We start from the raw sequence: 104,850 nt of genomic DNA, 5'->3' as shown, positions 1-104,850 counted from the left end.
ATGAGTAACGTAAGCCTTTGGGGTTTATATTATATTTACCTTCTTGGTGTGTAGTAAGCGCTCTCCCTCCTCCCTCTGTTCCCCAGGTACCGTCTGACTAGCTCCCCATTTAAGAGAGCTGGGGACAGGCAAAGCAGCCCTGGAAGTCTCCTGTGATTTCTAAGCTTAAATGTCTATTTTTCTTTTCTCCCATGCCTTGTAATTGGGAAGAGGGAAAAGTTTACTTAAGAGCTGTTTTTTAAATTATTACTCACTTGTTTCAAACAACACTCTCATACTCCAGATAATTCAATTTTCATCTCTTTGGAGCTGAGCAAACCAGATGAAATTATATGAATCCCAGTTTATTTCATTTTGTTGTAGAGTTCAACAATTTTTATGAATTTCTAATCCAACCTCATCATCCTATGGGAAACAGAAGACCACCAAGAACAGACAGCTGGTAAGTGGCGGGGCTGGAACTAGAACCTAGATGTTTTTAAGCAACTTTGAAACCATGCTGGTTTTCAACCCTAGCTGCACACTAAAATTACCTGGCTCACTTTTTTTTTTTTTTTTCCAGTCATCTGAGTTAAAGATTCACTGGGTCACTTTTTTAAAATATCACCTGGGCCCATAGGTCAAATGAATCAGACTCTGGTGTTAGGACCCTGGCTGTGAATATAGTTTGAAAGTTCCCCAAGTGATTAAGGTATAGCAAATGTTGAGAACTGCACTATATGCATTGCAAAATAAATAACGGAGAAGGAAAAAAAAAGTGACAAACTAAAAAAAAAAGCGACAACTAAAACCAACAGTTTTAAAGAGAACATAATTTTTTACCTGAAATTGAAATTGACGTTTACTATCCATACTTTCCTCTCATACACAATGACAGGTACCAGTAAATACATTTATCTTTGACTTTCGCTTGGGAAAACCTAAGTGCTGCTAAAATCCACAAACTGCTCCTTCAGAAGAAAGGAGAGCAGAACTAAAAATAATCAAAAGGAATGGGTGGAACAGTCTACCTTATTCAACTATTTCTGTGCCAGATTTAAAAAAACAAACACCACTTCCCACCCCCAGTTAACTATCAACCCAAGCAGAACCAGAAGCCAGAATATACACACTGCTCTGAGGTTTAAACTTTTTGAGGTTAAAATAGCTTAGTTATTTTGAGTCTATAAAATGTGAACTTCAAAGTCGTGGTCCAAATTAGACGATTTTGGCTTCCTTTACAGTAGAGGGTCACCCCCTGGGCCCTGCACTGCTTTCTAGCGGTCATATGGTTAGCATGCTGGGTGCCTGAGGCTGTGTCTCCCTGCACCCCCACCCATGCTTCGCCTACCTGGAGACAGTGCCAGCTCATGAAATACAGTGGGCATGAGCCAGTATCACTGGAACATATGACTTTTTACAGGAATGAAGCAGAAGTGAGTGGGGTTACTGTTACGGTGTTTCCTTTTTACAGTTTTTACTACAACTAGATGTGTTTTTCCTATTAAAGGGACTACTTAGGAGTGGAAGGGAGTCTTTTAAACCATCTTCCACTGTTATTCACACACCTGGACGAAGTAAAAGTTTGTCACAGTATTTATATATCGCATACATAGAATATATACCATATAGAATTTTTAAATTGGCTTTAGCGTAAATGAACTACTTTTCAAAATACTTGCCCCAGTTTGACATAAAATTGCTAGGCTCAGAACTAAAGAAAGTAAAATGTATTCACAAGATCTCTGTCTTTTGGTCTTTCTACAATATGGATCTTAGAGGTGTTTTGTTTTGGTACAGTGTTTTACTTAAAATCTTCATCACATCTGACTTTGTCCTGTACAGCATTATCTTTTACTTTGGCCTGTCCCTCAGTGTATGAACACATTTAAAGTTGAGTCAAAACCAGTATTCTTCTTTAACTTTAGAAGTAACAGCTGTCTTCATCACTGAATTTTCAAGTCTTCACAGGCCATAAACTAATCCCAAAATGCAAGTCCTGGCCAGGCACTGTGGTTTACACCAGTAATCCCAGTACTTTGGAAGGCCAAGGCAAGAGGATCCCTTGAGCCCAGAAGTTCAAGGCTACAGTGAGCTATGATTGCTCTGCCGCACTTCAGCCTGAGTGACAGACTGAGACCCTGTCTTAAAAAACAGGCTGGCTGGGCATGGTGGCTCACGCCTGTAATCCCAGCACTTTGGGAGGACGAGGCTGGTGAATCACCTGAGGTCAGGAGTTCAAGACCAGCCTGACCAACATGGTGAAATGCCGTCTCTACTAAAATACAAAAATTAGCCGGGCATGGTGGCGGGTGCCTGTAATCTCAGCCACTCGGGAGGCTGAGGCAGGAAAACCACTTGAACCCTGAAGGCAGAGGTTGCAGTGAGCCAAGATCATGCCACTGCACTCCAGCCTGGGCAACAGAGCGAGACTCTCTCTCAAAAAAATAAATAAATACAGATAAAAAACAAACAGGATGGGCATGGTGGCTCATGCCTGGAATCCCGGCACTTTGAGAAGCCGAGGCGGGTGGATCACCTGAGGTCAGGAGTTCAAGACCAGCCTGGCCAACACGGTGAAAACACGTCTATACTAAAAATACAAGAAATTAGCCAGGCCTGGTGGCAGACACCTGTAATCCCAGCTAGTTTGGAAGCTGAGGCAGGAAAATCACTTGAGCCTGGGAGGCAGAGGTTGCAGTGTGCTGAGATCAGGCCACTGCACTCCAGCCTGGGTGACAGAGTCCAAAAAATAAAAAACAAGCAAACAAACAAAAAACCGCAAGTCCTTTCTGCAGTTCCTATAGACTTGAAGTCTATGATTCTGTGAACTTTCACTTTTACATATGAGTAAGGGCTACTTGTAATCTAGTAAATCAGTATTAGGAGGTATATCTAAAGTCACAAACTAAAATAGGTACCTCACGAGAATTTACTGAGGACCTACTACTCTGCTACAAAAGCTGGGTGTTTCATGATGCTCAGAATCATTGCAGCACCCCTTAGTGCATGTAAATATACTTCGATAGTTGGCATTTCTATCGATTCTCATAACAGGTTTCCCTGCTTCTGTGCTTGCAGCTCTATAGTCTCTTCTCAACACTGCACAAACCAGAAGCCTCCTAAAACATTAGATCAAAACACTCTGCTGGTCAAAATCCCAAGGTGGCTCCCCACTTTATTCATAAGCGTTCTTTAAATGGCTTACAAGTCCCACATGATCACTGACTTCATCTCCTAGTACTTTCTTTTAGGCTTTCCTCGAGCTGTTCCCTGTGCCTAGAATACCCTTCACTAAGATACTCACTTGGCTAAATCCCTCTTCCTAAAATTTTTGCTCAATTGTCCATCTTATTTAATAGTCCTACCTGCCCCACACCCTCCCTGGTCATTATGATGATCTTCTTTACCTTACCCTACTTTTTCTTCTTCCCACAGCACTTACCAGTCTCTCTGACAACAGTATTTTTACTCCAAGTTAAATATATACCAGTTTATTATATTTATCATCTACTTCCTTGTACTTCAATATAAGCACAAGGACAGAGTATGCATTTTATTAATGTATCCCAAACACTTAGAACAATACATGGCACATAGTAGGTGTTCCAACAAATATTTGTTCAATAAATTTCTGGAAAGAGGATTTGACATTATTATATTTGTCTAAGTTGGGCAGCGAAAGGGAAAGAGCATTCGGAAAAAAGGGAAAAGCAGTGCAAATAAGTAAGACCTAAAGTATTTGCCAAACTGTACAGATTCCTTTAGGATTAAATTGCTGTCTACCTCTCTAGGGTTGCCTCCAACCCAGCCTACAAACACATCCTCCTCTTCAGCCATGACGGTCTACTTGCACTTTACTGAATATGTGAATTGTCTCATCTCTCTGACTTTCTATTCCTTCAGCTTAGATCACCTTTTCTACTCCCTCTCTCATAACTTTCTTAGTTAATTTCTTTGTCTTCACCATATACTCATCCTCCCTCTCCCTTTCTTCCACGTGTTTTCCCTAGACTGTCATACCAATATACCTACTGTGCTTATAGATAGCACTTGTCACAGTGTGTTGTGGCCATTTATTTCCTTGTCTCCTCGACTGGACCATGAATTCTTTAAGATCAAGTAATGTGCCTTCAACTTCAGTTTCCCCAGGGCTTATCAGAGTGTCTCATACATTATAGAGACTCAATAAATGTATACTGAAAAAATATATGAGCAGTCACAAAATAATGAGAAAATTACAGTTGTTAGAGTATGAAGAAAAGGAGGCAAATAGTTGTAGCAAAAGATAAAGCTGGAGAAATTGGTTGTTATAAGATTATGCTACAATCCTATATGCTGTGCTGAAGAATTTGAACTTATATCATTAGACAGTGGAGGTTTTTTAGTGAGAGAACTGACATGATCAGCTTTGATTTTCAGGAGGATATCCTGCCTTCAGTTCTTCACCCATGTCTAAAATGCCTACTAGTAGAATACTCAATGGACACAGATGCATAATGGTTTGGGCCTGGAGACACAAATAACAGAATTTTTTGCTTCCTGCTTTCAGAATTTATTTTTGTAGCTATTTTGCTCAGTAGATTATAACAGCATGATAATGAGGCCAAGGTCATGGTTTAAATCCCTGAGTGAGTCAGTCAGTGCAGTGGCCACAGCTGACTGTTAATCTTTGCCAGTTGTCAGATGACAACATGTTATTTCTTGACCAGGAATTGGGTGAGAGACTATGACTGGGTCATCCAAAGTTAATCACCATTATTGTAGAAGCAACTCAAAGTACATGGCTATTGGTTATAGGACTATAATTTCATTTTAATGAAAATAATAGTATTATATTAGTGATGACCAAAGAGCACAACCTCAGAGAGAAACATACATTGTTTGTTCCTGGAGAAGAAGCTAGAGATTAGTAAAATTTAATTATTGGAATTCAAGGCCAAAAAATAATGAAAAACTTAATGGATGTTAGTGTAGGTAAGCATTATTAATTACTTTTTGTGTATTTAGCAATATAGGAAGTTATTTATTATTATGTCATAAAACTCATAGAGCTATTCATATTAACAGTGGGAACATAATAATAGTTTTTTTTTTTTTTGAGACAGAGTCTCTCTCTGTTGCCCGCCTCAGCTTCCTTAGTAGCTGGGATTACAGGCGCGCACCACTACATCTGGCTAATTTTTGTATTTTTAGTAGAGACAGGGTTTCACCATTTTGGCCAGGCTGGTCTCAAACTCCTGACCTCAAGCAATCCACCCACCTCGGCATTCCAAAGTGCTGGGATTACAGGCATGACCCACCTTGCCCAGCCTTCATCTTTCATTTATAGCATTATAAAGTTTGCATCCCTCCTAGCAATCAAGCACATCTGTAAAGTGAAATAGGACTATATTAGAGGTAGAGACATAGCATAACTGATGTTATTATTTTCTTAATTACATCTTTATCCTTTTTTATTTAACTTTTAAGTTCAGGGGTATGGTGGGCGTGGTGGCTCATGCCTGTAATCCTAGCATTTTGGGAGGCCGAGGCGGGTGGACTGCCTGAGCTCAGGAGTTCGAGACCAGCCTGGGCAACACGGTGAAACCCCATCTCTACTAAAATACAAAAAATTAGCCAGGTGTGGCGGCATGCACCTGTAATCCCAGCTACTCAGGAGGCTGAGGCAGGAGAATTGCTAGAATCCGGGAGGCGGAGGTTGCAGTGAGCCAAGATCGCACCACTGCGCTTCAGCCTGGGCAACAGAGCAAGACTCCGTCTCCAAAAAAAAAAAAAAAGAAAGAGAAAAAGTTCAGGGGTACAAGTGCAGGTTTGTTACCTAAGTAAACTTGTGTCTTGAGAGTTTGTTTTACAGATAATTTTGTCACCCGGGTATTCAGTCTAGTACCCATTAGTTGTTTTTTCTGATCCTCTCCCTCCTCCCACCCTCCACTGTTCGATAGACCCCAGTGTGTGTTGTTCCCCTGTATGTGTCCATGTGTTCTTATCATTTAGCTCCCTTACAAGTGAGAACATGTGGTATTTGGTTTTCTGTTCCTGTGGTAGTTCACTAAGGATAATGGCCCCCAGCTCCATCCATGTTCCTATAAAGGACTTGATCTCATTCTTTTTTATGGCTACATAGTATTCCATGGTGTATATGTACCACATTTTTTTTTTTTATCCAGTCTACAATTGGTGGGCATTTAGGTTGATTCCATGTCTTTATAACAGAACAATTTCTATTCCTTTGAGTATATACCCAGTAATGGGATTGCTGGGTCAAATAGTATTTCTTTTTTTATATCTTTGAGGAATCGCCATGGTGTCTTCCACAATGGTTCAACTAATTTACACTCCCACCAACAGTGTATAAACGCTTCTTTTTCTCTGCAACTTCAGCAGCATCTGTTATTTTTTGACTTTTTAATGATCGGCATTCTGACTGGTGTGTGATGGCATCTCATGGTTTTGATTTGCATTTTTCTAATGATCAGTGATATTGAACTTTTTTTCATGTGATTATTAGCCACGTGTATGTCTTCTTTTGAGAAATGTCTGTTCATGTCCTTTGCCCACTTTTTAATGGGGTGCTTTGGTTTTTTCTTTATAAATTTGTTGAAGTTCGCTATAGATGCTGGATATTAGACTTTTATAAGATGCATAGTTTGCAAAAATTTTCTCCCATTCTGTAGGTTGTCTGTTCACTCTGTTGATAGTTTATTTTGCATGCAGAAGCTCTTTAGTTTAATTAGATCCCATTTGTCAATTTTTGCTTTTGTTGCAATTGCTTTTGGCATCTTCATCATGAAATCTTTGCCCATTCCTATGTGCAAGATGGTATTGCCTAGGTTGTGTTCCAGGGTTTTTATAGTTTTGAGTTTTACATTTAAGTCTTTAATCTATCTTGAATTAATTTTTGTATATGGCATAAGGAAGGGATCCACTTTCAATCTTCTGCATATGGCTAGCCAGTTATCCCAGCACCATTTATTGAATAGAGAGTCCTTTCCCCATTGCATGTTTTTGTCAGATTTTGTCAGGTACGTGTGTGGCCTTATTTCTGGGTTCTCTATTCTGTTCCATAGGCCTGTGTGTCTGTCCTTGTACCAGTACTATGCAGTTTTGGTTACTGTAGCGGCATAGTATAGTTTAAAGTTGGGTATAGTGTGCTGCCTCCAGCTTTGTTCTTTTTGCTTAGGATTGCCTTGGCTAGTTGGGCTCTTTTTTGGTTCCATATTAATTTTAAAATAGTTTTTTTTAGTTCTGTGAAGAATGTCTTTGGTATTTTAATAGGAATAGCATTGAATCTAAACTGCCTTGGGCAGTATGGGCCATTTTAACAAACTGATTCTTCCTATCCATGAGCATGGAATGTTTTTCCATTTGTTAGTATCATCTCTGATTTCTTGAGCAGTGTTTTGTAGTTCACCTTATAGAGATCTTTCACCTATGGTTAGCTGTATTCGTAGATATTTCATTCTTTTTTGGCAATTATGAATGGGATTGTGTTCCTGATTTGGCTCTCGGCTTGACTGCTGTTGGTGAATAGGAATGCTAGTGATTTTTGTACATTGATTCTTGTATCCTGAGACTTTGCTTTGCTGAAGTTGTTTATCAGCTTAAGGAGCTTTTGGGCCAAGACTATGGGGTTTTCTAGGTATAGGATCCTGTTGTCTGCCAAAAGGGATAGTTTGACTTTCTCTTTTCCACCCTTTCTTTCTCTTGCATGACTGCCCTGGCCAGGACTTTTAATACTATGTTGAATAGGAGTGGTAAAAGAGGGCATCCTTGTCTTGTGCCAGTTTTCAAGGGGAATGCTTCCAGTTTTTGCCTGTTTAGTATGATGTTGGCTGTGGGTTTGTCATAGATGACTCTTACTATTTTAAGGTATGTTCCTTCAAACCTAGTTTATTGAGAGTTTTTAACATAAAGGGTGTTGAATTTTACTGAAAGCCTTTTCTGCATCTATTGAGATAATCATGTGGTTTTTGTCTTTAGTTCTGTTTATGTGATTAATCACATTTATTGATTTGCACTATGTTGAACCAACCTTGCATCCCAGGGATGAAGCCTACTTGATCATGGTGGATAAGTGTTTTGTATGTACGTCTTTATCTTAATTACAATTCTGACTGCTTACAGAAGTAAAACAAGTGAATTTTATGAGATCAGAAATAAATTTAAAACTCCTAATGAACAAGTGGACCTAGATATTCAATATCGATTAAACAACAACAGCTGCTAACATCAAAGAAAATAGACAACCAGGCATTGTATGCTTCCTGATAGAGGAACACAACACCCCCCCATGAAGTTGTCTTGCTAAAAACAAAACAAAATCAGATCTGAAATTGAACATCTTCTAGTTTCACCTATCAATTTACAGGAAATAATGGAGACAGAGGAATGTATTAAACTGTACCAGGAGATTGCCGTCTGTGGAACACTTGAGAACATTCTACATGACAAAACCCAGTTTTTTCAGCATATTGCAAGGGGGATATATATTTAAGATTAAAAGACATCAACCAAGTGCAAATAATTCATGAAATTTCATTTAGAACCTGAATTTTTTTCTTTTGCTTTCTTTCCTTTTTTTAGAAACAGGGTCTTGCTCTGTCATCCAAGCTGGAGTGCAGTGGCACAATCATAGCTCACTGCATCACTGCAGCCTTCACCTCGTGGGCTCAAGTGGTCCTCTTGGCCTTAGGCTCCTGAGTAGCTACAACCACAGGCAGGTACCACCACACCTGGCTAATTTTTAAAAAATTTTTTTGCAGAGACAGAATTTCACTGTGTTACCCAAGCCAATCTTAAACTCCTGGTCTCAAGCGATCCTCCTGCTTCGGCCTCCCACTGTGCCTGGCCTATGGACTCTGAATTTTTTTAAAAGACTGGAAAAAACTTTTATAAGAGAATTGGAAATTTGGACAGTAAGTATTTGAGGATAATAGGGAATTATTGTTAATTTTAGGATAATAATGGTATTGTAATGATATTAAAAATAAGAAATCCTTAGTGATAAATACTAAAATAATTCTGGATGAAATGATGTGATATCTGAGATTTGCTTCAAAATAATACGACTAGCAGGATTGGCAATGGAAGATCAGAAAAAAAATCTGCATAAGTTTTCACAAAGAGATTGAGTCTTCTAGCTTCCTTTCTGGTTGCCTTTCATTAAACTAGAACATCAGCAAACTCAGATAACCTTTTATCAAGCATTCATTATTTGACACATACTGTGTCAAGTGCTGTCACTTTTTTTACCTTCTCATTCTGTGAAAAATTAGTATCATTCCATTTTACAGGTAAGACAGCTGAGCCTCAGAGGGGTTAAATGATGTGACCAAAGGAAGTGCTTGAAATTCAAGGCTAATTTTCAAATCTAGGTCTCCTGGCTCCCTGTCCAGTATTCATTCCGCTATACGCATTTGCTCAATATGATTGTATGCATATATTTGGTTTCCCTGACTCAAATCTGAGCACACTTTTATTGTAGTGCCTGTCATATAATAGGCATCATAAAGTAGTTATATTTAACCCAACATGGTCCCTAATAACTATCATACGTACAATGTGAAAATACAAGTATAACAGAAACTGATATTTAATTAAGGTGACCATATGTTCCACTTTGTCTGACACTATCTCAGTTTTCCCAAGACACTCTTTATTTAATCTGTTGATCAGGTATGATTATTAATTACAACTCCTTTCACTCCCCACAGTATCCCAGTTTGCACTTCACATTACATAGTCTTGCTAAATTTAGTGTAACATGAATTAGACTCAGATGCACAATATGTAATGGGTGTATAAAATCTTTAAAATCTAGACAATATGTTCCTAAAGCAAAGGTGTATGTCATGACCATCCTGTAATTGCAATACTACATGTAGACATTTAATAAATGTTGGTTGAAATTAAGTTAATTAATTCCCCACTAGAAAAGAATAAATCACTCTGATTAGGTTATATTCTCCCCAGGAAAAGATTTTTGACACCAACTGGAATTCAGAAATAACTATTAATAATAGAAATACCAAGAATACTGAGCCCATCTTCTAATAAAGTTTCATGGCAAAAAAAAAAAATGAGTCAAACTACCCAGGGGTTTGTAAGAAAAGCATTATAATTGATATAGAAGTAATCAACATAGGCCTGATATTCAGTGCAAGAAGAAAAAGTCATAGCAAGCTTCCCAACTGGAAAAAAAAGTAATCACTGTTTATGTAAAATCATATAGGAAGTGACTATAGAAATTTGGGGCAAAATTTGGGAAATTAGAAATAGCCTGCAATCCAAGATTTCCCACAACTGTGGCTTTCTGAAACAAAAGGTGGGTTTATCTTCCACAGTGTGACTGACTGCTGTATGCTTCAAATGTCTCCCTGTGCCTACGAGGATTGATTTAATCTTATCTAGATGGTGCCTGATCCAACTGCTTTCCTCCATGTCCTTTACTCTGCCAGACACTATGAAATTCAAGAAACCTCATCCTAGATCTGATGAAAGGAGATGCAAAGCTTACTATCAGCTGTGTACTGATGGTATTGCATCCCTAATTACTTCACTATCTTTCTGATTAGCATCATATAACACTAAAGTGAAAGGGAGACAGAAAAAAGCCATGTCGTTTCCCAGAAGGGAAGAGTAAAGAAAGGATTAGCAGAAGAAATCAAGAAATAACCCAACTTTATTAGACTCTTTATCTTACTAGTGGAGAGAAATTTAGTTCATCCCAATAACAGAGAAAGAAAAATAAGTTTATCATGTTTATTAGCTGCATATTTTATGGGGTGCCTAGTATAAAGAAAATGTTACCATGCCAATAATTTTGGAAAAGTCATTCAACTTTGAAGGCTTCAGTTTTCCCCTTGTAAAATAAAAATTCTCTATAAAGTGATCAGTAAGAATTTTTTTTTCTTTTTTTTTTTTTTTGAGATGGAATCTCATTCTGTCACCAGGCTGAAGTGCAGTGACGTGATCTTGGCTCACTGCAACCTCCACCTCCTGGGTTCAAGCGATTCTCCTGCCTCAGCCTCCTGAGTAGCTGGGATTACAGGTGCGTGCCACTATGCCAGTTAGTTTGAAGTGGAGGCTGAGATTCTGCATTTCTCTCGAGCTCCAATTGATGCCTATACTACTGGTCTTGGGCACATTTTGAGTGGGGGAAGCGTATTCTACAGCAAGGAACTGTTATGGTGAGATTGTTTTTAGGGAGGTTATTCTATGAGGAGATAGGAAGTGAAATGGAAGGAACCAAGAGTGGTATAAAGAGAAATATTAGAAGCAATAATAAAGGTCAAATCGAAAGTAAACAGTGGTGATGAAGATGGAAAGAAGGGGTATCTTTAAGATGTATTTAAGATGTAGGATGAATAAGACTTGGTGACCAGGCACCTGTGATAGATGAAGGAGAGAGAGGAGCCCACACAGTAATCCAGTCTCAATTTGATTTAAGTTAATAAAATCGTATTAAATAAGCCAGGTGTGCCTCTCGCCTGTAGTCCCAGCTACTCAGGAGGCTGAGATGGGAGGATCACTTCAGCCCAGGAGTTCAACTCCAGCCTAAGCAAGATAGTGAGACACTGTCTCTTAAAAAAAAAAAAAAAAAAGAAAGAAAACAAAACAAAACCTCATTAAATGCACATTGAACAACATCTCAAGGATTAAAAAAAAAAACCGTAGAAGTACACTTGTTAGGCTAAAGCATTCAATTGCCACTTATTTAACCCTGCAATATTCTAGGGTTGATCTTCTGCTGTGTTGTCTAATATGGTAGCACTAGCCATAGCCATACTAACCACATGTGGCTATTGAAATTTAAACATATATTAATTTATTATGTTAATTAAGATTAAGTAACATTAAACATTCAGTTCCTCAGTTACACTAATCACATTTTAAGTGCTCATAGCTATATATGGCTACTGGCTGCCATTTTGCATAGTGCAGATATAAAATATTTTCACCTTGGAAGAAATTTCTATTGAACAGCACTGATAGAGGATTAGTTAGGCATCTGTATTGCAAGAAGTCAACATGGAAAATATCCCATTGTCTTTATTTTTTGTTTACTTCTTTTAAAATGTATATTTTTCTTCTTGTAAGATGCTTTAATTTTTTTAATGTGATGGTCAATGAATTAAGAAATGGAAATATTCGTAAACCATATTGAAGGTGGGGAAATCTTGGCAGGCTCAACAACATGATTTTCTCTTAAGAAACAACACCATGCTTTGGAAATCCCAGAAGATCATAACACCCCTGAGGGAATGAGCTCATTTGTAAGTAAGTCTATGAGAATGATAACAGACATACTGCTCGCATGTAAGTAAGGGATAAATAAAGCTCAATTTCAAAGCCTTGTGCAACTGCCATGAGTAGCTTAGTCAAGAAGGAAGAACTAAGTATAGAGGTGTAAAGTTGGAATCTACAGGGCTTTCCTGTATAATAACGGTTAGCTTATCAATAGAAAAAGAAAGCTCTACCTCTTAGGACACTTCCAGTAACATATAAAGGAAATTCGACATAAAATGACAAACAATAAGGAAATTTATTGGCTCAAGTAACTAGAAAATTCAGAAATAGATAATCAGAATTGATTAATCCAGCAGCCTAGTTATTTTGTCAGGGACTCAAATTTCATTCTGGTTCTGTACTTTGCTGTCCATGGTATTGATTTTAACAGTGATTCCTTTCACGGACATAATGTGGCTGACAAAAACAGTCAGGCCTTTCCACATCTGAGCTAGTCTACTCCTATATCCATTCAATAGAAGTTCTGAACTGTGCACTGATTTGAGCACCTTTTATTCATCCCTGTGGCCAGGGCAGGCCATGCTCTGATGACTTAAGTCTGACTAACCTGAACCTATCTCTGTAGCAAGGGAGTGGCATTACTTGATAGGCTTGACCCAACAAAACCACATGGTTGCCACATAATAGGGAAGGGTGAAATAGATGCTGGGAAATAATCATAATACTTAACTATGTCGGTGGACAGAAAGTATTGATTATTTTTTAGTTTTCGTTAATGTGAACTAATTTTTGAAATCTTTACATTTTAAGTACTTTTTTTCACACACACAAAAAATATGCTGTGGGCCAGGCGCAGTGGCTCACGCCTGTAATCCCAGCACTTTGGGAGGCCAAGGCAGGCAGATCACTTCAGGCCAGGAGGTCAAGAACAGCCTGGCCAACATGGCGAAACCCCGTCTCTACTAAAAATACAAAAATTAGCCAGGTGTGGTGGCACGTGCCTGTAATCCCAGCTACTCAGGAGGCTGAGGAATGAGAATCGTTTGAATCTGGGAGGCGGAGTTTGCAGTGAGCTGAGATCGTGCCACTGTACTCCAGCCTGGGCGACAGAGTGAAACTCTATCTCAATATATATGTATATAATGTGAAGCGTAAAAGTGAGCAAATGATGTTGATTTCAGAATCACAATGAAAGTAACATAGAGATAGCATAAGGAAAAAAATAGTAGCATGAAAGTAGTAAATTTTATATTTTCAATGTAATCACAAAAAAGAGGGAAAATAGAATTTTTAAAATGTTATGAAGAGATGATTGAGATATATCCAGATTTTACCCTAAAACTATAGATAAGAATCTTTGAAAAAACAAATAGCACCAAAAGTGAAATAGAAGGACTCTGACCACCCCACTGTTAAAACAATACATACATAGGAATTATTTACTTTATAAATAGAGTTCCTGTTATAATATATAAGCATGTATTGACTTGATGACCATGATAAGGTACAACCATAAACATGTTATTTCTTATCATTTCTTCACTCATGAGAGAATATTGGAGAATTTTTACCCAAGTTCACTATAAATATTACAAAAGGTTTTTTTTTTGTTTTGAGATTTTTGAGCCTCAGCCTCCCAAGTAGATGACAAAAGTTTTTGCAAACAACCAAAAGGACCCTAGATGGATGCAGGAAATTTTTTTAAAATAATGATGATGCCCTCACTTTGTTTTACCTTCACTTTAAGATTAATGATAAAATTATGGTTTCAACTATTATTTTAATGAAGCTAATATCTAAAACTGTATCTCCATTTTCAATTATTCATTCCCAGTTGTCTATATAGCATGTATACTTGAGGGTTTCACTATCACCTCAAACTGAATATATCTAAAACAGTTTATACACTATCTCCTCCAAGAACAAAAAACCAATTCTTTCTCTGACTTCCATTTTTCTGTCATTGATGTCATCATTTTCCACAAATCTCCCAAGGAAGGAATGTCAAAAACATCCATGATTATTCCTTATGGTTTTCTTATTTTTAATCAATTTCTACATACTATCAATTATCAGGTATTAATACATCAGTTATTTCTTTGTAATATTTCAGTTGTACTAAAATTTTATGCCAGAACTATTTTCCCTTGCTTCAGTCTCTTCTGTCCTTCTCCTCCAAATTATTCTGTATGCTGTTATCAAATTAATCTTTTAAAAACACCACTTTTATTATGAGGCAGACTAAAGCATTAGTTAAGAGTGCCTGCTCTGAGGTCAAATGCAAGGGTTTTATGTCAGCTCTACTACTTAGTAGCCACTGTACTAAGCATGTTCCTCATTTGCAAAACAGGAAAAATTATAGGACTTTGTTAAATATTGCAATAATTAAATGAGTTAATATAAGTATCATGCCCAGCACATAATAAGTAGTCAGTAAATGTTTATTGTTTTTACATTCCCCAGTCAAAACCCATTAACTGACCTTACCTACAAAAGGTCCAAAATCCATAGCTCAAGTTTTACATTTTTCTGCATCTGCCTCTGAACCATTTTTTTTTGTACACTTTTTACAGTTTACCATTACATTGTATACACCCTCCATCTTCAAAATATTGTTCTGCTTTTTATCTTCCAGGGCTTTCTAACTTACTTGCATTTCTTGAGTACTACTTGTTTCTGGAACAGTCTAACTTCTTTACTTATTTGAAATGTACCCATCTAAATCAGAAGGCTTTCAACTACATAAAACAAAACAAACCAACAAAACTTAAACTGAGTTAAACAGTAAGAAAATATATTGGTCCAGCAGTAAGACAGGCTTCACGTTGGCTTGATCCAGTGGCTCTACTTCTGTTTCTTTGCAGGTATCTTGGCAGTAACCTCCTCCATATATTTCCTTGGCCCTCAGCTTACATCTAGCAAAATGACTCTACTGGTTCCAGGCTTCACATCCATACAACATGGTGTTGGAGGAACAGAGATGTTTTCTCTTCCTGGTGTTTTCCCAGACATTTCTTAGCTGGCATTTCAAACAAGGGTCCTGAAATTCACCCTGGTTGGGTCGTGTTCTCCCCTTCCCATTCCCCATCCCCACCCTCAACCGAAAAATGATGTAAGCAGGGGAAATTGAATGTACCAATGTTTGTTTTTAAACAAGCCACAGCCCCCTCCCCAACTCCCCGACTGAAGCTTGAAGTGGGATCAGCTTTCCCTAAAGTACTTGAGCTTACGGTAAAGCATATATGTTATCCAAGTTAAAGTCTGGACGCTGTTAGTAATGGGAAGGCAAGTAATGAATGTTAGCCATGGAGCCAACAGACAGTGTCCACTCCATTGTCTTTAAGGCCCAACTAAAGACAACCTCTTTACCAATGTCGGTTTATTTATTCATTTATTTATTTATTGAGATGGAGTCTCACTCTGTCACCCAAGCTGGAGTGCAGTGGAATGATCTCAGCTGACTGCAATTTCTGCCTCCCAGGTTCAAGCAATCTCCTGCTTCAGCCTCCCAAGTAGCTGGGATTACAGGCACACACCACCATGCCTGGCTAATTTTTGTATTTTTAGTAGAGATAGGGTTTCACCATGTTGGTGGAACACCAAGCTGGTCTCGGACACCTGACCTCAAGTGATCTGCCTGCCTCGGCCCCCAAAGGTGTGAGCCACTGCACCTGGCTACAATGTCAGTTTCTATAAAAACTGCCTTGACTTGTTTTGTTTGCTTGTTTTGTTTGTTTGTGTTTTAATTTTTATTATTTTTTTTTAGAGACAGGGTCTCAATCTGTTGTCTAGGCTTGAGTGCAGTGGTGCAATCATAGCTCACTGAAGTGTTGGACTCCCAGGCTCAAGCAGTCCTCCCACCTCAGCCTCCCAAGTAGCTGAGACTACAGGCATGCACCACCCTGTCTGGCTAATTTTTTATTTTTAGTAGAGATGAGGTCTCACTATGTTGCCCAAGGTGGCCTCAGACTCCTGGCCTCAAGTACTCCTGTGGCCTTAGCCTCCCAAAGCTCTGGGATTGCAGGTATGAGCCGCCATGCCCGGCCTACTGTATATTTTATGCATTTGATACAAGTCTTGCCTCCCTAAGTATATTACAAGTCCCTTGAAGTTAAAGACATTAGATTCCTACTCAGTGCTGAGCTGCAACAGAGAGCACTCAATGAAGGATAAAATAGTTTTAGCATGCATTCAGCGATATATATTTAGAAAGTGGAACTAGGTGGTTGAAAAAAGTGTATAGATGGGTGGAAGGGAATATTACAGCTCTTAGAATTGCCCTAAGGTGAGAGTAACAAATTAAGCAATGAGTCCCTGGGTTCACTCAAGCAACTTCACTCTCTAAAACAAGAGCCCACAGAATCCCATTTCTGCTTTCAGAATGAGTTTGAGGCCAATATTATTTCCTTTTTTTTTCTTTTTCTTTCTTTTTTTTTTTTTTTTTTTTTTGAGATGGAGTTTCACTCTTGTTGCCCAGGCTGTTTTGATCTCGGCTCACTGCAACCTCTGCCCCTGGGTTCAAGCGATTCTCCTGTCTCAACCTCCCAAGCTGGGATTACAAGCATGCGCTACCACACCTGGCTAATTTTGTATTTTTAATAGAGACGGGGTTTCTCTGTGTTGGTCAGGCTGGTCTCAAACTCCCAACCTCAGGTGATCTGCCCACCTTGGCCCAGCCCCCAATATGATTTTCTAATAGCTGTGTTTGATGATTATATTTATTCCTCCATCAGTAGCTTTTTTAGCCTTGAAAATATCTATTTAAGTTTCTTATTTCCTTTGGATCTATCAAAGTGTTTTTCCCCAAGTGGCACCTGGGAAAACATATTCTATTCATTTATTTTATAACTGTTCCCTTGACTATTGCTTCCTATTACAACCCAAGATGCTCTTGTAAACCTGACTTAATATTGGCAGTCTTCATCCCTTGCAAATGGAAGTGATGACAGACCCAATACTTTGTGTAAAAATATTTTGCTATTTCTATACAAAATATTTTATTAATGGAAACCACATGTTATGTATTTTACATATGTTATGACTTGAAATTTATGTTATGACTTGAAATTGGGGAATCTGATATGTCTCTAATAATAAAGGCTTCACAGTACAACTGTTGTTTGTAGATTTACAGATGGCTGGCATTTTAATTTTTTAATTTAAATTTTTAATTCAAATATGATTGACCTGAAATATTAACAAAAATTATCCTTGAATTGTTGCACTGCAAAATAAGAAAGCAAAATCAGCTATCTATGATGCAACATTTTATTTATAAATTAAGATTGTTAGCACTCATCTATTGATTTTTCTCTCTATTAAACATACTCCTAATAATGAAGGGAAGGAAGGATCTTTGTAAAGTTAAATTTACCGTAGCAAAGAATAGAGGTGATAATTAATAACATGTTAAAACTCCTTTCTAAAAGCAGATTCAATAAACAGTAAGTGTTCAAATAACTACTACAGTTTATCTTTCTCAAACCTTGAAAAAGAACATTCCAAGGTATTAGTTCTAATAGTTATTCTGTCTTTTCCACTGGATTATTATGAACTCCTTAAAAACATGTGAAATGTCAGCCGGGCACAGTGGCTAACGCCTGTAATCCCAGCACTTTGAGAGGCTGAGGCTGGCAGACCCCTTGAGTCCAGGAGTTCAAGACCAGCCTGGGCAACATGGCAAAACCCTGTCTCTACAAAAAAATACAAAAATTAGCTGAGCATGGAGGTGCATGCCTGTAATCCTAACTGCTTGGGATGCTGCAGTTGGAGCATAGTTTGAGCCCAGGAGGCAGAGGTTGCCGTGAGCCGAGATCACACCACTGCACTCCAGCCTGGGCAACAAAGAGAGACCCTGTCTCAAAAAAAAAAAATTAAAAAGAAAAAGAAAATATGTAGTGTCTTATTTTTCTTTATATTTGCCTATTCTCTCAGCATAGTGTCTTTTATACCACTGAATATTTGTTGAATTTAATTTAAAATCAGTAAGTCCTGATAATAAGCCTACAATTGACAGGCAATGTTTTGACCCTAAAATATTGACATGTGAAAGAAAAATATCTAGGTATAGGAATATTATTTTCATTTAAAATGTTGAGGAATTTTTTCTATTGCTTTTAGCTTTTATTATTAACAAATGTTGAAAAAATTTAAATCTATCTGGTTAAGTGAATCGGTGAAACATTACTTCACATTCTAGCTCACATGCAAATGAACTTTTTTTTTTTTTAAGGGGGTTTCGCCATGTTGCCCAGGCTGGTCTCGAACTCCTGGACTCAAGCAATCCACCCACCTCAGCCTCCCAAAGTGCTAGGATCACAGGCGTCAGCCACCATGCCTGGCCCAAATGAACATTTTAATTTAACTTTCTTTTTTTTTAGAAAAAATGAAAAATGATTAAATACTTTTCTAACTCAGAGGGTAGGAGGTCATAACTGTCTACCCCAGGATATTTTTTCCTTCTTCATTCCCTGTGTGTTTCTATGAAAGGACTACTCTGTTTTCACTGTGTAGGTATTATGGTGATAATGATTCATACCATTTTGTGATGATGATTATGATGATGATAGTCCTTTAAGTCACTGTCTCACAGAATACTCAAGAAGTTAACCTCAGTGAGAAATGCTCAGATCTGTTAACCTCAGTAAGAAAGTTTTGGATAAATAACTGTGTCAACTGTAATTCCAGTAAAACACTATGGATAAGTTGTGTACCTCAGGCTAAAATCTGAACTGGGTGGGAAGATCTTAATTAGTCTCAGAAGTTCAAACCAGGCTCCTAAGCCTTGGCCCAAGAATGAGTCATTATGTCAAGAAAACAGTTCTTTTGTGATGGTAAATGAGATGCCCTGTGATATGGAGGCAGGAACATGAAAGGGAAGGAAACCACGCTTTCAAAATTGAATTAATTCTTTAGGGTTGCTGTATAGTTATAATTATCTTATCATCAAAACTTGTATCTTTTATGCTTTTCTTTGCTGTTTTTTCTTTTATTCTAATATCTAATGAAGTTTTCAAAATAACCACCTAAATATTGTTCACATTTGGACCAGAGTTTAGTGCCCAGCATAATTCAAATGGTAACAGCACAAATCTTCCCAAGGGAAGTTGAGTAAAGGTGGAAAAATGAAGGTAGTTTAGTCAGCTTCTCCTCCTAGAGATTTTTCTTCTAGAACTTTCACTGAATGAACCTTAGAAGATTTTGTGTTTTACCTTTTATAAGAAAAGGACATTGCACTGTGGCTCAGCATGTAATATTTTTATGAAGTTTATAAGATCATTCTTAAGCATGTCAACTCATATGGTTTCCCTAAGAGAAGGAGATGGCATAAATAAATCTCAGAAAAACAAGACAAAAGATGTGGGGACATCTTTGACTATTATCTTCATCTTCAATTTAGTTATAGATCCCCATGGTGCCTGATGATTAACTTCTACTCCACATGGTGCTGTGCTGGGTTGGTACAAAGATAACTCCCTAATGGCTTCAAGTAATAATTGGGAATATGAGATTTAACAGATTTGAAATAATAATGGGAGATAGAAGAAGAAGATATGAAAATTTAGTTAGAGGAAAGTTTCAAGAAGTTAAAAATAAAAGAGACATAGCATTGAGAACAGGGAGAATTTAGGATTGGTTATTTACCAATATAAATAAGAAAAAATAAAATAAATGGCTAAGGAAAAAATCCTAATATATAAAAAATGTTATATGTATTATATATACTAGGGAAGCAAAGATGATACCTAGGAGGTAGATAAAGGGTAGAGAAATATGGTTCTCATTAGCTTCAACCAATTAGCAAAGTGTCTTGCATAACATTATCAACTTTATCAATTCTTCTAGGCATGTAGGCTAGAAAAACTAAGACGCACCTTTGACTCTGTCCTCCACTTCATCCCCTATACTCATACTATTCCTAAGTCTTTCTGTTTTAACCATTCTCTCTACTTTCACTCTTTTTCTTTCCTTCTCACTGTTACTACCCCAGTATAGGTCATCCTACTCCAATCTATTTTATATGTGCCTACCAGATTAATCTTTCTAATAATAAAGAAAGACATGATTTTCATCATGTCACTGCTCATCCTGCTTAAGAATCTACATTGCCTAGAGTGTCAAGTCCGAGCTTCTTTTTCTGAGAAGCTAGGGCTCTCCGTAAGCCAACTCTACCCAAAGATGTATAAATTTTATTTCCCATTAATGCCTAAAACATACACTTGCTTCAGGCAGAGATAACTACCTAGGCACTTTCCCCACAATACCAAGCACATTCTTGCTTTAATGCCTGCACAAGTGTTGGCATATTGCTGAAATGACTTTACTGCTTCCCTCCCCTCTAAATTCTCTCATCTTCAAAGTTCAGTTCAAGTCCCACAGCCAGAATGAGACTTTTTTCCAGTTATTCCAGCTCTTCATATAGATGCCTCATATTTCTGAAATCACTCTGGCCTTACAGTTAGTGCAGACAACTACTTGTTTTTTTATGCTTTGCTAGAAAGATTGGAAACTACTTGATGACATGGGCCATGTTTTTAACTCCTTTTTTCTCCAATAGTATGTAAAATGTGCTGACCCTTTATTTATTCTTAGTGCTTTGACTCACAATAAAACTGAAATTTAAATTTGAAGACTGTGATTTGGGAAAAATCTTTAGAGATTTGTGTAAATTTAGACATTTATAGAGTACTTATACAGTGTAAGTTTTTACAACTTATGTTAAATAGATTTTTTAAAAATACACTATTCTTGCTGGGTGCTGTGGCTCACGCCTATAATCTCAACACTTTGGGAGGCTGAGGCGGGAGGATCATCCTAGCCTAGGAGTTCAAGACCAGCCTGGGCACCATAGTAAGACTCCATCTCTATGAAAAATACAAAAAAAAACACAAAACCTACCTGGGCGTGGTGGTGTGTGTCTGTGGTCCTAGCTTCTCCAGAGGCTGAGGAGGATTACTTGGGCCCAGGAGTCTGAGGTTGCAGTTAGTTAGGATAATGCCACTGCACTCCAGCCTGTGCGACAGAGAAAGACTCTGTCTCTAAATAAATTAAATTAAATTAAATAATGAAATAAAATAATGCTATACTCATGGCAAAAAAGAAATTCAAAAGTTTCTTTATTTATCTCCAACCACTCTATTCCCACTCCCACTCTCCAGAGGTAACCCATGTTAATAATTTATTTTAAAATCATTCAGAAATTTGCTATGCATATACATGTAATTTTTAAGGCAAATGAGTTTATTATATACACATTGTTTTACCAATTTGCACTTTTCTTTAAAATATATCTTGGAATCCTTTCTATATTAGTACTGTAGAATTATATCATTCTTAATGTTTTGCATACTTTGCCATTTATATCAGTGTACCATATTTTATTTAACCAGTGCCCTAGTGATAGTCATTAAAGTTGTTTCCAGTTTTCTTGCTATTACAAACGATGCTACAATGCACTTTTTTTGGGGGGGAGGGGATACAGTGCAATGGCGCAATATTGGCTCACTACAGACAATCTTCCTGCCTCAGTCTCCCGAGTAGCTGGGACTACAGGCGCCTGCCACCAGCCCTGGCTAATGTTTTTATTTTTTGTAGAGATGAGGTCTCACTATGTTGACCAGGTTGATTGCAAACTCCTAGCCTCAAGGGATTCTCCTGCCTCAGCCTCCCAAAGTGCTAGGATTATAGACATGAGCCACCACACCTGGTTAATGTATTTTATTTAAGAATTAATTCAAACATTTATGTGGAAACTGATGATTTAATTCAGTCATTAATTGATTACTTTAAGGTTAAGTGGTTTGAGAAACTTCAACTCTATCATTCATCTTAGCATTGGTGTAGGATATCCTGGTAGTACATATCCTCATGCAGCTAAATTTTAGTGACTATTTTATGACATCTTTTGATAAGAAAGGTCAGATTCCTCTCTTTCTTTCACATCCCTCAGCCAATCTATCAGCAAGACCTGCCAACATTACCTTTAAAATATATTATGGGCCGGGCGCAGTGGCTCACGCCTGTAATCCCAGCACTTTGAGAGGCCGAGGTGGGGGGATCACGAGGTCAAGAGATCAAGACCATTCTGGCCAACATGGTGAAACCCTGCTGCTACTAAAAATACAAAAATTAGCTGGGCGTGGTGGCACGCACCTGTAGTCCCAGCTACTTGGGAAGCTGAGGAGGAGAGTGGCTTGAACCCAGGAGACAGAAGTTGCAATGAGCCGAGATCACGCCACTGCACTCCAGCCTGGTGACAGAGTGAGACTCCACCTCAAAAACAACAACAACAATAAACAACAAACAAAAAACAACATATATATAAATTATATATATGTGTATATATACATTACATATATATAAATTATATATATGTGTATATATACATTACATATATATATGGTTTCTCTCTCTATATATATAGAATCTGATCACTTTTCACCATTACTACAACTTGCACAATAGGCCCAGACTGTTGTCAGCACTTACCAGGACAGCAGTAGTCTCCTGACTAGTCTACCTCCTTTCAGTCTCGTTTCCCATGGGATCTCTTCCCCATGGTGATATTTTCAAAATGTAGCCTGAATAGTGTTGCTTTTCTGCTCCAAAGCCTCTAAAGCTTTCCAAAATATGCATAATACAATCTGAACTACAAAACCCTATGTGATTTGGGTCCTGACTACCACTCTCTCAGTCTCTTTCCCCACTTCAGGAACACTGGCCTTTTCTCACTCTTCTTCATGTATACTGTATGAAGCTAACTTGTGTCTCAGGAACACTCATCCACTGCCTGGAAGCTTCTTGCCTTGTAGAGTCATATGTCTCAGGTCTCTGTTCAATGCTGCCTCCTCAGAGAAACTGTCCCTTACCGTGTTTTCTAATTAGGTCACCTGCCTTTTATCATTCTCAATATCCTTGATTCGCTTTATTTTTCTTCATGTAACTTCTCACCACCTGAATTTATATTACAGGTTGAGTATCCCTTATCTGAAATGCTTGGGACCAGAAATGTTTTGGATTTCACATTTTTTGTGGATTTTGGAATATTTGTATATACATGATGAAATATCCTGGGGGTGAAATCAGTCTAAACACAAAATTTGTTTATGTTTCATATATACCTTATACACATACCCTAAAGGTAATTTTTTGTACTATTTTAAATAATTTTGTAAATGAAACAAAGTTTTTAATGAAACCTGTCACATGAGGTCAGGCATCAAATTTTCTACTTGTGGTACCATGTTGGCACTCAAAACGTTTAAGATTTTGGAGCATTTTGGATTTTGGATTTTTGGATTAAGGATGCTCAACCTGTACATATATTTCTGTTTATAGTTTTTTTAATCTCTCTCACCTACCAGAATGTAATCTTCATGACAGAAAGAGTTTTGTCTTGTGCACTGATGTATTCCCAGCATCCAAATTGGTCAGGTATATAGTATGTGCTCAATAAATATTGTTTCACTTGAAAAATGATGCAGTGTTGACTAATACAGGACTTTGGCTCCCTAGATTTATATTATTCCATCATATTGCAAATTATGCATTATTATCATAGAAACATATGTACATTCTTGGAGGCACAATTATCAGCAAATACTGTCTCCTGGACAACCTACCTAAAGAAGTCTAGGTAATATTAGAAGATAATTGAATTAGATCATCACCAGTTGATCAATTACCTGATTTGTTTGTTCACTTGTGATCATCATTTCTGCCAAGTAACCCAGACATAGGTCCTATTGACTTGCAGAATCACTGGGGTTAGATTTCACATCCATGGAACATCACTTGCACACCTGCTCTGTGTTATTATGGTTAGTTTTCTATCTTGGTTTCTCACAAAATGTTGAATATTCTGTGTTGTGGTAATTTCCTATGTTCTTTTTTATTAATATTATTTTTAATTGGCAAATTATAATTGTATACATTTATGGGATACAATGCAATGTTTTGTTTTGTTTTGTTTTTTGAGATGGAGTCTTGCTCTGTTGTCCAGGCTGGAGTGCAGTGGCACAATCTCAGCTCACTGCAACCTCTGCCTCCCAGGTTCCAGCGATTCTCCTGCCTCAGCCTCCTGAGTAGCTGGGATTACAGAGCCTGCCATCATGCCCATCTTATTTTTGTATTTTTAGTAGAGATGAGGTTTCACCATGTTGGCCAGGCTGGTCTCAAAATCCTGACCTCAGGTGATCCATGTGTCTTGGCCTTCCAAAGTGCTGGGATTACAGGCTTGAGCCACTGCACCTGGCCCAGTGTTTTGATATATGCAGACAAAGTAGATTTTATTGTAGCTAAAGCTCATTAGATTAATCTAATTGACATATTCATCACTTTGCTTACCTATCATTAAGCTAATTAACATATTCATCAACTTTGCATACTTTGCTTAAAAAATACCGTTTTGTTTTGTTTTGTTTTTACTTTTATTATTAACAGTTTTATTGAGGTATAACTGACACAGAATAAAGCCTTCATTTTTAAAGTATAAAATTTGGTTAATTTTGAATTATATATATATACGCATGAAACCGTTACCAAATCAAAATAATAAACACATATATCACACTGCAAAGCTTCCTCATGCCCCTTTGTTATTTCTCCCTCTCATAAACCCAAGTGACCATAAGCAACAGGTAACCACGGTCTTCCTTCTATCACTATACACTGGTTTGCATTTCCTAGACTTTTATATAAGCAGAATCATATAGTCCACACTCTTTCCCTTTTTTTTTGGTGGGGAGGGAGGATATGTCTTCTATAACTGACAATAATTATTTTAAGATCCATCCATGATGTTGCGTTAATTGATAACTTGTTCCTTTTAGTTTTTGAATAGTATTTCATGGTATGAACATATCAAAATATGTGTATGTATTTACTTGTTGAGGGACATTGGAGGTGATATTTTTTTCTATTAGAATAAAACTGCTGTGGACATTGGTTTACAGATCTTTGTATCTTAGAGTAGAATGTCTGGATCATATAGTAAGTGGATATTTAACTTTTAAGAAAAGCCCAAATTGATTTCCAAAGCACTCACACCATTTTGTGTGTATGTGAGAGTTACATTCTTCTTAACACTGGGTATAGTCAGGCTTTAATTTTAGCCATTTTAGTAGAAATGTAGTGTGGTATCTCTTAGTCTTAATATGCACTTCTCTAATGACTAATGGTGTTAGCATCTTTTTCTATCAGTGTGCCTACTAGTCAACAGTGCAACTTGTTTGATGAAGTGTTTGTTTAAATCTTTTGCCCAATTTTAAAATATTTGTGTTTGTATTATTGATTCTTGAGAGCATTTAAAATATGTTCTAGATACATAGTCTTTATGAGATACATGATTTGCAAATATTTTCTCTAAAACTGTTAGACTTATGGAGGTAACCTTTGTGACCTCATGTTGGGAAAAAATTTATTAGATAAAATACCAAAAGTGCAGTTCACAAAAGAGAAAATTCATAGACTGGACTTCATCGAAATTGAAAACTTCTGATCTTAAAAAAAAAATACCGTTTTTGTGGTGAGACATTCAAAATTTACTCTTAGTTATTTTGGAATGTAGAATACATTAATAGATCTCAAGTCCCTACTTTATTTCTCCCATCTGTCTCAAACTTTGTACCCTTGAGTGAAAAAACCAAAGCTGGAGGTAACTCCTTGATTTTGAAACATATTATAAAGCAATAATAATCAAAACAGCACAATGATGTCATAAGAGCATTGACATCAACCAATTGAACAGGACAGAAAGCCCAGAAATAAACCCAAACATTTGCAGTCAATTGATTTTCAACAAAAGTGCCAAGAACACACATGTTAAAAAGAAAGTTTCCTCAATAAATGATGTTGGGAAATCCACAAGCAGAAGAATGAAATTGGATCCTTACCTCATACCATATACAAAAGTCAACTCAAAATGGATTAAATACTTAAATATAAAACCTGAAACTGTAAAACTACTGAAAGAAAACATACAGGAAAAGCCCTATGACGTCGATCTGGGCAAGGACATTTTGGCTCTAACCCAAAAATCATACACAACAAAAGCAAAAATAGACAAACGGGATGGCATCAAACTAAAAAGCTTCTGCACAGCAAAAGAAACAGTTAACAAAGTGAAGAGACAGTGCACAGAATGGGAGAAAATATTTGCAAACCATACATATAATAAGAGATTAATTTTCGAATTATACAAGGAACTCAATAGCAAGATAAAAACACCTGATTAAAATATGGACAAACACCAGATATTTCTGAAAAGAAGACATACAAATGGCCAACAAATACATGATAAAATACTCAGCATCACGAATCATTAGGGAAATGCAAATTAAAAACCATGATATCACCTCACACCTTTTAGAACAGCTTTTATCAAAAAGATGAAAGACAAATGTTGGCAAAGATGTAGAAAAGAGGGAACTCTGTGCATTGGTGGCGGGAAGGTAAATTAGTACAGCCATTATGGAAAACAGTATGCAAGTTTCTCAAACATCTAAAAAAGGAAATACCATTGATCCAATAATCCCATTTCTCAATGTCCATCCAAATAAATTGAAAGCAATACATCAAAGGGATATCTGCACTCTTATGTTCATTGCAGCATTACTCACAATAGCCAAGATATGGAACCAACCTAAATGTTCATGAATAGATGAATGGATAAAGAAAATGTGGTACATATACACAATTAATACTATTCAGCTTTTAAAAAGAAGGAAATCCTGTCATTTGCGACAACATGGATAAACCTAGAGGAAATTATGCCAAGTTAAATGAGTCAGGCACCGAAAGACAAATGCCTCATGAGCTCACTTATATGTTGAATCTAAAAAAGTTGAACTCATAGAAGTAGAGAGTAGAATGTTGGTTACCAGAGGTTGGGGGCTAGGGGAGGAAGTGAATAGGGAGTTGTTGGTCAAATGAACATTTTTTTACATATCTTCATGTATTCAAGAAAGTATATCCTAGAAGAGAAATTACTAGGTCAAATGGTAGGTTGTATTATACAATTTTAAATGAGTGCCAAATACTGTCTTCCAACAAAGTCTGCACAAACTTATACTCCCACCAACCAGGCAAGAGTGCTGTTTTCCACACCCTCACCAACATGGATATTACAATTATATTTAATCTTTCCAATCTAGTAGATTAAAAATATTGGTATTTTAATGTTCCATTCATTAATTATGAATAACGAAGATTTATTGGGCCATTTGTGGGAAAAAAAATTAGCCAGGTGTGGTGGCACATGCCTGTATTCCCAGCTACTCAGGAGGCTGAGGCAGGAGGATTGCTTGAGCCTTGAAGTTCAGGGCTACAGTGAGCTATGATTGCACCACTACGCTCCAGCCTGGTGACAAAGTGAGACTTTGTCCCCCAAAATTTTTTTCAATAAAAATTAAAATGGGGTAGAGATGCAGATTTTTTCTAAATATCTAGCCAGTTTTCCCCCAGATGATTCATTGAATAATTTGTCTTTTTTTTTTTTTTACTTATTTAGGATACATATAAATTAACTGCCTTTTTAAATTATTATTGTGAAGCAAAAAGCAAGGTCTGACTACCAGATTTTGCCAATAAAAGGAACAAGTCCTTTTTAGATTCAAACAGTTTGTTACCTACATAGACAAAGGGAAGAGTGTCATAAGGTGCCAGGTCCCTGCAGACCTTGGGCATGGCAACACCAAAACATAGGGAGCCAGATGACTGCCATACAAATGATGAGACACCTGTTGCTGAGAAGCCAATGCCACACTGCAGATAAGTAGTTTTATAAGGTGCAGCTGTGCCCTAAGTAGGGACTAAGAACAAGGCAAAAACCCTCATACCTTATAAAAACCCAGAAAGTGATGAGAAACTGTTTGAAGACACCATCCTTGGTAGATAGGTAGGAGGCAAGTAGGAAATGGCCTTGTAACAACTCACAAGCCTCCCATTCTCTTGTGTTCAGGCAAAATCACAAGCATCCTGTCAAGTCAGCTGCAGTTCAACTTGCCTACTTGGCCTATGTGGATACATAGAAGGTCATTAAGTGCCAGCATGGAGCTGTTCCTCTACAACCAATATCTGTTGTAATTGAAAGTGTCCTTCAAAAATTCATACCCACCCAGAACTTTAGAATATGGTCTTATTTGGAAACAGAATCTTTGCAGATGTAATTAAGACATCATATTAATGGAGATTAGAAAAGAAATAGAGCCGGGCGCGGTGGCTCACGCCTGTAATCCCAGCACTTTGGGAGGCCGAGGTGGGCGGATCACAAGATCAGGAGATCCAGACCATCCTGGCTAACACGGTGAAACCCCGTCTCTACTAAAAATGCAAAAAAATTAGCCGGGCGTGGCGGCAGACGCCTGTAGTCCCAGCTACTTGGGAGGCTGAGGCAGGAGAATGGCATGAACCCGAGAGGCGGAGCTTGCAGTGAGCCGAGATGGCGCCACTGCACTCCAGCCTGGGCGACAGAGCGAGACTCCGTCTCAAAAAAAAAAAAAAAAAAAGGAATAGAAAAGATCAATAAAACTAAGAGTTGGTTTTTGAAAAGATAAAATTGACAAACCTTTGGCTAGATTAAGAAAAATGGGAGAAGGTTCAAATAAAATTAGAAATTTGAGAGGAGACATTACAATGGATACTGAAGAAATACAAAGGATCATAAGCAACTACTATGAGCAATGATATGTCAACAAACTGGATGTCCTGCTCAAACTCTTACAAATTCTTCCAAAAAATTGAAGAAGATGGAATATTCCCAAACTCATTTTACAAGGCCAGCATTACCCTGATACCAAAGCCAGTCAAGGAAACTACTAGAAAAGAAAATGGCTGGCTAACATCCCCGATGAACATAGACGCAGATATCCTCAACATAGTACTGGAAGTCTCCTATATAAGAGACCAACATCTCCTTCCTCAATAAGAACAATACTGTCAGTTTTTGTCCTCCAGTGTTTCGATGGTTGAGAACCAAATGAAACAGTTGGTTTGGATCAGGATCGCCTTGTACAAAAGTTTGTCTCTTCAAGCACCAGATATAGATGCACACCCTACTGGAGGCATACGGAAACTAAGATGGCCTTCAGAGATAGCAGATTCATGTCTCCTATCACATGAAATGGTGGATAGAATCGCCAATTCTTTATATTTACTTTTTTCCCTCTCTTGTTTGCCCTTTTGTTTTTTGCTAATGTTTTGTTAATATATGTAAAATAAATACGCAAATGACATGCTTTCAGTGATAATTCATCGTATTAAAATAATTCAATTTTTATTACTCTCACTATAGTCACCATTATATTTATTACATGGCCCAAATACAATTAAAAATATTTCAGTTTTTCCTGAATCCATTTTAATGTGTTAGTTATTTATGATTTAAAATTTGTTGAAACTTACATAGTGATGGTACTAAATTTATTTAATCATTCATACATTCAACAAACAATAATGCAGCATCTATTACATTCAAGTTACTATGTTAGGTTCACTGTGAACTAAAAAACAAATGAATGTCTTGCCTTCAAAGAATTCACTATTAGCATCAAGGTAGTATCAATAAATTCACATTGGTAACAAAAAATATCCCATGAGAAAATTTTTACATTATACTGTCTCTTATTTTTTAAATCCTTCACTGATATCTCTCAAAATATTACAAAATATTAAAAATTATTTTATAGACTCTAAGACATCTATAAAAATATTTCAAGCTGGGCCAGGCGCGGTGGCTCTTGCCTGTAATCCCAGCACTTTGGGAGGCCGAGGCAGGCGGATCACGAGGTCAGGAGATCGAGACCGTCCTGACTAACACGGTGAAACCCCGTCTCTACTAAAAATACCAAAAAAAAAAATTAGCTGGGCGTGGTGGCGGGCACCTGTAGTCCCAGCTACTCGGGAGGCTGAGGCATGAGAATGGCGTGAACCCGGGAGGCAGAGCTTGCAGTGAGCCAAGATCGTGCCACTGCACTCCAGCCTGGGCAACAGAGCGAGACTCTGTCTCAAAAAAAAACAAAAAACAATATATTTCAAGCTGGTCATGAGTTTGGAAAATGCATTAATCAATGTATTATATATCAGCATACATTATTTGATCCAGTGCCACAAAGTAGTAAATAAGCAAAACACTTGGCTATATAAAAACCTCAGGAAAGTCTCTTACAAGAGGCCAAAAACCTCTGTGACAATGCCTTTGTAGACCTTTTTTCTTCTCATGAGAAGTAGATGGGGCTAGCAGACCATAACTATTGTCTACTGCTATTTAACAGGGTACATAAATTTTTCTGTGCCCCTTCCCAAAAAAAGAGTCAGCTATATATCTGAGGTAGAAGAACATGTAAAACCTACAAATTCCTGAAATCTTCTTTGTTTACAAATCCTGCTTCCTTGGTCTTTTGATAACATATATTTCTTCATAAATAAATTGAGGAGAAATTAATTTTTTAGGATCCAAAATAAAGTGAAACAATGTTGGGCACTGGTGCCAGTATATGCCAACAATTCCTGCCCTAGGAAAGGTAACAAAAGGCAGAGGGGAGCCAGGCACAGTGGCTCACACCTGTAATTGCAGTGACTTGGGAGGCTAAGACAGGAGAATCCCTTCAGGTCAGGAGTTCAGGACCAACCTGGGCAACACAGCGTGACCCCCATCTCTTAAAAAACCACAAGAAAAATTTGCTGGGCATGTTGGTATGCACCTGTCATCCCAACTACTTGGAGGCTGAGGTGAGAGGATCACTCGAGCCCAGAAGTTCGAAGCTGCAGTGAACTATGATCGTGCCACTGTACTCCAGCCCGGGTGACAGAGCAAGACCCTATCTCCTTAAAAAAAAAAAACAACAAAAAGGCAGAGTAGACATCCCCCACCACCACCACCTTCTACTATCTGACTATCCCCACAAGATGTGGCTGTGGACAAGAAGAAGATACCTGTATCCACTTTGTTGACAAGTAAACCCTGTCAAATGGATTCAGAACTTTTGTATTATCAAAAATCTCACCTTGGGCGAAGGGCTGAAAACATTGCAGGCAAAAGAATCAAAGCACAATGGGCTGGGGGCAGTGGCTCACACCTGTAATCCCAGTTCTTTGGAAGGCCTAGGCAGGTAGATTGTGTGGACCCAGGAGTTTGAGACAATCCTGGGCAACATAACAAAACCCCATCTCTACAAAAAACAAAAAAATTAGCCAGGTGTGATGGTGCATGCCTGTAGTCCCACCTACTCAGGAGGCAGAGGTGACACTTGAGCCCAGAAGGTAGAGGTTGCAGTGAGCTGAGATCACGCCACTGCACTCCAGCCTGGGCAACAGAATGAGACCCTATTTCAAAAAAAAAAAAAAAGCAGAGTACAATGTAATGGTGAGAGATGGGAAGCATTTTTAAGAGGACCACAAAACAACTTCATGAAAATTACCTTGTACTTTACAATTATATATTTAATATTTAGTTTCATTCATGAGATAGAGGGGTAATCAGTAATGTGGGAAGAGTATTAAAACTAGTGTTGGAAGCTGGGTACGGTGACTCATGCCTGTAATCTCAGCACTTCAGGAGGCTGAGGCGGGTGGATCACCTGAGGTCAGGAGTTCAAGACCAGCCTGGCCAACATGGTGAAACCTTGTCTCTACTAAAAAATACAAAAATTAGCCAGGCGTTGTGGCGCATGTCTGTAATCCCAGCTACTCAGGAGGCTGAGACAGGAGAATCACTTGAACCCGGGAGGCAGAGGTTGCAGTGAGCAGAGATCATGCCACTGCTCTCCAGCCTGGGCAACAGAGTGAGACTCCATCTCAAAAAAAACTAGTATTGAAGTGAGAGGAACATAAGATCTTGGGTTCTGGGGCAAAACTGTTCAAATTCCAGTTTTATCACTGACTGTGTGGCCTTGAACACCAGGCCTTAATTTCCTGATCTATAAAGTGGGCAGATAATATTATGCATCTCCTAGAGCTTTTCTAAGGAACACATAAATTAACATGTGCACTTGGAAAAGTAGTTGGCATAGAGTTAAGGCTTATTAAAAAAAAAAAAAATAATATCTATCTATATATATATATATATATATATATCTATATATATATATCTATGGCCGGGCATGGTGGCTCGTGCCTGTAATCACAGCACCCCGTCTCTACTCAGAATATAAAAATTAGCCGGGCATGGTGGCATGTGCCTGTAATCCCAGCTACTTGGAGGCGGAGGTTGCAGTGAGCTGAGATCGTGCCACTGCACTCCAGCCTGTGCGACAGGGTGAGACTCCATCTCAAAAAAAAAAAAAAAAACCTACTATTATAAATGCCTTAGCATCATTTGGGGAGTGTGATGTGGTATTCTGTGCTAGCTTGCTCTCAGTCAAGACAGATTGGAATTCTATCAAATTTTAAAACTCCCAACAAAGGATTAAAGGCCCTTCCTCTTTCCCTACAATTTTTCTGGTATCCAGTCACCTTCTATACTGCAGTTAGGCAATGAGAGTAAATGAACTGAAATACATGGAATCTCTAGCAAGGACCTTCATTTTAGGAACTCTAATAGTTTCCTCATCTTAGGAACCTGCTGAGAGCAGGGTGTCATATTCAGGCAGCATGCTATACATTCCTGCTACTCCCACCTCACTGTGATTGCAACTTGAGCTCTTAGGGAGCTACAACTATCAGAGGACAATCAGTAATAGTAATCGTAAATGATAATATCTGAGTGTATGCCAGGACTGGACTAAAGAACTCTATGATAAAGGTACTATTACCGACAGAGGATATAGCATAAAAATTATGATTGTGGGTTTTAGAGACAGACTTGTCTGGCATTGTATCTTAGCCCTATCATTACCTAATTATGTAATCTTGGCCAAATTGCCTAACCTCTTTCACCTATAGAATGGGGATAATGATAGTACTCATAGGACTTATTGGTGAGCATTTAATGAGTTGACATATGTATGGTCCTCAGAATAAGGCTGGTTTAAAATGTGGACACAGCTCAGACTGCTTGGGTTTATATCTCAGCTCTACCACTTAACTAGCTGTGTGGCCCTGGGCAAGTTACCTAACTTGGTGCCTTGGTTTCCTCATCTGTAAAATGGGTGTGGCAAGAATAGTGCCTACCTCAGAGAGATTTTATGAGGATTAAATAAGATATATCTGTAAAGTACTTAAAGCAGTGGCTGGCAAATAATAACCTTCTCCATATTCTTTCACATCTCCTTCTGGGACTCCAGATGCACATGTGTTAAACCTATTTGCTGTGTCAATTTATCTTTTACTATCTTTTCTGTAATTTCCATAACTTTGGGCTTAAGTCTGAGTATTTTCTTCTGACCCATCTTCCAATTTGTTAAATCAGAAATAAATAAGTGAATGGACACTCTGGGCATGATATATACTCAATGAATGTTAGCTGTCGTTATTAACCCCAATATAACATTGGAGGAAACTGAAACTTAGGGAGATCAAATATGTTTTCAAGGTTAGACAGCTAGCAGGTGGTACAGCCAGCATTTAAACACAGAGTCCTTAGACTTAGTTACCTTAATTATACTCTATCGCAATTACTGGAAAACTGGTAGGACACTGCAGATGTTTTGTGATTTACCTTGTTCTTGAGGGTTAATACTGGCTTTATGTGTGTGTGTGTGTGTGTTTTAAGGGCTTTGTCAGAATGGGGATCATTTCAATCTAATCCACTCTGCCTACACCATGTTTAATTTTGCTCAAAATATCTCCCAAATAGAAAGCTTAATCCTCATTTGTTATTCTGTAAATGCAATCAGTGGCAGCTCCCTACCCACAAGGAGATGAGAAGTCAAGCTAACAGTTTTCAAGCAAGCAGCCTGTGAGTCCAAAATTAACCTCATGCTGCTGCCATCCTTGAGCCCTGAGGCTGAGATGTGGCTCTGGTGGAGGAAATGAATGAATCACCTTTTTTTTTTTTAAATTAGTCTTTAGCTATTTGAAGCATCACCACTTTAAATAATGAAAGGAATTGAAAGGAAAAAAAATTAAAGAAATAGTAATTTCTTTCTTTGTTGATAAAGCCCAAATACATCAGTACTAACTTGCTGAGAAAGAAGAGAGCAAAAACCTTCAGATGATTCTCTAGGAACAGTTCTGCTTAACTAAAAGGCATAGATAGCTGGAAATCGATATAAAACTGGAATGAGAGCAGACTACAAGGAAAGTATAATTATTATTTTGTCAAACCATCTGCTTCCCATCAAACACACAATACATACAAATATTATCCTTTATGCAGTAAGTTTAGTGATTTAATTCTGAGTCTCCAATCATCAGGGTTTTTTTCATTTTATTTTTTTCCTAAAATATTATCTATTCTATCAGCTTTGCTTATCACTTCTACATATTGAGGACTAAGCTCTGATTTTTTATTTTGCCTAAATTCCTATCTAAGGGGTCTGGGGAGTCATGCCCTACAAACCATAAATTCTCATCAGATGGGTTTTATTTGACCCTATATATTGTGACTAACTTTTCAATCTGACTCTGGCATAACATTGTGAGACAAGGAAAAAATGTTTTACCCGAAAATATATTTCTTTGCCATACCTTGAAATTGCCCTGCAAAGTCTCTTGTGGGAAAAATCCACATTCTGTAGAATATGGATTTCTCCTTTGTTTTCCTTTGTTTCTTTCCAGATCCAGGAGGTAATCAACTAAGAGCCAGGCACTCTTTTAAGTCTGATAAGAAATATTTTACAACCTGCTGTCTCTCTGAAGTCTGCTATCTGAGAGATTCCTCTGCACAGTAAAACTTGGTCTCCACAGTCATTTATCTTAACCTGAATATTCCTTTCCATTAATCCCAGGTCTTCAAATAAACTCAACAAATTGTCAACCAGAAAATGTTTAAATTTACCTATAGCCTGGAAACCCCCACACCACCACCCCACTTTGAGTTGTTCTGCCTTTCTGAACCAAACCAATGTATTTCTTAAATGTATTTAATAGGCCGGGCATGGTGGCTCACACCTGTAATCCCAGCACTTTGGGAGGCTGAGGAGGGCGGATCATGAGGTCAAGAGATCGAGACCATCCTGGCCAACATGGTGAAACCCCATCTCTACTAAAAATACAAAAATAAATTAGCCCGGCGGGGTGGCGCATGCCTGTAATCCCAGCTACTTGGGAGGCTGAGGCAGAAAGTATTGCTTGAATCCAGGAGGCAGAGGTTGCAGTGAGCCAAGATCGCACCACTGCACTCCAGACTGGGGACAGAGCGAGACTCTGTCTCAAAAAAAAAAAAAAGTATTTGATTGATGTCTCACGCCTCCCTAAAAATATACAAAACCAAGCTGTATCCCGACCACCTTGGGCACATGTTCTCAGGACCTCCTGAGGATTGCGTCACAGGCCATGGTCACTCATATTTGGCTCGGAATAAATCTCTTCAAATATTTTAGAGTTTGACCCTCTTCGTCAACAAGAAGACATCTGAATTTGTGTATCTTGTGTCTTTTATTTGCAACTACTTCTTGGAAATATCTGCTTCCTTATCCTGCCACCAGCCCAAATCAATTATATTTAAAAGTGAACATAATTCCACCCGGCGCGGTGGCTCACACCTGTAATCCCAGCACTTTGGGAGGCTGAGGCGGGTAGATCACGAGGTCAGAAGTTCGAGACCAGCCTGACCAACATGGTGAAACCCCATCTCTAATAAAAATACAAAAATTAGCCTGGCTTGGTGGCACGTGCCTGTAATCCCAGCTACTCAGGAGGCTAAGGCAGGAGAATCACTTGAACCCGGGAGGTGCAAGTTGCAGTGAGCCGAGATCACACCACTGCACTCCAGCCTGGGCAACAGAGCAAGACTGTCTCAAAAAAAAAAAAAGTGAACGTAATTCCATTCCCATCTAGAATGTAGAAAGCTGTAAAGAAGTTTGCTTCCATCCTAACAAAAAGAAAACACAGATAAATCAACATAATCATAACTTTTCTTAAACCCATCAAGGATCTGCTATCACAGGGCAACAAAGTATACTGAAATCCAAAGAGAGACAGAAACTTCCAAGGAGTGATAAGTGGGAATATTGACTCACTCGTGGCACAGCCTAGGAGGAAGAAACCCCAGGTGCCATGCAAGCAGATAAGAATACAAGCATTTTTTAAGGATATTGCTAAAAGCTGAGTGTGAGCTAGTGAGAGAATTTAGAATCCCTGGAAGCTGCAGACACAAAGGGAAATCATACCTACTTGCAGGCTCTTCTCTGTGCATATCCATTTGGGGTATATAGTAAATAGGTGTTCAAAATATGTGTAGTGGAGAGCACGTGGTGTCTAAACAGAGCCATTTCACAGGGACAGGGAACATTTACAGGTGAAAACCAAGGACACCTTAGTGGAGAAAAAAAAAATGTCACAGAAGACTATATATAGCCTGAACATCAGGCACATATGCGTTTGTGTTTGGGAAGGAACATGAAGGAGTTGGTGGGGAACATGAATTCTCATTTAATTTACCTTGGAAATGAAGGGTTTTAGGGGTCAACCATAGTGTGACTCTTCAACAATATCTAACTTGAGACATAGCAGTTGTTAGTATCATAATGGAAGGACACAGAGGAAGCAGAGTGAAATTGATACTGAGAAATGGTAAAGCAGGAAGACAATGTGTGGCAGCTTTTTAATGTGGTTGTTCCCTTCTCAAAAAACGTTTTATCTATCATCCCCATCTACCCTAGCTTCTTCCACGGTCTTGCATGTGCAAATGTCAAATCTTTGATAGATCATCTCTTTCTCCCCTTGACTGATTGGCCCGCACTAAGTTTTTACCCCATTGCAGTGCATGGGATCGAAGCACAAAATAGCCCAGGAGAGTATCCCCAGGTTTGACTGATGGCTGTCCCTGTGCCAGATGCAAGCCATGCCTAACACCTGACATGGGCCTCCCATTTCTGAGGAAGCACAGTGTCATATGCCATGTTTTTCTTTGTTGGTACAGTTCTGACTCTACCACACAAGCCACTTCATTTTAATAAACTTTCCACATTCCAAAATCAATATTTTGTGCTGCCCATGTTAACCACTGGGGTCAATTAGCAGTTTTGTTTTAAAAACTAGAAAAATAAACACACCCTATTTTATAATAGAATTGGTATTTTGAGGGAAAAGGCTCTGAGAAAAATTTTTGAGGTTTTATCAAATCCAAAATAAAACAAGTTAAAAGAAACTTACATCATAAGCAATCAAAAACATATTATTGCTCCTTAAATCCAAATGATAACATGAACCTTTGACTGCAGGGAAGAATGGAGGAACTGTGGCAGAAAAATGAAGACTAGAGAATTTAGTCGTGTGGTTTTTTAATTTAACTTTTAATATGGGGTAAATTTGATTTGAAAGAAAACACATATAAAAGTATTTCATTTATACTTAAGTTACACATGGGATTGCCATGTGCATTTTTTAAGTGCACCTTGACCTACCTCAGTTCATCCTCAGTACTAGACATGGGCATGATTTGAAGGGTACTAGAAATATCCTACAACCCAAAATAATTATCTTTATACTTTGGTACAAAAACATATCAGAGCAACCACTAGAGGGAATCTTCCTAGAATTCCATGACTGGTAAATTTCCCTGTCACCACCTTATGGGCCAAGGGTTTTTCTTTTTATTATCCTTGTATGTCTCTTGCTTTCTCTGCTTTCTGGCTCCTGTTATTTCAGCCCAGTCAGTCACTTGGGTTTTAATATGACATTGTTCTACAGTGAGGAAATTTCAGAATATTCAGAGTCACAGGAATACAGTCTGGCTACTTAAACCAGCTTTGATGCTTCTTAACTCACTAAACCCAATTTTAATAGATTGTTCCTCAAAATTCATTGCCAGGTCAGCTGGTAATTCAGCTTTGTCCTGGCCACCAGTTACCGCTTTCACTCCCAACTGAAGATAAAATGTTCCCTGCAACCTTCAGATACTGCTTGGGCAGTTGTATTTAATATTTGGATTCCATCCTAAAGCTCTTTATCAAATTTCTCATCTCAAGGTTCCTTCAGTCTGCTTAGTTCATGAAGTGATTGAAGCTGCTGCTTCTTTTCAAGGCTTTTCTAGATAACTGATCTGTATAAAGCTTATGCCCTTCTCTCATTGGACTCTCCAAGCAGCCTTACAACCTCCTGTCTCTGCTCCAGTTTCCCATGCTTCCTGAGCTTTTCCCAAGTGTTTCTCTAAGTAACATCCAGATTTAATTCTATCCATCCTTTTCTCTCATACTTATATCTCTAGTCTTCTCCTGTCAGTATTTTCAGAACCTTCATCCTATACCACATGGTACAACATAAAGCCCATTTACATCTCAATTATTACTGCCTCCATATAGACAGGAGTACTACATCCTTAAACCCACACACTCATTGAGGGAAGAGTTATCTTTTTGAATCACAAGTTTTAACCAACCAAAACCTGGTTAGCAACAACAATTACATTACAACTGAGCACCTGATTGAGATAACAAGGTCTTATTACAGGGCATGGACTAGAGCCAGGGAGTAGAGATACTGGAAGAAGAGTGTAGTAATTCATTAAGAGTGTAGTAATTCATTAAAGCTCCAAATAGGATATAGCTATCCTATATATAATTATATATCCTATATATAATTTGGGGGTAAAATCAAGGAAAAGTTAACTTGATATTAAAACTAATAAAAATTAGATGCACCTGCAGAAATAACTCCCATTAAGTGGTTTATAAACAAGCTCAAATAGAGCCACTGTCTCTTAGTCCAATTAAGGAAGTCGCTGGGTTTTTCAAAAAGCTGTAGTGTACTCAGTGATGTTGTCAAATGCCTCAGATTACTGTTGTGCTGCCATACAGGAGGAGAAAAGAAATGCAAGAAAAGAAATTGATACTAGTTTTATCCAGCCTTTCCAGAGGGAAGGGCACTTTCACTTTAGAAGACCAATGTCAATGTCTACGTAAGAATACACCTAAAATAGACCAGGGCAAGCTACATCTAATTTTATAAAAATAGCCAGTAATTATATCTAACTATTTTTGTTGCAATTATTTTCATCAAGTGTTGTAGTAGGCAGAAAGAACTAGGAAGAGGAGTGCCTAGGAATGTCATGGAGAGGAAAATAATGCACATTTATTTAGTTCAAGATGGAGAAATAAATTCCCAAATGGAAATTTTCATGAGAGATGCAGCTCAGGAGTGGGTGAACAGAAAGAAAGACTGGAGAAAAGCAAGGGTGACTTACTGAACGTTAGGATGAGACATAATCACAGGGAGTGCATTTGTAGATAAATACTGAATCTGAATGCTTGAGTGAAGAGGAAAATTGAGAGAAGATGTCCCATGGAGAGGTTGCCATAGTAAGCATTTTTCCAAATGAAGTTGATGCTTTGTTATGTCAAGTGATGGAGGGGTAAGCATTTATGAGTATAACCAGTCAAATAAAGTAGGAGATAGGGAATAGAATGAGATTCGTTGGATGGGTCAAATCAGCTATAAAGACACATTGTGTAAATGCTGCTAAAACTTTGTTACTAACATAAGGTGAGAAATAAATTCCCAAATTTTAGTCTTTGAGTTCTACCCTCATCATCTTTGCCATATTCTCATACCATTCTTATCTGCTTATTATTTAAAACAATTTAAAAAATTTTACACTTTAGCTTCATTCTAAGCCACAATATCTAGGACACCAGGAGTTTGATAAGCTAGTTAGGTCTTTTGCTAACACACATTAACATAAATGTATAACTTTAAAAATAAAAGCTCTTCACCTGGGTAAAAGCTAAAATCAACCTATGTACTACTGGTGATACCAAGATCCCATTCTGAGAAACCCTGAAATATATATTGTTTGTCCACAGTAATGTTGTAGTTTGGAGTGCAGGAAGGGAAGTATTAAATGCACTTAGGACTCACTTCACTTTTGCTTCAGACTTGATCTTGCTTTTGTTTGTCTGTTTGAGATGGAGTTTCACTCGTTACCCAGGCTGGAGTGCAATGGCACGATCTTGGCTCACTGCAAACTCCACCTACTGAGTTCAATCGATTCTCCTGCCTCAGCCTCCCAAGCAGCTGGGATTATAGGCACGCGCCAACATGACCCACTAACTTTTGTGTTTTTAGAAGAGATGGGGTTTCACTACGTTGGCCAGACTGGTCTTAAACTCCTGACCTCAGGTGATCCGCCCCCATCAGCCTCCCAAAGTGCTGGGATTACAGGCATGAGCCAACGCGCCCAGCCTCTCAATCTTGCTTTTTTGAGAGAAAAAAGCAGGAGAAAATAAAGTATCACTAACTTCCTCCTACGTGGATGGTTCCAGAGCTTATTTTAAGTTATTGAAACTGCTGGATTACTGGAAGTATAAGCCCTCTAGAGGAGCAGCAATTTGGTAACTGGGCTTTAGATTAAGAGAAAAGCATTATCTTCTCTGATATGGGTAAAACTACAGGTCTCCTGATAGATTCTCCTAGATAGATACTCTGAATATACTTCTATCAGGGCTACAAAGGAGAAAAGCTATATGGGAATGAACAGGTACCTATTGAAAGACAGACCTCTTTGAGGAAAATCAACTAATATTTATGCAAGTACACTCATACTGTGAGTTAAGAGAGGCAGGTGAAGATCCCTCCTACCTGGACCCATCACACACCCTTCTACTGTTTTCACCATAGTGCAGCACCAACAATTTGTTCTCTCAAGTGGATTTACCACTAAGAGAAAGAAGCTGTAGCAAATAGCCAATACTGGCATCTGGGGAGATGTAAATTCTGCCTCCTATAAGTTCTGAAATTGGCCTCCTGACTTATAAAGCATCCTTTTGTGAGTTAAGTTAGAATGAAAGTGTTCCCCCTAAACTTGCACACTTTGTAGGAAGTAAAAAAAAAAAAATCTAGTTTTTAAGCCCAGAAAGCTAAAAGTCAATGATTCCTCTACCAAGAAAATTTATATCACTTGTATTTGGGGCCCAGTCTAGTCAGAGGGATGTGCTTTCTTTGAAACTTCCGTAAGTACAATAGATACTAAAAACAAACTTAATCTCTAGTCTAATTTTCCAAAGGCTGGCCTTGTCTATTGGATATCATTATGAGGGCAGTCCTACTACATTTCAAAGCTATCACTTATATCTTACTGGTGGAGGCTCTGTCATGATATTCAATGAAAGCTATTCACTAATGAAGCTGTTTAAGAAATAAAATGAGTTTATGTGGCAGGTAAACTATTTTCAACATAGCAAAGACTGGTTTGTGCTGCAAGTCTTCATTTGGTAAGAAGCTTGGCACCTTGTCCTTGAACCATCTGTCTATCTTCCAAGTCCAAGGGATATGCTGACCTTCTTGTTAAATTGTCTTTTGCTCACTTAGCTCATCAGTTAACATTCTCTGTTAATTAGATGCTAAGAGGACAATGTGATGTCTAGGTAGCAGAACTCAGGACCAACATCTAATTATATAGTACTGAAAACAAAAAGTCTTTGGCACTAGGTAAGTGCTCTCTGGAGCAGATTAGTGCATAAACTATATTCCTTTTCAACATTTCATTTCAGTTAGTCATGCTGAAAACTTCACATAAGTATTTGATGTCATAAAACTCTTAGAAGAAAACATAATGGTAAATCTTTAGGACCTTGGATTTGGCAATGAATTCTTAGATATGACACCAAAAGCATGAACAACAAAACCAAATTGGACTTTTTCAAAATCTAAAGCTTTTGAGCATCAAGGGACATTATCAAGAAATTGAAAAGACAGCTTATATAATAGGAGAGCATATTTGCAAACCGTATATCTGACAAAGGAATTATTTCCAGAATATATACAGAACTCAACAATAGAAAGACGAACAACCCAATTTAAAAATGGACAAAGAGGCCAGATGCGGTGGCTCACACTTGCACTTCCAGCACTTTGGGAGGCCAAGGTGGGTGGATCACAAGGTCAGGAGATCGAGACCAGCCTGGCCAACACAGTGAAACCCCGTCCCTACTAAAAATACAAAAATTATCTGGGTGTGGTGGCAGGCGCCTGTAATCCCAGCTACTCGGGAGGCTGAGGCAGGAGAATCTCTGGAACCCAGGAGGCGAAGGTTGCAGTGAGCTGAGATTGCGCCACTGCACTCCAGCCTGCGCAACAGAGCTAGATTCTATCTCAAAAAAAAAAAAAAAAATAGGCAAAGAACTCGTATAGACATTTCCCTAAAGAAGATATGCAAATGGCCAACAAGCACATGAAAAGATGCTCAACAGTGTTACTCATTAAGGAAATGCAAGTCAAAACAATGAGATGCAACTTTATATTTACTTGGATGGCTATCATTTTCTTTAAAAAGCAAAATAAGCATTGGTAAGGATGTGAACAAATTGGAACACCTGTACGTTGCTAGGGGTATGTAAAATGGTGCAGCTGCTACAGCATTTACATACAACAAACAGTATGGTTGTTCCTCAAAAGGCTAAACATAAAATCGCCCTACGACCCAGCAATTCTATTCCTGGGTATATAGACAAAAAAATTTAAAATAAGTACTCAAATTCTTGTACACGAATGTCTACAGCAGCACTTAGTCACAATAGCTCAAAGGTGAAAACCACATAGATGTCCGTGAATGAAAGAATGGATAAACAAAATGTGGTATATGAACACAATGGAATATTATTCAGCCATAAAAAGAAATGAAGTACTGATATATGCTATGACATGGATGAACCTCGAAAACAGTATGCTAAGTAGAAGCCAAACACAAAAGTTCACATATATGATTCCATTTAGTTGAGATATCCAGAATATGTAAATCCATAGAGACAGAAAGCAGATTAGTGATTGCGTCAGGCTGGAAGGAGAGAATAATTTTGAGTGACTGGGTTTTCTTTTTTTTTCTTTTCTTTCTTTTTTTTTTTTTTTTTTTTTTGTAGAGATGGAGTCTCACTCTGTCGCCCAGGCTGGAGTGCTGGAGTGCTGGAGTGCTGGAGTGCTGGAGTGCTGGAGTGCAGTGGTGCGATCTCGGCTCACTGCAACCTCCGCCTCCCGAGTTCAAGCAATTCTCCTACCTCAGCCACCCAAGCAGCTGGGACTACAGGCGCACGCCACTATGCCCAGCTAATTTCTTTTGTATTTTAGTAGAGACGGGGTTTCACCATGTTGCCCAGGCTGGTCTTGAACTCCCAAGCTCGGGCAATCCACACGCCTTGGCCTCCCAAAGTGCTAGGATTACAGGCGTGAGCCACCACACTTGGCCAATATGTACAGGGTTTTCTTTTTGGGTGATGAAAATGTTTTGGAACTTGATAAGTTAGTGGTTGTAGAACATTGTGAATATATAAAATGTCACTGAATTGTATACTTTAAACTGGACAATTTTATGTTACGTGAATTTAACCTCAATTTAAAACAAAAAGCAGTTGACGGTTGTTATTGAATGATCTGATGTGGAAATTTGAAGCCAGAATCAGCGAACCATTGATGGAGAATTGGTTCAGAACAGGTGGCATTAACGAACTACACTGGCTATCTGAAGTGACTGTGAGATCATGGGGAACTTGATAGTGTCAGATGACAAAGCTGATAGATACATGGCATTGCAGCTGATAGCTTAGAAACTATAGAAGTACATCTACTATTCTGTGGAGTACTTATTAGGACCAGACAAAGTCCACAAAAAAGGTGCTTTGGAAGAGTTGTACCTCATTCTACTAAAAACAGAGGAGCCTGTCAAGAGAGCGAGTTCTATTTTGTATCTATTCAATACAAAATTGAGGTAGAAGAATTAAGAATCCTTACAGAGAGGATGTACTTTCCGCTTTATAGAAGTCAGTTTCATTACCTTCCAAAGAAAATGCCTTGATATGATAAGCCACCTGAACCCTGCCCCTTCATGGTCTGTAAACGGCCTCATTTCCAAACTGGTTAAAAGTTATTATCACCCAGAGGATGATTATTGAACTGTGTTACTTGCACATCTTGATGATGAACTACTGTTTGCATAATACCAAACTATCACTTCTTTTTCATCCTTTCGAAAGGTCCAGCTTACTTACTGAATCAAAGAAAAGTTACAATGATTATTACAGATAGAACAATCTCACCTAAAATAGATAAGAAATGAAATGGAAAGTATTCACTTACCCTTTGGAGTGGGGGGTGGCTTTTAGACTGAAACTTAAAAACAAGTCTTGTCATTAGGATGTTTTCTTGGTTGTTAAGTATTCAGAAAATCAAACTAACACTGGCTTAAGCTGAAAGTAATTTATTTGCCTCTTATAATTAGAAGACAGGAGACAGCAGGTTGGATCTCCTGGTGAATGATGTCCTAAAAGACCCTGGCCTTTTCTATTTTTTCATTCCACCATCCTTCACCTTATTCTTTTGGACTCATGGTCACAATATGGTCACCACAGTAACAGGTATCAGGTTCACATTTAAGGCATAAAGAAGTGGCGGGGGAAGAGGTAGCACCAACAACATCTGTTCCTTTATTAAGAAAGAAATGCTTTCCTAGAAAAAGAAACCTCACAGTAGACTTCTGCTTATGCCACATTGGCCAGAACAGGTTCACATGGCCACCCCTAGGTGCAAGGGAGGTAGAAAAAAAATATTCAGCATTTTCAGCCTCTCTAGTGGAGGACTGCAGATAGAGAAGAGGGCTGGGAATGGGGTTTAGGCTAGCCAGCTTTCACTATTTCCCACACTTTTCCTTGTACAAATGTAAAAGAGATTCTTAGACGAAGAAATAAAATAACTGATTTTAGGCCTAATAAACAAGAACATGAACAATGTTGTGATTTTTATTTCAGCTGTCAACCTAGGAAGTATGTAGTGGCTTAAGTTTCACTACATCACAGGAAAAAAGAAAACTGACATTCTACCCTTAATGATTTGTGGCCTTACTTTTCAGGTCCTAAAAGATCTTGATGTATATTGATCTATTTGGTTTTACTACATTTAAGAGAAAGACACTGCAGGTTGGGGATGGGGGAGATGAGAAACAAGCTACATGACCATTTACTCACCTAAATTTAGAACTTTAAGGGGTCATGATTTGGAATCCAGGATATTTGGTAAGACACTCTTTCTCTACTATTTTCCCTACTTTTAAATGCCCAGTTAAATACACACGCACACACACATGCAAAGTGATATAAACATAGTCACCACCAGCATAGGAGAAGAAAGCAATTTTCTAAACGTTGGTCTGGGCAAATTAAGGTTGTGACTGAATCCCCAATGTCAGGAAAATTATTATTTCCCTGGGGAATACAAATCTCTTTTAAGTTATCACACCTAAAAACTGGATTTATGCACCAATATTTCAGGGAACAGTGGTCAGATTTATGACATAAAATTCATTCAATTTATAAAATAATCCAGCTTCCTTTTTTGTTATCCACAGAACCTATCTTACCCGACCAGACAAAATAAGCTTAACCTTGACAAATTTTCTCCCTGCAGCAAATGCTTGCATCAACTGGCAGATTTTCCCAGCTGTGTGTTTGTAATTACTTTCTGAATTTTGAAGAACACATTAAATGACTACATAAGGATCTGAATATTACCATCCACAAATCTTTGTGCTAACTGATTACTATGAGTTATTATTAAATGGGTTTTCCATGTTTCATAAGCATTTCCTGTGCTGGTGCAGCTTTTGTGATACTGCATATTGCCTCTGACAAATGATTCAAAAAATAAAATATTAGCTTTAAAGAAAATGAAACCAACTATATGGTAGAGTAGCTTTCAAGGAAGACTTTTATAGTATCCTAGGGGGAAGAACTTTAAAAACACATTTTCCAAGGCAAAAAGCACATAAATGTTAAAATAAGTTTTACCAAAGGAACAAAAGCCTTTATGGAATTCAACATTTATAGGTTTAACATTTCAGCTTTAAAAACTTGGGTTACAACTCTGATAGAAATTATCTGTAAATACCACTTACAGGCAAAATATATTCTCTTATAGTAGGTTGAAATGGTCTTCTAATCAGCTAGCCAAAGGGCACAGTTTATCTCTATGGCAACCATCTTTTTCATTTATTGCAACCTGTGAAGAAAGAACACACTGTGTACAGCTGGGTAATGCAGTTGTCCTAGACTTCAATAAATTTGCTTTTCCATGCTATTTACAGATTTCTATCATATCTACAATCTTAGTCATTAAGGTTGAGAGATACACAGGGTCTTCATAAAGTTCTTCTACAGATATGTGGTAATATTAATCCCCTTTGACAAACTCCTACAGTACAATGTTTTATGTTTGGAAAGTACATTCTAATCACTTCCATTTATCTTCTCAATATCCGTAAGATGGAATAACTTCTGGACAGGGAAAGTGCTGGTTAATACGGAAGGCAGAGGAGGCTGCTGCCTTTCATAGAGATTTTATAACAACAATAGGAGGTTGAGAAGACAGATCATCTTGTCACAAATGCCGTAATAAAGGGGACAGCCAAGGACGCCAAACTGAGAACCTAATATTGGAACCCAGGGAAAGAGTTAGACCTACTAACTTTTGAGTCCAGAGAGAAAAGCCCGTGATTGTTGAGCTTAGTGTGCTGGGCACTGGTATAGTAGTTTACGTACTTTATTGTAACTGAAATCTCTTAACAGTCCTGTAAAGAAGCTATTATTTCCCTCATTTTTCAGATAAGGACAGGAGGTTTATGGAAATTTCTTAATAAGGGTTAGGTATCTTTTCTGCTATTATCCGTTATGATGATATTTAATGAATGATGACCATTCACTCATTCTGTATTCCTGCTACAAATATTTAATGTACAACTATTTAATGCAAGGCACTGTGCTAGTCATTGAGCAAATCAAAATAAACAAGGCCACCATAAGCCCTACCGTCATAGAATTCTTTGCTAGTCTATGTGGCACAGAGTCTGTGTTCAAAATGATAATAGCAAATACTTGCATAGCATGTATTATATACAGGTGCTGTTCTGTTTGACATACATTACTTCATTTAATTCTCCTACAGCCCTTTAAGGTAAGTATTTCTACTGTCTTACAAATGAGGAAACTCTGTCATGACTAGAGGTTGAGCAATCTACTCAAAGTTACACTCCTTGTCATTGGCAAAGTCAGGATTTGAATTCAGTGGTAGGAATGTGGGAAGGGGCAGGAGTTGAGAAAAAAAAAATGGTCTTGGGAAGAACACGACACAGTTACCAAAAAAAAAAAAAAAAAAAAAAAAGAGAGAGAAGGAAATGTACAGCCCCAATAGGAGGAAATAAATTCCTATCCAAACCAGAAGCAGCAGCTCAAATGCAAAATACTCAGATCAAGATAGTACAGGGCTTACCTTCTTTGCAGCATTCCCCACCAATTTTTTTTTTAAGAAAAATAATTCTTAGGAAGGCAAGATTTACTTAAGAAAAGCTAATTAGTTAGAACCCTCTCTAATGTAACTTCTAAAAGGTAGGTTTCTAGTTAATTGGCCAAGGACTATACACATCTAGGTTACAGCATCAGAAACTGACTTTTGCTAACTTCAGTAGAAAAGGAATTTGTTGCAAAGGTATAGGATGGCTCACAGATTGGACAGGAAGGCTGGATTTGAAGGCTAGAAATGTGATAGGGGCCAGGGAAGGTTAGGGAGAAGGAACCAGGCCAAGGTCCTACTGCAGGAATGGTCTGTTTGGGATGTCTCAATGAACATGACTGCCACTGCTGTAACTAGATGAACCTCCCTGTCACTTCAAAGCTGTCTCTGCACACTGGCTTCACTAACCCCAGATGCAAAGTCCTGGGCAGGAACATCCAATTGGCTTTGCCCCTAAGGGAGTGGGGAAAGGAAGTCTCTGGCTCCATCATTTCCAAGAATTACATAGTACGGATTCCATCAAAATAGATGCTGTGCAGCCAGGGAAAGGACAAATGTTCATTCACACTGCTTATGATAATTTATAAAAGTATTATGGTAATAAAGGGGTAGAATTTCAGCCAAGGATTTCAGAAATGTTTTTAAGGGCAGCAAAAGAGCTCTGCCCATGAGTTACCTCCACTGATCAACTCGAATAACAAACACCACTCAGGCCTACCCTTGACTTTCTTAGATCTTGAAGCAGATATCTTTGTCAAGATTGCTACTTGCCTAGGGCACAGCATTGTCTCATTAGAAATCCTCAGCTCTAAATATGTGGGTGTGCCCACCTTCATACACCCATTTGACATAAGACATGACTGAATTTCAGAGGTGTTTTGCCCTACAATCACTTACTAGAGACATAATTGATTATTATAGAATACCAACAGATTTGGAGCAATTAATTTCTTCTGCCTTATTTACTCTAACTTAAGCAAAACATGATTAGTAAAAGTATTTTAAGATATGTATTTCCTCTAGAAAATATTTCACATTTTTTTCTCATAAAATGAATCATAGTGATTTGAAAGTCCCAGATGGATAAATAGGAAACTTGTTACAGCTGAAATTGAATTCATTCATTATAAATCAGATTGGATAATGCTATTCAAAGCTTCATATTTCACCTGGAAAGAAATCTAATTAACAAGATTGCTTTTTACAAATTAATTTCCTGACCTATTTTCTTATAGAGTTGAAACTAAACTCAAATATATTTGTTCTAATTACTTAATACTTATATTCTAGCTTGAAACTCTTATATTTGGGATTCTATATGCTGTGATAACACACGTAAATCCAACTGAATTTTACAATTAAAATTAGAAATACTGAGAGTAGCTTTGAGGAACATGTATTGTCATGCCAAACGCAATATTTGGGCTTATCTTCCTCCCAATTCTAATTGTTTAAGGGAACTTTTGTGTGATGTTTTGATTAAGAAGTCCTTAAGGGAAACAAGTATCTTCATAAGGAAGTTCAAGGTGTTAAAACCAACAAAAACCTTCATAAATGATGCAAAGCAAGGCTTCCTGAATGTGTTAGCTGGAGAGCAACACTTCTATATAAAGCTTCTATTTCATCCCTGCTAAAGTGAAGATAAAATTCCCTTTGAGATAATTATGAAGTCTGCAAAATTTGTGTTCTTCTCAGATGCAATGCATGCTAAGACCTCAGCTCTTGCTTGGCCAATTAAGGGTTGCATTTACTGGGAATGCCTGCAGTACTCTCAGCAGTGTGGTTTTGCAAGTTTGGGCAGAATTCAGGGGTTCATTGGTGGTTGGCCAGAGCACAGAGGGAGGGTTTCTGTGTGGTAGTTCAATTTAGGAACCAGGAAAGACATATACCAAAGTGTCCATTATGCTAGCAATAAGCCAGGCATGGCTGGCAGCCATGAGGAAGCAGATCTGGTAGGAGCTAGTCAGGGTTCCATGACACTACTCAACACAGGAGCTCAGGGTGGAGCCACTTGGAGAAAAGATGGCAATTGGGGTCTACACCCAGACCCGGGAGACACTGAGGGTCTAGGGAGCTTAACTGGATTCCAAGCCCTCATTATACTTCTTATTTCATTCAGTAGCACCAGAGGCAAGACTGAGCCTACGAGCTGTTTTTTGGGGTGTATGTCAGAAGGCCTAGGATTATGGATCTAGGAAAACAGGCAGTGGAAATAAAGTTAAGATTTGCCCCTCTTCCAGTGCCCTTTATTGACTCGGGGCCACCTGTGCTACTTTCTTCTTAGTTTCTTCACCTCCCTCCCCATGTGAAAATACTGATTTGGTATTGCTATTTATTTTGATGATTAACTGATATGTACTGAGCATTTTATAGGCTTGCCTACCCACAGCTCATTTTGAAGACCCCCTACTTCTAGCCCAAGCTAAGACAGCTGTCAAAGGTAGACATCTGAAAGCCACTAACCAGGACCTCTGATGGAACACTGCTACAAAAGACCCTGCCCCTAAATACACGTTTCTAGCTAAGTTTTCTTCTCTTAGGAACTGAAACTGAAAGAGATGTAAGTGGATAATTGATGGGGCAATGGAACTGCAAAGTCATGTCAAGTCAGTCTGGGGCAGCCATTTTGGGACATGAAGAGCTGAAGCTATGGAAGAGTAGAAATTGTGAGCAAGGACAAGATAATTAGTAGAAAATGTACAGAATAGAGGCACAAAAAGTCTCATTTTTGTGGCTATCTACTGTCCAGCCCCAGAGTCCTGGATGTCTGGCCCAGCTGTATTGGGGTTCCTGTACTTGGGTTTCTGTGTGAGATTCCTGCTCACAAACTGCTTGAAATGCCTTGAGGAAAATATCATTCCCTGTAACAAAATGATCCCCAGTCTACAAGAAAACTATTTACTCAACTAACCATTGTATTTTTAATCTTTGTGTTCAGTTGCAGCAAAGATGTTTTATTCACTGAAGGCAGAAGACGGAATCATAAAATCATCCAGGCCTATTTTTAAAGCTGGCCCTACAGATAAAACTGATTTTCTCCTTGGGTGGATGAATTATGGCGGGTAAAGAGCAGAAGATATGTGTGTTGGGGGGGGGGGAGGATGAATTATGGCGGTTAAAGAGCAGATGTGTGTGTGTGTGTGTGTGTGTGTGTGTGTGTGTGTGTGTGTGTGTGTGTGTGTATTACAATGTATATATTTTGCTGCTGGCTTGCCCTCTGTTCCTTTAAGTATGCACAGGCATGTGTGTGCACCTGCTGTTAAGCCTACTTCTGTCGCTGCTGGCTAATCTTGCCATGGGCCCATCCATCCACAGGATTTGCAACACACTCAGCTCTGGCTCCATGCCTCCATTTCTCACACCCACCTTCATTTTTACCTAATACTTTCCCTTTTTTTCCTCTGCCCTAAGACCCCCTAGATCTATATTTTGTGCTTTCTGATCCATTAATCTTAAGTACCCTAATGAAGCTTCTATCCCATAAGTCGCTTATCTCTCTGGAGAATATTAGCCCAAATCTTATAGTTGACCCTTAAATGACATGGATTTGAACTGCACAGCTCTACTCATGCAGAAATTTTTTTCAAACAGATAAAAAACACAGTATTCATGGGATGCAAAACATGCATATACAAAGGCCCAACTTTCTCATACCCAGGGGTTCCACAGAACTGGCTTTGGGGACTTGAAAATGTATGGATTTTGGTATTTGCAGGACAGGGTTGTAGGGTCCTGGAACCCATCCCCCATGTATACAAGGGACAAATGTGTATTATTTGACCTAAGATAATGACCTTCTGATACAGATTGCTGGAATTTTCTTTCATTAACAGTGCCATATCTGAATGATGGATCACAGATTTTGAAAACAGCCCTACTGTATTTCTACTCACTCATGCAATATCCCAGAACCAAACGGTGTTTGATAAATGCCATTTACCTCTGAAGGGCTTCTTTCCCCAGCAGGAAGTCAGGCTTTCCTCTTGGGCACTACTATAGTATCCTGCTAAGACATCATAATGTGCTTCAATTACTTGTTTTCATGTTTATTTCCTTTGAGACTGAGCTCTTTTAGAATCTTTTATAGATTCAGTGCACAGTACTGAGGCTAAATATGGATTATAATAGGACCTTCCTTTTGTGGTTCTTAGAATTAAATTAAGTGCATGTAAAGCATCTGCAGTGTTGTAGATGTCCAATAAACATCAGCTGCTATTGTTAATAGTATTAATTTAATAAAACTTGTGCCCTTACACCCAGGTTTCTGTCTTGGCTATCCCTGTGGATGGTATGTCATGCAGAGACAGGGAACACAGGAGATGAAATTTACGGGCTGGAGCAAAATAATGAGCTCGTTTCTGGATACTGGCTTCAGTGCTTGTGAAGACATCTGGCCACAAAGCTGGTATTGCCTTTGACTTAAAAAAACATACACAACCTAGCTGGGACACAATACATGTTGACTAAATGAAAAAATGCTCATTCAATAAATCATTAATTCATCCAGGTTCTTGGCCCTGACTTAATCTATTTAAATAATTTTAAGGGAAGGGAATCAAAGCAAACAATGTTTACTTTAAAATGTATGCACCATTAGCACTACTAGGAGTGTCACAATACCCCAAAACTGGAAAACACTGATCCATGTTTCAAAATCCTCGAATTAAGTACTGATTTGGTATTTTCTAATATGGGACTTTAAGGCTCTGTATGAATTACCGATGTTCACTGGGTAGCAATCAATTTTGAATTTATTGCTCAAACATTCAAGCTGACCACGAATGTTCCCTAAGAACAAGATGTCTTGATTTCCTGATTAACTCTTCTTTCCCATGATAACCCTTAAGTCTTTCCCCCTCCTTTTCTCTAAAAATATGATGATGAATGGGGAATATAAAAGAACAGATTGCATAGCAACCTGCTTTCTCTGGGTCCATCAAAGAGAAGGGTCAAAACAGGGACCAGGTGGCAAGACTTAATAACAAGGCATTTGATATAACTTTTCTTACCTGAAGGGCTACTGTAAATCCTTTGTATTTACTTATGTTTCTTTATCTCCATAAGTAACCCTTTCCTGTTGCCACCATCCTTATTTTCTTCCTCAGGATTCTACCCTAACAACCTCAGTCCTTAAAACATACCTGTGCATTTTATTCTGTAAGATTTTTACCCATAAAGTTGCATTTCAAAATGATCAAAACCATGCTCCCATTTCTAGATGAGTAAAAGACTTGATTATAGAAAACAGCTCAGGTCTTTAACCAGTCAGGTTCTATTGTGTGAAAGTCACTGAGACATCACTATGGAAACCACAGCTTGTAGCAGGAGGTAGTGCCAGTGACTCAGCAGGTGGAACAACTTCAAGGCAGTACTACCAAATGCCCTGACAAGATGCCAGGCAAACATCTTACTACAGTCCATTCATTTTTTAGGTGGTATATAAACTGGGCTAAGGTACACTCAGATTTTAGATGAGCCAAAACATGAGCAGGAAAAGCAGAAAAAGAGAAGATCAGAGTGAAGTGGTGAAAGGGAAAGGTAAAAAAAAGTAAGGTAAACTTCTATTTTACCAACTTTGTAAATCACTTGAAAACTGGCCCAAGTAACTGGAATTGATTACTCAAGAGAAGGCTTTAAGAGAAGGATGCTCCTTTCTGTTAGGCTTCTTCTCAGTGCCTGTAAAGGTTGACATATTGCTACATGATGAAACGGCTTTCCTACCTGGAATTATTTCCCCTTGATTAATTATAAGCTGCTCAAAATTTGCAGTGGAAGACAAAGAGGATGAGTATCTGTTGTGGTCCTTCAGGGAAAAGGGCTACTGATCACATGACCAACCTCTACCTTCTAAGAGATGTACATGGAACCATGGAGGAGTTGCTCCCAAAACCTGCAAGAGACAGATCTATGTGGTGCAAAAAGGTGGATGGTGGCAGATCTAGAAATGTGCTGCTTAGAATTTCTTCAAAAGAACTCACTACAGGAAGCCCAGTTGACTGGCAGTCCTAGATGCCACCCCTCTGGATTCACCACTACATTAGCTGCAAGGCCCCAGGGCTGCTCCCTGCCTTGGACAGCACAGTGATGATATGAGTGCAAGCACAACACAAACTCCTCTGGCTGGCAACTTTGGCCTAAGGACTCCCCATCAGCCTGGCCCAACCTTCTGTAGGACTGCACCAACAGTCTGAGATTCCTCCTACCCAATCCTCCTTCCTTCCATCTCTTACCACAGGTGTTACGTTTATGGAAGTCTGAAGGCTCTTCCTGCCTACTCCTACTCCCTCCGCTTTGTCCTACACAAGTGAGTTCCTCCAATAAATCTCTTGCATGTCTAATACCATCTAGTCATCTGTTTCTTGAAGGACTCAAACTGACAGAGGAGCTCACATTTATGGATCAGTATTTGCATATTCTTTGAAACCACACCCAAACTAACAGCAATATAGGTGCACAAGTGAACTTGGTTCACCCTAAAAATCAAGTAATTTAAGTCCTACAATAGATCATCAGGCTGGGCATGGTGGCTTACACCTCTAATCTCAGCACTTTGGGAGGCCGAAGTGGGTGGATCACCTGAGGCCAGGAGTTTGAGACCAGCCTGGCCAACATGGTAAAACCCCGTCTCTACTAAAAACACAAAAATTAGCTGGGCATGGTGGCGGGTGCCTGTAATCCCAGCTACTCGGGAGGCTGAAGCAGGAGAATTGCTTGAACCTGGGAGGCAGAGGCTGTAGTGAGTCAAGATTGTGCCACTGCACTCCAGCCTGGGTGACAAGAGCAAAACTCAGTTTCAAAACAAAACAAAACAAAAAACAAATCATCAGAATTAAAAACTATGGTTAATCCCTTACCAGCCTTAAGAAAAATATATTTCCGATATCCAAGAAAGCATAAAAAAAGAAAAAAAAATGCAGCTTAAGAAATAAAATGTTACCAAAAGAGTTGAAATCTCCTGTGTACTGCACCCTGACTGCATCCTCCTCCCACTCTTCAGATTTTGATCTTTATCATTCCCATGCACACTGCACATTTTTCCTATAAATGATGTGTACAGTCGGCCCTCCATATATGTGGGTTCCTCACCCATAGACTCAACCAACTGTGGCTCAAAAGCATTTGGAAAAAAGAAATTGCATCTGTACTGAACATGTACAGACTCTTTTTTTCTCATCATTATTCCCTAAACAATACAGTATAACAACTATTTATTTAGCATTTACATTGTATTAGGTATTATAAGTAATCTAGAGATGATTTTAAGTATTTAGGAGGATATGCAGAGGTTATATCCATATACTATGCCATTTAATATCAAGGACTTGGGCATCCTTGGATTTTGGCATCAATGGTACATCTTGAAATCAATCTCCCACAGATACAGAGTGATGACTGTATTCTTAACACATTCTTTTCTTTGGATTTTAAAATCTCTTCTTTACTTAACATCTCCTAAAATTTGGATTTATACATATTTATAATAAAGTTTATTAAGTTGATGATTAAAAAAAGAAAAACCTATGTTACACAGAGCTATTTAGGATTTAGTGAGATTGAAAATTATTTACCAAAAATAGGCCAAAGTTTCAATGCTGAAAGGAACTTTTAATATCTTAACTTGACCCAAATTATATTATTATTTATAAAAGTTATATAAATGCAGGCTGATTGTTTTAAAAAAGTCAAAAAGCCAAATATAAGTAAAGCACTAGAAATAAATTCAGTTGTAAAAAATTGACATCATTATTCTAAATGTTATGTGGAATCACAGGAAGAAACATCATTGCAATCATTATTCAAAGTAATATTAAAGATAACATAAGAGATGTTTGGTCTTAAATGTCAATTTGAATGTATAGTGTCTACAATAATAGATCAAAGAGAAAGTAAGTATATCTGTAACAAAAACAAGAAAAAATGAGTTGCAAATACTGTATTCTACAATGAAAGAAGAATGCAGATTAAGGATAAAACAGTTAGTCTTACCAACTAGGCCACCTTTAAGGATCATTTTTCAGGGTAGCTAAAAGGAGTAACAATAAAGCTCTACACATATAACTAAAATGTTTGCAATTAATCTAGTCCCAGCACTTTTATTTGTAGAGTTCTCAAATCAAAAGTAACAAATAATTATACATCAGGATTGTTAGGAATACCAATTATTTTACAACTGCCACTACGTGTTTCTTCTTCTCTGACACAATTGGCACAGATCCAGGCTTGCTGTGTTTAATACGATTCACTTCCCTAGAAATAAAATATACAAAATATAAGCAAGTTATGGGAACTCATCTTAAAGAAAACTTTCTCAGAAAAATCAAAGCATTTTCTTTCACTAGAAAAACACCTATTCAAAAAAATATTTTCACGATGACAATAGGCAAAAGGAAGCTAGTACCAAGAAATCAACTTTACTTATTTAATTGCTTCTTATCATATTTACCTAATAGGGTCCTTTACTAAGTTTAAAAACCTGCCACAGTTAATAAAATTTCTAAAAGTGATTCTACTGCAACATCTACCCAAAGACAGAAAAAAAGAGCCATTTGTATATTCTAATTGAAAAATAAAGAGCTCTTAGAATTTCATGCATGACTTCAAGTATTTCAAAGAGAAGAATATTTCACAGGAAATGGTGGTGGTGGTAGTAGCTCTGCTCTATATCCAAAATGATAGATATTATGTTATAATAAAGTATATCAGAACACTTTTTACTTAAGAGAAGAGCTCTACTATAGACTAATCTTTAACTTGGAAAATACACAAAATCTCTTAATTCCAGCTACATCAGAAATTATTTTTTAAAACATTTTTTACAATAATTTTTTAATATGAGCAAGTGTTTTCTTATTTTGGTAACTCATTTTCATTGTTTGTCCTTTAAACATATTCTCAAAAACAGGTAATGGAAGTTCTCCCATTCTCAGATAGTCATTGCTTCCCTTTATTGGGAAAAGGAAAAAGAAATGGCCTTCTGGGCGAGGCATGGTGGCTCACACCTGTAATCCCAGCACTTTGGGAGGCCGAGGCAGGCGATCACGAGGTCAGGAGATTGAGACCATCTTGGCTAACATGGTGAAACCCTGTCTCCACTAAAAATACAAAAAATTAGCCAGGCATGGTGGTGGGCGCCTGTAGTCCTAGCTACTCAGGAGGCTGAGACAGGAGTATGGCATGAACCCGGGAGGCGGAGCTTGCAGTGAACCAAGATTGTGCCACTGCACTCCAGAGCGAGACCCCGTCTCAAAAAAAAAAAAAAAAGAAAAAAGAAAAGGCCTTCTGTAGAAGTCTTCAAACACATCACTAACGTACTATTAAATAATAGCACATAAACTACTCCCTTGAATGGCAGTTAAGTTTGTTTGTTTGTTTTTGGTGAGATGAGAGCAGAAGTCAGAAAAGGGTAATAGAGTCAAATGCCTCAAAACATACTTTCGTCGACGAGCTTCTTTCATGATGCGCTGTTCCTGAATCTGGCTATAGATAGATTTTGGTAGATGTCGATGACGAGCTATACGTTTTATATGAGGATAATGCTGAAATTTCTCCTTCAATTTCTGGTTATAATCCTTGGCTGCTTTTTCTCGTGATGTAAGCTGAAAATACACATTTTGGTATCTTAATGAATAGTGTGTTGTTTTGCTTCAGTATAAAAAAGCTAGAAAGCACCCTTTTCCCTCTAACCTAATCTTTTATGATATGCAACCAAAATTGCCAATGTAATTCTGCACTTTACAAGGTTATATTAGTAACACTAGCTCTGCAAGCACTGAATTTCCTTTTAGGCAACACACTCGCCATGTAGATAGATGCCACCCAGTAGAAAGCAGCAGTGCTGAAGGAGTAGGGCCACGTGGATCACTGAGTTGGACCTTCCCTAGGCATCAATAACATAGAAAAGCACCTAAATCACTCACTCAAATTTTGGGGGTGGGTAGAGAGGTGAGTTAAACATAGTGAAACAGCAAAGAAAAAATAAGTATCCAATTCCATAAGAACTACCCTTTGTTTAACGAATGTTAAGGATGATACGATTTAGAGGAACATTTAATGATGGACCTAGGCACAATGCAATACTTATCAATCATTAAACCTAAAACAGAATTGCCTTTGATTTTCCTATCAGGACTAAGTAGAAAATAATTCGCACTTACCCTTTCCTTCTTAAACTTAATATTTATTTCTAATATAAACACTCTGTTTCTTATAGAAAATATGGGACATTTAGAAAAACATCAAGAACAAAACAAAATCAACCATAATCCCCTATCCTGGAGGTAACCAGCCAATGATAACACCTGCTATTTTTTCATGGAATCTTTTTTAAAGTCTGAAGCTTTCTGTATTTATTAAATGTTCCACTGTGTCTTTGATATTACAAGATCTCCCAGGGACTTGCAGCCTTTGAGTTGCTGGATGACTATTTCTCTAACAAGAGATACGAGCTCTAAGTTCTGAGCCTCTAGTTCCTGCATCTTCTGTCCCTACCTCAAGGAAAACACAAAAAACCAGTAAGACTCAATATTATCAAACATCTGAATTAACAAAGGCATTTTGAAGGTCTTAAATGTCAATTTGAATGTACAGTGTCTACAATAATAGATCAGAATGAAGCAAATAATTATCAATACAACCTTGTCCATTTATTGCTTTTTTTATCACAGCTATGTCAATTTAATCAAAATACCCAAAAGTAAATTTTCACAATGTAATAATATCTAATAAAATTAGAAATCAGCTTTATGACAATGAAAGAAAATGAATTCTCTTACCACACCCAATTTTTCAGAAGCATTAGCTTTCCACAGGCGAATGTTCATTTCATCAGATCCACACATAATATACTTGCTGTCAGAAGTCCATTTTACACAGATAACATGTTGCATTCTCTTTGTATGATATACCTCCCTATAGAAAAGGAATTAAGTTAAAACCCTTTGGATTTTGGTACAGATTTTCTTTGAGTAACCACTGCCTATTAAGTATCAGGATACCATTTCTGAGTCCTATAGGAGCATAAAATAAAAACTCAAATTCTTGTCAATGTATTTTTATTGAACCCAACTAATAAGGTTCTGTGTTAAGTGCTGGGGTAGTAAAAAAATTTCTGCTCTCAGAGAACTTACTATCTAGTAAGAGAAATAAATATGAACAAACTAAGCAAAACCAGATGTACAGAAAAGTTCACAGAATAACTAAAAGCATAAAATGCAAATAAAATATGATGTTCAACCAAGGTAACTTTGTAACAAAAAGAAAGGACTTGATCTTAAAAGGCCTCTTCCCCATATCAAATCAATTCAGGTCAACACACTTTTTTTCCCCTTCATTTTACTGAAAAAGAAAGAAATGCAATGGTCTTCAAAGAGTACCTCCTCATATGCTGAATCTAATGCCAGAATTTTGTTTTGGTTAAATTGTTTAAAAAGCTTAATTAATTAGACCAGCCTGCCCAACATGGTGAAACCTTGTCTCTACTAAAATTACAAAAGTTAGTTGGGCGTGGTGGCACACACCTGTAATCCCAGCTACTAGGGAGGCTGAGGCAGGAGAATCACTTGAACCTGGGAGGCAGAGATTGTAGTGAGCCAAGACTGTGCCACTGTACTCCAGCGTGGGTGACAGAGTGAGACTCTGCCTCAAAAAAACAGCTTAATTAAAGTGAGTTGATGATTTACATGTGTGAAAAGGAAGGGAAGACTACAGAAGTGTCTGATAAGTTGAGGTAAGAATAATTTAATAGAGCCAGGCGTGGTGGCTCACACCTGTAATCCCAGCACTTTGGGAGGCTGCAGTAGGTGGATCGCGAGGTCAGGAGATCGAGACCATCCTGGCTAACATGGTGAAACCCCATCTCTACTAAAAATGCAAAAAATTAGCCAGGCATGGTGGCAGGTGCCTGTAGTCCCAGCTACTCGGAAAGCTGAGGCAGGAGAATGGCGTGAACCCAGGAGGCGGAGCTTGCAGTGAGCCGAGATCGCGCTACTGCACTCCAGCCTGGGCAACAGAGCAAGACTACATCTCAAAAAAAGAAAAAAAAGAATCATTTAATAAATGGAGATGTCAAATATCATACCTATTTGGAAAGGCTGTGAAATATGCTAGATGAATTCACAGGTGATACTATATTAGTAAGTGTTAAGAAAGGCATTAAAAAGCAAGTAAAATACAAGGTCAGAAAAAGTAAGATGAAACTTCTGGAGAAATAAATTTTCTGTATCTGGATTAAATTATTCAAAATGCAGAGTATATAAAGAGGAAGGAAACAGGCTCAATAAACTATGCACAGTAAAAGAAAACTCAAACAGAATGACAATCAAATATTCGTATCTATAAAAAATATCTCTAAAGCAGGCAAGGTGCGGTGGCTCATGCCTATAATCCCAGTACTTTGGTGAGAGGATTACTTGAGCCCAGGAGTTTGAGACCAGCCTGAGTAACACAGGGAGACCCCATAGCTACTAAAGATAAATTTTAAAAATTAGCTAGGTGTGGTGCTGCTCAGGAGTCTGAGGTAGGAGGATCACTAGAGCCCAGAAGACAGGGGCTGTAGTGAGCCGTGTGGCATCACTGCACTCTAGCCTGGCTGACAGAGCCAGACTCTGTCTCAAAAAAAAAAAAAAAAAAAAAAAAATCTCTCGACTATACTCACAAAACTGGTCTTTTACACTGTTTCTGATAGGTATGTTTTAAGCACTTTGATAAACCATAAGAAATTCATTTTTAAAAGAGAGGGGATTAAACAGAACGTCCTATTAAAATGAAAACTAGATGAGATAGACTGCTTTTTCTTCTCCCCCTCAGTGCTCTGCTTTTGAAGACTCATTTCTTATAATCTCCACATACCTAAGAAGCCCTTTTTTCCAAAGCAGTATAATGCATTTGAAGTAGGGAAATTCAATCAGGCTTCCGTAACCATTAAACATAATCTGTTCATGCAGTAGACCAGTCAGATCCAACGGTTAGTCACTTAAGTAACTGAGAATCCTCCCCAATGGTAAACTATGCTGAGTTCTTAACTTCTAGATATGTTTATATCTGCATATATGCTAAGTTTATTAAGCTCACCAAAAGTTCTACTATTAGGAGATAAATACATTTTTAAAGGCTTAAATTCTTTATATACACAGTCACACTAATTTTTCCATGTGAACACTATTAATTTACTTGTTTGCTCAGTAAATACTGAATGAACTTCCAACAGAAGCCTACTTTCAAATACTGATTTAACTGTAGGTTTAAAAAATTTACTCAAAATTTATTTTAAAAATACTATGCTTTAGCCATTTTAAGGTCTTTTAAAGGAAAATATTTTTTAAATACAGATTATTCACCCAAGCATGAGTTATTTGATGTTTATAATGATAGGAAACAAACCACAGAAACAAATTAGAACTAGCTTTCAAGCAGATGAAGGCAAAGGTCAGAGGGAACACCATTTATATCTAAACACAACAGGACGTTAACACATATTAAGACTGTGATTACAAAACCTCCAAATGACATCAGGAGACAATTTCTTGGAAATGAAATATAAGAACCCTTTTATACAATTTTGGAATAATGTGAGTTTTCTAGCTAGACCTACATTTAGCTGTCCACACTAGCTTTGGAATAATTCAGCCTGAACTCAGCTGCTGGCCCCTTGGGATCATAGGTAACTACACAGTCCTGTTTTTTTCTTTGTTCTCGTTTCATTCTTTTGTCTACTTATGTACCATGTTGGAAAAATACTATCCTACTACCTTTGGAAGTTGTGGTGCCAAGAAATGATGGAGGACCATATTCTCTTGATTCTCAACATTTTCCAGAGGTGAGAGAAATATGGAAGCTATTAGTCTTGCCTTGGGCCTAAATGAATAATGCCAAAAAAACACTCATGACAATTTGGAGAATATCAAGGCAGCGACAAAGGAAGCAATAGTCACATAGGAACACACAGCAGAAGCTCTACAACAGAAATGATGAAATGAAGATCAAAGTCATCAGAACACTCCTGTCAGTATGCTTCTAACCGAAGCACCTTCATAATCAGATAAACAGTGATGATGATAATTATCTGCTGACAATGACGATACATGGTTTAGAAATCCATATGGCTTCCTCAAATTACAGTGGAAAAAGACTTAAATATCACAAGTAAAAGAGCAAAGAGTTAGATAAGCAGATTGGCTATGACCATAATCATCCAATTATCATAATTTTTTGAGAAAAATTATTTCCATTTATTTGGATTTATTTTATGGATGCTTCCAGGAACACATCTAAAGCATTACTAAGGAACAATGGGAATGTGTATAACAGCTCTTTGTAAACCATAATTCACTATACAGGGGGCTGTATCTATACAGGACTTAGTTTTTAAAGTCAGTCTGTAAAGTGAAAACTCGAGAACAAAATTCCCCTTGCAAACTCCTTAAAATGCCATCACTTTCTGTAAACTACCTCTTTACAAAAATATGATATAATAGATGTATAAATAGATACTGTATTTAATAACATATAATATGTAGTAAAGGGCCAAACTATACAAAACACAATAAAAATCTTAAATATTAGAATCACACTCTATGTGCTTACAGAATGAGACACACACGAGACTATGGGACAGCTGAGTATTCAAATCTCCCACCTCTCAATCTCTCATCAACCAAGCCATATACCTACTAAAGTAAAATAGAGGGAGAACGGTCTTGACAATTTAAACTTACTTTTTTCTTTTTTAATTTTTGGTTTGGCATACAGAGTTGGATTTGACTAAGTAAAAAATAACAAATGTAAGGTATTATTACTAATTTTTCTTAAACTGTATTGGAGCAAAAAACTTTATTAAACTTCAGGTACCCTCTCAGAAAAGATAAATAATAATCATGACAAAGAAAAATGAAACAAAAATAGTCATATGACATTTTGGTCAATGATAGACTGCATATACGACAGTGGTCCATTAAGATAATACTGGATTTTTACTGTACTTTTCCTGTGTTTATATATGTTTACATAAACAAATACCACTGTGTTACAATTGCCCACAGTATTCAGCACAGTAACATGCTGAACAGATTTGTAGTCTAGAAGAAACAGGCTATACCATATGACCACACAGCCTAGGTGTGCAACACGTTATACCATCTAGTTTTGTTTAAGTGCACTCTGATGATGTTCACACAATGATGAAATCGCCCAATGACTCATTTCTCAGAATGTATCCCCATTGTTAAGTGACATATGAATATAAATGGCTTACTGGTAGGCACATACCTGCTTCGACTTTTGTCTACAGGAAAGATTCGAATAGATTTATCGAAACTAGCAGACACAAACTCCTTCCCAGTGGGAGAGTAATCCACATCAAGCACTGCAGATACATGATCCATATGGACCATTACAGGAGTGTCCAGTGCACGCATATCAAAAGTATATAAGCTGTAAAAGAATTTTTAAATATTTGACACATATTTCTAGAAAGATGCCATATGCAGTACTAAAAGATACCAGTGAAAACAAGACCCATTTGCAAAACAATGGACATCTAAACAAAAAGCTCAATGCTGTACACAAGCAGGTGAGGGATAAGGAAAAATTTCAACAGTTTTTATGATTCCTTAAGACTCCACTTATATATACACCAACACATTTTCCACCCTATAAATCTCATTGTAGAAAATGTGGAAATTTCAAAAAAAGTACAGAGTACAAAAATTACCTTGAATTCTACTACCTAGAGGCCAGTTATTTAGTACAGCATAATTTTTTAAAAAACCTTTTTCACCATACTATTTAAATACATACTTTTAATAAAATTGAAATGTTATGTAAAGCTTTATATTCTGATATTTCATGTAGCATATTAATGAGCATTACCATGTTATTAAACAATCTTTGAAAATATTTTAATGGCTGTATATATTTCAAATAATTTATTTCCCTATATTTTAATAGTTTCCAACATTTTATTATATATAATGCTTATTAAATTCCCAACGTTTGGATTTTTAACATTTAATCTTTAACTGAATGGGATAGGTTCAATTAAATCTGGACAGATTCCTACAAGTAGCATTGTTAAGCTTAAAGGCATGAGCATTTTTAGGCTTGATTTGAGTTGCCAAATCACTCCCAACAAAGTTGCACTAATTTATACTCCTACTGGTGATATGTAAGAGTGAACACGGCCTTTCAAAGGGTGTATCAAAATGAGAAACTATACTTTATGCACAATTGGTAAAAACAATGACTTCATGAGTTTCAAGATTCAAAAATTCTTAATCTAATGGCTAAAAGAATAGTGCTTCAAATGAACCAACATGAACAATGGACAAGAGTAATACAGCATTATTGTGACCAAGTTCCTAATATAAAAATACTTGAAGATGCTAAGATTAGTGAGTGGAAGTCTGAGAAGAGGATATCTACATAGTTTCAAAGTATCTCCCCAAAGATATATAATAATTACAAAAGGAAAAAAAAGTAACTCTTTAGTGGAGAAACCTGGCAGACACCACCCTAACCAAATGATCAAGGTTAACATTACTAGTAGTAAGACATTGACAACTGCTTTACAGTTCCTGCCTAAGAACAATGGTTTTCAGCTAGGTTTGTTTGGTTCCAGCAAACTGCTTTTCAGTAAGATGCTTTATTTCTACATGGGAAAAATGATAAGAATTCCAATTCTAAGCATATCAATTTGTTTACATGGAAAACCTTTAAATAAACAAAGTTCCACATTATAGGATTCATTAGGGATCATCTATTCTAACCCTCACCTTACAGATGCTGAAACTATGATACAGAGTTAGTTTAAATGACTTGCCCAAGTTTATACAGTAATTACTGGTCGGCCTAGACTTGAACTTAGGTTTCTGATTCAGAATGACTAGAATATCTAAAGGGCAATAAAAGAAAAAAATACTTACAAATATAGAAAAGGGATACAAAAGCAAGATCATTTTCTAAGAGCAATTATGATACTCCAACAGTCACTTATTATAAGGGATATTCTCTTTGTTTCAGGTGGCATATGCAATTCTTTTCAAGGCAAGGAATGAGAAATTCCAAGGACACTCTGAAAAATGGTACCTTGCTAAAATAGCTTATTAGAACATTCTTTAGAAATCTTAATGAGGTTGGTCACAATAATGCTGTATTACTCTTGTCTTTTATTGCCTTTAACTGGAACAATGCCACTTAATTTCAAAACATCAATAAAGGTTAAAAAAAAAAAAGCTTCAATTACTGTGGTTTGGTATTGCTAGTTAATGAGAGTCTAATTGAACTTCTTTTATTTTTTTAAGACACCAGGGTCTTGTTCTGTTGGCCAGGCTGGAGTGCAGTGGCCCAATTACAACTCACTGTAACCTCAAACCCCTGGACTAAACCTCTTTTTAGCAGAAAGTCATAAAAGATGCTTTTAGTTGGTACCACTAAAACATCATATAATAAATCCTTTTATGAGCTAACACTACTACTTTTTTGCTTCCAAATCTACATAGTGGAACATAAAACAATACAAAGATCTAAAGTTCAATCCACCAACAAACTTCTGCCTTCTTAAAAAAAAACATGTATTAAGAATCTATCAAAGGCATAGCGCTATAATAAATGCTTTGGGGAAAAAAAAGATAAGATACTCTTTCCTCCCTGGGAGACTAATCTCCCTGCTTTAATATCTTAAAAAGGGGATAACATGCATGTCCCACCTACCTCATATGGATACTGAAAAGATAACTATAATTTTTCTTCCATCTAACTGAACAGTGATAGCTGATAACATGACCACATGAGCATCAGCTACCTGATACTCACCGCAATACAAACATTGCAGGCAGATATTTTCATTTCCATTAAAACATGTATGGTTCGGTCATTATTTATAAGACCTACATCAAACATCAGCCAACTTCTTCTGTAAAGGGCCAAACGTTAAACATTTTCAGACAAGTGGGCCATAAGGTCTCCGCTGCAACTATTCAACCCAGGCATTATAGCACAAAAGCAGCCATATCCAATATCTAAATAAGTAAGTGGGTGTGGCCATATTCCAACAAAACTTTATAAAAACAGGCAACAGAAAGGATTTGGTCCACGAGTTGTTTACTGTCCCTGGTCTACATCATTCTAAATACTGATGAAATAAATACTTTTCTAAGAAGTTCTTCTCCAATTTGGAAAACTTTTTAAAGCTAAACAGATGACAGTTTTCAAACTTTATAGGTATACCTACCTAGTGGTATATATTTTATTAGTACGACTTATACAATTAAGCCATTCCTGATAGAAATACACAAGTTTTTAAAAGAAGGAAACTTACTTATAATCTTCATTTGCTGCTGTAAAAATGAAAGCTTCCATAGGGTTCCAACAGATTGTATTTGTTCTCATACCTAAGATAACCTGAGAAAGGAAGCATATAGTATCCCATTACCATGAAATTAATTACCTCTAAAATGGATGAATTTCCCACTTCCTTTCCTTTTCTTTTCCCCACTGATTTAAGCAAATATTTCATAAACACCTATTATGTGTAAAGTACTCAGCTCAGTGCAATGGGAAGAGAAATCAATCAGTAATTGCTTCTTAAATACACAGGCAGAATAGTAAATATAAAAATAGAAATGCTTAACTCCCAGTCTCCTAATCTCAAACAACTCACAGTTTAGTCAGAAAAATGTGACACATAATAAAAGTTAAAATATAAACAATAAAGTAACAAATGACTAAGTATCAAATTAGGGGCAAAATTAATGGTGAGCTTAGGGTTAACATAAAGAACTGTTTCTAAAGACAAGTATGATTTGAACTGACCTGTGAAGGATCAGTAATTCAGTGTTTCTCAATGGGAACACTGTCGGCATTTTCAGCAGGATTATCTTTTGTTGTGTATGACTATCCACTGTAGGATGTTTTGCCACTCAGGGACCTCCCACTAAATGTCCCTCTTGCATTCCCAGAACTGTACCTGGTAGGGGACTACAATCCCTGATTGAGAACTACTACATTTATGAGAGAAAGGATAAAAGAAACATTGATAGACTAGTAGACGGAGCAAAGAAGCAATAGAAAGTAGCAGTGTCTAACAATCCCTACATCTATCAAAGTGACCTGCATGTGACAAACTCCAATTCAATGTTACCTCACTGACTAAAAGAAATAAATGAGTTGCAAATTAGAACCAGATTTCAGAGCACCTTGAAAGCCAGGCTACATTTTCTTCAACCTAAAATTAATGGAGCTCCATTAAAAACTGAGAATGTGCAAAGCAGGAGGCAATAATAATGAAAAATAAACTAAATTAAAAAAAAAACAGAATGAGTGTTAGGTAGGTGGGAGGGGGCAGAAATGACTATTCATTAAACTAGTACCTCATGTAAGCATTCTGCTAAATGCTTAAAGTATCATGTTTTATTCTCAGCGAAGTGCTGCGAGATAGTTATTAATACCACCACCTTACAGGAGAAACACATTTTAGGTTAACTTGCTTAAAAGTCTAAGACCAAAGTTCATATAGGATCTTCCCATTAAATCACATGAATGAGTGAAATCATATAAGTGGTACTTTGGAAAGATTATCATATTTATCTATTTCAAACTTCAATGAATGTACTCTCCTAATATCTAGTTGTTACATTATAAAAATGATTTAGGAATAACAAAAGCAAGTATTAAAAGCATTTCTTTTGTATGTGGACTACGACAACAGACTTGTGGCATCTCAATGATGTCCAGCCCTTTCTGTCACTCAAAATTCTAGTACCTGAAATAAACTTTATACCCTTTTACTTACAATGGCACTCCTTTCCTTACTTACAGACAGTATCTGTCCCCCTCTTGACAGTTAGCTTAAGGTTGTATTATTAGCTCTGATATGCAAGTCCTGAAATTACTACTTTAGAATTGTTAGGAAATCTGTCACTTTGAACAGGATAGTGGTTGCCTAAATGTCAAACTAGTATTGATCAGCATGTAACTGAACAAATAAAGCTGGTTACGTGAATGAGTTCTAAAACCTTCTGGAATAAAATACTGTACATGTCATATGATAATCATGGGGCTTGAATTTATTGAATATTATTTGAATATTATTACACTGTTAAGTAACAGGATGCAATACCTTTAAGAACTTTCAATTCAGTAAGTATTAATTAGAGGCCTAAAATGTACTGGCATCATGGAAGACACAAGGATGGTGACTAGGATACAATACCTAGCAGAAATTTAAGAGTCTCTAAAAAGCAATGGGGAGCTGAAAGAACATGACTATCATCATGTAGAGTTCTAAGAACACCTGTATAAAAGATTTTTTTAATTCTGAGAAAATATTTGCTCCATATTGTTAGTCACTCTATTTACAGAGAAATATATAATGCCAACTGTATAAAGCAAAAGTCAAAACTGAAACTCACCTTTTTCAAAGGAGTAGCTTGCCTCATATCGTACAGTACTATATTCCTGTCAGATGCACAACTTCCCAAGAGAAATGTCTAAAAACAAGTATAACAATCACCAGTTAAAAGCCAGACCTGGCAGCAAACCACATCCATTCAGTAAACAAATGATTTAATTGCCCTTAATATTTATGTTAAAAAACAAAGTCCATTTTAAGAGGGTACAATAAATCATCCATAATCTCAGCAACTTAAACCAAGTATTTTCATTGTAAAATCCTCATGCTTGTATTTTATTTATTTATTTATTTAGAGACAGAGTCTTGCTCTGTCACCCAGGCTGGAGTGCAGTGGTGCAATCTTGGCTCACTGCAACCTCTACCTCCCAGGTTCAAGCAATTCTCATGCCTCAGCCTGTGGAGGAGCTGGGATTACAGGGGTGCGCCACCACATCGGGCTAATATTTTGTATTTTTAGAAGAGACAGGGTTTCACCATGTTGCCCAGGCTGGTATCAAACTCATCATAAAGCTAATGTTATGATCATGATTTCCTCTCAGTTCTTTCTGAAAGCCTGCTATCTTAATGGCTGCTTTTCTGAGACTTCCCTAGTGAGGTCCCTCAACCTTTCTTGGCTTCTCATTATGTCGCCTCAGGGTCTGACCAGGTTCCATTTCTAAAAAGAAAGACTTTGATCTGAACAAAGCAAAACAATCTACCTAGACCAAATGCCACCTTTCACACTGTAAAACGTGCCAATGATCAGCATAAACTTTTGGCTTTACCAGAATTCTAGGCTTCAATATTTTAAGAGAAAATTAATTATTAATGATTAGAGGAGACAAATACAAATACACTCCATTTGTTCACAGCAACATGCCCTTTCCATTAAGTTTAAAATAGGATAAAAGACACGCACACCATTTACTTTTACCACTAAGTTCATAAGGTTAATAGTAATTTAAAAAAAAAACAGCTGAACAAATACAGCTGTTATACAGGCAAGTTTGAAAAACATGGTCACTAGGTCATCCCTAATAATTACGATTTTAGAATTGGTGATCAGCTCTTCTGACACAGATGTTCACCAAAGCAGAGAAGCAAAAGATTTTTTTGTTCCTCTAAATAGTAAGAACCAGTGTCTGTTTAGGTTTTTTTGTTTGTGTTTTTTTTTCAGTACGTAATACCATCACCATCTTGAATTTGGATAGCACTTTAAAAAAATGTTCACATATGTTATCAACTTTTACACTTGGTCCTGCTCTGCAAGGGTAGCTGCCTTTCCATGCCATTTCTCTCTTCTACAACCAAGGGAAACATAAGGAAGGAAGATGGAGGACGGAGTGAGAAAGATATAATAGAGACAGATACCCCAGACCAGGAATCAGAAAACTTTTTCTGTAAAGGGCCAGAGAGTAAGTATTTTAGGTTTTGTGGGCCATATGGTCTCTGTGGCAATTTCTTAACTCTGCCATCATAGCACGAAAGCAGCTACAGACAATATGTATGCAAGAGAACATGGCTGTCTTCTAGCAGAGCTCTATTTACAAAAACAGGCAGTGGGCCACATGTGGCTCACAGACTAGTTTGCCAACCTATTCTAGACCTGTAGCGTCTCTAGAAAGTGTGTGTGTGAGCATGTGGTAGTTGCAGGAAGAGTGTCCTCTGACTTCTCAGTAATTCCTCAAGGCCAAGCTCACATCGCACTGCAGCATCTCATTTTCCAGTACATCATACAAACTATTTTTATACCTTACTATTTTGACTCAACCTTACTTCCTATCTTTTATCAGGTTGGGTCTTTAAGAGCATAACACTTGCATATTAGGATTTTTCTCTCATACTACCTAAAATGGTAGCCTCTCAATAACTGCTAAAATTGGCTTATATATACTATGATTGCCTTTTCTTTCAACAGGAAAAACGTATCCCTACTGAGTCTTCTGGACAATCAGTTCATCTATTGTTATGTATTAAGAAAAAGTTCAGAGAAAGATCTGGAGTCCAAGGGCTAGCTTAGCCTTCAGGACAGCCTCCATTCCTAAATTCAGACCTAAACAGACAACATGTAGTGGCCAATCTCCAACTCTTCCCTTACGCCTGGAAGAACTGGGAATCACAATTCAGACTTCTGAGCAAAGAAAAATATAACTATAACTAATTACCATGCAGTTCAACAATAATCACAAATGTTTTTATGAAGCATTGGTACCTTACCAATTAAAAATAGACAAAATGATGTCCAATGCTCCTTCTTCTGACCTCCAAGGCAGGTAGAAAAATTAACATTTTCCTAAATGTACAATGACATAATCTATGGAACATGAGGTTGAAGGCATGAGTAAAACTAAAGTTAAAACAAGACTATATTTACTTGGATTTTACCCCAATGGGCAAATGCACACACCACTCCTCTAACAATGCTTAACTCTAGTATCTGGGACTAAACCGCTGGGAAACATGTTGGGATTTGAGCAAAGGTATCAAAACTCATTTACAATTGGGAAAATTGACAAAATGCCAAAACACCATTAAAATTCAGAAGTTTCTATCATACATTCAAAAGTTTTCTAAACAGAACTGAAATTATTAAGCCATAATAAGGAAACAAAAATCAAAACATACTTAAAAAAAAACATTACCTCAATTGGGTTAAATTTAACACTACTTATACTGTCAAATCCCCAGGTCATTGAACATATAGGATTAGTTCTTTGTTCATCCCAAATGTCTACTTGCTGTCCACATGTGGCAAAAACAGCTTCTTTCCAGTGATGATCAATCCCAGTATACACTGTCTTTAAAAGCAAAAAGGTTAAGAGGATTTTTTTCATTACTAATTCATATCTGCAGACTAATATTTTAAATATATTTATCTATACTATCTTTTTTTTGAGAAAAGCCCTGTTCACAAAGAAACTTCTTTGAAGTCCTTACTTAAAGGGGGAAACAATACCATAATGAGACAAGACATTTTAAGAATGAAACCAATTTTGTTTTAGAAATTACTAACGTGTTTCCAACTACAAATTATCTCTACCTCATACTCATACCCCATTCCCCTATCCCTTTAAGAACATTTAGAACTTCTTGAAACCTAAAGCAGAACCTAAATATTATATACTAACCATAATATTGAAATGACAAAGTGATTTTTAAAAGGTATATTTAATTTAAAGATTAAATCTAATTTTGGAATTGTTTGCTTAATATAAAAATGTAAACATTATAAAACATGGATAGACCAAATGTTCTAAATTATTCTTATGCTAAAACTAAACCACCCATCACCTGATTTGCAGAATAATTTGGTAGAAACATTAATAAGTTTTATACATGATGCATAATACTATTAAATTTCTTCATTTCTTAAAGGAGTCTTTCAACTAAGAAATTCTGAGTTTTGTGTAAGATCTATGATGACATCAACTAGACAAGCTGAAGCATTTTCTGAACTTCTATCTCTTTCTCCATGGTCTTCCCATGGGAAATGTTTCATTGTATCCTCTGGCTAAAAACAGAAATCAAACTCTACTACAATGAATACCAAAAAAAAAAAAAAAAACTGTTAACATTCTTTAGCATCAAAGGACTTTAGCTGCATTAAATATTGCGTAAATGGGTCAACAATTACAGCCTAAAGTCTTTCGTTTCTTATTTGCATCTTCTTCCCCATCTTAGGAAATTATAACTATAAAACAATTTTAAATAAAAGAATGTTAATAGGCAAGCTATTAGTCAATTTACTTTTGTACCTTTCCTAATATTGTATGTAACGGCTCTTCCTCGTCTCCATAGCCTGGCCCATCCATTTTCCACTGCTTCACAGTTTTGTCATCACCAACCTAGAAATATTTGTTTTATTATGATGATGGTAAGGAACAACTGTTATAAATTAAAACTTGCCAACACATATCAAATTATAAGTATCTTGTTTAAAACAGGTAACATACCATATCATTCCAGTATTACACTTATTGATCCATTTATATCCCACCTTGTTTTAGTAAAGATTTGTGACAAATATATAAAGTACATAAAACTAAAAATATAATGAGTACAGCAAAAGAAAAACAAGAACGGGGCAAAGTTAGGTCATGCATATTGTGATAAACATGGCATTTCAACTTGGAGAAAAAATGGATTATAAAAAATGGTATTATAATATCTGGTTAGTCATTTAAAAAAATTAAGCCAATTTGATGGCTTATGTGAAAATAAAATTTCAGGTAATTTTAAATGTGAAAAATAAAATGAGAAACATGAAAATACTGGAGAGGAGGCATTGTTATAATATTGAAATAGATAAAGTCCTTTTCTGCATGAACTGCAGAAACTACTAAGTCAGTGGTTTTCAAACTGTGAACTTTGGGCCTCTGGAGCACCCTGAGAACTTTTCAGGGTCCACACGGTCAAAACTATTTTCATAATGTTAGTAAAGACATAGTTTGTCTTTTCACTGTGCTGACAGCTGCACAAATAGTAAAAAAGCAACAGTGAGCAGAACTGTTGGCACGTTAGCCCAAATCAAGGCAAAGCAACAAACTATGGTAATTTAGACATGGGTATTTGGCAGACATGTTTAAGCTATCAGATGAAACAGACTACAAAACAACATATAATGTAGTTTGAGGTTGAAAACAAAATCATAAATGTGGTACTGTATAACCGCATATATACAAAACTGCTAGTTTTAACTTAAAATCTTACATTTATATATTAGATGCAATCTATATCCACTTTTTGATAAAATCATTAACAAAGATATCTTTATCTAAGGGAAGAGTACGAATGTAGCTCTTTTCTTACAGCAAATTCAAAAAGGAAAACACTTCTTGCAAAACAGTTTACAGTGCCCATGAGATGAAAATAGATAAGTGATCAGGAAAGGTTTTGGTACTAAGATTACACAGCGATGTCTTTTGTTGAGGATGTCGATGAACAGAATCCTTAACAACATCCTTGTTATAGACAAAAAGTATTTAATAGGGCTACATCTTATTAACAACTCTGAATCTGAGCCACTGGCACTATACTAAAACTCAATTCTAGAAACCTGATTCTACTGGGAGACTGTAAGATGTAATCTAGGTACCAGGTCTTGACTGATCTGGCTTGACCCAAAGAGACATTTTAGCACTTACAGAATACAGGATAAACTGTGTCCCTGAGCACCCCGTTCCTGAAGACACTATCCCTCCATCAAGTTTCTGATAGTGTCTGCAAGCTCAAGACTGAATTTGCTTGTAAATGACCAAGCTGTTCTGCCGTCTACTGAGTACAAACCTCAGCTGACCACCAATTCTGGGAAGGGTTTTCTCATTTTATAGAAATGAGTAGCCAAACAAGAATATGTGCCTGGCTAGAACATCTCATCTCCAGGCTGGTTATGTTGAAGAAGGAACTGTTGGTATTACAAACTGGGATATCTTAGTGAAGTTTTAGGTAATAAAAGTTTATGTTTTGCAATACTGTGTACTAAAATTTTTTAAAACATTCTTAAAGTTGTACCAGCAAGTAGTCTTCACATGTGTCTTATCTCTGACAAAGCACACATTACTCAAAAATATCTTTTTGGTTGGGCACGGCGGCTCGCGCCTGTAATCCCAGCACTTTCAGAGGCTGAGGCGGGTGGATCACTAGGTCAGGAGATCGAGACCATCATGGCTAACACGGTGAAATCCTGCCTCTACTAAAAATAAAAATAAATAAAAAAATTAGCTGGGAGTGGTGGTGGGCACCTGTAGTCCCAGCTACTGGGGAGACTGAGGCAAGAGAATGGCATGAACCCGGGAGGCAGAGCTTGCAGTGAGCAGAGATCATGCCACTGCACTCCAACCTGGGCGACAGAGGGAGACTTCATCTCAAAAAAAAAAAAAAAATCTTTTTGAAAAACCGAGAAACAATAAGGTGGGCATGGTGACTCATGCCTGTAATCCCAACACTTTTTGGGAGGCTGAGACAGGCTTGAGCCCAGGAGTTCAACATCGGCCTGGGCAACGTAGCAAGACTCTGTCTCTTTAAAAAAATAAAGTGGGGGGAAATAAGTGGTGAATATGAAACATTTTCAGTCTTTATTCATTTCTTAAAATGTTTTTTATTTAATTTACAAATAAAAGTTATATATATTTATGATGTACAACATTGTGTTTTGATATACGTAGACACTGTGGAATGGATAAACCAAGCTAATTAACATATCTGTTACCTCACATACTTATTATTTTGTGGTGAGAACATTTAATTCACTTTCATAGCAATTGTCAAGAGAGCATGTTGTTATTAACTATAATCACCATGTTGTACAACATCCATCCCATCTATTTGAAATTTTGTCTCTTTTGACCAACATCTCCCCAATCTCCCTCCCTCAAAGCCCCTAGTAATGACCATTTTACTCCATTTCTATGAGTTTGGCTTTTTTAGATTCCACACAACTGAGATCATGTGGTATTTGTCTTATTTAACTTAGCATCATGTCCTCCAGGTTCATTCATGTATGCTGCAAGTGACAGGATTTCCTTCTTTCTGAAGGCTGAATAGTATTCCTGTGTGCGTGTGTGTGTGTACTTTTTTTTTTAAATTCATTCATCCATTGCTGGACACTTTAGGTTGATTCTATATCCTGGGTATTGTGAATAATGCTGCAAATGAGCCTTTATTCATTTTAAGCATTAAAAAAAAATACACTAAGTCCTCTGGCTGAGCTATTAATCAATATATCCAAAAGAATAACCAAGTGTAAGAAGCCTTAGTTGCCATCCATTCCCACTTGCCAATCAATTCCTTGCACAACACTGGGCTTGCAGGGTCAGGCAGCTTATCTGCACCCCTCTAGTGAAAAGTAACTGAATGCTTTGCAAGGTAGCCTATTCTGCTTTTTGACAGCAAATAAGTTTTTTTTTTTTACACCAAAACCGAATCTTTTAACACTAACACCTATTTCCAGTGCCTCTCTATGAAGCAACAAATTAGTCTGTTTTCTTTTTCACATGACAATCTTTCAAATTGTAGCTATCAGGTTTCCCAGAAGTCATCTTTTCCCTTTATTATTCTCTTGCAATCTAGCTTCTGCACCCAGCCAACCTGGATTGCAACCTACATTTTATAACTCAGCTCAACCTGTTTTTTAAAAAGTCACCAGTAAATAAAGAATAAGGAAGATCTATTTGACTGATTAGTGCATGTGTATACAAAAACTGTTGTATAGGTAGGTCAAAACACTTGAAAAGACATACACCAAACTAATAGTGTTAGAAGTGAAAGACTAGAATTACGCAATCTTTAATTTTCTATTTTTTACATCTCTACATTTCTAAAATGTTTTCCTCAGTCTTCATTTTTCATTATTCTTTGTAGTAGTTCACAAAACTGACTATTCCTTCCTCCTAGGACACTATGATCATTCACAGATTCTTCGAGCTCTGGCTACTCCCAGAGTTTTCCCGCTTCCCAGAGGTGGGCATTCCCCAAGGCTACTTCCTTGACATCTTTGTATTTCTATATTTTCCTCTTCATTTCCTCCCAATGACGCCATACTATGGCTTCAATGATTAGTTCTATATTGATGATGTCAAGTTCAGCTCTGACCTCCCTCCTGAGCTCCAGACCTGCATCTGTAAAGGTATGACAGACATCTTCACTCGAACAGCCCATTAGCAGTCCAGTTTGTCACATCATATCCTTCCCATTGCCACCCTTCAAAACTTGCTGGTACTCCTCAGCAACAGGAACCAACCTCTTCCCACGCACCTCTCAGTTGTCAAATCTGTCAGTCCTCCAAAGTGTCAACCACTGATTTCTAGTTTTCAGTCTCCATAATAAGGTAGCCTCTTATTATTGCCTGCCAAACTATTAAAATGGCCTTCAAACTGATCACTAACTGCTGTCAAATTACTTAACTCAAAGCACAGCTCAGATTTTGTCGTTCCCCTTGTTAAAAAAAGACTTTCAATGAACTTGAATTGGTATTTGTACACCAATGGTCACGGCAACACTATTCACAATAGCCAAAAGGTCGAAACAAATCAAATGCTCATTGATGAATGAACGGATAAACAAAATGTGACACATACAATGGAATGTTATCTAGCCATAAAAAGAAAGGAAATTCTGACATGTACTACAACATGGATAAACCTTAAAGACAGTTATGTTAAGTAAAATAAGCCAGACACAAAAGGCTTATTCCACATACACAAAATGGTATAATTCTTTAAAATATGCTTCTATTTATATGAGGTACCCAGAATAGTCAAAATCACAGAGGCAAAAAGTAAAATAGTGGTTACCAGGGGTTGGGGACTGAGGGGAAAGAGGAGTTATTGTTTAATGACTATAGTTTCAGCTAGGGATGATGAAAAAGTTCTGAAGACGGATGGTGGTGATGGTTGCACAGTGATGTGAATGTACTGGATGCCACCAAACTGTATATTTAAAAACAGAGAGTAAATTTTACGTTCCGGATATCTTGCCACACACAGGCACAAAACTTCAATGATTCCTTATTATCTGACTAACGAAAGTACAAATTACTCATCTTAGCATCAAAAATCCTCCAGAGTAAGCCAAACTCTTTCTAGACTTACCTCTCACTAATTCCACTTTTGTGGTAAATTGAATATTAGTTTAATCATGTTAAGTTATGGGGAAGGCTGAATTATATAAAGAAAACTAGTAATTTTCAAGGTTTAATAAGCTATTTTGCATTGTGAAACTCCAAAAGGGCCTAGGAACAAATAAATGAACTTGAAAAAAAATGTATTCAATTAGATTATTCTTACCTATGTTGATCAAATTTAATGACTTAATGGTATTATACTTACAGTGAAAAAAGAAGTCCCACAAAAGCGAGTACATATTCCTCGTACAAAGCCTTCATGTGCTTGTATTGTACGGATACAATTCCGCTGAGTTAGATTCCAAATTCTAACCTATGATAAGGCATACCAGGAAATTTCAGTAAACTATAAATGTAAAATGTTCAGGATAAATTCAACACTGACAAGGCTACGAATCACTCTACTGGGCAGCTAAAACCAAAATCCTTTGGATTAAAACAATGCAATGCATATGGATAAGTATACCGATGAGCAAAAAATACAATCTGGCAAATACTCTGTTGATTCTAAAGTGTTACAGAACTTTTTCACTTGCCATAGTAGGAAATTAGGTGTTGACAACATCTGTGAAAAAACTCATACTTAAATACTTTAATTATAAACATGATTATTTAATTTACTGTCAAATTGATCCTTAAACTACTGCATTTATAATTTCTTAGGTTTAAAGAAGAAAATACTAAACAGTATTCCTAACAAAATTTAGTCTTGAGAAGTAAATTGAAATCCAATAAAGTAAAACCTACAGTAACTAAAAACTAAAGGAAAAACATTTGTAATATAACTACTTTTAGTTGAAAATATCATCTAGAGTGACACTTGCCTCTCCATCACATGCCCCAGAAAGGACAGTAGCCAGGTTCTTTGGATGCTTTGCCAAGCAATTGACTCCATCACGGTGACCATCCAGCGAAGCAAGGAATGGTTTTGCAAATACTCGTTCCAGTTTGGTAGCATTTAAAGCTCTTACGTATTCTCGTGGGACCTCAAAAGGATGTAAAGCAGGATCATAGTTTCTTGGAACTGAAATAAGAATGATTCTTCTTAATAATTCACACTTAATATTTCCTGCTGTCTTCCTCAGCTAATCACTCTGTTATTCAATCAGCATTTAGTTAGTGACATTGTTCTATGCCTAACACTAAGAATACAAAAGTAGAAGACCTGCTGTTCAGAAATCTTTCTGAAATTATTGGAAAATCATGGGATGCATACATCTTGCAAAACAATTAGACCCTAGGTATATACACATGCAGCATTTCCTTTTTTTTTTTTTTTTTTTTTTTTTTGAGACGGAGTCTTGCTCCGTCACCAGGCTGGAGTGCAGTGGTGCAATCTCGGCTCACTGAAACCTCCGCTTCCCAGGTTCAAGCAATTCTCCTGCCTCAGCCACCCGAGTAGCTGGGATTACAGGCGCATGCCACCACGCCCAGCTAATTTTTCTATTTTTAGTAGAGATGGGGTTTCACCATATTGGTCAGGCTGGTCTCGATCTCGTGACCTCGTGATCCAGCTGCCTCAGCCTCCCAAAGTGCTGGGATTACAGGCATGAGCCACCGTGCCCGGCCTCCCTTTTATATGTCCTAGTACCCTCTTCAACTGGGTTGTAAGTGTTCACTGTCAGGGCTTCCAATACACTTTTCATTTGTACTTCCTTATGCCTAGCACAGTTTCTGGGACAAAATATGTGCAAGATGTTTGCTCAACAGAACTCTAAGCTTCCTGTAGGGCAGGGAACATTATTAATCTCTGGTGCTAAATACTGTGCTGATAGACACACGAAGTTGTGATGATGATGATATCATATAGCTATCATTTACTGAGCACTTTCTATGTTTGTTTACTTACTTAAAAAAGACTCATATAAGAGTTCACCAAGTGCCAGGCGCTGTTCCAAAAACCTTAACCGTTTGATCTCCACAGCATCCTATGTGTTAAGTTCTATTACTATCTCACACTTTATTGATGGGAAAACTGAGGCATAAAGAGGTTAAGTAACTTGAATATGACATGGTGGAGCCAGGATTCAAACCAAGGCAGTATGGCTCCAGAATCTATGTTTTAACTGTCCTGATACGCTGCTAAACACATTGTCTTGGTTAATAATCACGCTTAGGGCCGGGCGTGGTGGCTCACGCCTGTAATCCCAGCACTTTGGGGGGCCGGGACGGACGGATCACGAGGTCAGGAGATCGAGACCATCCTGGCTACCACAGTGAAATCCCATCTACTAAAAATACAAAAAGTTAGCCGGCGGTGGGGGTGGTATGTGCCTGCAGTCCCAGCTACTCGGGAGGCTGAGGCAAAAGAATCACTTGAACCTGGGAGGTGGAGGTTGCAGTGAGCCGAGATCGTGCCACTGCACTCCAGCCTGGCTGACAGAGCGTGACTTCATCGCAAAAAAAAAATATATATATATATATATATATATATATATATATATATATAAAATTATGCTTAGAAAGTAATTTTAAGCTCGTATGTCTAAAAAAACTCAGTGAGTAAAAAGTAAATGCATCTTCTTACCCCATGACTTCATCCTGCTGTTTCTTTCTGACTCCCTGGTAATGGTGTTATATCTAACATTCAACAAAGCTCTAGCCTAGGTCATTCTTATGTATTCCATCTTCCATATTTCCTACTACCAAAACTCAAAGTCCTACTCATCATCTCTTTGCAACACTTACTCATCTTTCAACTCTCTATTTCTAGTTTTTTGTGTTTTGTTTTTGTTTTGAGATGCGGTATCATTCTGTCACCCAAGCTGGAATGCAGTGATGTGACTATAGCCTACTGCAGCCTCAACCTCCAGGGCTTAAGTGATCCTCCCACCTTAGCCTCTCACCTCAGCCTCCCAAGTAGCTTGGACCTGAGGCATGCACCACCATGCCCCATTAATCTTTAAATTTTTTGTAGAGATGGGGGTCTCCTTACGGTGCCCAGGCTACTCTCGAACTCCTGGGCTCAAGAGATCCTCCCACCTTTGCCGCCCAAAGTGTTGGGTTTATGAATGTGAGCCACTGCATCCCCAGGCAGTTTGGGTCTTCATTATCTTATACTTGGGCTACTTTAATATCATCCCTACTTGATTTGGTGGCAATTTACACTATTATCAGATGTCTTTTTTTTTTTTTTTGAGACGGAGTCTTGCTCTGTTGCCCAGGCTGGAGTACAGTGGTGCAATCTCGGCTCACTGCAAGCTCCACCTCCCGGGTTCACGCCATTCTCCTGCCTCAGCCTCCCGAGTAGCTGGGACTACAGGCGCCCGCCACCATGCCCGGCTAATTTATTTATTTTTTTGTATTTTTAGTAGAGATGGGGTTTCACCATGTTAGCCAGGATAGTCTCGATCTCCTGACCTCGTGATCTTCCCGCCTCGGCCTCCCAAAGTGCTGGGATTACATGCGTGAGCCACTGCGCCCAGCCTATCAGATGTCATCTTAAAACAGCTTTTTACATGTCACTCCCATGCTTAAAACTTCCAAAGGCTTCCTATATAGTAGTCTTCAAACTTTCTGTGTGCCCCATTAATAACAGAGTTTTTGAGCAGATCCCTTCTCAACATATGTTGTGTATGTTAATGAGAGCATGTAATTAAAGATGTTCTTTTTTTTTTTTTTTGAGACGGAGTCTCCCTCTGTCACCCAGGCTGGAGTGCAGTGACGTGATCTCGGCTCACTGCAAGCTCTGCCTCCCGGGTTCACACCATTCTCCCGCCTCAGCCTCCCGAGTAGCTGTGACTACAGGCACCCAGCACCACGCCAGGCTAATTTTTTTGTATTTTTAGTAGAGACGGGATTTCACTGTGTTAGCCAGGATGGTCTCAATCTCCTGACCTCGTGATCCGCCCGTCTCGGCCTCCCAAAGTGCTGGGATTACAGGCGTAAGCCACCACGCCCGGCCAAAGATCTTTTTTTTTTTAAGAAAAATCTTGATTTTAACACTGTGATAGATTTAAAGGTTCTAATTTCTGCATAATTCAACGTTTGGTTTTAATGGCTATTATTATAAAAAAAATTCAAGCAGTACTCACTTTCGCACTGTACTGTATTAACGGGTCGGGTTGCATACTGGAATCAATTCCCCACTTTGCAAAGTTTCGTGGTTAACACAGATGTGATTTCAATCACTGTAAACCTCTTAAAGAGTGGGACTGGTTCAGTTAATATGGTACTGTGCAAAGTGCAGAATGCCTGTACTTCACAAAGAAAGCATACCCAAAATGATAATGTCCATAATTGGCCACGTTTATTTAACAGATTTAATTTTCAGTCTCATCCATCAGTTTTGCAAAGATTATTTTTGAAGTCTAGAAAATTTCTATCTACTCTGATGTCAGCAGCTGTTCCTACAACTAAAATTAGCATTTTAATAATTTCAACAGAAGTTTAAAAACCCCAACAAGATAGATCATTTTGTTTCTAAATCTCTTCATGTAGGCAAAAATGAATCTTTATAGATGGAGAAACTGACATTTATTAAAGCAACTATTATGTGCCAGGTGCTGTCTAAACAGTGCATACACGAACACGATTCTTCCCCTTTTTGGAGGCTAAGTCTGAAGGGAAAGACTATTAACCAAAATAATAATCATGAGACACTGTGAAGTGATAGAATCACAGAAGACGGGTGCTGAAGGGGGCGGGGCTCATGCAGGAGGTAAGCAGGAACAGATTACTGTTCCGTGAAAGTTTTCCAGAGAAAGCGGCTAAACTGGGTAAGGGTGTGTGCCACAGGAGGCCTTAAAAAAGATGACTGAAACGCACTGAGATTTGCAAGGGTGAATACTAAACCACTTGTGGGAAACGTAGTGACTGACGAAAGTGGCAAGGAAGGTGGGACCAGAGATTCAAGGACTGGGAATGATGCCAAATACAAGTGACAAATCTAATTTATATTTTAGAAACATTACTGCCTTATGACAAACTGTAAACATCTTTTGAGCAGAGACTTCTTAGCAATGCTCACACACATGTTGATAATATCTCCTACTCAACCAAAATAGTGAAATACTGTTTTCGCCTCATCTCATCTCGCTTACTCCTCATTCAAACTAATGACACAGCCCTTCTTTCTATGCCTTAGGTTCATTCCTGCCTGAAGACCTTTGCTCCTGTTATTCTCTTTATTTAGAACAATCTGCTTACGCATGGTTGGTCCCTTGTCATTCAGGTATCACAAAGTACAATTTATAAGTGGTTAGCATGTTAACGGGGGAACAGACCAGGAAGGATAAATTAATTTCATTTAACCATTCTTTCATCAAACCTCTTAAGGGATGGTAAGAGAAAACTGATGCTTTTAAATTCATCTTTGTCTCTTCCAACATCCAGAACTAATGTGAAGTAGTAAAGCGGCAAGAAGAGCAGTAGGAAGGTTTTAAAAGCCTGTTTAACTCTTAGCCCTTCAACCCACGAGTTTACCTCATTCAAGTCCACTTTTCAGTAATAGGAACCTGAAGACAATCCCAGAGCAGCAGCTGGAATTTTTCTCCACTATAGACAACTATTTCCCACTCACCACTAGAGGAAAGTCTTAGAAAAAGGACTTGAACAGACTTTACTTGCTATCCATCCAGTTCCGCAGCGACTCCGTAAGCACAAAGTTTGCCTTAGCGAAAGGTAACTGAGAAAGAACCAGACCGGAGTGCCAGCCTCCCCCGGCTTTACTCCGCGAAAGCCGAGGCTAGACCCAAGGACTTGCGGAAACCGTCCCTTTCTCCCTACCAACTTATCTTACCTCTCTGTAAGTCCAACTTGGTTTCGCGGACATAATTGTCCGGATTCCGGCTCAGCATCTTCACCTTCATCTCGGTTGCTCTTCCAGCCGGACTCCACGAGCTCTTCGCTACGAGTTCCGCTCACCGCCACCTCCTCCCACAGGCGACTTCCGCTTTTCCCAGACTACTTCCAGTCACGTGACTCGCGGAGCGGGGGACTGCTGGCTCAACTGGATCCTGCGCCGCTCCGTAGTTTTGCCGGCAAACGTTAGCAAGGGGCGGTTCTTTAGCTGTGCAGTCGCTTCCGCGTCCGTGGGCTGGAGCGTTTGTGGGCGAGGCAGGGCTGGGACCTCCCCTCTATCGCGCTTTCCGCCGGCGTGACGTAGTGGCTGTGTCCCGTTCTTGCCCCCTCAGTACTAGAGTCTCGCGGCTTCGCTCACGCGCCTTGGGCATAAGAGTCCTCTTGTTGGTCCCGGAGGTGGGGTTGCGCTCACAGGGGGCGACCGTCGCCACGGTGGCGGCCATTGCATCGCGTCCCGCCTCTGCGGCCCTGGGCGCCGTGGTGTCGACGGGCCCCAAGCCTATGACGGGTCAAGGCCAGTCGGCGTCCGGGTCGTCGGCGTGGAGCACGGTATTCCGCCACGTCCGGTATGAGAACCTGATAGCGGGCGTGAGCGGCGGCGTCTTATCCAACCTTGCGCTGCATCCGCTCGACCTCGTGAAGATCCGCTTCGCCGGTAAGAGCCCGCCCAGACACCGGGCTGCATCCTCTCACTGTCAGCCCGAACTGGATCTCCTCCGTCTTTTCCGTTCTAGGGGGAGGAGGAGCGTTGAAGGGGGTGCTGTCCGCGTTGGCTAACCTGAACTAGATTTGAGGAAATGGTGCTTGGTGGAGGGGTCGGCCTGCGATTTTCCCCGCTCCTCGAGACTAAGAGAGGGGGCATGTATATAGAGAAGTCTGAGAAAAAACATCCTCATTGGCAGAGAAGATGGGATTCAAAGCCTGATTTGTAAAATAAGGAAGGGATTGTCACATTTTAAGGTTTAGTCCTCACACGTGCAAATCATTCACTCTTGGAGGAACTTTGAAATCTTAGCATACCCACGTGGTTTGGCAGCTCGACTAGTATTGGGATAGGGCGTAATCTTCAGCGAATGGTTGGGAGTAGATTTAGAATAGAATTCTCTTGAATGTTTGTTTTTTGGCGTTTATAGAATGGTACAAGTTTCTGTGAAAAAATAGGTAGCTAGAATCGAAATACTATTTTAAGTGTATTAGATGAATTGAGTATGTTGAAATTAACAAAGCATTTTAGAAGTTAAACTCAACACTAAAGTCTGGAAAGAGTTTCAAAGATGATCTTTGATAACTGAAATTGCAGAAAATAGTTTCCAAATAAAGTTATTACAAGTTAAGTTCAGCCTTGAGAATTAAATCTACAGAAGTTGTTTATTTTAGCATTAGGCAATTCAGTTCACTTGATTTATATTCTCTTAATATTTGTAGACTGCTGTATGGGCTACAGAAGTATCTAATAAAGTTCTTGCCTTCAGGGAACTTAGAATTTAATTGTAGGCGTTAGACTTAGTCATATAAAAGGTAATTCTAGACAACATAAAATCAAGAAATACAAAAACAAAATATAAATACGGGTAAACCGTTAAGAAAATTCTACATTACTTATGGCCATATGTATCTTTAAGGTTCAATGGAAGATTGGGGCTTGGGGTTTCCCATAGAAGGGCTAATATTTTGACAGCTGGAGAGGAAGCAAGAAGCCGTTCTATGAAGGAAAATCATCGAAAATTATGGAGTATTATCTCTAGAAAAAACACCACAAAGACATATAATTTCATGAAGTTTTATGATGCATGCACAAATAATTATGTTATTGACAAGTAATCTTTATCGAGTATTTACTAGGAGCAAGGCAGTGAACTATGCTTTAGATGCATTATCTCATTTATTATCCTGTAAATCTATTCACAGGAACAATCCTGTGAGTTTATGATATCTGCTATACAGATGAGGATAACAGAAGTTGACTAACTTGCCCAAGTCACAAGTTTGTAAAGATGGATCTGGGATTTAAACCCAGGTAATCTAACTCTGGAACCCTCTGGCACTTAACCCCTCACCATATTACCTCTATAAGTACCTGTTATACAATGGTTTGAACATTAGAAGAATTTTAGACTTGGCTGCAGGTGCAGGCCTGTATGACTTGGTGTCTCTCTTCAGTAGCATTTTATCTAGGAGCAGAAGAGGTGATAGTCGAGGTGATCACTGAAGAATAGTGTGGTTGGCCTGATGAGTTTAGACAGTGCTTTGAAGCATATCATTCCTGAGGAAAGGGAATTCTTGGTACCTGAGAAGATTAATAGTCTTGATGAATTGGGAAGAGTATTAGGAGACTAGTGGGGCTGAGGTGACAGATAAAAGGATTGAGTTTGGATTGGAGGCCTAAATTAAAGATCCAGGAGTGGAAGCAGGACTTTGTAATAATAAAGCTCACAGTGTAGCTGCGAAATGGTGATAGGAGGAAAACTTAAGAAGATGAATAACGAAATAAAAATTTATTGATTATCAACGTCAGTGCTGAATAACATACTATAATTTTTATGCTTCCATGTAATTAAACTCACTTAATAAAGTTAAAATCTAATGATGACAGGGTGTGGGGGTTAATTCTGAATGCATGTGCTATTAAACCAAACCTGGAATTTTTCTGTGAGTTCAAGTATAAATTGGAACTCAGAGGTGTCCAGAGTGGTAGAAAGATTAGAAATTACTTCATATGAAAAATGACTGGAGGAACTAGTTTAGCTCGGGAGAGAAAACTCAAGATATTTAGAGAACTTACATGTGGGAAAGGGGGCTGCCTTATTGTGGGTTGATCCTAAGGTCAGACACAGGTTAGCAGATTTTGGTTTGGCAACGTGGTAGTGCTCAGAAATGAAATTGATGATGATCAGAAGTGGTTCAGATAGTAGTTGGATGACAGAAGTTAGAAGATATTCTTGTATTAGGTGGAAAGATTGGATTGGATGATTATTCAGGCCCCTTCTAACTTTACTCTGTAATTTTAAACCCTCAAGAATGATGACAGAGCCCCAACAAAGAATGAGATATAAAAATAGTAATTTTCTCAAATACCCAAAAGCCTAATCTGCAAGTTAAAGTTGTGTATGAGCTTTTGTGAAGAATGTAGAGACTATGACTACATCCAAAATATTAAGGAACCAAAACGTAAAATTCAGTAAAAGTAGTGCCGAGTAAAGTTGTGTAAGTGTGTGGTATCGCAAGACCCAGTAGCATAAATAAACTAGTACTTATAGAGTGCTTGCAATATGTCAGGCGTAATTCTAAGAGCTTTATATGTACTAACTCATTTAATCCTTTATAATTTTTAGAGTTAGGTTCTATTATTTTTTCCTATCTTACAGAAAAACTCAGGCACAGAGCAATCAAGTGACTTACTCAGGGTTGCAAAGTAATTGCTAGAACTGGGATTCAAGCTCAGAAAGTCTGTTTCCATAACATATGCTGTTAGTTTGAAACCATGAGTGGGTAGTTTGGTATAGCTAAAGGGTAAATTAAAATGCTAGAGATGGAAATAAAGAATGATTCCAGAAAGTTAAGCTGCCAGATTGACATTATCTTTTATGCCATGTGAAAATGGAAACTGGCAGTAGAACCACAACCCTTAGTAGGGCAGGATGTTAGGAATAAGAGATCAGGACTAGTAGCACAGGGATGGCAGTTGAAGCCACTTAATGGTTGAGACACCACCCCTATATGGTGGAAATTGTGCCTATAAATCAGCATTTAAGGATGGGCAGAGAAAAGGGGGCCAAGGAAATTTATTGGCAAAGAAGCAAGAGGACATTCGAGAAAATGTGGTGTTAAATGAGCCAGAAGAGAGGGATTTACACGATATCAGGTGTATTAAGGGGTTCCTAAGAGAGAGAACTCCAAAGTGCCTTTGAAGGTTCTTAATTAGAGCGCTTGCAGTAATTGGTAAAGCTCAAACCAGATTGCAGCAGGGGTGAGAGAGTCCCTGCTGAGATTGTCTCGGGGGCCAGGGTGGGGCTGGTTTTCTCATAGCAGACACTTACCTGATAAGGGGGCACTGGGATCAAAGAGGAAATACTTAGGAGAGACTTAAGTCTATTTAAATACTAATGGGAAAGAACTGAAATCAAGGAAGAAATTGGGAAATGGAGGCAGGAGGATAAGGAGTAAGGTATCTAACTAAGGGGGGTTATCTGAAGAAGCAGGATCTAGAACAAGCATTTTTGACCAGAACGCTTAGTAGGAAATAAATTTTACCTTTGCTATCCACACACAAACATTACTGAAACACAAGTTTCATGAAACATTACTTATCCTTAACTACTTGTAATGTCATTTATATTTGTTTTCAATTCTAGTCTGGTTTTAAATAAAAGATACTGGCAATCTGTTCAATTGGTTTCTTGATTCATCTGCAATTTTAAAAATACCAATATAGAGCACAGGTAGGGGGGAGATTAATTTTATTAAGAGAGACAAACTTGTCACAGAGGAAAGGAGGGGTAAAACTAACATCCAGCAAATGAAACAGGTTGTGTAAGGGTGATAGTGCTAGATGATAATTTTTTTAAAGTCATTATATTGTCTTTCTTTGAAAATGAATTCAAAATTAGCGTCCTGTCTTGGCTCCTTTCTGTACACCAAACTTTTTATCTTCAGCTTGCGTCCATTGGCTTTTTTTAGTGCTGTGATAGGCCATTGTAAGTTATTTGATAGGTACTTAGATCTACATACTAATTCATTAGTGGCAAATGTTTTTGAAATGATCATGAGGTCATTTAAGCCAGTGGTCCCCAACCTTTTTGGCACCAGGGACTGATTTCATGGAAGACAATTTTTCCATGAACGGGGGTGGAGGAGGTATGGATGATTTCAGGATGAAACTGTTTCACCTCAGATCATCAGGCAATAGATTCTCATAAGGAGTGTGCAGCCTAGATCCCTTGCATGTGCAGTTCACAATAGGGTTCGAGATTCTGTAAGAACCCAATGCCACCACTGATCGGACAGGAGGCAGAGTTCAGGCAGTAATGCAAGCAATGGGGAGCAGCTGTAAGTACAGATGAAGCTTCGCTCGCACTCCGCCCACCTAGCTCACCTCCTGCTGTGTGACCCAATTCCTAACAGGCCATGGATTGGTACCCAGAGTTGGGGACCCCTGATTTAGACCAAAAAAATTTACTGTATTTTATCGATATAACAATTTTAATTTTATGTTAGGGAGATTATAGTTCAGCATTGGTTTATACCTATGAAAAGAACAGGTAGTGTTTTTATGGTTGGTTTTGCTTTTTACCTCAAGAGAGAAATGGTATTGTGAGTTTATTATTGAGAGGAAAATGGAAAGTTCTTAGAAAAACGGATCTATACAGAAGAATGAGACACACAGAATCCAGGGGAAGCATCAGAAAGTTTATAAACTACGCAGGAAAACATTTCTCAAGAGCCTGTCATTCTGCTGCCTGCCTTTAAACTTGTTGTCTTATATAAACCTCAAAAAACCCTGTGAGGTACATGATTTATCCCCATTTTATAAGTGAGGATGCTGAAGCTCAGAAAGGGTAAGACCATGTAGCGAATTAGGGAAGTTACATATCAAACCCAGGTCTTCTGACAAAACCTGATGTACTTTAATCTCCCTTCATGCTGTAACGTTGGCAGGTTAATGATGAAAGAAATTGACTTTTCCCCCTTTGCCTGGCAATGGTAAATAGTGATCCTTCTTCGCCAGGCTGGATTATACACAGTGAGGTAGTGGCAAGGGGACAGTGAACCAGGGATGCTCGTATGGCTAGTGGAGTGTAATTTGTATAAACTTTCTGGAAGGCAGGTTCAATACGTATTTGTAACTTAAGTTTATACCCATTGACCCATATCAGTTCCCTTTCTAATAACTAATTCTAAGGCAGTAATAAGCATTCATGCAGATTGGTGTACAGAATGTTGTTTAGAGGACTTTTTATAATAGCCAAAAAAAAAAAGAATTCATAGGTCAGGTGGAGAAATGACTGTGTAAATCATGGGATATCTATAAGATGGAAAACCATAATGTCATATGTTAAAATCTTATTTGGGGGAATCTGTTGAATAACAAGGGGGAGTGCTCACAAATAATCTTGAGTGGAAAACAAAGCTGTATACAAAATTATATATAGTAAAATTACAAGTTTGGATATCCTGTAGTATAATGTAGAATGGTATGCATAATGTAGAATGCCGTTGCTGATTACTGAGATACTTAATACTCTACTTACAGAATTAAGTGATTTTTCAAAGCAGTAAATAATTGATACTGTATTATTCCTTGTGGTTTTCTATAACCTGCTCACACCTTTGTAATTAGTCCTTTTAACTACCCCTCATGCCCTAGAGTTACCCTGTTTTGAATGTGCTTTCTGTTTCCTACAGAGAGATGAAATGAAAAGTGCCAGATTTATAATCTAGATTATATTTTTTACAAAATTAGCAAGAAGACTAAATGCTGATGATACTAGTTGAAAACTGATGGTATCTCAAAGTAGGATGATGGCAGTGTGAACTGAGACATAGACAGGTGCAAGAGAAATTTGTGATGTGGAATCAAAAGGACTTGTTATTTGATAAAAAGGGATGGGAGGGAGGAGGGTTCATGGATAGTCCCCAGGTATCTGGTGTGGGCATCTATGCAGATGATGATGGCGTTTGTTGAGTTATATGGAACACTCTAGTAAGAGCAGCTTCAGAAGGGATGGGGAAAACTAGTTCAATTTTGGATATGTTCAAGTGAAATGCTTTTCTACTTTCTACTTGGATTTTGACGTATGTTGGTGGGGAGGATAGAAAGAATTTCCAGGAAAAAAAGTTTACCCCATCCTCTGCATTTCTTTCCTGCCACTCCTCAGTCTTGATAGCATTCGATATAAATTGAGGCTCCTAGCTAGTTTATTTTTTGAGTAATATTTTTTAACATTCAAATCCTTAACCTTGGAGCAAAAACAAAACCTAAGTGTTGAAACCTAGTTACCTAAGAGACTTTTGGATTAAGAGCTAATCTAATATTTCCTTAAATATTATTTGAGTGCTTAGTATGCCCTCAATAAACACTTGAATAAATTCATGAATGTAGTAGTTTTAAAATATTAAAGCCTTGGCTGGGCATGGTGGCTCACACCTGTAATCCCAGCACTTTGGAAGGCTGAGGTGGGTGGATCACCTGAGGTCAGGGGTTTGAGACTAGGCTGGCCAACATGGTGAAACCCTGTCTGTACTAAAAAAAAAAAAAAAAAAAAAAAAAATACAAAAATTAGCTGGGCATGGTGGTGCGTACCTGTTATCCCAGCTACTAGGGGAGCTGAGGCAGGAGGATTGCTTGAACCTGGGAGGCGGAGATTGCAGTGAGCCAAGATCGTGCCACTGCACTCCAGCCTGGGCAATAGAGCGGGACTCTGTCACAAAAATGTATATTTTACATATTTTTATATATATATTTATATATATATGTAATATATATATAAAAGCCTGGAAAATAATTTTTTTTACCTAAAAAAGTTTTTCTTCTAAGTTTATCTCGTTTATATAACCAATTGTACAGTGTCTGTGTTTATATGTGATACAGAGCTAGAACTTTGTTCTTACCTGACTTTGTGTATCCCTTGATGCAGTGAGTGATGGATTGGAACTGAGACCAAAATATAATGGAATTTTACATTGCTTGACTACCATTTGGAAACTTGATGGACTACGGGGACTTTATCAAGGAGTAACCCCAAATGTATGGGGTGCAGGTTTATCCTGGGGACTCTACTTTTTCTTGTGAGTAGATTTGGGAGATTTTACAGTATTAAATTAAAAAGGAATTTTTGTTTTCGGTGATTTTTACATGTAAATGTAAAATGATAAGTTGAGTCATTTAATCAGTTTCTCTGAATTGGAAGGATCAGGAAGAACAAAATGGCTGATTAGTTATTTGATTAGTTTGACTCAAAATGGCTTATTAGTTTGATTATCAGATGCCTATTAATAGCTAATGGCTTATTAGCTATTATCAGAGGCATTATTTGGTCTGGAAGAAAATTCTTAATAGGAAAAAGGCAAAGAGATGAAGTGGAATGATACTTTTAGAGAAGCCATTTCTGTGAGGTGAATTCAGGAAGATGAAATGTATAACTGATTACTTTTGTAAGCTAAATACATATTAAAGAGAGCTTTTTATTTTAGTTAAAGCCATTTGAAAAACAGCCAACTCCAGATAATTCACAATGAAATTGTAGGGCCCCATCGGTGTTTTATTAGGTGTTTTGGCCATATCAGTACATACTTGTGAGCATTTCTAATTAGAGTCAAAATATTACTAGATTAGAGAAAGTTGAATCAGTCGGTTTGTTATTTATTAGTGATTTTGGAAAGTGATGTAGAGACTGGAAGAGCCTGCAGCTGTTGTCCAAAATGAATCCTGTGGATTTCAGCTCTCTTTGGTATTCAGTTTTGATAAAGAAAGATTGTTTAAATAACTTAAGTTATTTTTTCCATTTATCAGAGATTAGTTCCAGAGTGTCCCAAATAGAAAATTTCATAAATACTGAAGTATCATTAATTACTTGTTTATCCTCAACCAGATTCCCAAGATATTTGAGATGGCTTACAAAAATAGATTTGTTTATGATGAAGGTGGAAAAACAGAGAGGATAGACTTTAGGGTCCTCATATGAATAGGTACCACAGGAAATCACTGTTGGGAACAGAAAGCAAAAGCCAGTGCATGGCCTGAAGGGTTTGAGGCAAATTGTTTCTTCTTGTTTGACCTGCCCCATCATCTTCCCAGCTCATTGCTTTCCTTACTCCTTCACCAGGCAGATATCATCACCATTTAAAATAACTGCTCTCACCTGCCTCCTGAAGAAGCCATAGAAAGTTCCTGTGGCAGGCACATTCAGCTTATTTAGTGAACAAGAGCATGGACACAAACCATCATCGCACTGTATTGCAGGAGCATGTGCTGCTCTGAGCATGCCTCTGATCTGTGAAACTGAAACCATGAATGAGGAAGCTTTTCTTTGCTTCAACAGGTTTCATTTTTAGGAAAACATCAGTATCTAGTGTATTTGCCTTTGTCTTCTTTGTGTCATATATTTTGCTTGATCTCCCATAAGTTTATGGCAGTATCCAAACCAATCTTAAAGTATCTTTTAAGTGAAAGCAAAATAAAATTCAGCCTTAAAATTGTTTAAATATTTTTTCTCTTTTTCTTCTCTTTAGAGAGGTGTGTGTGAAACTATATACACACACACACCCCTTGACATATATATGTGTGTGTGTATAGATATGTATATATGTGTATGTATGTATATATGTATATATAGATATGTTTATGTATATGTGTATGTGTATATATATATATATATACACACACACACACACACACACACATCATGAATTTGAGTTGTATAGATTCTTCAAGACAGCTTCTAAGGACAAGCCATATAAAATTTTTGTGATAAGAATTTCTTGGGCCAGGTGCAGTGGCTCACACCTGTAATCCCAGCACTTTAGGAGGCCAAGGTGGGAGGATCACATGAGTCTGGGAGTTCAGGACCAGCCTGGGCAACATGGTGAGACCTCCATCTCTTCAAAAAATTTAAAAAAGAATTAGTCTGGCATCATGATGCTGCATGCCTGTAGTCTTAGCTAATTGGGAGGCTGAGGCAGGAGGATTGCTTGAGCCTAGAAATTCAAGGTTACAGTGAGCTACGATTGTGTCACTGCACTCCAGCCTGGGTGATAGAGTGAGACTCTGTCTCTGAAATAAAAAAAAAAAGAATGTGTTCACTTGACATCGTCATCCAAGAGAAAAGTAGAAATCGGCATTAAAGGAAATAGGCTGATTTGACTCCCTTACTCTGAAACATTTGATGGATATTTTCTACCAAATAAAATGCAAATCTCAATATACCACTCAAGTGTGGCCAATTTTCCCTGTCTTCCCACCCGCCCTTATTACTTTTCACCATGCTCATCTTTTTCCTTGTTGAAACTCTGCCTGTCTCAATACCCAGCTCAATACTACCTCCTACACAAAGCCTTCTGTGATCTCAGTCATAATTCCTGAATTTCTTCTATTGTCTGTGTTGTCTTTTATTATGATTTATTTGTGTGCCACTTAATAGTCCTTATTAATTTGTTAAGAAAAATTCATCACTTGTTTATCTTTTTATCATCTATTAGAAAGCTAACTATAGTACCTGAACATAGGTGCTCAGTATATATTTGTTAGGTACCCCTTCTTTGGTCCCTTTTGTCTTTTATGGCCAGTCTGTGTACCACTACTGTACTCTCCCCTCCTCCCAGTTTCCCTGTCTTTTGAAATTAATTGATGAGTGTCTGATTAAAATATTTTACATTTGTATTGCTAGCCATATTCATTTGAGAGGGAGGGGTGGTATAATCTTGCAGCAAACCACTTCCAGCAAATTCATTCTTGAAAAAGGTCTCATTTTGTGGTTGCATTATGCATTGACTTTTGCTTTTGGGGTACTGCTGTTGACTTACATACACTTTAAAACAGACTTAATGACACCTATTCAAATTAAACTGCTCACATTTAATTCTTTTAGTTACAATGCCATCAAGTCATATAAGACAGAAGGAAGAGCTGAACGTTTAGAGGCAACAGAATACCTTGTCTCAGCTGCTGAAGCTGGTAAGGCAATGTGTGAAATATAAAAATGTCACCTTCCAAACTTAATTTTCAGTTTTTGTTTCTGATTTTTTTTCTTTGAACACCTGAGTTTAAATATGCCCATCTAACTGTATTAAATCAGTTGTATGGAATTTCTGTTTTTTTTGTTTGTTTGTTTTTCGGTTTTTGGTTTTTTTTTTGAGGCGGAGTTTCGCTCTTGTCGCCCAGGCTGGAGTGCAGTGGCGCTATCTCGGCTCACTGCAACCTCTGCCTTCGGGTTTCAAGCGATTATCCTGCCTCAGCCTCCTGAGTAGCTGGGACTACAGACACGTGCCACCACGCCCAGCTAATTTTTTGTATTTTTAGTAGAGACGGGGTTTCACCATGTTGGCCAGAATTGTCTCGATCTCTTGACCTCTTGATCCGCCTGCCTCTGCCTCCCAAAGTGCTGGGATTACAGGCATGAGCCACCACGCCTGGCTGTTATATGGAATTTCTTAGCAGAAATTATTATGATTACTCTGTGCAGATTTCAAGAATTTTACTCATGACAAAGTGGTAAAGTTTAGAAAAGTTATGAATCCCTAATGGTTTAAAATGATTTGGTATAGTGTTTCTTTAAAGTATAATTTTAATTTTCAAATTATACAATTTAGTAGCCTTGTTTAATCGCCTCACTTATGTATACTATCCAGAAGGAAAAAACAGTAAGAGCCGTAAGTCTTTGTAACTCCTACTTTAATACCTTGATTTCTTAATGTTTGATTAGTCAAAACCTAACTTAATCATTTTTGAACACATAGCCACTAGCAAAAACCTGAGTCATAACAGGACCAAATGTTTGTTGAATAAAGGACTACTTAGGAAACCTGGCAAATGAGAAACTTAACCAGATGAATTTTTTAATAAAATTGTCACTCTATAAAGGATGTAAAATGTGACTTACTGTATTACATAATTATTTAATTTTTGAGGGGTAGTAGTTACTTTGGATTTGAGGAAGATTGTGATAAAGTTGGGGTAGATATATGTGTCACATGCACAGATTATTGGGGTGCCAGATTCCTGGTCCTTTTCGCCTATCTTCAACCCCTCTGGGATTATACCATGTGCTGCACCTAAGGTCTATATCTGCTTACCATCTGTTCTCTGCACCAGGCCACGTTGTTTAGGAGTCAAGACATTTTTGCTATCCTTACACTTCAAAGAGAAAGCATTTCACATTTCCATCTCCCTTTTAATTTACCTGTAGCTAACTGCATGAGGAACTTTTTATGACTACCAAAAACAATGTCTACCTTTTGACCCTAAGACTGTGCCTCAGAAACTACATTTCACAGTTTCAGATATGGTCCTGTGCATTATCTTTTTTTTTTTTTTTTTTACCTAAATGTACTGTTTCTAATTTGGGTTGTCATAAGTGCGAAAGTATCTGTATGCTGAATAATCTTATTGAAATCTCATTTTAGGAGCCATGACCCTCTGCATTACAAACCCATTATGGGTAACAAAAACTCGCCTTATGTTACAGTATGATGCTGTTGTTAACTCCTCACACCGACAATATAAAGGAATGTTTGATACACTTGTGAAAATATATAAGTATGAAGGTGTGCGTGGATTATATAAGGTAACAAATTATCAATATATTTTAAATAACTGAAAAATTTGAATTTCCGTTGGCTCTGTTGTCTTAGTTCTGAATGACCTATAGTAAGTCCTAAAAAGAAGCCACACTTAGGCAAAAAACAATTTAATGAAAACTGAAATATAGTTAATAATACTGAAATTGGACTTTAAGCTGTTTGTCCCCATTAACATAGGATGTATCATCATGACATTGGTGGGCATGAGATCTGTCTAAAACTTTGTCAAGTTTCTATTTGATAAGTTACACAACCAGGTCACTTATTCCTTACTCCATTCCTTGGAAGCTGTGGTCTCTTGGGGACCTGGGATAATGTAGTCTGGAGAAGACATTAGCAGTTCTAACAGGATCTTATTTTATTGAGTTTTTTTATTCATCTCAAATCTTACATAAATTTAAAAATAACGAAACAAATCAAACCCAGCCTTTTGCCTGTTGTAATATTTTAAAAATTTTTTCCTAGTGTCAGATCTGTTTTCTGATTTTATAACTCCTTTTTATTTTCCCCTTTTCTGCCTTCTATTCCCATCTATTGCTTATCCACATAAATAAATTTTTAGGCATACACAGGTTAAAATCAAAATTAGACACATTGAATTTCAGTTTGTTTTTCAAGAATTGAGTAATAACTTTTAAAATCATTTTAAGGCTGATACGATTTTACTGACCTATAAGCAATAATTTTATAAATATATTACTTAATTTTATGTTTTTTCGTCACTTTCTGCCTTATTCTTTCAGAATACCTATGCTCAGTTCATTGATTTACCATTACCTTTAGTTTCTTAACTTTCCAGAATTTAGTTTCCCACTCACACCTCAAGTCTTGACAGTGTGGGTCTTCTTTATATGTATACTGTTTAAAGAAAAACTAATATGTGAACATCCAAACCTTTAAAAATAAAGTAGAAGAGAATACTACCCATGTCTTTATATTACAAGTTTTTAACCCCATATTTTAAAAATGTGATCTGTGCAAAATTAAATGAATTTGCTTAAAGTGCTGTAATGAGAGAGAAGAGAAAGTATTTTACTTAAATATATTGTTCTTCAAACGTATGTTGTTTCACTTTTTAAAAATCATTCCCTTGTAGGGATTTGTTCCTGGGCTGTTTGGAACATCGCATGGTGCCCTTCAGTTTATGGCATATGAATTGCTGAAGTTGAAGTACAACCAGCATATCAATAGATTACCAGAAGCCCAGCTGGTAAGATGATTCTTGTAAAAATGATATCATTTCCTTTTATGGGTATTTAATAGGTAGAAATTTTTGTCATGCTTACTTTGGTGGTAATGCTATGATGATGAGTACTGGCTCTGCCACTGATTTAATTTATAGTTAAATATTTATAGGCTGAAGCCACACAAATGTCAAAAATAGAATCCCTTAAAGATCCATTTAAATGTTTTTTGTATATAATTTTTACTTCTGTATTTTTAAAGAAATCCTGTCTAAAGAAAAAACTGTTTTGTATTGCCATTTTAGAGCACAGTAGAATATATATCTGTTGCAGCACTATCCAAAATATTTGCTGTCGCAGCAACATACCCATATCAAGTCGTAAGAGCTCGTCTTCAGGATCAACACATGTTTTACAGTGGTGTAATAGATGTAATCACAAAGACATGGAGGTGAGAGCATGTGCTGTATCAAAAATTGCTTTGACAAGGTACCTTGCATATCTTAGACCATCCTGTTGATACTAGTTTTATAGCAAAGGCCAGTTTGCTGTGGTGAAAACATGATTGGTGGTCCCTGCTTTCCCAATTATTACGTATGTGACCATGGCCTTAATCTCTCTGAGACTTAATTTCTTCATTTGTAAAGTAAGACTTTCTAGACTAATAGGTTGTTATAAGAATCAAATTAAATGTGTGAAAATGTTTTGGAAAATAAAATTTAGGTGTTATAAAATATCTGAATGGTATTGAATATAAGAAGTCATAAGCCTAGCTTAATACGTTCAAGAAGGCTCCACACCTGCTACTGGCACCATAACTTTTGCAAATACTTGTTTCCATATATGAAAGAGATGTTCGTTCTTCAGTATGAGACTAGTTAAATTATTATAGGCAGACATCACCATATTTCCCTTTAATTCTAAAGGAACAGAGGAGAACATTTAGGATGTTTAAATTTAATTCAATTCAAGAAGTATTTAATGAGCACCTAAGTGACAAATTTCTAGGCCGTATTCCATATTATTGGCATTAAGGAAATAAAGTTTTATATTTGTTTGTGCTGTATTTAATGTTGGCTAGCATTTATCCAAGCTATGAGGTTTTTTAATGCCTACATTAGGTCAATTAAAACTCCTGCCTGTACATACATTTAAAAGCATTTGAAAGATAGCTAATTGAAAGCACTTTTTAGTTCAGTTTTGAGGTGTCCCTACCCTCTCTTACTCAGTCCATCCATAAAAGAAATGTAAATCCCTACAAATGGCTTATAAACTACATTACTTTAGGACATTGAAAACGAACTTAAATCAGAGTGAGGTTTGACTGCTGCTTGCTCCATGCCTTGTGTCAGTTAAAACTTCCGTGTTTTCAAGCTAGCTCTATACAAAATTAAGCATTATCTATTTTTCCCTCTAAAGGAAAGAAGGCGTCGGTGGATTTTACAAGGGAATTGCTCCTAATTTGATTAGAGTGACTCCAGCCTGCTGTATTACCTTTGTGGTATATGAAAACGTCTCACATTTTTTACTTGACCTTAGAGAAAAGAGAAAGTAAGCTCAAAGAGGACAATTCCAGTATATCTGCCCAAGGCAGCAACAAGCTCTTTTGTGTTTAAGGCATAAAAGAAGAATTCTGCATAGAAACATGGCTCATATTCGAAATTGCTCTATAGTCATTAGAAGCCAGAGAACTGCTAAGTCTCCTGCAATGTTTTTCTGCTTTTTGCCTTCCCCATATATATGGAACTTGGCTACCTCTGCCTGAAATGGCTGCAATCAACACAGTGTTAAAACTGACACGAAGTATAGAGTTTCACAGATTTCTACGTTTTATTGGTGGAAGCTGATTTGCAACATTTGCTAAATGGATTAGATGAATGTACTTCTTTTTGTGAGCTTACTTGCCTGGATTGCTTTAAAATTAACCTTTGTGCAATACCAAGAAAATAGCTCTTTAAAAGAATGTCTTTGTATGTCTCAAGGTAAATTAAGGATTTACTGAATAAGGTGTTGACCAAATCCAGACCATTTTATTTTGTTTTTTTATTTATTTATTTTTCGAGATGGAGTCTTGCTTTGTCGCCCAGGCTGGAGTGCAGTGTCGTGATCTCAGCTCACTGCAACCTCCACCTCCCGGGTTTACGCCATTCTCCTGCCTCAGCCTCCTGAGTAGCTGGGACTACAGGCACCTGCCACCATGCCTGGCTAACTTTTTTTTATATTTTGAGTAGAAATGGGGTTTCACCATGTTAGCCAGGATGGTCTCAATCTCCTGACCTCGTGATCCGCCTGCCTTGGCCTCCCAAAGTGCTGGGATTACAGGCGTGAGCCACTGCGCCTGGCCAGACCATTTTAGAACTGGGAAATTTTAGTGAGAAAAAATGCGCTGTAAATATGCTTTAGTTTTAATTCATTTGGGATGCACTACCTAGCGAAAATTGAGAAACTATATACTTCTCAGAGAAATACCTGACATCTGTTGTCATTCCATTGCTAATTTTTTTCCCCAGAGACTTCCATAATTTAAAATAAAATCCTAGATCCAGTTCTTGTTTTTTGGCATAAATACTTAATCTATTTTAAATTTATAAAATCTGAGCTTCTAGGATCCAGCTGTGTCAACCTTTATTTAGCATATGTAACTATAAATCACTTATTACAGATGCTAAATAGATCACCTTTTACAGATGCTGAAATGTTTGGGATGTGTTTGTTGACAAAGTAAATGGAAATGAGAAACTTTGTACTTTAGTTTTCAGATATATGGATCTAGATCCCAAATAAATGATTAATCTTCATTGGTTTCTCAAATTCAGGTTGAAATACAAATTAATAGCCTTTATTGATTTTACTTTTATGAGTCATTGTAGACATCTATAAATATAAAAGGGCCTGTACCCAAAGGATGCCAGAATACTAGTATTTTTATTTATCGTAAACATCCACGAGTGCTGTTGCACTACCATCTATTTGTTGTAAATAAAAGTGTTGTTTTCAAAGCCATCTTTAAATAGTTCTTTAAAAATAGGTCTTTTTTTTATATTCTGGAAAAGGCATTGTTTTTAAAGTAAAGATAAAATGATAAGCACCTAATTGTATTTACTGTAATATCTTATAACATGCAGATGAATGCTTTATAAGTTAAATATGATGTATTTTTTCATACTTCTGGATTATACTATAATTCATATGAAATCTTGATATTAGTCCCCATACGGAAAAAATGAACTGCAGTTGATATTTGATGTTTAAGATAGCACCATTATTTAAATACCGCCTATGTACTCCCAAATGAATAAAACATAATTCTTGTCCTCTGAGAGCATACAAGCTTGTGTGATAGATAAATATGCATTAAATAATTACAGCTATAGATTAAGAACTCGTAAGGAATATCTCACAAAGCCTGGTAAGAGTTCTGAGAGAAGAGAACTCAAGTTCATTCATTCAACAACAAATAGTCACTCAACTCCTGCTCTTTGGCAGGTACGTCACCAAGCACTGAGGATATAGCAATAAATAAGCCAGACAATATTCCTGCCCTCAGGGAATTTTCATCTTGGTATAAGTGACAGAAAAGGAAATATATGCATAATGTAATTTCAGGTATTTAATGCTATAAATAAAACTACAGCAGAACTGGGGAATAGTGTTGCTATCTTAGGTGGTATGGTTGGGGTCAGGAAAGGTCTCTGAGATAGTATTTGGAACATTTTGAAAGAAGTGAGGAAGCGAGCCACAGTGAGAGGAAACACATTCTAGGCAGAGAGGATAGGAAGTAAAAAGGGCCTGAGGAAGGAATTAAGTTGGCTAGAGGGGATGGGTGAGAGGAGAGAGGAGGTTGGAGAAGTGGCCACTGCAGTATGGTGGGAAAGAGCTCAGGTGGGACAGCCAGGCCCTCTGGCTTCAAAATTCAGCTTTCCCATTTTCTGTTTGACCTTAGGCAGATCACTTCAGCCCTCTTTGTCTTAGGTTTCCTGATCTGTAAAATGGTGTCTTAGATCACTTCCTCTGTAACAATGCCGGAGATGGGGATTCTTGGGCAACTGATTGAGGGAGCACTTTCAGGAGAAATCTGTAATGGAGTAAAGCAAGCAGGGTAAGGCCGGGGAAGAAGAGTTTCAGGAGTAGTGCAGCCTCACCCTGACTCATAGGGCACTCTGCTGAATGAATTGGGCCCAGCGTTGTCCTGCCCAGAGGTGAAGGGGCTGAGCCATTAGGTTCCCACATCAGGCTGTCACGGACCACTGGCTACAGGGAGAAAGGATGGAGGAGTGACTTACCTCTCCTCAGCCAAGGGCAATCCTCCAAATAAGGGCGGAGGTGTCAGTTCTTACCAGCCAACACCTACAGCAGCTAGGGTATGGGTGCACCAGTCCTGTGAAAGGGGTCTGGGTAAGTCACCAACAGCATCTGCTGCAAATGAGGATATTAAAAGTACATAGCTGTAGGATTATTGAGAGGATTAAATTAATGAATTTTTAAAAGGCGCTTAGTGTGCCTGGGCCAATAAATGTTAGCAGAGACCAGGACTTGTAGGCCATGGTGAAGAGTTTTGATTGAGAGATCATTCTGATGATTGTATAGAGGAAACAGGAGAAAGGCAAAAAAGCAGGAATACTAGTTGGGAAGCTTTTACAAATGTCGAGTCATGAGCAGGTGGCAGCTTGGACCTGGTCGATGGAGTCTGAAGTGGTGATTTATAGCTTGGGGGAACTAGAGCAGGGTTCATGGAGGGGGAAACATTTAAGCTGGGCATTGAATGAAGATTCCAGAGGGAACCATGGAAAAAGGAAAGCACAGGTGACCTGCCTTGAACAGTGAGTTGTCAATTAATGTGATAATAAAAGGAAAAGGAAGAGAAAGCTGGAAGATTGAGACCAGGACATGAGAACTCAGAGCCTGATAACCTACGTGGGCTTTATTGGGTAAAAGAGAAGTAAGAGTAATTAGAACAGAGAGACATGGCTACTGCTTAGGGGTGACAGGAAGACTGGTCAGATAGGAGGAACAAATTCAAAACAGAAGGTGTTAGTCAACCAATAGATATTTCAGTAGGATGAAGATTGATGCCACTGATAAAGCAGATTTGAATTATAGAGGCTGATGACACATTGCAAGCAACTTAGGGGGTGGGGTGACTGTAAGTATTTATTTCACTATGGGCTCTTCTTTCCTGGATTTTGGCAGATGAAAGGAAGGTAAAGAACTTTAGCTTGTAAAGGTACTGCAGTTCTACGAAGGAGTATAGGTAGGAGAGGTTGGCAAAGGGAAAACCAGAACATGACTGTAGGGAGAACCCTTGAAGATAAAGATACAGGCTAAGGGGATGGGCACGGTGGCTCACGCCTATAATCCCAGCACTTTGGGAAGCTGAGGCAGGTGGGTCACGAGATCAGGAGATCGAGATCATCCTGGCCAACATGGTGAAACTTACTAAAAATACAATTAGCTGGGCGTGGTGGTGCGTGCTTGTAATCCCAGCTGCTCTGGAGGCTGAGGCAGGAGAATAGCTTGAACCAGGGAGTCAGAGGTTGCAGTGAGCTGAGATCACGCCACCGTACAACCTGGCGACAAAGCGAGACTCCGTTTCAAAAAAAAAAAAAAAAAAACCAACTTGCTGGAGCTGTGCACCAGAGAATGTAATCAAAGACAATGGACAATGATGGGTGCTATGCCTTGTGAAAAGAAGACTTATCACATTTCAATACGTGCTTTTGTAGTCTGACAATATTTAGAAAGTCATGTCTTCTATACACACTAAAAAAGGGATATCAACTAAAAAGTATGTTGGAGTTTATGAGTCATCAGTTAATATTTTCTTCTGAATGTGGACACTTCACTGAATATAAAATCCTCCAGATAAAGTATGTATTATTACCATTTTTATTAACAAGGTCTCTTTACCTATTGTAAAATAGCTTATAGGAAGAAAATCCTATGAGATGATTTAGTTACCGTTATGCCTGTTTTCAAAAGATGTGTTAGGTAACATGCAGAAATTATGTGAAGTTTGGGGTTAAAGTCTTAAATTTCATTCTAAAGGACTAAATAGAAAGACTCTGGAAGTACCTGCAATGAATACCTGTTAATTGGCTGCACAGCGTCCGTCTCTTCTTCCTTCTTGGAGTAGTAGTCTAAAGTTCTTTTTTTTGTTGTTTATTTTTTGAGACAGGGTCTCACTCTGTCACCCAGTTTGGAGTGTAGTGACGTGATCACGTGATCATAGCTCACTGCAGGCTCAAACTCCTGGACTCAAGGGATCTTCCCACCTCGTAGCTGAGACTACAGGCATGAGCTACCTCACCTGGCCCCTGAATTTCTTTTTGGAACCTACCCCCTCCCTCCATTCTCAGTTTTGTGATTTAGATGGGATCAGCCTCACCTGCGCCAGAGATAGGCCCTAATAAACAGAGCCGACCTGAATGTGCCATCTCTATTCATAATGAGTGGTTTGGAATTGACATAGTTACTTAAGCTGGTCTGATCAGTGACTCTTAAAGACATTTTCACCCTGATTACGTGAATTCTCTCTTTACTGTTTCATGAATCCTCATTAGGGGTGACAGAGGAACCTCCTCATTCATGAAACAACAAAGACAGAATTTATGTCACTATACTCAAGGTGAAAGAACTTAGAGCTAATTTTTAGAGCTTCTCAAAGCCAATTTAGAATCATAGATTAAGCAGAGTTAGTTTGTCCAAAATGGAGTCAGCACCAAGGAAGTAACAATAAGAAATTGAAAGAAACGAACTAGGTACTTTGTTGTGTTGCATGGGATTCTGGATCAACCCTTACCCCTAGCAGCATGTACTTCTGGAGTTTTCAGCTGGGTGACCCAGTAGATTTCCTGGGGTTTTTTTGTTTGTTTGTTTGCTTGCTTGCTTGTTTGTTTTTGAGACGGAGTATTGCTCTGTTGCCAAGGTGGGAGTGCAGTGGCATGATCTCAGCTCACTGCAACTGCAGCCTCCCAGGTTCAAGCAATTCTCCTGTCTCAGCCTCCCAAGTAGCTGGGACTACAGGCGTGTACCAGCACACCTTGCTAGTTATTATATTTTTAGTAAAAACAGGGTTTCACCATGTTGGCCAGGCTGGTCTCGAACTACTGACCTCAAGTGATCTGCCCATCTCGGCCTCCCAAAGTGCTAGGATTGCAAGTGTGAGTCACTGTGCCCGGCCGACTTCCTGTATTTTTAAAGCTAGTCTCAGTTTGGTTTTTCTGTCACTTGCTGCAAGTGAAAACTTCCCGGATAACACAGAATCTGTTATACCCTGAATTCTGTATGTCACTTCCCCATCAGCTGTTTTGATCTAGGTGGACTCTTGTTTCTGTGGAAATCGAAGTCACGTTTATGAAAATAGAGCACTTTGGGGCCATTGTGTGGTCACACAGTTTCTTTAAAATGTGTTCAGTTTTATAGGAAAACATTGTTTGATATTTATATAAGTTAAAGAGATTATTCAGCTCATGAAAGGCACAAAGGTAGAAGATTTTTAGAAAAATAAAATATGCTTATGGTGGAAGGTCCAACTGTACAAAAGTTGGATGATTTGTAAGTTCTCCCTGGTAGATTTTCTGAGATCTAATATTCCAGAATTGTGTTTAGTATTAAATTTCAATATTATGATATTGGACTTGTACCACTGTAAGGCTAGGAAATTATAAAACCAGTTCACATTGAACATAACAAAAGGAAAAGCAGCAAGCTGTTTTTATTAAGTGATTCACATTGATCTCTTTCCCACCCAGGTTCCAAGCCAATCCAGACATAGACAAGACGTAGAGGGAGCATGGGATATTGCATTTATTAATGATAAAGCTAAAATTAGAGAATGAGGCTTATATAGGTGTAAAAGTAGGTTCCCTTATACCAAGCCCCAGAATCATATACCCATCTAACCACAGACAACACTGAACTAAGACTATTTTATGGCCTGATCTTGTTAAAGTTACAGCAAGGAGTAGTGGGGCAGAATGCATTTTCTCTGTAAGCAGCTTATTTCCAAAGAGAGAGGAGGGAAAGAAAGTGCTACTCACGCTCACTTCCCTATCCCAAACTTAACAATCAAGTCAATTACATCTGTCAGTCTAGGTCCAACCAGGAGACAGAACACACCGTAATTTAAATAGGCTAAGTTTAAAGGATTATGATGCTGTGATAGAACAATATAAATATGTTTAGAGAATCTAAACTATTCTAGGGCTGAGGGTGAGTAGCCAAAGCAGGACAAAGTTGGAAGAGAGTCCCCCTGTGGTGTTCAGACTTTATTGGAGAAGTTGTGGCTGCACACCACTGGATGATGTGGAAGTTTGCTGGCGTGCCTCGGGCCAGAGCTGGTTTAGAATTGTCTGATAAACAGGAAATGGTCCTCTGGGACACAGGCAAGCCAAGGCTAGTGAGCAGATTGCAGAGAGAGTTAGGACATTTCTGCAGGTGTGAAACTGGGGCAGAACTTATACACATTGGAAGGACCTCAGAAGCCAACCTTTAGGAGAAAGGAAAGCTGAGATTGACAGGTGGGCATACAGAGGGAGTCAGGGCACTGCTACAGGTACAAGGCCAGCTGTGGGGTGCATCTCAAGAGGGCTGCAGCAAGGTGGTCACCAGGCTTCCTAGGCTGGGACTGCAAGGTGGACTGTACATTCTGTGTGCAGCCAGAGCAAAACACCACCAGATGCATACACCACTAACCTTGTATGGGAGCAAAAAGGAAAAAAAAAAAATGAGCACACCAACACTAGGATGAGAAATTCCTTTCCTCCTGCAGTGCCCCTCCAACGTCCTCTACTTATTCTCATTTTAAAGGATAAATGCTTATTGTTCAATCTGTTATCACAGAGTAGATACCGAAGGATGAGTTTGGAGCTGAGAAGTGATAAATTGACAAGGGGGTTCAGTCAGCCCCTTTGACTGCTCAGCTTCCATACGCACCTTTCTACACGTATTTGAACTCCTGCACAACAACAGAGCAACTAACTGTATTTTGGTCTAGCAAGATACAGTTATCCTGATAACTGAAGCTCTTGCTGTTC

At 37.9% G+C, this 104,850-nt stretch overlaps 2 protein-coding genes and 1 long non-coding RNA gene across 3 annotated transcripts; 2 read left to right on the top strand and 1 right to left on the bottom strand.

Annotated features, from left to right (window-relative positions):
- The first annotated feature begins 50,428 nt into the window (after positions 1 to 50,428).
- LOC115935622 (uncharacterized) lies at positions 50,429 to 52,039 on the top strand. Its single transcript, XR_008667891.2, has 2 exons — positions 50,429 to 50,594; positions 51,793 to 52,039. It is a non-coding gene; the product is annotated as an uncharacterized lncRNA (long non-coding RNA).
- A 3,559-nt stretch (positions 52,040 to 55,598) lies between these two features.
- Positions 55,599 to 82,785, bottom strand: DCAF13 (DDB1 and CUL4 associated factor 13). Its single transcript, XM_004047417.4, is given in 13 exon segments — positions 55,599 to 55,779; positions 56,965 to 57,128; positions 58,305 to 58,440; positions 62,794 to 62,958; positions 65,843 to 65,925; positions 67,935 to 68,012; positions 70,558 to 70,713; positions 71,671 to 71,760; positions 76,741 to 76,848; positions 77,360 to 77,559; positions 82,276 to 82,598; positions 82,600 to 82,679; positions 82,681 to 82,785. Coding segments are annotated over 13 exon segments (1,776 nt in total). The 3' UTR covers positions 55,599 to 55,691.
- On the top strand, positions 82,556 to 99,142 carry SLC25A32 (solute carrier family 25 member 32). Its single transcript, XM_004047409.4, has 7 exons — positions 82,556 to 82,992; positions 89,972 to 90,122; positions 92,921 to 93,006; positions 94,455 to 94,615; positions 95,728 to 95,841; positions 96,121 to 96,266; positions 97,235 to 99,142. The coding sequence occupies exons 1-7, from the start codon at positions 82,839 to 82,841 to the stop codon at positions 97,368 to 97,370; spliced, it is 948 nt and encodes a 315-aa protein (XP_004047457.1). The 5' UTR covers positions 82,556 to 82,838; the 3' UTR covers positions 97,371 to 99,142.
- Positions 99,143 to 104,850: the final 5,708 nt, after the last annotated feature.

Source organism: Gorilla gorilla, chromosome 7 (genome assembly GCF_029281585.2).
Source record: "Gorilla gorilla gorilla isolate KB3781 chromosome 7, NHGRI_mGorGor1-v2.1_pri, whole genome shotgun sequence".
In the NCBI taxonomy this organism is placed as follows: domain Eukaryota; kingdom Metazoa; phylum Chordata; class Mammalia; order Primates; family Hominidae; genus Gorilla; species Gorilla gorilla.
This window is presented reverse-complemented; position numbering and strand designations above follow the sequence as displayed.

Coding starts and splice junctions, on each gene's coding strand:
- SLC25A32 (XM_004047409.4), top strand. CDS start 82,839: ATGACGGGTCAAGGCCAGTCGGCGTCCGGGTCGTCGGCGTGGAGCACG. Junction 93,007..94,454: donor TGTCTCAGCTGCTGAAGCTG/GTAAGGCAATGT, acceptor ATCTCATTTTAG/GAGCCATGACCCTCTGCATT. Junction 94,616..95,727: donor GTGTGCGTGGATTATATAAG/GTAACAAATTAT, acceptor ATTCCCTTGTAG/GGATTTGTTCCTGGGCTGTT.